Source organism: Alligator mississippiensis, chromosome 16, assembly GCF_030867095.1.
Source record: "Alligator mississippiensis isolate rAllMis1 chromosome 16, rAllMis1, whole genome shotgun sequence".
NCBI lineage: Eukaryota > Metazoa > Chordata > Crocodylia > Alligatoridae > Alligator > Alligator mississippiensis.
Genome location: NC_081839.1, coordinates 13,129,035 through 13,271,405, shown reverse-complemented (window position 1 = coordinate 13,271,405; position 142,371 = coordinate 13,129,035). Strand labels below are relative to the sequence as shown.

Below are 142,371 nucleotides of genomic sequence, written 5' to 3'. Positions count from 1 at the left end.
CGGGGCTCGCTGGCAGACAGCCCCAGCACAGAAGCACCCTCGTGCCACAGCCAGCTGGACGGGTCTACTTGTGTGCTGCTGCTGTGCACAAAAAAACTCTGCAGCTGTGTATTTACAAGTCCTACCCTGCTGCAGAGTTGATTAGTTTGGTGCTCTTTCAAAGACGCATGGACAGGCTGTGCGGTTCATTAGGCAAGTGTGCAGTAAACGTCTTGTGTAGACGTTCCTGGCACTCCCAAAATTACCCCCATCTGGGGAGCAGGGCTAGTGTTGAGTTGTGATGACCTCCTGATGGCAGCTGGGAAGACCCTCTGTCCACCGCTCTCAGGCTACTCATGTCCAGCCGCTCCCCAGGCACCTGCTGGAGCTGGTTTCTGGAGTTGCTGCCAAAGGTGAATCCAGAGGCTTTGCAGAGACGTGCAGAGACCCCTGCCCCAAACCCCAACCCGCTGTACGGCATCTGAACTCCCCCTCCAGGTCCGAGACCGGGCTTCTATAACAAAAAAAGGGTAAGAAGAAGCATCGTGCCAGTCCTTGCCTGGGCACACGCGAAGATGTTGAAGGACCCTGAGGATCCCCTGCTCAGGCTCACCCTGTGCCGAGGTCTCTGGGATCTCAACACTTTGGGATATTTTAGGGCAGTGAGACGTGGACTTACGTGGCAGGGTGGTGAGAAGCAAGAGCAGCTTCCCCCAGGACTGCACAGTGCTGGTCCGCAGGGCTGGTGGGGGCCCAAACCCCTGGACACCCCTGCCAGCCCCAGCCTTGGCGGGGCCAGAAGATGCCAGCAGATATCAGGTGTTTGTGGCTCTGAATTTGCCTCACTTGACCTTCACAAGGTCCCCTCACAGTCCAGCACCTCCCGCTCCTGGAGACAGGCCCAGGAAAGAGCCTCAGTGGCAGAGGGTGCTGGTGGCAGGGAAGCTGCAGGGGCTGGGCCGTGGGAGAAGGAGCTGGGGCTAGAGGTGGCCCAGAGGGCTGGTGTAGCCTGAGCGGAGGCTGGAGGGTCAGGGCTGAGGTTGGACTGCTTGTGGGGAGCAAGGGGATGTCCATGGGATGCGGGTCTCTCTCCACAGCCTCCAGGAGCCCCCCTCACCTGCCCCAACCTGGCTCTGGGGCACCTGGCACTGGGCACCAGGGTTCCTGACTCTACCCTTGCTGCCAGCCCCAGCCCTGCCCCAAGCACTCATGGGGAACAGGGCCAGGATGAGCAGGGCCCTGACCAGGGTGGTCATGGTGCTGCAGGAAGGGAGCCCAGAGCCCAGCATGGAAGCTCAGCTCCTGGGGCCGTGGTCCCCAGCACCCCCGGGCAGGTCCTTGAGCAGGATCCAATTGGGATTTGCATAGAGGTAGTGTGCCAGGGGAGGCTGGGACAGATTAGAGGGCATGTGCACTCCTCTGTCCCTGGCCAGGCCTCCCCGTCTCTGCTGGGGAATGTCATATTGCATGAAATAGTTCAATGTTTGTAATGGTTGCCCATTAGCCAGTTTCAGGAAGAAGATAAGATTGATCTCCTTATCTAGGTCATTGTTTTGGATTACATGCGGAAAGTCCTGACTTGGCTCAAAGTTTTAACTCTTGAATTTTATCTTTAGAAGTCTTTAACAAAGGGAACCTAACAATGATCCTTAAAGCAAATATCCCAAGTTCCGAGAGATCAAACCCTAGGGCCTTTTGAAAAAAAAAATTGGAAAGACAAGGTCACTTGCAGTGATATGGAAGTTCCCCAAAGTAATTAAAGTGATCAAAAAATGAAACTGATTACCAAGCGAAAGAATATGTTAAGAAAGATCCAAGCCCAAATTTGGGGGTAATGACAGGTTTGAGTAGGAGTGGCCCAGGACGGCAGCTCACGCAATAAAAACTGTAACTTACTCTCCCAAAATGGGAGGTGACTATACTTGCAGAACAACGAAGGAAGAATCACAAGTGTAGGCCGGATCAGACTGATCACCTGAACCACCCTCTCCGTGAACACGAATCTCTTAGCTCACGCTGAAGCCGCGGAACACCTGAAAGGGACTGAAGGAAGGGGACTTAGTCCTATCAGTATTGAGGCCAGCCCATTGAATCGTATTGCTGAGGCGAGCCCATTGAACCGTACTACTGAGGCCAACCCATTAAATTGTACTACTGAGGAATGAAACCATATTTAGGTGTTTGGCTTCTCGGAATTCTAGGATTGTAAGTATATTATGAAAATAATAGTATTGATTCAATTTTAACTTTAGTTGTAATTGTAGTTGTTTTTGTAACACTAATTCTTATAGCATTGTTTGGGAAGGAAGTGCATTGGGAGCATTGTTTCTGATATATGTAATTATTATGTTCTTAATGTTTGTGGTGTTTCTTAAAGCTAAGCAGTGTTATATGCGTAGCAAAGAATTTTAAAATAAAATTACGTTGTATGAATTAAGTGTGTAATCATTGTGAAATCGTGCAATCAACTAACTACTCCCCCAGCCAGTGCATCAAAACGAATCAGTAAATTGTGTGGGATTTTCTCTATTCCATAACCCACATGGCGTCATGAACAGGATGTGCTGGTTGCCCATTTCAAAATGGGATGAATGTGTTGCAGCATTGCACGTTCCACAATGATAATGAGGGAACTTGGAAGGTAAATATAAGGGATCTTAATAATGAGGATGAAACAATCACGTATAGTTTTATGTTTACACAAGAAAGTTTAAGATGCTGTTTGGGAGGAATTCAGAAATCATATGGTCCACAAGATTGGAGTTTAGAAAACAAGGAAGTAAAGCCATAAATAATGGTGTGTAAGAAGAAAGAAAGTAGAAAAGAGGAGGGAGGTTTTCGAGAAATAATGCGAAAGGTGTTAGGGAAAGGAGTTTACGATCAGTTAAAATTGTCACTAGCAAGCGAGATAACGCGTTCAAGGGCAGGAGAGATACTAAGAGAGTTAGAAGTAAGTTGGAAACAAGCATCAGGAGGTCCTTTGAAAAAACCTAATTACCCGTCCCTCTTAGGAGAGGCAGCTCGGGGAATCATTCACTTATTGCATGAGGTAGAAAATTTAGCGGCAGAGAATAATGTTTTACAATTGGTTATGAACCAGAGTAAAGTGAATGAAACAGAGGAGCATGGAGAGAAACCAAGTAAAATATCTGTGCAACCTACTGCACCTCTCCAATTGCTCCATCCACCCCACCCCCATATGCAGACGTTACAGTAAAATTGAAAGAATTAAAAGCTGACTATGAGGTCAGAGAAGTAGCTAAAGGTAGAGCAGAGCCAATACTGGAGGCATGTCCTATAGTAACTACCACTTGGAAACAACAAGGAACAAATCTTGCGATTAGGCAGAATATCTATAGAGAAAGGAACAGGGAGGAAATAGAGGATTTGGCTAGGAGAACAGCACGACGTACTAATGAAAACTGCTATGTGTGGCTAGGAAGGATTATAGAGGAAGAAAACGGAATAGGGACCCTATTAAGTTCAGAGGAGGCCCTTCCACTAATGAGAAATTCGGGATGGAGTAAGGGGGCAATTCTCATAAATATCATGAATATAATTCCAGGAGGCATGTATCCCATAACTTTAGCTGGATTAATTGCCACCGGGGTAAAAAATCATTTGGGAGCTCTAAACTTTCCCCCAAATTTAGAAGGGGCTATGAATAACATCAGGTACATAATATGGGGAATTAGTTTTGCCCATTGGACAGCACCCCCAAACACCCTAACGGCAGTACAACAGAGATTAAGGAACGATTGTTTGTTTATCAGCACTCCTGAACAAGTAATTTGCCACAGGATGTCGTTAGAGGTAGCAGCAAATGTACTGAAAACTCCAGGGGTAAAAGCCTGGCTACTGCCGCTGGTGAGGCAGACACCCTGGGGGGTAGCTGATCAAATAGGAACCATAGTGCTGGAGGAAGAAATCAAGATAAAGCCCAAAGTATATGTAACAGGAAAGGGTCCAAGCAAACCTACCCCAACCAAAGAGGATAAGGCTATGTTTGGATTCTTGCTAAGTAAAGGGTTTGAAAGGGAAGAATTAAGAAAGACTACGCTGAAGGAAAACAAGCGTTTAGCCATAAGCCATGGATGGAAACCTTGGAAAGATTGGACTGCTGAGAAACAAAGCAACCCAAAAAACGGGTCACGGGGGGAGAGCCAGTAAAATTCTGTCCCTCCCCCGAGACAGCTGAAATTATGCCAGAACAACAAGAATTGAATGGAGATTCTCGCCCTTATGTAACCTTAGAATGCGTGAATCCCAAAGATTTCAGATTAGAGAGAGCAACCTTCCTAATGGATACAGGGGCACAAGTTAACATGATTAGGAAGGCAGACTCACATTTGGTTATTCCAAAAAATAAAGAAATTACCATTGTGGGAGTGAATGGGAAATATACTAAACATCAAGTTGGAACTATAATCCTGACAGGGGGAAAAGAAATAGAAGTATTAATTAGCTCAAAGAATATATTAGGCATAAGTAGCATAAGGCATGATCTTTATCTAAAAGAATCATTAAAGGAAATGTTGCCAATTGAAGTCTCAGAGGAGGAACTCTGCAAGCCTAAGTTAAAGAGTAAAATTTCACCCATGCCAAAAAAGGTGCGTGCCAGTCTGTGACCTGAGTTTCTTTCCTAAACAACTTCTATAAACCAGTGAAACACATAGTAATTGATGAGGCGCAGAATTTCCGGACAGAAGAGGGCGATTGGTACCAAATAGCTGAGCAGATCACACAAGAGGATAATTGCAATAAGCCTGGTGTTTTATGGGTCTTCCTGGACTATTTACAAACAAGTCATGGCTATTCTTGTGGCCTTCCACCTCATTCACAACAGTTTCCACAGGAGTGGCTAACCAAAGGGGTCCGGAATGCAACACAGATATACAATATCATGGCAAAACAGATGAAGACGATTCGCAGCTAAATATCCCTTGTCAACAATTGAGAGAGTTGTTAGATGAAGCAGAATGTGGCCACAGCTTGCCAGGTTCTTACAGCATGAAGTATAATTTAAGTCAGAGGCAAATAGCACATTACAGGGTTGGTAAGTGTCTCCAATATTTAAAAAAATGGTTACTCAGGGAAAGACATTGCTATTTGATGCTGTACAGTGAGAGAGAAGGAAAGCTATTAGAAATTCTGCCATCCTTAATGAGAAACAAAATGAGGCATTTCAGGCTGGAGGCATCTTTCACAACAGCAGAAGACATGATGAGAAATGGCATTGTTCTTGACAGCATGCGTCGCTTTTCTGGCTTGGAAAGATGCATCATACTGGGTATCAATTCTGTCCCTACCTATGAGGCAATTTCTGAAAACCTGTTACTGTGTGTTGCACCCCGAGCTAATTTACAGCTTCATTTGCTGTAGGAAAGATAGTGTGAGGTTGGAAAACTTCATGGCAAAGCTGAAGGTGTTGTCTGCAACAACTCTCTGGAATCACTCCCATGACTGTCCATCCTGCTGCTGTTCTTTGCACTGCACTGAAGCTGTTGTCTGTTACTAAAGTAGCAACTCCCATGACCTCTTCTTGGCCCAACTCAAGGCCTATACTGCAGTCTTAGACCCCTTGATCCCTTGGTATGTGTTGATGCTGGCGGTTACACCTTACACATCTTAAAATTCTGCCCTTTATTAGCCTCCATCATAGGTGTTTCCAGGATTTTTTAAAAGCGGGGCGGGGGGGGTCCAAAGTAAAAACTGGCACGTCAGGGGTGGCTGCACCCCCTGCTCCTGGCCTTTCCCCCACACCATAAGCAGCATCCAGGGATTTTTTAAAGTTCCCAGATCAGGTAAGAATCTCCCCATCCCCAACCCTCAGTGTCCCCTCTCTTCACTGTGTGCTCAGCAGGACCTCCAGTCCCCTCCCATGCCACTCTCACTTATGCTTTGGGGCACAGGAATGAGAGACCCATGTGCCATTGCTGCTTCTGCCTGCTCCAGCTGGGGCTGCAGGGAACGGCTGCAAAGGGAGCCAGGCTGCACTGTAGACACCGATGGCAATGGGTGGGTTTCCCCTCCCTATGCCTGCTCCCCAACTGGTGGGGAACATCTGGTGGGACCAGCAAGGCAGGGGAGCCCACATGCTACCACTGCTACTGCTGTCCCCACTTGAGCTCAGCTCCCACTCCCCACAGCCCTAGCTGGAGCAGGATAGAAGCCCATCTGAGGCTCCTGCAGCCCTGGGTCAGCCAGGGACAGAGATGGGGTGGGTCTCCCCTTCTCTGTATTCATATGTGTAAGTAAAGAGGGGCTTCTGATGTTCCTTTCTGATGTCATCTTGAACTTATGCTGGCCAAAACTGAGCTCCCAGTCTCCCCTCCCAGACTCTTCTTTTTCACTACAGACACCACTTACACTTTCCTTGTCACTCCAGCCTCTGGCCTGTGTCATCTTTGACTTGACCCTCTCCTGGCACCCACTGTTGATACTATTTTTTCTTTCATGTGAATAGTATCTGGTCTTTTGTCCCTGTCTGTACAGCCAAAACTGGTCCAAGCACTCATGAGTTCATGCTGTCACTGCAGCAGTCTCCTGTTTTCTGGCTTCATCTCTGGAAGCTTTGCACCCATCAAGTCTAACCAGAATGTTGTTACTAAGATCATTTTCTTGGTTTGTTGCTTTGACTAGATGGAGCTCCTCCTTGGCGCCTCTGTGGGCTCCTCACTTCAAGTTTGCATCAGGACCTTCAGAACGTAGCCACACACTACCCAGCTGATCTGGTAATCTACTGCAACGTGGACTCCAGCGATCACTCCCCTTGAAAACCTCTACCTTAAACCTCCTTGCCATCTCCTCCCTCTCTACCCTGTATAGACCTTAGTTGACTGCTAAATAGTGATAATTTAGACTAAAATAGCATTTGCTTGACTAGAGCTAAGCTAAGAGAATGGTGAAGGGAGGGGAATGCTATAGTTCAGAAGATTTTAGAGAGGAACCTAGGTTAAAGTACATCAATTTTGGGTCACTTAGAGCTACTTTCATGATTTTATGCCAGGTAAACTGCATCCACAATAAAACTAGGTTTATGTTAGTGGTTGCAAAGAGATCTCTGCTTGACAACAAAAAGGTGTATTTGATTCCCATATTAGAATAATGCAGCTTCATATTATTGAGTAGATAACATATTAGGTATATCCAAACATCTACTAACCTTATTTGAGATATTTTTATTGCATACGTTTTTACAGTCTGGCAAAGTAATCAAGCATAGAGCTCAGATCCACCCAGGGATTTTTACTGAACTGCTCATTTGCAGATGAACCAAGGTTAGGGATTTTTTCAAACTTAGTCTTTGAAATCTAGGAAAAAGTTCCTTTTCCTTGTCAGGCTGCTCATCTAGAGATTTTTTAACACTTTAGGACTCAATATATTTAAGATTAATATCTTTCTATTTTAGATCTGAGTAATTATTTTGATAATGAGCATTATATTATTTTTAATCATTACCTGCATTGTCATCACTTATTCAGTGCTAAAATCATATTAAAATATCCTTCACTGTGTTTCTTGGAGTGTTTGGTTTTACTGGGACAGACGTTTTGAATCTTCCTTAGTCCCTACGACTTAGAAAATCCTTCTTGCAAGGGGGTGTGTAGCTGCGGTGGCCTAGGGTCCACAACAATACCTCAGTTTAATAAGAGTGTACAAACAAGTCAGATTTATTTATACCCATAGGCATTAGCACAAAAACTGTAATATAACGCATGAAGCCCAGCATGGAAACCTTTTGAAAGGGGTAATTTTGTCATCAGTGCAACTTAAAACTCCAACGTTTGCAAAGACCCTTTAGGGTGAGAGTCTTCACCTTGTGCATAGTACGAGCTGTCCCAGGTGCCTCAAGGACTTTCACAGTCACCCTGACCTCCCTCACTACCTTCTGCCGCCTTTTAAATGTCACTCACTCTTTAGCAGTAGTCGGTCACAGTTTCCCTGGGCCTCCTTCAAGGGTGCATGGAGCACATCAGGGAGCAACGCCACCCTCCAAATTCTTTCATAGGGCTCCAGGCAAAATGGCCTCTAATTTGCAGCTCCTCTTTCCCTTTTCCCTTCCTGCTAGCCCTCAAAGTAGCCTTGTAGCTATCTAGGTCTGGCTTTCCTGGGTTTGGAGTAGCCCCACCCCTCTGCTTAACTCTTTACAACCCAGGCGGAGTAGTTACTCCTGGAACACCTCTGGGGGCCAACACGATAAACGAAGAGAAATTGTCCCATCAAATCAAAAAGCTTCCTGAAATCACTCCTTAATGATTTAGTGCAATGACTATATCAGTGGTTCTCAACGGGTGCCACAGCACCTCTACTGTGTCCGAGGAGGACCTGCAGGGCATATCAGGATGAAGCTGCAGCCGTTCCTGGTCCACTCTCCACTCCCCGTCCTGGGAGCAAAGGTGTAGGGTACAGTTCTGCTTTGGTCACAGCTGGCTGATACCCAGGACACTGGCTCCCAAGAACTTTTGAGGTACAACCCACGGTGTTGGTTTGGATCTGTAAGATCTTAAATCAGTGATTCTTTCAAGGGTGCCACAGGGAGCAATGCAATGTTAGTACTGTTGGGTGTGCAAACATGATTCACACTATAAACCCAGAGATTTCCAATAGGAATCCATAGTGTTAAAAACATTCTGCCCTTTTGTGGCTGTCCTCAAAGCTGTAATCCAGGGGTGGGCAAAATGCAGCCCATGGGCCAGATGTGGCCTGCCAGGCCATTCTATCCAGCCCGCAGGGCCCCCCCAAATTTAGAAAATTAATATTTATCTGTCCCTGGCTGCCTGTCATGCTGCCCTTGATGGCTTGCCAGAACTCAGTAAGCGGTCCTCCACCCAAAATAATTGCCTGCCCCTGCTATAATCTGGGCCTGAGGGGTGACATATAAACTGAACAAATGAATGAATGAACAGTGAGAATATATATCAAGACTAATAATGAAGAGTTGCTTAGAAGTTTGCCCAGGATGCCCTTAGGGTCTGGCTGCATGTAGAGAATGGAGTCACGCTCATTAAAGCTTGTATGTCGTATTTATAGAGGGCAGATGTTTCACCTGCCAGGGCTGCCCTGTTCCCTGGCAAATTAATAAATAAAAGCTTGTCACCTTCACATTGAAAAGTACTTTGCAAAGTTAATCACTTTATTATCCCCAGTTTTCAGAGAAAAACCATGAAATTGTAACCCGGGCGGTACTCCAAGAGGTACCCCCTCTCCAATTGAGGGGATCAGAGCAGGTGCACAAGCGCTGTGGGGGTGTAGGGACTCTCCTCCCCCTATAAAGCAGAGCCAGACCACCAATGGGGACTTAACCATATATCTTTTAATGAGAGAACAGTACTGGGACCATAACCAGTATAAACCAGGGGGTATAGGGGACACTACAATGCCCCGAGGGGGCAGCATTCAACAAAGGTTAGACACTTACAATCTTAGACATATTCATCCAGTTGACGAAAGACAGGGTTAACAAAATATAAAACACGAACAGCAAAACAAACAATGCTGGTTGGTGAAATATAAAAGGCACAAAATACAAAATGTCAAATGACAAGAAATATAGGGCCTAGGTACCTGGAGGGGGAGAAAACCCAATGGACCCTTTCCACTGCTCCCACCCCGCTGGCCCAGCTCTTTGAACTCTTTCCTTGTGGTCCCTCGCTGGTCTCTCCTGAGTCAGCTGTGCTGCCCCTTTTATCCTCCTCCAGGTGACTCAAGGGGCCAATCAGGGGACAAGGAGGGTGAGTCTCTGGGGCCTGATTGGTGAGGAAAGGGAATCTCAAGTCCTCCAATCATCTTTTGCCCCTCCAAAACCCCTGGGCAAAATCATCACCAGATTGATGAGGAAAGGGAATCCCAAGTCCTCCAATCATCTTTTACCCTGGCAAACCCCCTGGGCTAAGTCACTGCCAGCTAGTCAGTCACAAGATTTTGCATATTGTGTATGAAATCTGGTGGGGATTTGCAGCTTACAGGGATACATGTAGATATTTAGGTGTACATTATTCTTAGTAAGACGATCCTCGTTCATTGCTACAAGCTTGCATTTGCCTTTACTGGATTTTAGGAGACACTATTCATTTCAGACACAAGACACTCTAATGTGCAGTGAACCTACCCTTTAAACAGCAACACAAACCACCACCACAGGAACCTCAACAATGAACTGCTGACTCCAAATTAATTAAGAACTGACTGATAATGGTGGGGGCTTGCAAGTTTCCAGATCCTGATAGCAATACGTTTCTGAACAGCAAAGGAGGTCTCCTGTTGCTGTGCTGCTTCTGCAGATCTCCAGGAAAATACTTTTGTTAGCCTGATATTCATCAGTCACCATTAAACACCCCTATCTGCAGCACAAACTGCTCCCACCAGCCAGCAGTTCTCTCTAGAACCCAGAAATGGCATTACACTGACTGAAGCTGTCCCAAGAGAAGTGCCTGCTGAAGCAGGTCTTCAGTCTCTTTGTCCTCCTTTGCACACAGTCTCTTTTTACTTCTAGATCTAGCTACAGATGTAGGGCTGAACATGCTATACAGAAGTAAAGATCTTCTGTGGTTGCGGTTTCCACGGCAAGGAGCATGACATTGGAAGGCTAAGCAATATGTTTAACTCTATACTAATTAGGACATTGAGTTAGACATTACATCATCCCTTGGAAAATGCCAGCTCTTAAGTTTCACTTGTTTCTTGACTATGGAAAAATAATAGAGCATTTCGGGTGCAAAAAACTCAGAAAGACCATAACAGGTCAACATGTTTTACACTATGGATTCCCATTTGAAATATCTTGAATTTATCTCATGAATCATACAGGTGCTTGCACACCTACGTGTGCTAATATTGCACAGGTGCTATGGCACCTTTGAAAGGATTCCTGAGGCTAGTATTGCCTCAGCACCCTGGTTGAGAATAACTGGTCTAACTAGTCGTGCAAGAATCATTTCTCACCCAAAAGAGAAAACACACTAAGCTTTCTCTCACTCCCTTGAAAGCCTCCTGATACAGTTACTGAGGACATTAACATGGTGTTACTTTTGACAAGTCCAGTTAGGTACAGTGTGTGAGAGGGGCTAGCGTGGAAATTCCTGTGCACACTTTTGGACAAATATGCGCTTGCAAACACAGAAGACTGGCTTGTCTCACTGTCCAGGCACCCGAACATTGCGACAGTCACACTCGCTAGTCATTTTGGCATTCTCAGTCAAAGAGCCATATCCTGCCCTGAGCTGAGTTTTTAAGACATGGGTAGACAAGGCCTTGGCTGGGATGATTTAGTTGGGGACGGTCCTACTTTGAGCAGGGGGTTGAACTAAATGATCTCCCAAGTCCCTTCCAACCCCACTTTTTATGATTCTGAGTCATGCCTGAACTCAACTCTATTGCTGCACTAAATGACTTTACAGCATTGAATCCAGATTTACACTGCGCGACATGCTGGAAGGATGCATCACTTAGCCCTTTCACTCAGAGCAGATTAGAGCTGTAACATGGACATAGCGCTTCTCAATCAAGGAGGTATTTCAGAACAGATTAAATTATATACCCAGCAGCCTGGGCAGGCATGATGAATGGCTGAATTCTCTCACCCACCAGTGAACAAGCTGTCCATTAGAACAGGTGCTGTAAAAGAGCATTTGATAATGGTGTTAATTGTGGTCGTGCATTGATTACTGGCCACTTAACCAAACTGATATGGCTGAAAAAGGAGGAGAGTATTACCTCTTCGGGGACCATTCCTAGACAGCCTGTAAAGACTTAATTAGTTTACCCCCAATAATTCAGCATGTTAGCAGTAGGAAAATGGACTAACATTGGACAAGGCATAAGATTCTTACTGAGTTTGCTTCTTACTTTTCTCCTGGCGCTACCGAGCACAGTCGTGAATCATCAGAAATCCCTGTGTCTCCCTGGACGTCTGGATCTGAGGCTGTCACTTTAAAGGAGTGCTGTTGGGGCCAGGCCAAAAGCTGGAAATTGGGAAAGGTTGTTTCCTGAACCTCTAAGGACCAGTCCAAACCTGATTCTAACTGTTTCCTAAAAAGCATTATTGATTTTCTGGGACTTCCACAGAGTCACTTAGGCATCCAAGTCCACTAAAAATAGGATTCTCCTGTTGTTCTGAAAAAGGCAGCCTTCCTTATCTCTGTGTGCTTCTGACTCACCATTAACGGGGGCTTTCCCAGCGTAGATGTTGACCACCAGCCCAGAAGTCTGCCTCTTCCCCTGCCCAACACAACAAACATCTCCCATCCCTGCCAATAACCTAACAAGGTCTCTTTCCAGCCCCTGGGACCGGTCATCCTGTGACGCTATCCAGTCCAAAATATCTTCAGAAGAATGCACTAGGCCAGGGGTCAGCGGTGGAGAGCCCACAGCCTGGATTCATAGAGGGAAGCGGCAGCAGCAGCATCACAAGCAGCTGCCAGCTCCTAGCCCTGGTGCAGCTCCCCTGGCACTGCAGCCAGGGAGTGGGGAGCTAGGAAAAGCGGCAGTGGTGCAGGTGCAGCGCCCAGCTGCATAGCTCGGTAGAGGTGCCGGGAAAGCCCCCATGCCACTGACACCAACTGGCCAATGCTGGGCTGGAATCGGCTCTTCTGGCCCATGGCTTTAAAAGGTTGCCAGCCCCTGCGCTAGGCAAGAAAGACAAGCAATTCATAGCAGGCATTAGGAGCCAACAGAGCCTGATATGAGACCACTTCCTTTTTCAGGTGTTCTTAGTAGTACACCTGGTTGTGTCAAAGCAACTACTTTGAGGTAACCCCAGCAGAGACAGGAGATATTATTGATGCTAAGGGAGGCTCAGTCTACACTGAGAGGAAAGAAGCGGAAATCAGAAACTGAGAGGACTTGTTTCACTACCTGGACACAGGCGAAGCCAAGAATTAAGTAAAGTGGAGGGTTCTTCAAAGTTGTATGTCTTGCACTGCAGCCTCAGGAAGTCACAATACCTTTTTAATGCTGAGAGCTGCCAAGTTAGGGGAAGACAAGAGCTCACTGAGCCCATCCTGTGCATCTAATCCTCTGCAGGTGTGGAAATCGTCTCATTTTGAATGGAGCAGAGTTGATTTAAAGGTGCCATTTGACCTGCTCTAACAGAAAGGACATGTAGGTTGATGTTCACGTGGAGCAAATCCCATGCAATCAGTAGAGTTTTCTGAACTCTTCTGTTAGCCAAGTAGCCAGCTCCTGCTCTCCGCAGAGGTTTTCAGAAGTGACCAGGCAGCTGGGCAGTTAGCCGCTAAAAGCCCAACAGGTTCATGGCTTCTTGAAGAGGTCGCAAGTTGGGCACCTCAACTGAAACAGTTCAGCTCACTAGAGAAAAACTGGTTCTTTTTATTAACAGGGTAAGATCAGGAAATTGTCCCAGTTTCCCTAGTTTGGTGTTTGAATCTGCTAACCGAATGACTTGGGATCCTGACAGGTAGACTGTTCTGATTTTGTCTGGGGACGCCTAGACTTTTCTCTGTTTATCCCTTTGCTACTGGCCTCTAACAGTCTGTCCTGATAACTGATTTATATTTGAGAGATTGTCTTGTGTCCTTCCCTTGTGTCTGGCTCACGGGCAGCCGCCCCAAGTTGGCCGCTTGCGAGCCAATCTTGAAAGCAAGGGCTCGTGTTCCAGTTTGTGCATCCTTTTGTGTCTCTGGCACCGGGCATCGCTCTGACAAACCCGTTTCCCCTTCCTTGTGTGTCTCTGGTAAATCTCTCCTAGTTTTGTTATATTATCCTGGCAATGGTTCAAGGATCCTCTTGCCCAGACCCAAAAACACCTTTGGGGTATATGTGTAAGGAATATGGAACTAAATTGGGTCCAAAGAAGCAAAAGCGCTTAGTTAAATTGGCACATGCTTGGACTGGTTATACCTATGAAAACCCTGGGTTACAGTTTCCTGATAAAGGAACCTGTGATCCCGATAAATTAAATTACCTGAGGGGATTCTTAGAGATACCCAAGCCAAAGCAGATGAAATATTGGGACCTATGGGATAATAAAGCTTCGAAAAGAAAAGAAAGATCTATTGAGACTAGTCTCAAAGATTCTAATGATAAATTAAAAAGGCAATTGGCTACATTAAAGGAGGAAAAATTGGCTCAGCCTCCTATAGAAGAGAGAAACCCTAGCGTTCCACCAGCTCCAAATTGCCCTCCAACATATAAAAACCTTTACCCTAGTATTCTGGCGCCCGACGTTACCCGCACCCAAGAAGATACAGAAGACCTACTAGATTCCTGGGTACCTAGTCCTGTTCCTCCTCCTCCTGCCCAAATAGCCAACCCTGCTCCTCCTGCTGCTGCAGCTAGCTGTTCACCTACAGAGCCACCGGCAAGCCTGCTTTCTCCCCCAGCTTCAATTAATTTAGACTCCGATGATGATGACCTACCTAGTATGCGAGAAGTTAAGAAAAATGTAAAGTCTGAATTAAGAGCCTTATACGAGGTGAAGAATATCCAAAGAGGTTCAAGTGGGCAGACTGTAATAACCGTATATGCCCAAGAGGGAGGAAGATTGATTGTGACCACCTTCAGAGACCCGCAGTATTTTAAGTCAACTGTTCTCTGCCCATTGCGACAACACCTGCCTCAAATACCAGGAGGCCAACGGACTGTAGTTCATGTCCCTTGGACTGCTAGCGATATCACTACCTTTTGTAATACCTTTCCAAAACTCAGAGAAAGCCCTTCTGATTTGAGAGATAAGTTGCAGCAGGTCTTTAGTATTTACAATCCCACTGTGTCTGATGTAAACTGGCTCTTAAACAGTCTGTTAAATCCAGAACAAAAACAACTCCTAATTGCAGAAGCTAGGAATATTCCGGATGGCACCCCTTGGCCACAAAATGATTACAATTATGAAGAAAATCAAGGACTGCAAAATTCGCAAAATGCTAGAGCTACTTTGCTAAACGCCATTACCAGAGTAGCTCAGACTCATGTAGATTGGACAAAAGTAGAAATTTGCAAACAAAATCCTGACGAGCATCCAGCCGATATTCAAAATCAACTTTGTGCAGCAATGCAAAGCCATACCGGCATCGATCCTGCTGCAGACAACATGCGAGGGTTGATAGTTACCACCTATGTAAAGAATTTACAGCCGAAGTTACAAGAAAAATTACAGCAGTTGGTTCTAGGCTGGAAAGGAAAACAAATGACTGAAATTGTTCAGGCATGTATCGATTTATGGGAACAACAGCAGGCAGAAAAGGAAAAAAGAAAAGAACTTAAGACTAACCTAATGGCTTTGAAAATCCAAAATTTAGAACAAAAACGGTGTACTGATCCTCGCCCATATGCCCAACCTCGCAAAGACTTTTATCCTGGGGCCCCAGCGTCCGATCAGAGCTCTCACTCAAATTTTAGCTTCAGACCAAGTGCACCTCCTTTCCAGCTGCATTCCCAACGTGGACCGCGTCCAGATGATATGTGCAATTATTGCAAACAAAGAGGACATTGGAAAACAAACTACCCAAACCGGCCTTAACCAGTCCTCTCTCTAGCTTTCCACTCTCCAAAACCTCCCCAATGACGGTTTTCAGAGGCTTCTGTATCTCCTGTCTGTGCCTTACTAAATTCTCTTGTAAAAGCCTCTGAAGATGCTAGTGTAACCGCAGTGGTCAATGAACAACCTCATGATTTCTTAGTAGATACGGGAGCCTCTATGTGTCCACTATAAAGTGTGAGGAAGCTAAGGAACTTGTGCCTACAACTAAAATAGTTAATGCAATTGGAGTAGGAGGTCAGGTCATTCCACATGTATACGCTAACCCTGCTCTAGTTAAAATAGGACCTCTGTCTGCTGAACATGCCTTTTTGTTAAGTCCTACTGCTCCGGTAAACTTGTTAGGAAGAGATTTGCTGTGTAAATTAGGTGCCACAATCTACTGTTCCCCTGAGGGTATATATTTAGATCTGCCTTCTGATCAGATCCAAAAGTTAATGCTCTTGTTCTCTACAGACCCTGAGAATAACCAAATAGATGGAGACTCCTCCAACTCTCCATCTCTTTTGGACGTTCCAGAGTCCTTGTGGGCTTCCCACCTCAATGAAACGGGGAAACTCTTGAACACTGAGCCAGTTCAGTGAACATATAATGCATGCAAACCTTTTCCTGCAATAGATCAGTATCCCCTTTCCCGCGAAGCTGAAGAAGGTATCTCCCCGGTCATTGATGCTCTTTTGCAACAGGGTGTTTTAATCCCAACTCGCTCTCCCTGTAACACTCCTATCCTACCCGTGAAAAAGCCAGGGAAAACAGATGAGCATGGAAAACCTGTTTATTGCTTTGTACAAGATTTAAGAAAAATTAATCAATTTGTTGTCCCTTCTCATCCTGTTGTGCCTAATCCCTCTACCATCCTTAGCATGATTCCCGCCTCTGCTACTTTCTTTTCTGTTGTTGATTTATGTTCTGCTTTTTTCTCCATCCCAGTACACCCTGACTCCCAATTTCTTTTTGCATCTCCCTACAAAGGAAGGCAATATACGTGGACACGTTTGCCTCAAGGGTTTACTGAAAGCCCTTCTATATTTTCTCAAGCGTTAAAAAAGGATTTAGATACTATAATTTTGCCTTGTAACTCAGTACTTATTCAGTATATTGATGATCTTATGATTGCCTCAGAAACTGAAATTGCCTGTGTTACAGATACAATTCAGCTCCTGAAATGTTTAGCCCAACAAGGTCATAAAGCTTCTGAAGCTAAGTTGCAGTTTTGTCAGCCAAAAGTTATATATCTAGGGCACGAAATCTCCAAAGGACATAGACATCTAACTGCAGATCGCATTTCTGCTGTTCTTTCTCTCCCCAGACCCACTACCAAGAAGCAGCTCAGAGGATTTTTAGACTCTGCATCTTATTGTCAGCAATGGATACCTAACTTTTCTTTACTAGCTAAACCCTTAAACGAGCTTACTAAGGATGATTCTCCTAATAACCCTCTCCCATGGACCGAGCACCATGAACAAGCCTTTGGTAACCTAAAAACTGCACTAGTCTCTGCACCAGCATTGAGACGCCCTGACTATGATAAACCCTTTACACTTTACTGTCATGAAAGAGAAGGTGTTGCTACTGGAGTCCTAACCCAACTTTCGGTTCTTCTTACAAACCAATTGCTTACTTTTCTTCCTTGCTTGACGCTGTTGCTTGAGGATTTCTGCCTTGTTTGCGTGTTGTAGCTGCTGCTGCATCACTTTTAGAAAAATCAGCAGCTATAGTTTTAGCATCTCCCCTTACCCTTGCTGTTCCCCATGCTGTCTCTGCCTTGTTAAATTGCGGGAAAACTCAACACTTGTCCTCTCAAAGGTTATCTTCTTATGAACGCACTATTCTAGCTGCCGATAATGTTACTATTGTTCGTTGTAATGTTTTAAACCCTGCTTCTCTTTTACCTTTACCGCACGATGGAGATACTCACTTGTTAAACCATGACTGCACTACTCAGACAGATCAGGTATTCACCCCGCATCCAGATCCCACAGATACACCTCTAGTTAACCCTGATTGTACTTTTTTCGTAGATGGCTCATGCAAAAGAGACGTGACTGGGCAACTTTGTGCTGGTTTTGCCGTATGCTCACCACATGCAGTTGTTGAAGCTCACAGTCTTCCTGGTATCTGGAGTGCGCAACCCGCTGAACTAATAGCATTAACCCGTGCTTGTATTCTAGCTGAAAATAAGTCTGTTAATATTTATACTGATTCCCATTATGCCTTTAAAGTGTGCCATTCCACAGGTCAGATTTGGAAGCATCATGGATTCCTTACCTCTTCTGGGTCTCCTATTTCTCATGCTCCTTTAATTAATGCCTTGCTGGATGCTATTTTACTCCCTAAACAGATTTCCGTTATGCACTGTAGAGCTCATACAGCAGGTTCTGATGATGTGAGCCAAGGAAATGCTTGTGCAGATAAACATGCGCAGCATGCAGCCCTTGATGGTACCCCACTTGCCATTCCCTTTTGTCCAGTCCTTGATCTTTCAACCTCTAACATTTCTCTTCTCCAGGATGCAGCTCCAGAATCCGAAAAATGTGCGTGGCTTGCAGCGGCTGTATCTTACATTCTGATACCTTGTGGAAGTCTCCTGACGGGCACATCATTGCCCCTAAAACCCTTGTCCCTCATCTTGCATGCACATCCAATTAAATGGGACATGTGTGCAAAAGGGGGGTAGCAGAAAACATTTTAAAATACTGGTACGCACCCACTATACATGCAGAAGCGAAAAGGATCTCACAGACTTGTGCGATATGCTTGCAACATGGAATTAGCAAACCTACATATGTCCAGGCTAGTGCCACTCCCTGGTCTTATGGACCATTTCAAAACTTACAAGTAGATTTCATTGATTTACCTCCTAGCAAAGGGTTCAAGCATGTCCTTGTCATCATGTGTCACTTCAGTGGGTGGACAGAAGCTTATCCCACTGGAAGAGCAAATGCAGTCTCTGTAGCAAAGAAATTAATGACTGAATTGAGTCCACGATACCACTTACATTAGATTCAGATCAGGGACCGCATTTTACTTCTCAAATCCAAAAGGTTCTTAGTAAAGCTTTAGGATTTTCATGGAAATCTCATACACCCTATCATTCAGCAAGCTCAGGGAAGGTAGAACGCATTAACCGAGATATTAAATCAAAATTACCCAAACTTTGTAAACAAACTGGACTTTCTTGGCCTGACATTCTTCCGATTGTGCTAATGCACCTCAGGAACATGCCTAATAGAAAACATGGACTTACGCCATATGAAATTTTATTTGGTAGACCTATGAACGTGGGTTTAAACCCTATCAAAGAGATTAAAGCAGTAGATCTGTTAGAAGGTCACAAAAGTGTGTTAAGTTATTGCAAAGGACTCATGAAGACTGTCAAAGCTTTATCTTCACAGGTCAAGTGCAGCTTTACCCATTCCAGCTGAAGTTCCCTGCCATGCTTTGAGCCCTGGTGATTGGGTCCTAGTAAAGGAATTTCGCCGAAAAGACTGCCTGCAACCTAGATGGAATGGACCCTATCAAGTCCTGCTAACCACTCATACTGCCATAAAGGTTGATGGAAAGTCTGCCTGGATCCACGCATCTCATTGCAAAAGGACATTAATGCCAAAGAAAGAAGAACAAATCAACCCAGAACCAGCCCAGTTGGAATTAGATCCCACTCAAACGGAAACTGAGGAAGAAGGTCTTCAAGAAACGAGTGCGGATACCCCTCACCTTGCTGAGCCCCCTCACAACTATAACCTTCGTCCTAGAAGACAAGCCAAGAAAAGGTAACTAATCAGTGCTATTAACATCAAGGTGAACTCATAGACAATGAAACCCAGAAGAATTGCCTGCACAGGCAAGCCAAACAATACTTGCCAACATGACTGCTAAGTTTATTATGGCTACAGTGCTACTTAATTTAGCTGTATTAGGTGCCCGTAACGCATACCTTGGTCTGCTACAGAAGTTATCAATAGCCCTAAATGTCTCAGATTGCTGGTTGTGTGGTCTTAGTCCTAGGGCTTATAGCAAAGGATTTCTTATGATACCTCGCCCCTTGAGTTTAGAAAATGTAACTGTGCGGTGAGCAGACCCAAATAATGCCACTTGGACTGATGTAAGGTACCTTACGGTGATTCCTTTACAGGGAGAAATGTGTTGGGTACGCAACTACTCCCAACAACCTTTTTATTCAGTGGGAAATAGTAGTTGTAAACATTATGATATGGGAAAAGGAGTGTGGATGAACAATCATACCAAAGAGAGAACATGGTGCCAAAGTTTTAATGGATGGTATAACTCATATAACCAGACTAGTGGAACTGGCGCAATATCTTGCAAACCAATTAAGTGGTCACATATCACCATATGGGAATGTTCTACTTTAGGAGGGCATTGCTATAGAGATGGCACCATAAAGTCAGCATCTCCTGACAGTTTGGGAAGGCCATCTCCTATTGGAGGTCGGTTTACCGTAGACTGGTATGAAGGCTCTTTTAGTAATAACCAGGCCCTGCAAGGAACCTATTGGGTATGCGGGACTAAAGCCTACCATCAACTACTGCCAAATTGGTTCAGATCTTGTTATCTAGCCTGGCTAACCCCTCCAGTCAGAGCTACAAAGGTTCTGCCTCCAGGGCATCACCGAAATAAAAGAGAAAGCCCAGAGCGAGCAGATCGAGAACAAGATGTAATAGCTACCCTTGAAACTTATAAAACTCCTTTAACCGTGGGAAAATTAATAGGGTGTTCTGTAGCAGGAATAATTCCACTAATTACCGGTCCAGCTATCTCCTGTTTGGGAAGATATACCTTGCGACTACAAGCAGTAGTTGAAATATTGGCCCAAGAAACTGAAACTGCCATAACCAGTCTGGGAAACGCTATAAAGATCATAGCCCAAAATCAAGATAATTTACGACTAATGGTTATGCAGAACCGATTAGCCCTTGACTATGTTTTAGCATCTGAAGGGGGTGCCTGTGCTGTAATAGGCCAAGAGTGTTGCACTTATGTAAATAGTACCTTTGAATTAGTAGAAAACCAAGTTAATAATGTGATGGTTCATGCTGCAAAAGCCGCTGAAGCAGCCTTCGTTCCCAAAGATTCTTCAGTAGATTGGTTTGCTTGGTTAGATCCTAGGGGATAATTCAATAATGGGGCTCGAATTATAATACAAATGGCGGGAACTCTTTGCAACGCGCATCTCTGTGCTGCAAAAAGAAATGCACCCTGCAAAGAAGGCAAAGAAGGCTACAAATGGGCGGGAAAATAATTCAGTGGTGCCAAAGTGCACACAAAAACAAAAATCACACCTTTGGGTTGTGACAGTTTAAACTAGTTTTTTTTCTCCAGTAACAAGTTGAAGACATGTGCAGACTTGTCTGTGTCATGGCTAATGTTGATTGGTTTATACTGTTGCCATGCTTATGATGTCACATTTTCTACATTACCCCCTCACTGCCTACGTTCAGAGTCAGACCTCATGGCAAAATTCTGAATTCGTGTAGGACGCTGACCAGGAATGCTTTATTTAATAAATGAAGTCTTAAAACTTCAATTGGCCTGTTCGTCTGAGCCTCCGCCCAACGAATCCGGAGACGAAGTTTTCCCCCACAAAACTGCCTCAAAACAGAACGAGGGCACTCAAAATATTTCAAAAGTTTTGAAACATTTTGAGTTTCAAAGGTGGGCTTGCTTGCAGCTAGACAGAAACTAAGGAGAGGAAGGAGGAAGAGGGCAGGAAGGCTGCTCTGATATTGACTTGTGTAGCTGGCCAGTGACTGTGATCCTTCCCTGAGGTCCCTTCCAATCCCAGTGCTCTGTGTGGGGGACGGAAAAACATAATAAAAAGCATTGTTTGAACTGAGCTTTCTCTGTGCCTTGGGGTCTGTTTACTGAGCTGTGTCTTCCAGCAGCGCCAGACTATTTGCTAGCCTGTCATTAGCCAGTGGGATCCAGTACCTTTTGCTTTTCTAATACTCTTTATTATTATATTAATTTCTTTCAATTTATTCTTCTCCAAAAATCCTCTTTTTGTTTTTGTTAGTCTATTTTGATTCTTTCCCCCCAGAAAAGAAATCTGTGCTTTCTCTCACAGTGTGCATTCCATTCACTCTGCAGGGAAGCACAGAATATATTCAATATTATAACATACAATTTATTCAGGAGCACATATATATATTTATATATTTTATTTAGTACATAAATACATATATACATTACAGAAATGCATACATATATATTTATGTAATGTATGTAGATAATCGTATTACATTGCAGAAGAACACACAGATTTTCCAGCACACCAAACACACTATGAAACACACTATGAAGCATGCTGGAAAGGAAACTGGCACACCTTCAGGGAGGGGCAGAAGAGGGGGTAGAGGGAGAGGTGTAAGTTTCCCCCCCCGCCCAATACAAACTGAGAAGCAGTCTCTTTCCTACAACTGGCAGGTATGAGGCTTCCAGTTCTACTAGCAGCAAAGAGAGCAGAGCACTTTCACTGCCTCAGTCTGCACCCCTTCCAAGAGCACCAGCCATAATGCCCCCCTCACCACCACGACAACAAGAGCACCAGCACAATAATCTCCTCCACCCCCATTTCACTTCCCAGGCTGAGCTTTCCAGTGCCAGAGGAAGAGCTGGAGCTGGATCTGAGTGCCCTAGCAAGGGAAATTTTGGGGAAGGAGGGGGAATCATCTGAGTTTGTGCTCCAGACCAGTGGTGTTGTGTAAGGGATGCATGTGCACACTCTGAGAGCACCGGTGCACCCCCTGACCGGCTACACTCGCTGCTTAGGTGATGGGTAGGGGGGCACGTGGGAGTGCCAGTGCCCCCCCTGCAAGCGCTGGCCAATTGCTGCAGCCGCTCCCAGAAGTGGCTGCAGCCACTCTCAGAAGCAGCTGCAGTGATCTTCCACAGCAATCAGCCATCATGGGATCAGCCGCGGGGGTCCCCTGGTTGGCAGGATCGGCCATGGGGGACTGCACCCCTGGTTGGCAGGACTGGTATCAGGAGGGCACATGCCCCCCCGACTGAGCAGAACCAGTCACCCATGCTGTACACCCCTCAAGTTTTCCCTAGAGCCAGGTCTCCTTCCCCAGAAGGCGCTTCGGAGGAGGTTGAGGTAGAGGTTGTGGAGGCAAGTGTCTCAGCTGAGTCCACTCCTTCTGTTGCTGTGCCTCTGCTGCTGAGGAGGGGAAAAATGCAGCATTTTCACATGCACCCACACCCCAGAAATGGGGGGGTAGTGTGGTTTGGGATCATTTTGAACTGGCAGATGATCACACATATGCTATCTGCCTGCACTACCAAGCCAAACCCAGCCAGGGCAAGGGAACAAAACAGGAGCACCATGGGGATGCTGATGCATCTCTGCAGGCACCATCCCCTTGCCCTTGTTACTTCTCAGTCTGGTGCCAGTGGGAGCATGCCCAAAAAGAAGTCCCCCACTCGCTCCAAGGCCCTCATCCTCCCAAAGCAGAGGCAGGCCACCCTGGAACAGTGGGGGAAAGGTGGACAGAAATGGGGGCATGTTGCAAAGGCAAGAGAGATCACTCAGAGCTTTGGGGAGATGCTTGATGTGGATGGCCAGCCCATCTCCTTAGTTAAGTGGCCAGGGTTCAAGTGATTCATGGCTCTTGTGGCCCCATCCTACCAAGTGCCTGCATGCACCACTTTCAGCAGGCTGGTGGTGCCCTCCCTGTATGAGGCATGTAGGGTGAGCTCACTTGTGGGTTTATGGTCACCGATGATGGGGCCAATATGGTCAAGGCTGTCCATGATGCCAACTTTGTTGACATCCACTGTGTGGAACACAAGTTCCACCTCATTGCCAAGGATGCATTGGAGGGAGACAGGGCTGCCAGTGACGGCACCAGCACTGTCAGCAAGCTCATTTCCAAATGCAGGAAGGTGACAGGCTACTTCCACCGGAGAATCAAGGGGAGTGAGATGCTGCAGGACAAACAAACAGAGCTGAACCACCCACAACACATTATGTAGGATTTGGAGATGCAGTGGAACTTCACATACCTGATGATCAAGAGGCTGGTGGAACAACAGAAGGCCATCCATGAGATGGCCTTGCTTGGGGAGATTGGGATCAGCAGCCCTGAGTGGGATACCATCTCCCAGATCTTGGTGGTCCTCAAGCCCTTCCTTGAGGCCACCAAGAGCCTCAGCACTGGCGATGCCTTCCATAGCTAGGTGATCCCTAGAGTGAGGGAACTGGAGAACCAAATGGAGAAGTTCTAGGGGATCGATGTTCCTGGCTTGGGCAAGCCACTGTTACCAGATGTGCAGGCACTGGTGAGGTGGTTGAAGGAGGGCATCAGGAAATGGCTTGATCCCTTGCGGTCTAGTACGGTGCACATGCTGGCCACCATGTGTGACCCAAGGGTATGCAGCAGCAAAACCATGGATCAGTGGACGGAGGTGCTGGTGAAGAGAGTCAGGAAGGCAGAAGGGCGGCAAAGGGGAGACATGGAAGAGGGGGATCCACTGTCCCATGCCAGCACGCCATCCACCGGTCAGTCTCTTCCTTCACCACAGGTGCTTCCAATGTGGGCCAAGGGCATGGCTTCCATGGTGCGGCCCAGAGGCACCAGATCCCACCATCAGGCAGGTAGCACTCAGGCCTTGGTGGGTATCTCCATGGTGGCTGAAGATGTGGAGCTGCTGCTGTGTGACCCCTTGGCCTACTGGGCAAGCTGCAGCCACATGTGGCCAGATCTGGCCACAGGGGTCCAGGAACACCTTTTTAGGAGGTAAAAGTGGAGACGTACCGAGGGAATTAGATGTCCGGCAGGTTGTAGTTTGTCAGAATTCCAAAGTCTATACTGAGTCCATGAATTTCTGGACCTAGGAGGTTGATGAAGAGCAATTCATAGGCTCGTCTGTGAAAAATGGTTTGCAAATTCACTTTGAGGATCAGGCCTGAGAGATTGGAGACAGGTAGCTGAGTGTTCTTGTCTTTGATAGATTTTTGGTGCACGCTCATTCTGGTGTGCAGTTGATGCTTGTGTCTCCTATGTATTTTCCATCAAGGCACCTGGTGCCCTGATGCAGATATGTATTGTGAAGATATCGCCATACTGGAGATATTGTTGGCAGGTTTTGCATGTCTTGTCATGGCATGGCCTGGATCTGTTCAGTGTCTTTTGGGCTGTAGGAAGTTGACGTCTGGTAATGAGGTTAGCAAGGTTCAGTTCTTGTTTGAATTTACAAACCACTTTCCATGGGCAAGCCTATGAGCTGCACTTCATCAGCCTCCTAGGTACAGAAACTCATGGACTCAATATAAACACTGGAATGATGACGCACCACAACCTGCCAGACATCTAACTCACCAGGCACCTCTCCACTTTTACCTGCTACATCCCCCTTTCTCCACCCATCGCAGCCTGTCATCCCTCTGCGGATGCCTCCATTGTCATTTTCACGGACTGGCTTTCTTGCCTGTATTACATGCCAGCCTTTGGCTTCTTTACTATTTCTTCCATCCAAGAACAGCACGTACACCAACTGCAGGTGCTTCTTCAGCCTGATGAAGGGCTTTTCAACCCCAAAGCTTGCTAAGATACATTTTCTACAACTAGTCAATTGGTCTACTAAAAGATATCAGATTGACCTAGAGAACCTGGTCTGCCAGTGCCATGTCCTTAGAACAACATTGCCACAAGTGACACTGCTAGCACCTCTCTCCAGTCAGCTGACCAGAAGGAGGCAGGGCCAGATTTGTCTGCAGGGCAGAGGCAGGATGCTACTGCGGGCTGGGCTCTCTGCCCCACTGCCTCTGTCTAGCGTTTGGTAGTCTAGGGTGGCTGGATGGTCCACGAGCGGTGGCGTGGGGGACAGGGGTTAGGGGGCTAAAAATAACCTTGTGTCGGGGGTGGGGGATAGGAAAAAAGCAGCCCCACAGCTGGGGCCAGTGGCTGGGCTTTCCAAACCCCAGGGCTATTCTGGGAACTGTATAGAAGTTCAGTTAGATCAGGTGGCCTTTTTTAACCCAATCTATCCTCCCCCTAGCATCCCCAAACATCTGTTCCTAGCCTGTCTGTCCGGCAGAGTCCCACCTTCTGGTTACCGTGTGGTAACACCTCTTCCCAGCTCACTGTCCACACAACCCCACCAAAAGGCAAGGTACCCAAACCTGACCGTAAAGCCCAAGCCAAACAGACTCGTGAAGCTACAAGGCTTCACCCTCCTCTCTCTCTGCTGTGTTCAGGAGGAGAGAAGCAACAAGAGTCAGGAGAACGCAGAACATCATTTATTATTGAACATATACAAATTCAGGAGCTTGCTTTTAAATGGAGCGGGGCCTTAGGCACCCAAAACAGAGCAATGAAGTGATATAGGGAAGGGTATGCCCATGGTTTTCCTCTTCTTGCACTATGCTGCCCCAAGGGCTTTTAGAAATAGCCTCTGCAACCTGAGTGGCCACATCTTGGACCTCCTGGGAGGTGTCCTGTCCCAGAGTTTGCAGAGCTGGAAGGAGAGAGGGAGACATTAGTGAACAGACACTTCCACCTCCGGGGAACACTGGTCACACATGCTGGCAGCACCAGAGCAAGGCCATCCCTGGGGAACGGGGCTCTGGTGTGATGTGCGGGTGGGCACTGCACAATGGATGCAGTGTTTCTCCCATCATCTCATCACCAGCATCTCGAACAGCCCCAGACTTGTGGTCTCTCTGGGTCCCAAGCTACAGAAACTTTCCCACACAGACATGGCTGTGGCTGCTCCATTGGGATCTTCCTGTATTCCCAGCCCAGGAGAGATGCTGATTCTGGTGAGCACTGAGCAGCTTTGCTGCCCATGGAGGAAGGCTGAGATTCTCAACAGCTTCCACTGACAAGATTCTCCTGCCTTTGTCACCAGAAACCTTCCCAAGAGCTGCCATTGCCAAGGGGATGTGACTGGGCACTCAGACCTGGTGTGGAACAGGCCTGGTTCATATTGGTCTGCACCTGATGAAGGAACTTGACAGACAGGCTGCCCAGGGGAGGATTGTCAGTGGCATCCAGTGGCACTGGCTACAACTTTCCCCAACCTGAGGGACCCTAGGAAGCCAAGTGAGGCCGGGGCCTGGGCAGGACAGTCAGGAGGTGCACAGATTCAGCTCCTCCGTGCTGCACCCTGCTGCTCCAGGGGAATGTGAGCTGCCTGCTCGGGGCAAGGCTCTCTTAGGCTATCCTCAGGGCAGAGCGGATGAACTGGGCTCCAAAGCACAGGGAGGGGTCGGTCCCTGCAGCTTCTCAGCTCCTTCTGGGCTCCGGGAGGGAAGTGCAGGGGCTGGATTTCTTACTTACAGCTCAGCAGGCGTGCAACCTTTATCTGTCCGGCACTCCTGGGGGCAGCATACTCCAGAACGATACCTAAGCACACAACAGGGAGAACAGATCAGCTCCCGTGGTCAGGACACAAGGAAAACTCAGTCCAGGGGAAGGTTTTTGGCTCCCCTGTGCTGTGTTTGCCATCACAGGTGGGTTGAGGCCAACAGGTTCACTGTTGGGTCTCATTATCTAAGTAAAGGGCTGGGAGCCAGGAAGAAAAGGGCAGTCTACGCACAAGCTGCTCCCAACAGCTCTAGTAATCCACAGAAATCTGCCTCTTTCCCTGGGCTGCACTGGGGGTGGAAAGGGCACCAGGAGCCTCTCAGCACCCTGAGCACAGGGGCAGGCCGAGCAAGGACCCAGCCTTCTCTGACAAGCTGGGTTGGACATGCAGGCGGACACAGCCTCCTTCCCAGGAGGAAGAGAAGCCCAAGGAGTTTCAAGATGGGCTCAATACGGTCGTGTGGGGATCTCTCTGACAGGACTGCTCCCAGGACCAGGTCCCTGCACTCAGTGGCCCAGGAGGCCCGTGCCCCTTCCCAATTGCCTTCCGCATGAAGTGGTGCTAAGCAATTGTAAGCTGTGCTGGATGACCATGTCCCTGACACGTCTCCATCGCTCAGAACTACTGAATCACAGCACAGGGCTTGTCTGCCACAGCCCCCAGCCTTACTGTCTGGTTGAATCCCTCTCAACACCAGCCTTGCAACACCGGGAGCATCATCCTTTCCAAAGCCTTTCAGGGGAACCTGAGGCACGGGCTGACTAACAGCCTGATCCTGCTCACCAACAGCATTACCTTTCCTCTTGGGGGTGAAAGGGAGAATGAAAAGGGACCAGGCATCCTCTCTCACTTGTAAATTGGATGGCTGCCATCTGAATTTCTGGCCACGGGCTTGAGTAGTGTCCCTGGGCTGCCTGCCAGAGACCCTCCAAAAAAGCAGGTTTTTCTCTGGCCTGGAGAGAGCCAAGGACACGTGAGCTCCCTCCGGGGAGAAGTGCTCTCACACCACATGCTGGGACTGATCAGGAGGAAACGGGAGCACCAAGGGACTAGAAGGAGCAATCTTGGTTTGTCCTGTGCCTCCTGGTCCTAGACCCGACCCCTGCAGTTATTTCCACTGTGCCCCAGTTCCCTCCCCGCATCCTATGAGCCCTGACCTCAGTCACCTCCTGCCACTCACAAACTCACTCACCAAATGCCTGCAGACATCCCTCAGCAGCTGTTCCTGCTTCCCCTGCTCTGACCCCTGGGTATGGAAGGCCAGGGCTGCCTGGACCCTCCTTAAGCCCAGGTAAGGGCAGCACAGGCCGTTGTTCTGCACTCCTGAAAAACACGGGCACATTAGGTCTGTACTCCCTGCTGACTGCTGAGCTGAGGCCAAGGCTTGCCTCTTGACCCAGGACTGCACCCAGGCCAGGAACAGGATGGCCTGGCCAGGAGGTGACTGGCACTAGGCATAAAGGAGTGGCTGCGAGCAAAAGGAGGACTTCTCCTGCCTTTCACATGGCACCTGCAGGCAGCACCCGTCTCCCCCTCAGTAAAGCCAGGCAGGGAGATTTCCTGCATGCACAGGGGGGTCAAGTGTACAACCTGCCCTGGACCTGGGAGGCAGTCCCGAGCTCAAAGAGGTGCCTGCATGAAGCCGCCTCAGTGGGGAGGGGAGGGGAGGGGAGGGGAGGGGATGGTCACCACTGGACACAGGAAGGGCAGAGTGCCCCTGGGCCTGGACTGAGGAGACCTGGCGGGACTAAGGAAATCAGTGTCACCGGTTCTTACCTTGGCCACCTGCGGGTTGGGGTCCTCCAGGTGAAGCAGGAGTGTTCCCAGGCTCTGCCTCACCTGGTTTTTATAAAAGGCTTGCCTTCTTTTCATGCAGCCTGCCAGGGCGCCGAAGAGGGAGAAAGCCACGGCGCGAAGACCATCGTTGTTCTGTGGCCGAGAAACCCCCGTGTGGTCACAACCAAGCCTCTCTCTCATGGGCCTGGCACAGCTCCTGCCAGGAGCCTTTGGCTTCCAGCCTGCCAGGTGGCGTGCCAGGAGGTGGGCTCTGGCAGGTCCTGCTCCAGGCGGGCTGCCTGGGAGCCAGGGCACTCAGCAGAGCTCGGGGAGCAGCAGCGAGCCTCGTTCCTTGAACATGCGGGCACTGGGGGCTCCGATCCTGAATCCCAGCAAAACCACACCCCCCACCCCTGTGGTCGCTTGTCTCTGCCCAGCTCTGCTTCCGACTCAGGAGAAGTAACACAGCAGAAAAGAGCCCCAGAGCCCTACAGAGCCCCGTGACCCCAGCCGCAGCCTCGCCCCGTCTCCTGAGCGTCCCTCCCTGTCTACAAGGGCCCATCTGTCATCCCGTTCTCTTCACTTGCTTTTCCTCCTGAAAACTCATCTCTTCCATAGAACTGAACATCTTCCAGTTTGGGCTGGATCAAGGGGCAGCAAGTGCATCTCCCACCTCTGAAACGGCCCCGAATGAAGAGCACTGGAATGGGGGTGGGGAGCGCTGCTCACTCACATGGTTAAAAAAGGGCCTGATGTGCATAGCTGCATCCTCAACCAGGGGCCCCGCATCCGTCCCCAGATGTTTAAAGACGCGGGTGAGTGCCCGCGTGCCCTCCTCCCTGATCTCAGGCCTGGCAGGAACAAATGATGCCTGGAACAGGATCTCCACGACGGCCTTCTGGTGGGTTTTTAACTGTAAAAACAGAAGACACGACACACCGATCAGTGCTTACGCCCCTCACCTCTGGGCTTTCCCATTCACAGAGCGCTTGACACCTCATCTGACCATGACCCCATGGCTCCATTCCCATGTGCCTGTGAGACACAAGGCAACCGCTTCTGAACCAAAATTACACTTGTCACACCCAACTGTCTCCAGACACACCACAAGAGGTAAGACAGCAAAACTGCACTTCCATCCTTGCGCACCCTTTCGGCCCTGCCTCATTGTTTGGTCTCTAGAGCCGAGCTGCGTTCTAGAGATTGCAGAGCGATTCCAACCTCACCTGCTCAGGGGCACCGTACACGATGTTGCCTAGTCCTCTGGCTGCTATTTGTTGGACAAGGTTATTTGTGTCCCTGGCTCACTGCTGAAGTAAAGAAAGGACTGCCTTCAGGAGCTTTTGATCTTCAAGGACTGGGTCACACATAAGCTAAAAGAAATCAATGTGTCCATGAGATCCAGCACAGTCATTCTCAACAGCCCAGCCCTGCAGCAGAAAAGTAACCCATGCCAGAGCACAATCCCACAGACCACCGCGAGGAAGAGCCTCAGCACACGGTGCACTCCTGTTGGACATGGGGAGGTTTGTCTGCTTAGAGCCAGGCAAATCATGAAAGCAGGGGCGTAGTCTAAGCAGGAGAGATGATGCCGATGCAAGTCGATTGGGACATTGCTTGCTTTAGAGCAGTGTCTACCTGGGATGCTGGGTGGCTATAGAAGATGCAGGAGCTAGGACCAAACTCAGAGCTGCTGGCTAGGATGAAGGCTCAGTAGGGGCAGGTCTGTAAGGCAGTCCTTGTCTACCTCTCCTTCACATACAGCAGAAGTGGTGATGCAGGGGCCAGGACAGAAGAGAAACCTCTCAACCGCATCCAGTGATCCTCCCTCCTAGGAAGGGGACCAGGGGACTCCCCAAGGAAAGAGCACAGCAAACAGCCGCCTTTCCATCAAACTGCTCATTCTCTCTGGGGCCTTACCTGGCTGATGAAGGCCGTACCAGTCACACCGAGATTTTCCATTGGGGAACTGGCCCACTTCAAGACCTGCCCTATAAATTGGGGCGTTATTATTCCCAGTGGGAGAAGGGTCCTGCAAGAGAAAACCACTAGTTCTGGGACCGGCTGGGCACTGCCAGCACTCATTTGCTCTGAGGCGGCAGCTCTCATCGCTTGGAGCACGAGCTCTAGGTCTCCAGCCCCATACAACCCTGCATGTTCAGCACAGAAAGTTCCCCTCCACCACTCGTCCCGCTGCCTAGAGCACAGATGCAATCCAGCCTGCCTCTCCTACCTGGCCAGCTGGCACACCCCCTCGTGGTGTGTCTGAGGGCTCTCAAGTAGTGGCCAGGTTCCTGCTTTGGAAAGGTCTGCAGCCACTCTCTCCCCCAGGCCCTTTGATATAGCGCAGGCCAGGGTCTCCATAGAAAGCCTGGGGAGAGAGAAGATTTACAGGTTTACAGACCCTAACGAGATGCTGCGTCCAGAGCAGAACCAAAACGCCCTGTCACTCGGGGGCCCGTTACTTAGACATTTGCTGCGCAAGGCAGGCAGCTCAGATCAGACTGATGCTGCCATTCTTTCTCACGCCTTGCAATCCCGACAGGGACAGGGAGGGCAGGGCCTTGCACAAAGCAGTGCTGGAAGCCAGATGGGACGTGTGGAGGCTCTCCCAAGCCAACTGCACTGCGGAAAGAACTGGGCAGCCATTTTTCTCTCCCTACAAGGACAAAGGCCACATGTAGAGCATGGGAGCATGCAGAAGTCACATGCCCAGGTCCCAAGCACCGGGAGCCCAGCGTGTGCTGGTCACTAATGGAGGTTGTGAAGTCCTTGGGCTAAAACTGCCTGTCCTGTCACAGAGGGCTCAGACTGGAGGAACAAATAGGTCCTCCCAGCCTCAACATTTCACACTCTGTGCTTCTCAGGCAACCCCAGATACTTTCAGCTGCCAGGACCAAGGCAGCTCAGCACAGCCCTTGGCAAGAACAAGAACACCTTGCAGGCAGCTAGACTGAAGTGAGGCCAAACCTGTGAAACCAGGTGCAGCCTACTCCTTACCTGCAAGGGTTGCCCACTGTGCACACCTGCCCCTTTTGCAGCTGCCTCCGCCGGATGCTTGCTGTGGGCATTGGCATGTCCTGCCCCACGGTGTGGCCAACTTGCTCTAGAAGAGCACACAGGAGCTCGGGGAGTAGCTCCCTCAGGACTGAGCTGGAGTGCATGGTAGTCAGCATCTCCAGAGATGTACATGTTGCCTGAAGGGATAGAGAAGACCAGAGTCAGCCTGGGGAAGACACCTGGAAATCCATAACTCCAAGTCTAAAGGTCTCTTCCTCACATCCAGGAGAGCTCAGAACAGCTCTGGCAGCAGCTCCCTTCCCAGTCACATCCCCACACTCCCAGTCACATCCCTTCCCAGTCACATCCCTGCACTTCTGCCTGGGAAGTGCAGAGGCACCAGCAGCCTGAACGCAGAGCTGCAAAGCAGAAGGAGCCTCTCGGTTACACAAGTTCCCAGTTCCAAAGTCTCATGGAGTCAGTCAGCCACGCAGCATGAAGCTGCTGTGTTTCTGCTGCTGATGGAAGAGCGGGGGCGACCCAGGGGACAGGACAGCAAGGGAGAAAAGCTTGCCCCACGACCTGGCATCCTACCTCAAGCTCTTGAGAACCAGGACTCTAGCCCTCAAGGGGGAATGGACAGAGCTGGGCTTGGGCTGTCACTTACTGCGAGAGGTCCCAGGGCTGCAGTGCCCTCAGATGGGCTTCCCTCTGTGCCAGCTGGATAGTGGATCTTCTCCAGAAGCAAACGGAGTATGTGGAGGGTGGAGACATCATCCCTCCCCAAGGCCCTCCAGAGCTCAGAGGTGTCACTGCAACTGAACACAAATTACATATGAGCTGCAGATGCTCCTGTGATATCATGAAGCAATAGGACACTGAAGCAAAGGCCAAGGGCTCTCCTGGTCTAGGACAGTGTTGGGGCACAGTCATGTCATCTGCCAATGCCGTTAGGCATGAGCCTGGTATTTCCTACCCAAACACAGTTGGACGTTAACTCTTACCAAGTCACCCAAAGGATCTGCAGCTGACTTGAAACTCTATGGGCTTTGCCAGGCTATGGGATGTGTGCGTGCCACCAGGCACAAGAGGTAGGGAGTGGCATGTACGTGTCCATTGGCAGAGGCTTGGCAAGGAGGCTGGTGATCACTGCCTCTAGGTGAAACATGGCAAGAATGCCAACGCCTTCTAACAGGAAGCCTCGCATGGACCTCTCCTGCATTGTTGGCATCCGTATAAAGATAGTGGACAGGATGTCCGGCACCTGGAGAAAAAATAGCAAGAACAAGGGTCCCTTTCTCATTCAGCCACCACACTCCAAATCAAGTCCTCCCTCAGTTTGGCAATTTGCTGCCATCTTAGAAATTCCTTGCTTTGAGGGACCAGTGTCCAGACACTGCTGCCTCCGGCTGATCCTAAGAAGTGAGCACGTCCCTATGCCCCTAGTTGGGGTGAAAATGGACACCATGACATGTGGGCAGACACCAACCAGCCTGCACCCCCTCAGCCTTTCCCTCACCCATGTGCACACACCTACAATCTAATTGCATGTCTGCCTGGGACCCATTTCTGCCTGACCTGCTCACACAAACACCCCAACAAATATCAACACCTGGGGGTAGTTTGAAGAAGCTAATTTTGACCTGCTGTGTGGATGCTCAGCTCAGGACCAACAAGCACCGCCAACGTCAGAACCCCTGTGAGAATCCCTGGGACCGCGAGCAAGATGATTGTAAGTGTAATTTTTCCAGGTGAGACCAGCTTTGCTGGAACTGCACACTGGAGTTCACACTTCTCAGTTCTAACTGCACCTCCCTATTCTGCACATGGCCGGGCCTGCGGGACAGTAGGTCCAGCTGCCCATAGCCAGTCCCATCCAGAACAGGGAGAGGGTGGAGGCTGCAGTATCTCTAGCATACAGTCTTTCCTGCGCCCTGTTCCCAACCCTGCAGAGAGGAGCAGGATGGAAAGAGCATTTCACATAGCCTCTACCAAGGCTGGGAAATGCCTGAGGATACACAACCATCTCTAGGTCCTGCCTTGCTGTGGACCCTTTGCATGGTGTGGCACTGAGGGAAGTGTGCATCTGTTCCTCATGCCTAAGCATGGTGTTCCAGCCCAGCCACAGCCGGGTGCCTCAGGCTCCTTGTTGCCCTCTCCTGCTGTATTTGCCCCACAGTCTATGTTTCCAAACCTGCTGGGGCTGAAAGCTCTTCTCAATAATCTAGATCACTGTGTTCTCTCTCTTGGATGCGGCTGATCTGCTCTTCCCCCCCACATCTCTGGCTAGCAAGGGAAATGGAACTTGCTTCATGTCCAGGGATCAGCACTAAGATTGCTGTCCACTCCACATGAAAGCAGTGTTTGAAAAGCATAAGGCAAATGCAGAAAGCCTCCTCAGCTTCAATTTTACCTCATTCAGAAGGGCATCTCCATTCTCCCTCAGGACTGCACAGAACCAGTGGCCTGCTGCTGTGGCACACGTGGGGCTGGCAGAAAGCATGCCATCCATTATTGTCCCCACCAAATCAAGGGCCTGGGTGGAGGGCAAGATTTTGCCAGTGACCTGGAGACAAATAGAAAGAAGGGAAATTGCACTGAACCCCAGAATTCAAGACAGATATTAAAGAGTGGTGCCGTGTATAAGCTTGGGCCTTACGGCAACATGGTGCTTGTGCAAGAGGTAAATCCTGGGTTTGAACGTTCCACCGTTCTTCAACGGAGAGAGCATCAATTGACAACACAACACAAACACAGCCAAGCTGCACCTCAGGATAAGTTAAAATGGGCACATGAGGAGACCAAGTCCTGGCTGAGGCTCTCACTTGGATGCTATCTACCAGACTTTCTAATCTTGCTCTGACTTATTCTTTCTACATGGACATGGGCAAACAGTGGGTGAACCATATGTGTCCCAAATGCCTCCCCCATGCACGCCAAAGAAAGAGATAAACCATGTGTGAGCAAAAGAACGGACAATGAAGGACACCCAGCTCCCAGAGTCTCCACACCAGCTTCTTGAGCCACTGACCTTCGCCATTTGGCAGGATGATGTCAGCACAGCCTCAGGGCTGGCAGCTTTGAGCTCCTCCCGGAGACCTCTCAGCTCCCCCTCTGCTGCATCCATTGTCCTGGACTGGCCTGGAATGAAAATAAGGAGGAAAAAGTGCTGTAATGATGTCTGAAACAGAACCGTGGCTCCATGGAGGAACCATGTGCGGTGTCATGGGCAGTGTGGTCCAAGGATGATGTTTGAGGTCTGAGTGACTTCAGTGGGGTCAGAGGTGCAGCGGGATCAGAGCTGCTACAATCCTCTCCCCATTTCTGCTAGGCAGGCTTCTTTTCACACTTCCCAAAAGAGGGTCAGGCCCTTCACACCACACACTTCTTCTCTCCTAGGAGGAGATCTTCCAAGGGCCAGTCGTGGCCCTTTTGAGGTGCTTTTCAGGTGTCGTTAGACTAGCAGTGAATGGACAGAGCAGACGAGTAGGCATTACCAGAGGGAGAAGAGGGGCAGAGTCACTTGCACCTACTCAGAGTGCCCTTACCTTGTAGCTGCAGAAGGCAGAAAATGCAGTCGGCGGCCCACAGGCGGGATGCAGCAAGAGAGCTGCAAGTGTATGGTGTCAGCAGCCCCAGCAGGGACCCAAACTGCTCCAAAGGCTCTTGTAGCTGAGAAAAAAGGAACAAGAAATGAATGACATGTGCCTGTGTCTGGCTAGAGTGATATTCAGATGTATGATCCTCGGAAGGTGAAAACAGGAATGCATCCCTGTGGGGCCCTGTCTGCTAGGGGAGCTTTCTACATCTCAGGGTGAGGCTGCCAGGAGGACATCAAGGCAAGAGTTAGACCATACTTACTCTGCAATAGACCGTCTCCTGATAGGCAACAAGGAGCTGGGAGCTGGCCTGCAAGGCCCTCTCTCTCTCCCACTCCTTGTCAGAGAAGATCCACGGCTCAAGCAGCTGTTGGGAGAGCAAACTACTGTCAGAGGAACCTTGACAACAGCTCAGAGGACCCATTTCAACAGCACACATCACCATCACCACTGAAATCCCTCCAAGCAATCTGCTTCTTTTATCAGCTGGATACACCCCAGGCAGACTTGAATTCCCCTGAAGCCAGAGCAGCTGTTGAGTGACCATGGCACAAGAAGATGCAGCTACTAGGGATGTCAACGGGATGTTAGGGAATTACTATGCATTGCCTCAAGGACACCTTGGGAGACTCCCCTCTCATTTGCCCTGCCGAGGGAAACCTTCCTCCCTGTTTTTTGCCCCGCTTCCCCTTCCCCAGGAAGACAGCTCTGCCTGCTCCTGCTGGCTACTCACATGGAACATTTCCATGAACCAATTCTCAGTGGGGTCTTCTTCAAGGAGGCCCCTCATGAGCTCGCCCAAGGCCTGCATGGACAACTCGTGCAGTGCCTGCAAGCAGGAGATAGAAGAGGGAAGCTCAGGGCCAGCGGGAGCATGCGTCACAAAACCCAGAACCATTCTAGGGAGGCCAGGGGTGACTGCCAGGACCCAGAGCAGGCTGGGGAGCAGGTCCCAGCAGGTGATGCTGTCTAGGTGTACCTGTACTTGGACAGAGTCCTGAGAGGTCTCACCCTCTTCCCTCAGCTGCTGAACAGCTGGAAGAGGCAGCAGGCATTTTAAGCAGTCATCCAGGATGTTTCTGTTCTCATCCCGATTTAGTGAGGGTTTCACCTTGCTGGCAGAAGAAAGAGAGGACGAAAAGCCCTGTCACACTGACTGCCAGCCCCAAGGGAAAGTGGGTGCTAAGATATGATCTGAACCTAGAACCCGAAATCCAAACCCCGCTGGACCTGGCAGCTGACAAGCTCCTGGCACTCCCCCCAGCCACTGCTAGCTGTCCCACAACCACCACCACCACCAAGTCTTTCAAGTCCAAATCTCCAAGTGGACCAAACACATTCAAACCCTCTGACCCCAGCTGCAGTGAGAGCAGCCTGTGACCTGAGCCCTGCAGGTGTCTCTCAGCTCCAGATCTGATGGGAAGAATGACGGAGGATTAAGGAAGGAGCTCATCTCTGACCAGGGCATCCCAGTGCCAAGGGCCAGGGCAGGAATCACCTACCTCAGGTGCTTAATGGCAAGCATGGCCCTGAGGCGAACAGGAGAGGCCAAGGAATCCATTGGTTCCTCTTTCATGAAGTCCTAAAAGGCAGAAACGGAGACATGACACACGGGAAATGGACGTGGGAAGCAGAGAGCTTCCCCCCACAAACCCACCAGGCTACCCTCCCAGGTGAGCCATAAACAGAGCCAGGGCTGTGCTGGCTACTGCCCCAGGATCCTGCTCAGGTCGATGGCATCGGCGCAGAGGGCACAGAGCTGTACTCCAGTCACTCGCCAGACACAGCTGGGCCCTCCAACAGCAGCCCGCAATGCAGCATTGCCTACAAAGCTTCGAGGGGCACCAGCTTTCTGGGCCCCAAGCAGACCCCTCATGAGGCTCCAAGAATCCCATCCTAGCCAGGGGATGAAACAGCTGCTCCCAGGCAAACCAGTCCCATTAGGTTCCCACTAGGGCCTTTGCAGTTTGCCCCCCAGGGCTCCTCCCACTCACCAGCATGTACCCCAGGAGCTCCTCTTTGTAAGCAAACTGGAAGCTCTGGGAGTCGTCTGCGTCCTGGATGGCACGGCTGATCTCAGTGACTGACCGGATCAGGGTCAGCTTTAGGTCCGGGTCTTGAATTTCATGGGGGAACAACAAGGAGATGGAGATGAGGAATGGGCAAGAACCAACAGGTCCCTGAAAGCCCCAGGCCCACGCCCATCTCATATGAGAAGCATGGCAGCAGCAGGGACTCCCGCCTGGGGAAGGTCGTTGTGCCTCCTGCAGGTGGGGTCTGGGAAGAGCACAGGCAGAGGTGGGGTCATTGAACATTTACCTTATTGACAAAGATGATGCCAAGCACCTGGGAAGTGAAATGCAAAACAATCGTCAATGCCTGGATGGCTCCAGACTACAGCTCCCTGCCAGGTCCAAAAAAGGGCTGGGCTGGGGAGTGTTGAGCAGTGCAAGGGCATGAATGCGTGCCCCCCTCCAGCGCAGGACAGGATGTCAGGAGCGTCTATCCCAGCACTCTCCATGCGTGAGTCCCTCCCACTGCACATCATCCCAGAAGGATTAACATGGATGCTCATCACAGGCCTGAGTTCAGGGGGAGGATCAGACAGTCAGAGCCTCTCTAGGCACCCAAGTGCAAAGGAGACATCAGTCCCATGGCAGGCCTCTTCCCGACATGGTGCAGTCCCAGGCTCTTACCTGGCAGCTGGTCATGTAATACTGCAGGACCTTCCTGGTGAGATCATGCTCCACGCGGGGGAGCAGCTGTGTTCGGGGGGCATGGACAGCAATTCGGCCGTAGGCCAGTATCAAGGCCCTGTGGGTCCTGGCTCTTTTCCCTTGGTGATAGTCCTGCACAGGGTGACATGACACTCACACCAGGGCTTCCCATGCCTTCTGCCCCCCAAGTAGGAGTCACTGCTGACCAAGGAGTTGCCCAGCAGCAATACCGGCTCTCCCTGCCACTCACAGGAGACCCACAGCTCTGACAGCACCATCATCAGTGCTGTTTCAGATGCCTCATCTTCTGTCCTGCAGCCTGGGTGACTCGGGCAGAGAGAGCTGCAGTGCCACTCTGAGCCGTGGAAGTCGGGGCAGGGGCGGGGGAGAGTTTGTGACCCACAGGAACTGGGGCAGCAGATGCATTGTGCCCAGGGCCGCCTCATGTATTTGGCAGTAAGGAGTCCCTGGGCACAATGCATCAGGAAGGCTGCGGCAGGTCTGTCCGTGTGAAGGAGGTGGCTCTGCCTGTTGTGCTTTGCGCAGAAGCTGAAGCTGAAGCTCTCGGCAGGTGTTTGGGGCACCGTGAACGCCCTGCTGGATGCGGCCTGGACCCAAACACCTGTCAGCGCTGAGGTGCTCAGCTCAGCCATGGTGGCGGCTCCGCTGGGCTGGGTGAGCCCTAAGGAGAACCTTAGGGCCCATTTTACAGCATTTGGGGCATGTGGATTATGCACTCGGAGCTGGTACTTTGAGGCTGGGCAACAGGGCTCATGTCTCCTCTCCCATGGCTAACTGAAAGATGTGAGAAAGACACAATCTCTTTCTCTGGGTGAACATCAGATGTAGTTGCCTCAGTGCCTGAAAGGGGCTGGTTAATTGTTGACCCATTAACCTGGGACATGAAAAACCTGAGTAGTAGAAACTGTGTTCCCCTCTGTATCACTGGAGACCTGATGTGGAGCATGTTCCCTGGGAGAGGGCATTACCAGGGAGAGGAGCCACCGCCAAGCTGCTCTTCTCAAGGGTTTCTAGGGGAAGGAAGTGCGAGAAACCCCCCAGCTCCATTACCTGCAGGCAGCTGACTATCCCTGACACCTGCACTTTACTCAGAGCCGCACCAAAGTCCTCCAGCGTGCCCAGGGTGAGGTCCACGTGGCCCTCAGCTGAGAATGCCAGGATGGTCACAACGTGCTGGAAGCCAAGAAACGCACTGGGGAGTGAGCAGGGCTGTCTGGCTGACAGACCCCAGAGTCCTCCCCATCTCCCTGATACTAGAACTGCCCGTCCGACCCGCAACAAGTCAGGGGGCTGTCTGAGGGAAAGGACAAGGGAAGGCCAGGAAGCAAACAAACCCGAGACACAAAGCAACAGAGAAGTGAGGACACGGGAGGACCTGATATGTCTGGAGAGAACAGGGTCCTCACCTCTCTCTCAGAAGCGTTCATGTAATCTGTGCCCTTCAGAGATTTCTGGAGCTGGGATTTCACATGGGCAACATCCTGGCAAGAGGCCAAAGTGGTACCAAGTGCCTTATATAGGAAACTCTGAAAGAAGGAGACCACCATCACCAAAGAGCTGGGAACACAGCAGCCTGCTGGTCAGGACAAGAACGGCCCAGAAACACACCCATCCCTAGGAAGGACAAGAGAGTCCAGCCCCAGCACCCACACACCGAATAACTGGCCCCACTCTGCAGGGAAATGGCAGCTAAAGACAGAGAAAGAGCCCCAGTAAGCTCTCCCTTCGGGTCAGTGAAGAGAGCAGACGACCAAGGACAATGCTTTTGATCAAGAAAATAGAACGGAAAAGCGCAAACTGTGGAGAGAAACTCTCTGCAGCCTCCTGCCACAGCACCACCAAACAGCTGCAGAAACCCAGCCGCTGCCAAGAGCACGCACCTTCTCCGGGGAGGAGCAGGCATAACTGGCTGTCTGGTGCTGCAGCTCCAGGCTCAGCTGACTGCTCCAGGCATCGTCAGCAATGCTCTTCAGTGTCATGTTCAGGAACTGAGGGCACAAGTGAAGGGAAAGAAAGGGTTGGGTGCATGGGCTGAGTCTCTGTCGTCCTCCTCTGCTGTGCCCTTTCTAGCACCCGAATCTCACAGGGAGACTTGGCAGCCTTTGGAGAACGCTCCAGGTGGACACCCTAGGATCTTCCTGCTTCTTGCTCTCCCCTCCTCATCTCTGCCCAAGGATCCTTCACAACCTTGACACCAGTGGACAGAAATGTGGAAGAGATTGTGCCAAGAAACCTGTCCACTGGGGAGAGATTGTGTAGAGGGGGGAGGCTGGATCAAGTCAAAAAGGCGCCATGGGCTCTACAACGGGCACCTCCAACTGCCAGGGACTTGAGTGCTTTGTTGTGTTGAACTTGCATTGTGATAGGACCTGGGAATTGCAGAAGCCCCCAACCAAGGCCTCATCTCCTTCCATTTCTTGAGCTCAAAGACTGTACGGAAAGGCTGGAGGATCCCAAATGGACAACTCTAGATGCAGGTCCAAACTCAAGGACACTGGCAAACCTTCCAAGTTGGACTCTTGCTGGGTTATTGACTTTCATCACCTCAATTCCCTGAGGCATGAGGGAACCCTCCCTTCTCAGACAGCCCTGGCTGGCTGCAACAGCAGCTCTGAGAGCCACCCTGTACCTTCAGCAGCAGGTGCTCCCACCACACATTGTCCTGGGAGGTCTCAGGATTTCCTGAAGCTGGGAGGCAAACAAGAAGGGTGTCACTGCCATAGGCACTGAAGAAGAGTCTTAGTTGCCTCCCTGGGCATCAAGTCTTTAGCAACTCCTGCATCCGCACCCAGTCACCTCCTGGGATCCCAAGGTCACAGGCCCTGCGCTCTAGTATATACCCTGCTGGCATGTCTGAACGTTGTGCATGACCAGTCCCTGCAGAAGTGGCCATAAGGGGCATGGAGGGTGCTCAGCACCTCACGGATGTGCTCGGCACAGCACAGTACAGGACTGGGCTTCGTAGAAAGGCAACGTGCACAGAGGTTTCCTCTGGCAACAGAAACCTCCCAAGAGTTCAGAGAACTGCAGGAGAGTGGTTAATCTGGTGGAGCCCTTCATGGGCAAACCCTACCCTGGGTCCCATCAACCTCCATGTTGTCAAGCCCCTGGATTCGCGCCCCCTGGCAAAGAGTAGAAGCTCTCAAGCATGCGATGCTGCAGAGGGGGACCGGTGCCACGGGGGGCTCCAGGAGGCTGCAACCTCCCCTCCCCTCTCCCTTTCCATTCTGCAGAGATACTGTGCTCCTTCCTTGCTTGTTACCTTCAATAGTCGAGAGCAGGATGGGAATCTTGACCATCCACTGCTCTCCAACAGCAGGGTGGATCATGCGGTGCAGAGCCCACAGTGCCCGCAGGGCAGAATGTGCGCGGCTGCTGTCACCCAGGGCCGAGGCAACCACAGACAGCACGAGAGAAACAGGGGCTCAGCTCTGGAGTGGGACTCCATGGCTTTCTTTAGGAGGGAAACTGGCCTCCACCATACATGTCCAGAGCATTCAGCAATCAGACAGAGGCTGAAGTGCTGTGCTAGGCTGATCCTGCATGCCCCTCCGCAGGCTGCGAGGCAGGGGCAGAGCCTGGCTCTCCTCTGCAAAGGGAAGGGAACTCTGCCAGCAAAGGGCAGCGCCGAGTGTGGGAAGAGACAGAGCGTGCTCCTCCAGCTAAGGCTACAGGCACGTGTCCCCACACCACTGACCCTCCCCACACCTCTGGCAAGTACCTCTCCAGGGCTACTCACCAGGAGTCGCGCCAGCAGCCCCTGAGCCATAGGAAATGTGGCTGGAAAGAGAAAGAGAGCATGGCCATGTGGGACTACTTTGGAACTGGGGGAGTGATGCTGCTACAAGCCTGTCCATTCCCAATGCACCCGCCCGTGGCTGCTCGGGGAGCTGGGCACAACTGGCACTTTCATGGCACCTTCCGTGTCTGGATCTCAAGGAGCTTTACCAAGCAGCCTTCACTCCCAGCCCCTCTGTGAGGCAGGCACTGCTCAGTCATCATTGGATGAGTGGGGAAGCTGAGGCAAAAAGGCCCTGGGATTCCCCTGTGGCACAGCATAAATCTGGGGCAGCTCTGGCTTGGAGGAGCCCACATTGCCTGGCTCTCCCTCCCAGCTTGGAATGACCCAACTGGCCCTCCCGCCTTTGGGCTTCCTCATAGTGCATGGAAGAGACCGAAGATTTTCTACGAGGAAGGTGGAGCGGGTTCAAACCACAGGGATCTGGATTTCAAACCTCCTTTGCTGGGGTCCATGCAAGCCGCTTCTCCCTCCCACTGCGGTTGCTCGGCCAGGTCCCCGAGGCAGCGGCACAGGGGGGTCAGAGTGCAGCTGTACTCAGCTGGCACTATGTACTCCAGCAGCCGGGGCCATAAGACCTGGAGAGGAGCCACACAGCTTGGACTCAGCTCCTTGTACCCCTGCACCCAGCTCTCTTCATCCAGTGCTCAAGGACAGTCTCCTCTTCGTCACCAATGACCCACCTACTTGAGGGTCCTTCCCCCACCCCTGACCTCATGTCTGTCTCTCAGGAATAGCTGATCTCTGAAACCCTGTTCTAACACTGGCCAAACAAGTCTGAATTTCAGAGAAGACTGAGCAGAGCAAGGAGAGAGAATGAGGAGGCCAGCTCAGCACAGGGATCCCTTCCAGCTGGGGGGTTGTATTAAGGTCATTCCTTAAATGGTGGCAGCTTGCTCCATAACTCATGGCCAGCACTGGCCATGGTATATCTCCATTACCCTGCCAATGCAGAGAATTGCCCAGTGGAGAGGTACAGGGGATGAAGAGAAAGTCCTTGATAATGCAAGGGCAGCAACTAACTGATCACCTACTTGGCTCATGCCACTGATTGAGACATCCAGATTTTCCAGGATCTCCACGCAGGTGATTCGGACGCTCTGTTCCTCCTCGGCATCCTGACTGGAACGGTTTTTGGACTTCTGCACGAGAGACCGAGAGAAAGCTCATGAGCAAGTCAAGAGGCAATGACTGGACACTCAATCTCCATCTCCTTCACAGCCAGCTTGAACACTGCACAGTTACCACTGCATTTTATGTTCTGCTGAAAGCACAACTCACTGGAGCTGAGATAAGAAAAGAAAAACCAGGCTGATGGGGCAGGTTCCCAGCTCAGAAAGACCTCCGACACTGTGCAACGACTTGCTGAACACAAAGTGTTTCTGGGGCCTGGGAGTGGGTTATGTCTTGAAACCTGCCAAGTATTCACCTCCCTCGTCCTTCCAAGAGAACCCTTCAGATTCAGCCCAGCGGACTCAAATGTGCAGGCATCACACACCCGCTCTGCTGCGTCTGCTCCAGGGCCCAGCCAGCTCAATTGTCTCGTCACTGTGATTCTATCAATGGGCCAAGCTATGTCCTGGGCACCAAGACACGTCCTCGGCAGTCCATTTCCACCAGAGAGCATTGCTGTTCTCAAGGAAGTCTCCCTGCCAGACTGTGTGGTCAGGGTTTTCACTCCTCAGTGCCTGACGGGACAAATCTCAGCCTCATCAGAAGAGGTACATAGTCCAGATGAGAGTCTGGTCTTGCTAACACCCTGGGGAAAATCCAGAGGAGCTGCACTGACATCCCGAGAGCTCCCTTGGAGCTGTTGTACCAGTGGAAATGGTCTGACCCTGGTTCTAATTGTCACAACCAAATTAGGTAGTGCCCATGTCACAAACAAGTAATAACCATTTAAAACAGTTTTTTCTGCACTAGGTTAACTAAGGGTTAACAATAATGATAGTAACCGCTTTTTTCTGCGCATGTCAAAAAAAATTTATTGCTGCGCCACTAACAGAGATAAAAACTTTTGCCGTCTTTGCTTTATATAAATCATTATAATTGGTCAAAGAAAACAGGGAGTAACCCTATGATAACACCCTAGCAAAGACCGCTAGATGGTGATACTAATTAGATTTATGACGTGGCGAAAAACAATTGGCTATCATACAAACAAAACCCGCTTACATTTTTCGCAAAGTTGAAGACAACTCTGCCCACACCTTGAAATAAATCTGACAAATTGATCAGTTGTCAGCGTCTTCCCGCCGCGACCTCCCTGGCGTACCCTCGTCCCGCATGCCCGATAAGCCGACCGCCGGCCCGTATATATATATCTGCAGAATAACTGAACGACGATCTCTAATCTGTAACTAACTAAGTATCTCTGACCTCCGTCTTACACCACCTTGACGTAAATAAACAATCTTGCTTTGCAACCGATAAGCGTCTGCCTAATTAATTCCACTCCACGTGTCACAAATACCCGCCTGACGGCCTTCTAAGGCCCCGGACCCTTATCTGCCCGGGTGAGAGTCAGGGAGAGCTGCTGGCCGGCTGCCCTGGGTCCCGACATGGCGTCACGAACAGGATCAAGGGGAAATGTGATGGAGAGGGAATTAATTAAGAACTGCCCCTGGTGTAGTGGGGGGCGCCGTATAGATAACGTGGATGAATTATGGGCCCACATCGCTTATCACCAAGCGAGCGGAGCGGAGTCAGGGTGCGTCAGCGGCTACTTCTTGCTGAGAGGAGAGGAGGGAGTTGGAAAGGAGTGGGCAAGCTCCGAGTGGGACAAAGAAAAGATGATTAATGTAGTGTCACTCCTACTGTGTGAAAATGCAAACTTAAAAACCCAGTTAGCTACAGTCAGCAAAGCTGCTGCGGAGACGGCAGCGTGCCAAAACCCTCCGTTGCCACCAGAAAATGGCACCGAGAAAAATATGAGCTGCCTGGAGGACCTGGAAAAGAAGGGCGGAGCCACAGAAGAACAGGCGGGACTCCACCCAGCTACCCCGCCCCAGGAGATGATGTCGCTCCCAATGGCCCCACCTCCGTCCCACAGGGAGGGGGCATCGAGCGAGAATCCGATCCTCCCATCAAACACAGTAACAACTACAGCTGCCGCTCATCCTGTAACAATAACCAAGCAAATAACCAACCCAGAGGGTGCAACCACCACCACCACCCTTGACGTCATCAAAACATGCATAAAGATTTATGGAGAAGAGGATACCATCAACCTTCGCCTTCTCCTCAACCTGCTTGTTACTCAGCCAACAAAAAATCTTTTAAGTCAACTTCCACGACTGCAAGCCCTTATAAAGTCAACAACCACAAACTCAGCCGTTGCCCTAAGCTATCTTACTGCATATCCAGTCAAACATCAAAAGCCAAGACATTCCCAATTCAACTTACGAAAGAAATCAAAACTGCCACCCCAGAGGACACCAGAGGAAAGAGCCATGTTTGGGTTCCTCCTAAACCACTTCACGCTTACCAAACAACGGCTACACGTCCTAGGAGATGCGGAACAACGACAACTAGCACATATACTAGGCTACCAATCTCGACCGATCCCGCCAACCGGTCCGGGCCCCAGAGGCACCCACGCCTAACAGCGCACTCCGGATAACACCGCAGCCTGCCCCAACAAACAACTACTTGAAGGGGGCATCTACGAACTAGCGCTTCAAAAGCCCCAACCATAAAAGCCGAAGCTCACCCATAGACACCACACCATCGTCAACCACATCCGCGAGTGCACAAAAAAGTCATCTGCAAACCCGAACAATATCCTGGCTCCTACTCTGTGCTCCTAGAAGGCGATCAAACCTGGTCACTCATCATAGCTCATCACAACTGGCTAACTCGCCGCCATGCTGTTCACCGAGTATGGCCACCCTTTTCTTTGTTTGTTTGTCTGTTTGTTTGTTTTGTCCCCTTACAGGCCCAGCGGTAACAAAAAAACAATCTATAACTGCCCAATCGCAAAAATCACCGAGTACCAACCTACAGCACACCTGAGTCGACGACACAATGACCGCCTGCTCATATGTTGCAAGCAGGGTCGTCGCTCTATTCCTGCTGTTACCAACAGATTTCTCGGCGAATAGAGCTTACTTCAAAACCTCCAACTTGATCCTAAACCTTCTGTCATTATAGGCCAAAAACACAACTAATGATTCATTTTATGGTTTTCTTTTCCTGTTAATGATCTTATACATATTTGTTTTGTTTTGTTTTGTTTTAAAGCCTGTTCAAAACTTTACACAGTAAAGCCAAGTCATAATGTTTTAAATAAAAAGCTCTAAATTATTAAAAGAGAACAGCATTGATAGTCTGAAGGTTTGGGGGATGTCGCAGAAAGGTCTAGTGTAGACAAAAACATTAAATAAGAGAGAGAAAAGAGAGAAAATTTTGCCTTTTTAGTTTGGTTTCTTAACTAAAACACGAGAGAGCGCAAAAAACAAATGTAAAGGCTTATTATATGTCGTAGGTGGATGGAGGACAAAAAGTGTCAAATTGTTAAAAAAAAAACCAAGTAGTGATATATGACAAGGTTAATGCGTTTCGACAATCTTAAACAAAAAAATAAAAAAAATTACAAAAAACGCCAAACCAACTCTCGGTTATAGGCCAAGGTTGGCTATCAGACCTCTTCCGTTGGTTTGGAGATAACACGCGATCATGGTTCCTCAACTTGTTAATACTCTTCATTATGCTTTTGTTATCAATTGCTATATTTGTGTGTTTTAGCTGTTAAAATTTACAGTATCTCAAAACAAAGTTAACCATGCTTTTTGCTTTTATATACACCCGCTTGCCAAATACTAACAATGATGAACAAAATGGTCTATACATAAACATGATGTTACTTGCTGTGCCATGGGCAAGGGGGCATGTCACAACCAAATTAGGTAGTGCCCATGTCACAAACAAATAATAACCATTTAAAACAGTTTTTTCTGCACTAGGTTAACTAAGGGTTAACAATAATAATAATAACCGCTTTTTTCTGCACATGTCCAAAAAAAATTTATTGCTGCGCCACTAACAAAAATAAAAACTTTTGCCTTCTTTGCTTTATATAAAACATTATAATTGGTCAAAAAAACCAGGGAGTAACCCTATGATAACACCCTAGCGAAGACCGCTAGATAATTGGGGATTCTAATTAGATTTATGACGTGGCGAAAAACAATTGGCTATCATACAAACAAAACCCGCTTACATTTTTCGCAAAGTCGAAGACAACTCTGCCCACACCTTGAAATAAATCTGACAAATTGATCAGTTGTCAGCGTCTTCCCGCCGCGACCTCCCTGGCATACCCTTGCCCCGCATGCCCGATAAGCCGACTGCCGGCCCGTATATATATTTCTACAAAATAACTGAATGATGATCTCTAAGCTATAACTAACTAAATATCTCTGACCTCCGTCTTACACCACCTTGACGTAAATAAACAATCTTGCTTTACAACCGATAAGCGTCTGCCTAATTAATTCCACTCCACGCGTCACAAATACCCGCCTGACGGCCTTCTAAGGCCCGGGACCCTTATCTGCCCGGGTGAGAGTCAGGGAGAGCTGCTGGCCGGCTGCCCTGGGTCCCGACACTAATGACTCAGCCTGGCACTTCTGAGGCACACCACACTCCTGCTCAAGACAATGGCAGGCTTCAGCCTGCTACAACAGAAGCCCCAAGTCCCCAGCATCCATTCCTCTTACCATTTGGCTCCTAGACAAGCTGGACTGCTTGAAAATATAGGCCACTAAGTCCCAGGCCCAGTCATCCAGGCCCTGCACACTGAGCAGTGTCCTGACGAAATGAAGGACGGCCTTCTTCACCTGGAGGGGAGGAGAGGACAGATTGGAGTCAGGACGGCCCTTATGCCCTAATGGGGGCAGGGACCGGCCATAGCACAAACCCTCCCTGAAACCTTGGAAAGGATGACAGGGAAGGAGAAGGGTCCCCAGGCCTCCAAATTTATTTCTAGGGTTTATAAAGAGGCAAGAGAACAGCGTGTCTTTCCTACTCAGTAGTCCCATATTGGCATCGGAGGGAAAGCAGATCCCCTGCCCACTGGCAAACTGATGTCACTTCCCCAGATCCTGACTCTCCCCACCTCTGGAAGCAGAGGGCCAGGCTCTCTGCACTGCCTTCCCTGAAGACGCGGATAGGGAAGAAAGGTTTTCTCTACAAAAGAACCAAGAATCTGGGGTGGGAATTTTGTGCCAGGTCCATGTGCCATCCCCAGCACAGCCACTGCTCACAAAGCACCTCACCTCAGTGCTCTGATCACCAAGCATGCACCTCATGGCCTTGACTACAGCACATTTTTTCTGGCTCATCTCGGGCACTGGAAGGAAAAGGAGGGCACAATATTGCTGTGTTCTGGGAGCAATCCACAGCAAGAGGCACCCGGCTTGCAAAAGACCTGCTTGTGGCGACCTGCACAACCTCCTGTCTCTACTTTGCAACCTGGGAAAGTCTCTTGGGCCATAAAAGGGCTCGTTAAACCTCTCGACTTGAGAGTGCTGCCAGGAGAGGTGTCCGAGCAGGATTTGGCCCCAGCATTCCTGTGTCATCCAGCAGGATGCAGGGTGCTACTGGCCCTCTGGGACCGAGCAGCAGAGGATGGAGGTCTGACTCTAGCTCTACAGCCAGAGCTCTTGAGCGCAGCTAGAGCAGGACAGGTCATTCGGCCTGGACAGTCCTAACTCAGTTCCTGAAGGGTCAGCCAAGACGGCAGTCAGCACATTTGCTCTGGTCATACTTACAGTCAGCAGCAATGATGCCACTAAAGATGGAGAGGGATGCCACGCAGCTTCCCTCTTTGTCGGTCTTGAGGCGGGAGCCCACAAAGGAAATAAATTGGTCTGGGGAGAGACAGGCTGCAGGGGAGAAGAGCAAACCTCAGTGGCCTCAGCACTCCTCGTTCTCATTCCCCTGTCCAGGGTTTGGCACAGAGCAGGGAGGTTTGAAGGAAACCCCTATGTCACTTGGAGCCCCCTCTGCTTACCCAGCAGGCGGAGACAGTAGAACACCTTGACCTGGTTCTCTGAGCCCGGCATCTGTGCGATATCACACACCTGTGGGAAGAAGGCAAGGGATTCTCCATAGTCCCAGCTGGGTGCAGATGAAAGTGTGGAATGGATCCTGAACTCCCACTGTCCAGAGTCCTTTTGAGTCCCAGGAGACATCACTGCTATCACACACAGCAAGAGCCAAGAACTCAAATGTCCAGACCATAAGCAAGAGGGGACCCTGATTTCCAAGTCCCTTTAGCAACATGGCTGTTCTTGGCTGGACTCGCACCAGAGGGTTGATTGTTCGGCTCCTGACTTGGTAGGACAGAGGGATTTGCATGGAGCCTCCTATCAGTTCAACTGGACTGAGGGAGACAAGGAGGCCACCACCTGTTTTCTTCTTCTTGGGCAAGCAGAGACATTGCCAGCAGAGTGGGGCTTGGCACCTCCATCCTTGGCATGAATCATGGGATTCATCCCATGACTGGCCGGTACATATTGAGGGCTATAGATTGTATAGAAAGGACAGGTCGGGGAAGAAAGGGCGAGGGGTTGCGCTCTATGTCAGTGAGCAATATACATCAACCCTCATCAAGACAGAATCCGAGGTTGAGGAAGTAGAAGGATTGTGGGTTAGGCTACATGGGGGGCAAGGAGAAAGGGATTTGGTGGTAGGGGTCTGCTACAGACCCCCACACCAAGGGGAAGAAATAGATGCGGGGCTCCTGAGGCAACTCTCGGAGACCATAAAAGCTAAAGAGGAAGTAGTCATGGGGGACCTAAACTACCCAGACATCTGCTGGGAGACGCAGACAGCAAGGTCCCATCGCTCATGCAGGTTTCTAACCTGTATACAGGACCTCCACCTGACACAGGAGGTGCATGGTCCCACTAGGGGGAATGCCATACTGGATCTGGTATTGGCAACGGGAGATGACATGATAGGGGACCTCCAGATCGGTAGCCATTTGGGAGACAGTGATCGTCTTATAATAGAATTCAACATAAGACGGCGAGTGGGTAAGGTAACTAGTAGGGTGAAAGTGCTAGACTTTAGGAAAGCTGATCTCAATGCACTCAGGCGATTAGTCAAAGAAGCACTGCAGAGTAGGAGTTTTGAAGGGATGGGAGCCCAAGAAGGGTGGCTGTGCCTAAAGGAAACGATCCTTCGGGCACAAAGCAAGACGATCCCCGAGCGAAGCAAAAAAGGGAAAGGGGCCAGGAGGCTTCCATGGCTGACCAGAGAAATCCAGGGCAGCCTAAGGGCCAAAAGGGGAGCACATAAAAAGTGGAAACAGGGTGAGATCACTAAAGATGAATATACCTCCTCTGCTCGTGCTTGTAGGGAGGCAGTTAGGCGGGCCAAAGCTACCATGGAGCTGAGGATGGCATCCCAAGTAAAAGACAACAAGAAATTGTTTTTTAGATATATTACGAGTAAAAGGAAGGCCCAGGGAGGAATAGGACCACTGCTAAATGGGCAGAAACAATTGGTGACAGACAGGGGGGACAAGGCTGAACTCCTCAACGAGATCTTTGCCTCAGTGTTCCTAAGCGAGGGGCACGACAAGTCTCTCACTGGGGTTGTAGAGAGGCAGCAGCAAGGCGCCAGACTGCCATACGTAGATCCTGAGATGGTGCAGAGTCACTTGGAAGAACTGGATGCCTTTAAATCGGCAGGCCCGGATGGGCTCCATCCGAGGGTGCTGAAGGCACTGGCTGACATCATTGCAGAGCCACTGGCGGGAATATTCGAACGCTCGTGGCGCACGGGCCAAGTCCCGGAGGACTGGAAAAGGGCTAAAGTGGTCCCCATTTTCAAAAAGGGGAGGAAGGAGGACCCGGGCAACTATAGGCCAGTCAGTCTCACCTCCATCCTTGGTAAAGTCTTTGAATAAATTATCAAGGCTCACATTTGTGAGAGCCCGGCAGGGCAGATTATGCTGAGGGGAAACCAGCACGGGTTCATGGCAGGCAGATCGTGCCTGACCAATCTAGTCTCTTTCTATGACCAGGTTACGAAAAGCCTGGACACAGGAGGAGGGGTGGATGTCGTATACTTAAACTTCAGGAAGGCCTTCGATACGGTATCCCACCCCATACTGGTGAACAAGTTAAGAGGCTGTGATGTGGATGACTGCACAGTCCGGTGGGTGGCGAATTGGCTTGAGGGTCGCACCCAAAGAGTCGTGGTAGATGGGTCAGTCTCGACCTGGAAGGGTGTGGCCAGGGGGGTCCCGCAGGGCTCGGTCCTTGGACCGATACTCTTTAATGTCTTCATCAGCGACTTGGACGAGGGAGTGAAATGTACTCTGTCCAAGTTTGCAGATGACACAAAGCTATGGGGAGAAGTGGACACGCTGGAGGGCAGGGAACAGCTGCAGGCAGACCTGGATAGGTTGGACAAGTGGGCAGAAAACAAGAGGATGCAGTTCAACAAGGAGAAATGCAAAGTGCTGCACCTAGGGAGGAAAAATGTCCAGCACACCTACAGCCTAGGGAATAACCTGCTGGGTGGCACAGAGGTGGAAAGGGATCTTGGAGTCCTAGTGGACTCCAAGATGAACATGAGCCGGCAGTGTGACGAAGCCATCAGAAAAGCCAATGGCACTTTATCGTGCATCAGCAGATGCATGTCGAATAGGTCCAAGGAGGTGATACTTCCCCTCTATCGGGCGCTGGTCAGAATTGCACTGCGTGCAATTCTGGGCGCCACACTTCAAGAAGGATGCGGATAACCTGGAGAGGGTCCAGAGAAGGGCAACTCGTATGGTCAAGGGCCTGCAGACCAAGCCCTACGAGGAGAGACTAGAGAAACTGGACCTTTTCAGCCTCTGCAAGAGAAGGTTGAGAGGCGACCTTGTGGCTGCCTATAAGTTCATCACGGGGGCACAGAAGGGAATTGGTGAGTATTTATTCACCAAGGCGCCCCCGGGGGTTACAAGAAAGAATGGCCACAAGCTAGCAGAGAGCAGATTTAGACTGGACATAAGGAAGAACTTCTTCCCAGTTCGAGTGGCCAAGGTCTGGAACGGGCTCCCAAGGGAGGTGGTGCTCTCCCCTACCCTGGGGGTCTTCAAGAGGAGGTTAGATGAGTATCTAGCTGGGGTCATCTAGACCCAGCACTCTTTCCTGCTTATGCAGGGGGTCGGACTCGATGATCTATTGAGGTCCCTTCCGACCCTAACATCTATGAAACTATGAAACTATCAGCTGGGTCTGTCTGGGTAATGGGACTTGGACCTGCTGGGCCTTGGGATGAGCGGTACAGAATCGACCTCCCCTTACCCGGGTGTGCAGGGCAAAGCAGATGCTCTTGAGTTTCCCATCGGGGAGAGGGACCTCAAAATCATAGGCTACCTCCAAGATCTGGCTCAGACTCTGCAACAGACGGTGAAAGTCAAAGGGAGGGTTAGAGAGGAGAACCGTGGAGAGAGCAAGAGCAGAAAATTAGTGAGTGAGAAAAGATACCTCACTGCCCCATGCTTAGTGCTTATTGCTTTGGGGCTGGAAGTTTCGACATCTGCAAGTCTGGCCACACCACACTGTGCTGTTTGAGCCCCTGCCCAGTCCCCTGAATACACCCCACCTGGATTACCACTCTCTGGAGATTCAGATTCCTTCCAAAGGATGCCAGGAGGAGAGTGGGTCCCACAGCCCACAGGTGTCGTAGGCCCCAAAACTGACCGCAGAGTCAGGCCCAGCCAGCATCTGCCCACACAGCCCCAGGGACACAGGACAAGGGAGCACAGAGCTGAAGTGGGATTCTCCCCTGGGGTAAACCTGTGCTGCCTCGGGGGGCTGCCCAGGTGCAAACAAAGACAGAGCGCAGGAGACACGCTCCACAGGCAGAACCACTGTATAACATGCTCCACTTCTGTAAACCATAGCAGGGAGCCCCAAATCTCCATGCTTTAAACTGCCAGGCCCTGACCATAATCCCTGCCAAGCCCAGAGGGAGCAGAGCCAAACTCAGCTGGAAGGAGTGGTCTGGTAGTTCATTTCTTTTGTCTGCCCTTATCAGACTTCCTAGAAAATGGAAGCGGCATTCCCATCATAGCCATGATCTACAGACCCGGCTGCTGTGAGTTTAGCCTCCAAGGGTAGGCAAGGCCGATCCGTTAAGGGGTCTTGAATTGCACCAGGAAAGCCCCAAGATCTACCGAGTTCCTAGGGCAAGTCGTACATGCACGCACGTGTGCCAGTGCGCACACCCACGCATACAGACAAGGGCCAATGCTGGTTTCCCAGGTGGCATCTCACCATGGTGACATGAAGATTGTCGACCCCTCCCTCGTATTGCTGCAGGAGACAGGGGAGCCTCTCAAAAACAGTATTGCGATGCCTCTCATGGTGGAGAAGGAGGCCCATTGCAGGTCCCAGCGCCTTGACCGCAGCCTGCTGCAGCTGCAGAGAAGAAAGGCAGGACTGAGTCCCTCCGGCAGACTTTCCAGGAGGTTGCTCTGGGTCAGGAAGAGGCACAGCTTTTCTCCTTCTCATATCAGCAGTGTCCTTGGTCCATCATTGGACAAGCCCCGTCTGCATGGTTCCCACCTACGGCCGTGGGATATGGCCCCGAGGCTGGCTCCCCGCTGTGCTGATGTGCCCAGATTCATGTGCAGAGAGAGCAAACTCCTTGTTGCCATCCCCCTGGGCCCCGAAGGAGTAATGCCCAGAAGGAGCTCCCAGTGCCCACTGGCACCCATTAGTGCACGCAACTGCACACTGCCTGTGGGCAGAGCAGATTCTCAGACACGTGATATGAGCCCCGGAGACTGGGTCTTCCCTGCCAGCACTGTACACATAGGCAGAAATAGTGAAACGTGACAGCTGTGCTATGGAGCTAGAAAGACAGCAGCCCTCACCTCCAGGTCCTCGCTTGTCACCCAGCTGCTGCTCATGAGATTAAAGAAAGGGAGCACATGAAAACCATAGTCGGCTGCCCGGCAGCTAGGGAACGGGCTCTCGTCTCCGACGTGGAATTTCAGGTTGGCAGCCTGGGCAAAGCCTTCCACAACTGCAGAGGGGGAGAAAAGACAAGACGTTTGCACAGGAACATCGGAGTGAGGTGCTGCAGGACATGCATGCCTGGTGGTCATGACAGTGTCCCGGCAGCCTCTGTGCTGCTCGGGGCAGATGGAGAATTTGGGACAGGTGGAGCACGGACCAGGGGCTACAACTAGGATTCAATCTGCACCATCTGCCCCAGGGCCTAGAGGCAGCTCCAGCCTCGGTGATGGCTCCTGGGAACTACTCTGCAAGAGTCATGACGGGCCCAATCCTGCTCACTGCTCAGAGCCTCCAGCCAGCCCAGGGAGGGACGGTTCTCCACTCGTGGTTGGATCAGGCCCAGGAAGTGCAGTGGAGGCCCCGCTTGCTAGTGCGGGACACTCCAGTAGGGCCCAAGCTCTGTGTTAGGCCCTGGGTGCCCAGTGGGGGCACTTGCAGGAGGGGCTGGCACTCACCTCCACACAGCGCCCGCTTCATCTGGTCGGTCTCCACCAGCCTCAGCACAAAACGCAATTTGCTGAGCGTCAGCACAAGGAAGGGCTCAGACCTCAGTGCTGCAGGATGAGGATACATTATGCAGTTAGAGACATTCCTGTCCACCTGCATCCCTCACTCTCAGGGTGAGCAGCACAAAGGGGCTTTGAAGATGTCAGAGGAACCCCACAGTGACTGCCCCTACGTAGGGCAATCTTCTGTCTGCTGCCCTCCCATGCCCAGATGCAGGGCAGGAGGAGGGAGTGGAGGGTCCTGCCCACCTGATCTCTACTCCTTCCTGTCCTGAAGGCCCTTTCAGCTATTACAGAAGTTAGTGTTGGTGCCTTAGAGCCAGGAGCCAGATTCTTCGGGCCCCAAATCCAGCTCAGTTGTAATGGCCCCATTGGACAGAGTGGTATTTATCCCCTCCCTCCACAATCCCTGATGAGAGCCCAGAAGCAAGGGAGGCAATGCTGTACCATAGGCTGAGGCCACGTCGCCCAGTGTAATCAAGAAGTAAATTGGAGGGAGCTCCATGATGCCCACGTGACACTGCAGCTCATACATCACCCAATTGTAAAAGGTGCCGGCAAGTGCCACGAGGGTTTTTCCTGCAGCCAACTGCACTTCATCGTTTTCTTGCTAGAATCAAAAAAGAAAACTGGAGCACATGCCCGATGCAGTTTAGACAGTGGTAAGTCAGGCTGGGGATAACTCTGAAAGGGAGGGAGAAGGATGCACTAGGCTCAGCTCCTCCAGTGGCCCAGTGCCATTTCATCCTTGGTTCCAAGCAAACTCTCTTCCCCACCACCTACCAGCCACACACTGTACTAGCTGCTCCTGAATTCACTACATGCCCCTAATAATTCCTTGCATGAGATCCCTCACTCCTAAATGCCCACTGAAACACTTGGCTGAACAATGTTTCGGCTCTGGTTGGCTGGCCAACCGCAGAATTCACCTGGCCTGTAGGACACAGCTTCAGCATGGACCAGGAAGCTTCTTGGACAATGCTGTCCCGAGCAAAGCACCTATGCACTCTGGTCTTTCTCAGCAGACAAGCAGCCCCATGTTTCAGAGGAGCTCAACACCGGGCTGGATCGTGTTCCTGCTCTCCAGAACCATCTGGAGAAGCTCTGTCTTGAGCAAGCCTGCAGCCTCTAAGCAGGGTCCATGCAGGAGATACACCATAGGCCCAAGCTACATTGGACCAAACAAACTATGCATAGAGTCAAGTCTTGTGAGGAGAAACTGGGCAGAGCTCACTCACCTGGGTCTCCCTCATGTCTTTGGAGGCCAAGTGGATGATCCTCCTGACAAGGTCCCTGTCTAGGCTCTTTATGTCCCCCTGCAAGACTTCCTGCAGGCTGGAGTAAATGGTGACTCTTGTCTCCTGGGAACACACTGAGAAAGAGAACAATGGGTTTCCTTTGGGACCAGTGCCAGATCATCCAGGACTGTGATGTTGGACATCAGTTACCCAGGGATTCTTCTACAGCCACGCTAAGGGGGACCTTGCTCCTGGACAGGAACATAACCCAGGGTGTCTTGTGTTTGTCCTCTCATGCAGATGTTTACAGCTGGCACTAATACGTGGGGAGTGTCAGGCACTGTGAGGGCACAAGGTAACAGACTGGCGGGAGACACAGAAAAGTGGTCAGAAAAGCAGTCAGATGCATCACAGGCACTGTCACCCCAGTGCACTGGGGAGGTGGGAGTGACTTGCATTTCTTTCAGAGATGGGGACACCAGGGGAGTGACAAGGAGCTGTCGGGTGATCCTGAGCAGCAAATTTAGCAGGAGTTTGCCAGGCAAGATGCTGCCAAAAACCATTGTGCGATTAGTTCTGTTACTGAGTGAAGAAGGGAGTTGAAATATTTGTGAACCAGGTTGCGCTAAGCCAGCCAAGCCATACTTGGATGACAACAAATCAGGCAGGGAAAGTGTGTTGCCCAGGGTCTCTAGGCAGAGGCTCAGCACCCTTGGCTGTATTCCCAGTTCTTTTCCTGACTCGCTGGGGGACAGTGGGCAAGTCACTTCACTTCCTGGGCTGAGGCTTTCCAGTCTCACAAGGCTGCTGGGAAACTACATTTCATATCTCAATGCTGTGAGATACTTGGAGGAAGACACTAAGGAGGCTCACAGCATTATCTGTAGGGTGAGGGCTTGTTTGAATGTGGCTTATACCATATCTATCATCCACTGGGGAGGGGGAGATGATGCCCATGTGAGCGTGCCCTGATATCATCGTGACATCACAATATAACAACAGGGGGCATGTTGTATTGTGAGCTTTAAAAGGAGAGCAGGAATGGAAAAGAGCCAGCAGATGGACAAGGACCAGTTTTAGTTGGGGTCCCACCCTGCACAGCCTGGAAGGAAATGCTTAGAGCAGCCATGTGACACAAAGCCATCGCCCTACCTCCTCCTGTTGGAGTCTCTCCAGCAGAAGGCTCACAGTAATGTCAAGGTCCATGTCTGCCTGGCCAAACTCTGGGCCAAGATTGCCCTGAGCTTGATCCACCAGGCATCTCGCTGCAGAGGGATCACTGGTGGAAAAACCTGAAATGGAGGGAAAGGATTCTGTTGATTTCCGTAGTTCTCGTTCATCACCGCCCACTAGCAGCTCTGCTGGAGCCAAACCCTGTAGCCTGGCTACAAAGGAAAGGTTTCCTAGCACAGCAACAAGGGGAGAGCTCTCCAGGCCACCCTTCTGGGCTGAGGCAGCTGGTACTGCTAAAGAGGCACTTTTCTTAGTGCAATTTAGTTCTGCCAAAAATCCCGTCTTTGCCAATAGGGTGGAGATGATGCTCTGGTGTTAGCCAGCATCAGAAGCTAAAAACCTATAATCATTAGTCCTGTGCGCAATGGCCACAGCTGTACCAGCCAAAGAGGCAAGAGTGGACCTGGTCAGGGAGAAGATGCACCTTCCCCTTTCTCCCGCTCTGTTATGCTAGGAGATTTGCTTGCAAAATGGCCCAGCCAGTTGGAAGGGGAGATTACTGTGACATTTGTTTTCAGGAAAATAAGGGAAGTCATGCAGACAATAACAACTCTTTTCTCCTTGGCAATTAGTTGGAGAATTGGGATCACATACCCAAAATGATGGTTTAGGGACAACGTTTTTGAAAGCAAGGTTGCCTATAAGCATACCAGGGATAGGGAGGGGCTGTTTAAATTAGAGAGGTTCCCCAACAGCCATTCTAATTAAAACGGCTCACCATCACATGTATTAAGCACCCCATATTTGAACATTGCTTATTCAATGAGCTTTAGTTAAAGCACCCCCACAGCCATTTTAAAATGTGGCGGTGGGGGGCAGGGCACTTAAACCACATGACAGTGAGGCAAGGCTGGAGCGTTTTAATTAGGAAGTGGAGCAGACTCGATTAACTGAGCCTGCTCCAACCAGTTCTAATTAGAACGCGAACCAGCACGTCTATAGGCTGCCGTCGTGCTTCAGCTTAGCTAATGTATGCAGAGACACCTCACACCACCCACCTGGCTGCAAGGGGGACAGGGTCAGAAATACCCCGGGGATGGAAGGAGGCCTTTCCCAGAACATCTAACACAGTCTCCAATGACTGGAGGCATGCCAGTGTCCAGAGGCTGAAGGCTTGATCCTGACCTGGTCTCGATCACCCAAGCTGCGGTCCAGGCCACCAAGTAACAGTGGTTTGCACAACTTAAAATCTAGCTCTAGCAAAACTGATTTGAGCTAATCCAGCTATTCCTTGTGCTTCCAAGAAGGGCTGTGGGACTAGAGATTAGGCATGGAGAACATCGTGGGGATCTTACCTCTGCTGGGTAGTTTCAGATCGATGACTTCCATTGTTCAAAGTCGGCTTAAACAAGCTTTCCTTCTCTAATGCGCTGAGCAGCTCCTATCGCAAAGGCATCCGGAGGCACTCAAGGCTCCAGGTCCAGGACCCAGGAAAGAGGTGAGCCAACAGCCTTTGTGATGTAAGCACCACTATGACAACTAGGTGACCATGTCCTACCTCACAGGTGGCTGCTGACCGATGAGGGGCTGCGTATCATGGAAGCTTTCACAGGGCTGCATAAGGCTCCAGATACAAGTATCCCCAGAGGAGGGTCAATTTGATTTGATGTAGACTATCTTAGTCCCCCAGATCACCTTGGAGTTTCCTGTCTTCTCCAGGTGCGCTGTACCTTCCAGCACTGATCGAGTAATTAAATCTGCCTATGGTTGAATTTGTAAGAAATAAAACTAGATTGGAACCAGAAAAAGCTTCCTCTCACTTGCTAGTTCTTGGCCTCCTTTGTTTTTGCATCTTGTCGTCCAAAATGGCTTGTTGTAGCCCTCAGATGTTACAGGACTGGGTTGCAACCATCTTGTCCATCCAGCCTGCCAAATGCACCCTGCCCACATGGGTCCTGGGTCTGTCTACATGGAGGCCCCACCCGCCCCCTCCATCCAGTGCCCCCAGGGGTGGGTGCGGGGTGGACGCTGCCATGAACTCTACTCGAGAAGTCGCTGATTCAGGACTTTAAAACTTGGCCCAGTAGGAATCACACACAACTGTCTCAAGAGGTAGGAAATCTGTATATAAAAGTGCTCTTGCTTCCCTCCCACGTTGCTGCCACGTTTAACTCATACACAACCCCTGTCAGATTGCCAATGATCACTACTCTCAATTAGCAGATGAGAGTAGGGAGGCAAAGAGAGAGTAAGTGGCGGGTCCACAAGACGTGTGCTGGTGCAGGGAATTGAACCGAGACCTCTTGAGTCCCTTTTCAGAGACCTCTGATGTGTCAAACTCTCACTGCAGGGGGTTCGCTCTTGCTTTTCCCAAGATGCCTGTAATTCTTCGAGGGGGAGGAGACTTTTCCCAATGATACTAGAATGGTTGCATGTACTGCTAAATGAATAGATGTAATTAAGTGCAGCGTGTGACTGCATACACTCGAGGACGTGCAGGATAAGTAAAATAAAGGAGTGATTGAAGGAACTGTACAAGATGGTGGAGCTGTTATATTTTTTTCCGTGAATACAGCATCTGGCTTAATCAAGTCCTTTTCTTCCTTCAAAACACAGTGAGAGGCTGACACCCCCTCTGCACAGGGCTACCTGCAGGAGCACTTTTCTCTGACTTAGCAACAGCAAGGCCTGTGATCTTAGGTGTGCTATGTCTCAGTTCCATATCAGGGAAGTAATGCCAAAGTTTGCCATGCTATTAAGGCTGGCTGTGTGGCATCTTACAGGGTGCTGAGCGCAAACAGGAGTCTTCTAAAATAGTGCCTGCTAGTGGCAGGACAGGCATGCAGCATGTGCAGCAGTTTCCCTTGATTATTGCATGCTTCTGGCTTGAACTTCAGGAATGGACATCACCCTTTCACTCCTGCTGCAGGTGCTCACCCGCTCTCTAAACTAGGCCATCATCTTAACTCCCTCTATAAATGGGAAATGGGAAGCCTTCCATGTGCAGTTTCCTCTTAGCTCATGCCCTCATTTCAGATTTAAAGAAGGAAGGAAGTCTGGGTTGGTGTCTGGGGCTAGGATTCCCCTCTACAGGACCTGGAGTAAGATTCTTGGCTCACTTCACACAGACCTCTGGGGACAAGTGTCAGTCCTGCCTTGGGACTGGTGTCAAACAATACTCTGGAGTCTCAATCTCAATCAGAGCCTTGCTGTTGCTGTCTCTAGTCATAAAAGGCATGAGCTATACTGATATGGGAAGATGAAAGCCTGTGCATGCAGTTAACCAGCTCCCACATCATCTGATCTGCCCTTTGGATTTCCCAGTCCTCGGAAGGAGCTGAGCATTAAAGGCCTCCATTTGGACCCTGCTGCCCTTCCCTCCTTGTGAGCCTGGGGGGGATGAGGCGGGGTAAATGTCAGCACACAAACTCCCACCAAGGGCAATACATCCTACACATGTGCTACTGGCATTTCTCTCTTATTCGATAGTGTCATTTGTCCTTATTTCCTTTATTGGAATAGAATGGCAACAAGCTCCTTTAACCTGGAAATATAAGTAAAAGGGTAAGGTCTCACCATCAGCCACTTGGCCTATTGCCTGCCCCCACTCTGCCCCTTCCTCCTCTGTCCCCCACTCTTACGTAGTTTAGTGAAGCTTTGACTTTGCTCAGAGGGATGGGCAGGATCCAGACCCGCCCAGCATGGGAACTGCACCCACCGACAGCAAATAGCGCCCGGGGAGGAGAGACAGGAGATGGAGTACTTAGAATATCACTCCGAATATCAAGGCAGCAGGTTTCCCAGGTGCGTAGAGGTGCCCTCAGTTGGGCTGGCTGGGCAAATGCAAACAGGCAGTTATCAATCAGTCCCTAGCACCACTGAGCTGCTCTGCTCAGCGAGACTAATTTCACCTCCAACACGTATTTTTATACAAACCAAAATAAAGCAGTCTTTCCTGCCCAAGTGCAGGGGGGCTGGACCCAACGATCTTGGAAAGTGCCTTCCAGCCCCTAACATCTATGAACCCATAAAAAATGACAAAAATAAACACAGCCTATATTTTGGGCTTTGATTTTTCCTCTGTTCTGAGACATGGTGACCATGAGTTTCTCCCGATCCCACAGAAAGAAAACATGGCAAAATGTCTGAGAAGGAGACAAATTTCAACTCTTACTTTTGCCCCCAAGGAGGGGGAATAACTTCACAACCGCAGGAGAGCAATTGGTGGTGGATCATCTTGGGTCCCAAACCACATGTGACTGAAACCTGCCACATTGCCAGCATGGACTGGTTGTTTCAGACTTTGCTTTTTTCTGATAAACCAGTGTTTTTACAGAGAGATAATTAACACACAATCCATATCTCACCATGAATTCTTATGGGATGGCAAGGCACCTGCAGTGTTTGCTGCAAGGGAGATGTGTGAGATCACCACTGCCCACGTTTGATTTTGCCCTATTTGCTCAGCAGTAAAACCACAGCGACTTATGGTCACAGGGTTTCTGCAGCAGGATGGTGAATGGGTATTAGCTACCTGCAGTGAAAGCACACCTTTTTTGCAATTGGAGCTGTAACACCTGATAAGACAGACGTTAGTAGAAGCTACCCTGTCTGGGTAGTGGTGCACAAACAGGCACAGGGTGACAAATGCTTGTCCTTTCATTCCTCCCATGATACCATCAGTTTCGTGACATATAATGCACCTGCTGACAGCCCTGGCATTTAAGCTTTTGGTAGATCCTTTCCTCCACAGTCCCATGCTTTCCCCATGTCCCAGCTTCAAAAGTCTCCCTTAGCATGGTGGCGGGAGGCACGGTTCCTCCTGCTGAGTGTGAGGCCAGAAAGTCTGTCTCGCTGTCACAGTCACTTGAAATGTCCTTGTCCCCTGCGAACTGTCAAGTCGAAAGGCCAAAGTCCTGGGGAGGGAGCTCACCGGAGTCGTCAGAGACTCGTACTTTCAAGCAAGCTATGCGCTCAGGGAAGAGAAGTCTCTCCAGGTCAGGGTGAAGGTGGCCCCTTGCGGGGAGATGTGGGTCCTCAGAGGAAGGGTTCAAATGAAGACCCTCTGTCAGCACAGTCACCTGAAAGAAGGCCTCTTGTCAGCACCTGCCCATGTCCACATTATGCTGCTCGTATCCTTCTGCTGGATATCTAAAGTCTCCCAAGGAGGAACTGTCTGAAAGGAGGTTTTCTAGCTGTCTTGGAAAGCTGAGGTGTCCTCTTCAGTCTCCCTCCAGACAAAATGAGAGAACCCACACCCCGTAAGGTTGGGCACAGACCCTCCATCCAGCTGGGAGACTCCTGATTCAGAACCGGACTCCAACCCTTTCTGACTCACGCTGGACACTCGGCAGTTCGGGTCTCTCTTTGGGAACCGAGGCATTTCAACGTAGGCTGTGAAACTGGTGTCATCCTCCTCCTCCAACAAGGAAAGGAAAGAAGCTGCTAGTGACGTGTAGTTTCTTACTGAGGGATTGTTCCTCTTCTTCTGTGATTCCTGCTCTCCCACAAAGAAGTCTTCCTCATTAGGCTTCTTCTCAAGAACCAATGGCAGAGGCCTTAGATAGAAAAAAACCTAGTGGGGAATGTGATTTGCAGGCTAGAGGGATTTTTTTTCTTTGCTTGCTGTTTTTTCAAGCCAAGGCAATGAGTGTGCAACATGCCAGCATCAGAGCCCTAGAGAACGACTCTGATCTTGGACCTATTGCTAATGGAGCCCCAGCAGGCTACAGTGGAGTTATGCTAATTTACCCAGTGCAAGGAGGCTCCTTTCTCAGCACAGCTGCCCAGTTCCAGAAATGCAAATGGCAAGGCGTACGCTGGAGCATCCTATCTGACTGGCTCGCCCATTCTAAGCAATGGTCCCTCTAAGGTGTAGCGTCCGTGAGCGCCCCGCTTCAGTCCATGGGCACGCTGCTTTGGTCCATGAGCGCACTGCTTCGGTCCATTCCTGAATTGGTTCTGCTTCCCACTTTAATATTTAATATTACACTGTGTACCAGATGCATTCTTTAATATTCGCCTCAGTCTATTTATTATCTTGCTGGATGTTTTTCTTTAAAGGCCCAGTTCTGCTTTTACTTTGCATGGTAGTAAACAATAGAAGAAAGTAGCTGTAATACCCACATGCTACCTGGTAATCATGTCGATGTGGCCAGGATTAAGACTTAATTAATATTTAAATATGGGCAAGCATTTGAGCTCTCTGTCTTCAGTTACCAAAGAGCTTACTTTGTCTCCAGTATCTTTGTCACATGACGAGATTAGGATGGGATTATGGGGCAAAATACTCCTTGGGCTACCCAAGATTTCATGGCGATGCCACTGGTGAACTGTCACAAAGACCCCTGACCACAGTGCCGCCCGGCCCAAAGCACGGTTTGGCCGTGCCAGGCTGCCAGCTAACAGCCCCCATGCCCACTGTACTAAGTATAATGGCTTGAATAAGGAACTGGCTTTCAGGCTGGGTTCATGGCTAGAAATTGTGCTTGGGCCATCTATCGTAATACCTCTGCATGCCCAGAGGACTGTCCTGGCCATCTGTGACCAGAGACTTCTCCGGCACAAACTCTGGTTTGGCCGTGCCAGGCTGATAACACACCGCACCCCAGCCACCGTGATGAATACAGGGAACCGAATAAGGAACTGGATTGTGGACTGGGATTATACCAAGAAATCCTTCTTGGGCCACCCCAGACCATGTCTCTGTACAACCAGGGGACACTTCTGGACATCTCTGACCAGAGATTTGCCCTGCCCAAAGCGCAGGTTGGCCAACTAACAGTACCCTAGCCACTGTGCTAAGTATCTGGAACCGAATAAGAAACTGGATTTTGTGCTGGGATTATACCCAGAGTATTGTCCAGCCCAAAGCACAGTTTGGCTCTGCCACGCTGCCAACACCGAGCATGGCCCGAGCACAGACCGGAGGGCAGGGAACGACGGCAGGCGGACCAGGACAGGCTGGAAAAGTGGGCAGAACACAATAGGATGCAGCACAACAAGGACAAGTGCAGAGCGCTGCACCGAGGGGGTCAAAATATCCAGCACGCCCACTGGCTGGGAGTGACCCACTCAGCAGCACAGGAGCGGAAAGGGATCTCGGAGTCATCGTGGATCCAAGATGAACACGGGTCATCAGTGTGGGGAAATCGTCAGCAAAGGTAACCGCGCTGTAGCGTGCATCAGCACATGCATGACAACTAGATCCAGGGAGGTGATCCTTCCCCTCTATGCGGCGTTGCTCAGACCCCAGGTGGAGTCCTGCGTCCAGTTGTGAGCGCCGCACTTCAAGAAGGATGTTGATAGACTTGGGAGGGTGCAGAGGAGGCCACTCACGGTTATGGAGGGGAAACTGCGGGACCGGGACCTCTTCAGCCTCCGCAAGAGCAGGCCAAGAGGTGACCTTGTGGCTGCCTACAAATACATTAGGGGGGCAGCAAGGGAACGGAGATGCTCTGGTCACCAGGGCGCCTCTTGGGGCAACAAGGAGCAATGGTCACAAACTGACAGCGAGCAGATTTTGGCTAGATATCACGAAAAACTTCTTCATGCTGAGGGTGGCCAAAATTTGGCCTGGGTCCCAGGGGAGGTGGTGCTCTCCCCTGCCTTGGGGGGCTTGAAGAGAAGGCTGGGTAGGCATCTGGCTGGGGGCATCTGGCCCTTTCCTGCCTAGGCAGGGGGTCGGACTCGATGATCTGTTGAGGTCCCTTCCGACCTGAGCATCTCTGAAGCCAAAACCTGCAGAGTCGATGCTTCCCTAAACCTGGGACCTCCGTGTTTAAAAGATGGTTAAAATCAAAGCTCAGTTTGACTTAGCAACGGTGTAGTGCCACCTGGGTAGCTACAGCAGATTGAAAGGTAGGTCTGTGTGCTGTAACCTCAGTTATTGGGGGATTTCTATGTTATAACTTGGCCAGCATATGGGACAGAAGGCCCTTGGCGTTACACACCCCAGCAGGAAAGGCGCACGGGATCTTTGGCAAGTGTGGGGACGTCAAAGACCTGCTGGAAAGCGTGGCACCAGAGGGGTCCAGAGGCACAGAGTGGAGCTGAGGGAAAGAGATGGATGAGAGGTCACAAGGCTGAGAGAGGTCACTGCTAAGAGCACTGAGATCTCAAGTAGCCCGAGGAGGGGCCCAAAAGCCGGAAAGTGAGAGTGTCTCACTCCACGAGGGTGAAGACGAGCAGGGCAGAGGAGCCTAATCTGGGTAACACCTAAAAACGACTCCCTCCTGGTCGGCTCTTCCCAGGTGCCACTCCCCTGCGCACCGTCCTCAGGGCTTGTCTGCCTCAACCTCCACGCAGCGGGTTTCCCCTTAATGGGAGCCCCAGCTGTGCCTGGGGGGCAATAACGGTGCCCTCCAGCCACCCCTGCAGTCATGCCCATGCCTTGCAGATGTCATTCAGTGTGCAGAAGGGGGAACCGAATAAGGAACTGGATTTTGTGCTGGGATTATACCCAGAGTATTGTCCGGCCCAAAGTGCAGTTTGGCTCTGCCACGCTGCCAACTCCGAGCACGGCCCGAGCACAGACCAGAGGGTAGGGAATGACTGCAGGCAGACCGGGACAGGCTAGAAATTGGGCAGAACACGGCCCCAGTCGAGAGGGAGAGGGCCCTTGTGACTCTCTCAAAGTCATGTTGTTATCCAGATTCACATCCTTCTTTAGGAGCACCCCTTCTGCGACCTCTGAACAGGGATGCCCGCAGGTAGGCAGCAGGCATGCCGAGACCAATGCCCATTAACCTGGTCAGCAGGGCCTCAGTTTTCCGTGTGTCTTGAAAAGCAGAGTCTCAGCATTTTGGGCCACAACCACCCTTTAGGTTTGTGCTGGTCCAGTGCCGAGCACAGTGGGTTTCCTGCTGAGGACTGGAGGCCCCAGGCATTGCCACGGTACAGACCCTTCACAGTGACGGTCTTCTCCCTCTCCTAGTGACTGGCTCTTTTACTCAGCCATTGCCATCAGACCTTTGGTCTCCATGGCTTCAGCTAGCTGAAAAAAAAGGCAACAAAAGACATCCAATTAAGAGTTTTCTTTCTTCCAATGTTATCTTTGCTGCCAGCATGACTCAGTTTTTTTCCCCCTGGGACTAGGAAAATCCCAAGGGGCTGTACCTTGCCCCCTGCGTCCCTGCTGAGTACAACTTCATGGTGCACGCAGTCCCTTTCAGTCAGGGGAAGTACTGGCGTAGAAAACGATTATTCAGTGGGAGAAGGGTTGGAGATGCCGGGCCCTTAAGTAGCCCCAGAAACTTGCATTCCTCTTCATTTCTTCAGGAACCAAATCTAGGAGCCATGCAAGGAGCCCGAGTAGCAATGCTTCTTCTGGGGGACTGTGGCGGGACCCGTCCAGCACACGCACCTGGGGGAGAAGCACGGGGGAGCCGCTAGCAAAGGCCCTGCTCATGCTGCGCTGCTCCCTTCCCCGGCCAGGAGTCGCGGGGGCCTTTCCCTTGCGCACGAACAGAAGCCCTCGTGCCTCCTGCCCCCTCCGCTGATTTAGTCCAAGTTGGTCGGCACACCACCAGGGATTACTGCAACCGTAGGTGTTGCTCCAGCTCCAGTGTCTGCGCCTGGCACAACAGGACCCACCGCATCGTCTTCTTGGCGGTGCCCCGCAGGCCTGGCTCCATCCCACTGGGTCACACATAGCGGTAAGGCACCTTAAGGTGTCTGCACGTGGGTTAAAGCGCCTTAACTAATCACATATACATTTGATACCTGCTTTAGGCAAGTAGGAAATTTAGGTGTGAGTAGCCTAAAACCATTTTAAGCTGCATTAAGAGCACACATGTGTAGACCTGTGCTCTTAATGCACCTTAAAAATACCTAATGCACCTTAAACCACCACGTGAAGATGTGCCCACTGAGACCAGAAGCTCTTTGTGTAAGGCAAGGAAAGGACCCATGAATCCCCACCAAACACCTTCCTCCAGGGGCCACTCACATCTCCTGAAGAGGGCAAGCAGGGTGAGACACAGGATCACACGTGCCCCAAGGACAAGTCTGGTACAAAACCGTGTCTCTGGGGCGGGGAGAGGATACGCACTTGCTTCGGGCCAAGCATGCCCTGCAGGAGCGCAGGTGGGCGACGAGGAGGGCCAGTGAGCTTTCTCAGGGTGTGCAGGGACCAGGAAGCTGGTGTTCCCTCTGCTTTTCACACTGACCTATTTTACACCACCTTGTAGAGGGGTCATGATTTTTGTGTGGTTCTCAACACAGCTATAAGGCAAAAAAATGCATGGCAAAGGAGACAGAAAAGTATACCCAGCACATCCGGTGATTGTAAACCACACCAACATAACAAGTAATCAGGGCAGCGCTGAGAAGAGCGGGCTGTTATCAGAGTTCAGCGACACAGCACCGTGCTCACCTGAAGTCAGGTAGAAGCTGGAGGAGTTCCCATTGTGCTCGGCCCTAGTTACACTAAGCTATTATAAGCAGTGGTGCCAAAAAGCAGTGTGGGACAAAGGAGCCTCCTGACTGCTGGATGACACTGTCAGAAAGACAAAATGAAAACACACCAAGGAGCAAAAAGACACTGAAGGAAGGACAAAAACAAAAAAAACCCCAAACAAACTCAAGCCCTTCCTAATGAGCCAGAGGTCACAAGTCCAGGTGCACAACCTTGGCAAATGTAACAAGCAGAGATGAACATCTCGACAGAGAGAGAGGTAAGAGCGAGCACGAGATGGGGGCTTGCAAGTAGAAATACACGGGTTGGGAAACCTGTGCCTTGTAGAGGCCGAGAGGAACCATGAATAATGTCCGGTGTCTCTACTGGTCAAGGGTAAACGTCACCAAGTTGGACTGAGTATTCATCAGGCAACAGGGATGCCGTGCGATGAGAAACCTTTCTGAGCTTTCGCCACCGACCACGTATCCGAGTGGTTTTCTGCGTCACCTTCAGGATCTGGAAGACGTCTCCTGAACACCAGCCTTCCCGGGCACGCAGGCTCCAGCAGCCTGTAGGCCAAAAGCAACAGCAGCCAGGTACGACCTGAGACATCTCCCCGCACGGCTAGGAACAACAGAAAGTAGGGTAGATTTGTACCTTGTATGCTAATCAAAGTAGATTGATAGAGTGATAGACAAACACACAGACACACAGACAGACACACAAACACACAGATAGATAGATAGATAGATAGATAGATAGATAGATAGATAGATAGATAGATAGATAGATAGATAGATAGATAGATAGATAGATAGATAGATAGATAGATAGATAGGCCATGCTGTGCTTGACTTAACAGGAGACTGCTATGTGCAGTGTTTCTCTGGCAGTTTCCAATCTAGACAAGTTCAAGGGAAAGGGAGGTTTGTGGGAAAGGCAGCCATGTCCTCAGGGTCCCAGCAGGCCGAACAGTTGGGGCTGAGCCCCAGCACGTTAGGCCAAGGTATGTTCCTCCAGGGTTCGTCCCAGCAGGGGCTCTTGCAGCCTCCAGTGCAGTACCACCACTGCGTTTGCACCTCCCCTGAGGTCACAGAGCCAGGCCCACGTCCTATTCCACCTCCAAGTGCTCCCGGCAGGTAGCAGAAAGCACATGTCCCACCTCAGCCATCTCAGTGCAGGGACCTGAACGCAGCCGGAGAGAGGCATAGCCATCACTGCCTCAGTGGGCAAGCTAGCGTGCCCTAGAGACTGATCCTCATCCATCCTGAATAGACACAGAGGTCGCCTGCTCTGGAAAGGCCATAACGAGGGCAGCCTTCCTTGATCCTGTTCCACATAGTGAAGTTATCTCACGCTCTCCTGTTCCTTCAGTGGAGGATGCTTATGCCTATCATACACGCCTGGCGCTCCCTCTGACGCGGACATCTGCAGCACAGAAAAGGAGGCAGAAGTTGGAGCCTGGCTGTAGACGGGGACCCAAGGCCAGTCCTAGTCAACCCAGGTGGAAGTGGGGACCCAGGCATTCAGGATGGAGGGCCAGAGGCAGCTGGACGTGAAGTCAGCCACATCACTGTGCTGCAGGATCTTGGCTCCAGAAACCGGGGAGCGTTAACCACAGTGGCCCAATGTGTCACCTATGCTCACCATGGACTTCGACCCTTGCCACTGTCCTGCGAGTCAACAGTGAGAGGTGTCTTAACCGACATGCCAGTCTGAGGCCGATGGCAGCTCCCGCTGAGCTTATTCCCTGATGCATGGAGAGTGCCGGGATTTCTTCTAAAAGGTGTTAAAAAACATCTCTTTGCAGTACAAGATAAATCAGTAGGTGTTGTGTGCCTCAGTTCTTCTGGTCGTCTTCCAGCTGATATACATGACAGGAACCCACGTGTCCTCTTCTGGAGTCTTGCTCCAGGAGCAGAATTCGAGGCTCCTTCGGGTCATGTCATCTCTGTCTCGACCACTTCTGCAGCCTCCCAAAAGGGGCAGGGAGCAGTAAATTTCCTGAAGCCGGAGCAGAGCCTTCTGGATTGTTCTCCTCTCGTAGATGCCATCTACTAACCCAACGACCAAAGGTTTCTGCAGGCCCTCGGCATGCTTTGTAAGGGGGCAAGGGGCAAGGCTTCTTGAATACGTATATTTGCACTCCAAGGTACGGAGAAAGGCCGGAGTGCCACAAGAAGGGTCAATGCCCTATTTCTCTAGGGTGCCACTCCAGGATGACAGGCTCCTATTACATGAAGCAAGTACTCCAGCCCTTAGTACAGAATTGGGACACTGCTTCAGGCTCCATCATGACAACTTTGAAGCCCTTAATGGAAAAGCATGCCGGGTACAACAGAAGCAGAGCAAATGCAATAGCACAGTTTCTGGGTTTGAATTGTATTTCATTGCGAGATTGGTGAGACATAGCTGCTGTTTGCCAAGTCCTTTGACAGTCTCAGATGAAATGTTCCCTCCAAGGGCAAAGCCTTGGTACTAGTATGGGCAGCGCTCGAGCACATGGCCCGTCGCGTCGCAGACTGAAGTGCGCAGGCTGGGCAGTAAAGAACCACTAACTAGTGAATAGAAGAGCAGTGTCTCACCTGCAAGACCTCACACCACATTTTTCCCTCCCAGGAACAACCTTTCTACCAAGTTTCATGAATGGGTTTTTGGAGTTGTCATCATTTTAGCATTGTCCAGTCCTAAGACATTGTGGCAGGGGGTGTCACAGAGAATGCCACAGGTTTTCATACCACATTACGAAATTACGATGAATACTTTGGATTATTCATGATAAGATAGCTGACCTAGCAGTCCCACCATCGGAAAGTCCATTCTGAACTGGGTGGTGGTGGGGTTGGGAAGTGTGAGTAGAGTATGCTCTGGGAAGTGTCAACAAATAAAGTGACCCCGCCAGATTATTGTACCAAAAATGGGTTAAGTGACACAACCATTTGCGACTGGTGATGCAGTGGCAGAGTGTGTCCACAATCTAACCCTCCATGTGAGCGGCGCGTGATCACCTGTGGTCTAGCCAACCAAAAACCACCTAATGGGCACGGCTGGCCAGCATGTCCATGTGTTCCAGAACTTAGCATCAGGGGAGCTTTCGGATTGGCTAGAAATTTTATATAGGGGACCGCGCGCCTTGGTGCGGGGTCCCCGGGCTCCGACTCCTGAGACAGACTGATCACCTGTCTTGGGGCCTGGTCAGACCCCTAGGTTACCAGCAGAAGCTGCTCTGGTTGTTCCGAGCGCCATAGCTTAGTGCCTCGCTTCAACCACCACCCGTCACTTGTTTGTCATCTGTCATCTGTATTCCTTGCTGCTGTATATAGTTCATCATCTGTATCGTTCTCCAAGTTATATCACCCACTGTTCAACTGTTCTGTAAGTAAAACTTCAAGTCTTATTTTACCTTCTCATTGCCTTCGGTATTCATCTCTTTCTTGCACCCGGCATCCCCGAGCGTGTCTGGGTTGGTGTCACCACCCGGAGCCCCACTCAGGACGAAAATACGGCCGGTTTCCCCATACCTTGCGGAATACGCGCCCACAGGAAGCAGCAGCTGGGCAGTGGGATCCGGCCTGTTGTTGGGATCTGGCTGGATAGGCACCTGGCCATGCCCACCCGCCTGCGGGACACAGATGTTGGGCACTGCCGGGACGGAGCACGTGTGTGTGTGCCTGCATTACCCCTTCCACGTGAATGCAGGTGTATATGCTGATAATAACCCTTCTGTGTCCAGGGTAGATTCATCCCTCTATTAAAGCAGCTTTTCTGCTTCTAGTAGTGGACAGCCTTTCTTGTTCACCCCTCTCAGAAAGGATCTCCTACAATCAGAAAAGGTGCAGGGAAGGGCAATACAGATGAGATGGATGCAGTAGTCGTAGAACCAGGTTCAGTCAAAGATTGCAGCTGTCCTTTCTAAGGCGCCCAGATCAGAAGTCCTTGCTGGCTCATGACAGAAGAAATATGTCCATCTTCTCGATACAGGCTGAGTGACAAATATCACTGTTTCAAAGACTGACCACGGCCGGATTTGGTCCATGTATTTGTTTTCAGTCCACTAGCCCTCCTCCTCAGCACCTGGCTCCTTTCAATGCCAGAAGACTTCAGGGAGGCACCAGATTACCCCAGTTTAAAGACACTGGTCTGCTACTTGCAAGGAGACATGCCTGGCTCCCAAATGCTGAAAGAAGCACAACACCTCCTGGCCAAGTTTCTGAGGGACGAGCTAGAAAATGAGAGTAAGTTATAATTTTCCCCAAGCTATCGCTGCCTAACCTCCCAAACCTGACCAAAGAATTGCATTTGGGGGGTAAATGTCACCAACAGTTATATTACCAGGGCGAATTCTGATATCACTGACATGAGAGGACCAGGCCCTGCAGATTTGGGGGTTTTTAGCGCTGTCCCCGTTGCATCTCTCCTGGGAGAGCAGGTCAAGAGTGGGTTGAAATGCAAACCTGCAGGGTGGAAGCACAGGCCTGGTTGTGCGGGTTGGAAACTGGGGACTTGGCATTTCGGAGACTTTTGCTAGCGCACAGGAGCGAGAGCAGCAGCCAAGAGGCAAATTGCCTTTGGACTTTCAGCACCTGCGAAATCTGGCCAAAGCTGCTCTCTACCCAGTTGTCTCCTTTCAAAAGAGGAAAATCTCATCAGACGTTACTGTGCTCTGACCCAAGGCAGCTTCGGGCAAAAGCCTTTTTGCCACGAGGCGTCTCTTGCTAGTGAGCGCCATGGCGCAGGACGTGCATCCCACTGGTTTTTCCTATGCGAGCGATGGGCTGCGGGCATCCAAGGACACAGGACAGACTCACATTGCCGGGGCGCAGACCTGCTGAAACAGCGCTGAGCTGTGACACTGCACCAATGTATGTCCAGTGTCCAACTGACACATGGTCCTTCACCCAGGTAGAAACTTTCCTGTGGCAAATAGCTTTGTGGTTATGCTTCTCAGACCTGGTGCAATGTGTGAACTAGGACTGGTGTCGAGCTTTGGCACAGCAGTGCAGGGAAATGATATATGAAAGAAGGGAAACAAAAGAAAAGCAGTATTTCACCCCAGAAAATTGACCTGCTGGGTGTTCCAGAAAGAAGGGGTTATTTTAGACTTGGGCACAGCACCAGGTCAACTCAGGCATTTAAATGTGGATACAATACGCATTGCATAAAACACAACTGCTTTTTTCTTCAGCCTCCAAAATCATTCGTATCTGCAAGGTTGCTAATATGTGTCTAACGAGGCTCTGTCCCGGGTTTGGGTCCAGTGGGCCAAGACAATGTTCAGGTCGATGTTTAGATCCAACTGTTGTTCAAAGTCAGCAGAAGTTTCCAGGGGTTTTGTTCCCACATTTATTTCTTGCAGTAATATTGGAAAAAGGGTCTTGAACTTTGAGTGACAGACAGTCCCTTGCATGAGAACGAAATGATCCACATCCTGAAAGAACGGCTCCGAATTACAATGAACTTGTCTGTGTAGCAGGGAGTGCGGAGAGGGCAGGGCAGTGTCTAATCTGAGAGTATGATAGGAGCTGTCTTAGAGTGATCACTTGTGTTGTGTCCATCCGGTTTGCTCATGGTTAGAGCTGAATGAGCTATTCTTTCCAAAGTACATCATGCTTTCTCCACAAGCACATTTAAAGGCTCAGTGAGGAGTCATTGGTTGAAGGCATTTCTTTAGTGAGAAACATGCAGGTGGAGCTTTCTATATGCAGCCTGAACTCTAGAGACCCCCCACAAGGATCTCGTGGGGGCAGGGCCCGGCAGGGCAAATTATGCTGAGGGGAAACCAGCATGGGTTTGTGGCGGGCAGATCGTGCCTGACCAAACTAGTCTCTTTCTATGACCAGGTTACGAAACGCCCGGACACAGGAGGAGGGGTGGATGTCGTATACTTAGACTTCAGGAAGGCCTTCGATACGGTATCCCACCCCATACTGGTGAACAAGTTAAGAGGCTGTGATGTGGATGACTGCACAGTCCGGTGGGTGGCGAATTGGCTTGAGGGTCGCACCCAAAGAGTCGTGGTAGATGGGTCGGTCTCGACCTGGAAGGGTGTGGGCAGTGGGGTCCCGCAGGGTTCGGTCCTTGGACCGATACTCTTTAATGTCTTCATCAGCGACTTGGACGAGGGAGTGAAATGTACTCTGTCCAAGTTTGCAGATGACACAAAGCTATGGGGAGAAGTGGACACGCCGGAGGGCAGGGAACAGCTGCAGGCAGACCTGGATAGGTTGCACAAGTGGGCAGAAAACAACAGGATGCAGTTCAACAAGGAGAAATGCAAAGTGCTGCACCTAGGGAGGAAAAATGTCCAGCACACCTACAGCCTAGGGAATGACCTGCTGGGTGGCACAGAGGTGGAAAGGGATCTTGGAGTCCTAGTGGACTCCAAGATGAACATGAGCCGGCAGTGTGACGAAGCCATCAGAAAAGCCAATGGCACTTTATCGTGCATCAGCAGATGCATGACAAATAGGTCCAGGGAGGTGATACTTCCCCTCTATAGGGCGTTGGTCAGACCGCAGTTGGAGTACTGCGTGCAATTCTGGGCGCCACACTTCAAGAAGGATGCGGATAACCTGGAGAGGGTACAGAGAAGGGCAACTCGTATGGTCAAGGGCCTGCAGACCAAGCCCTACGAGGAGAGACTAGAGAAACTGGACCTTTTCAGCCTCCGCAAGAGAAGGTTGAGAGGCGACCTTGTGGCTGCCTATAAGTTCATCACGGGGGCACAGAAGGGAATTGGTGAGGATTTATTCACCAAGGCGCCCCCGGGGGTTACAAGAAACAATGGCCACAAGCTAGTAGAGAGCAGATTTAGACTGGACATAAGGAAAAACTTCTTCACAGTTCGAGTGGCCAAGGTCTGGAACGGGCTCCCAAGGGAGGTGGTGCTCTCCCCTACCCTGGGGGTCTTCAAGAGGAGGTTAGACGAGTATCTAGCTGGGGTCATCTAGACCCAGCACTCTTTCCTGCTTATGCAGGGGGTCGGACTTGATAATCTATTGAGGTCCCTTCCGACCCTAACATCTATGAATCTATGAGGACTCTCTGCAGGGCCCACCCATGTAGATTAGACTGCAAGGCTGGGGCAAGAGATAAGACACACACAAGTCCATTCTGGGGTTTGCCCATGCTGTGCTGGAGAGTGTGTGTGTGTGTGGATTGGAGGCCCCCCACGTCTGGAGCAGGAGGGGCTCCAGTCTACCGGCCCAACCCTCCAGCACAGGCTGGGCAACCCCAGACACAACTCCCTCCCCTCCCTTCCCCACATGGGTGTCTGGTGGCTCGAGTCAAGGGGGGGCATGTGCCCCACCCCGATACCAGTCAGCAACTGGGGGAACCCCAGAGGCCGATCCCACTGGTTGTGGGGGGTCCCCTGGTGGCCAATCCTGCTGCCTGCGGGGCCCTGGATCTCACTCACCATAAAAGCAGCCACGCTGCTTCGGGAACTTGGTGACCACTTCCAGAAGCAGCGCGGCCATTGGAGCTGGCAGCCCCGCTCCCCGGCCAGCGCTCGCAGGAGGGGCACTGGTGCTCCTGCCTGCTACCCTGCCCACCGGCTACACAGGGAGCGCAGCATGACAGGGGTGCCCCGGTGCTCTCAGGGGGTGCACCCCTGTGCATTCCCTTTGTGTCGCCCCTGCTTCTCTGCCCGCATCCTAAGGACAGCACCAGGAACAAGGCCAGGCTGCTTCAGCCCGGCCCTGCTCCTGGCATGTCCTAACAGAAGTTAATGAAGGCGCTCTGCTTTGGAGCGCCTTAGTCTGCACCTTCATGTAATGAGGGCTCATTGGTCTGACAATCAGGCATTTTTTAAAGTGCTCTGCAGCCATGCCCTTCTCTCAGTGCTTGGTCGTAGAGTGCCGTCAGCGGCTGATCATGGGCTAAAGCATCACTTGTCAGTACCTACAGAATATTGTAAGAAATACCAGACAAGGCGAGCCTAACCCAAGAGTTTGGGAGCCAGCAATCAGTGCTGTTAAGAAGGTAAGAAGAGTTTTAGAGAAGTGGGTTTTAAAGAAGGATTTGAAAACAGAGACGTGTTGATGGAGTTAGACTATAGGGGAAATGCCAGCAGAAATGAAGAGGTTAACATCTTGTAGAACAGGATCTGGAGCTGATGTTACTGAGTTAAGACAGAGAGAGAGGAGAGATTCCAGTTGGGGCGGGGAAAGAATCAGAAAGGGAGGACGGAGCGATTCTTTTTGTGAACAATTATTGTAAAATGTCATTGATGTGGCTTCTTTTCATAAAATAGCAACACATAACTAAGGCTGGTAGAGCCATTTTCACTCAGCTCATTTAGCTCCAAATAAATTGTTGTATTTAGGCCAGAGCGGGGACCAGCCTGAAGACCAGCCCGGGGACCAGCCTGAGCTCCAACATGAGGAGCAGCCTGGGGACCTGCCTGAGGACCAGCCGAGGGTCCAGCCTGAGAAGCAGCCCGGGGACCACCCCGAAGACCAGCCTGGGGACCTGCCCGAGGACCACCTTGGGGACCAGCTGAAGGTCCAGCCCGTGGACCAGCCGAGGGTCCAGCCTGAGGTCCAGCATGAGGACCAGCCTGGGGACCACCCCGGGGACCACCCCGAAGGCAAGCCTGGGGAGCTGCCTGAGGACCAGCCCAGGGACCAGCCTGGGGATCAGCCCGAGGACAAGGCTGAGGATCTACCCGAGGACCAGCTTGGGGACCTGTCTGAGGACCATACCGAGGACCATATGGAGAACCAGCCTGCGCGAGGACCAGCCTGGGGACCTGCCTCAAGAAAAGGTATGGTCTAGAACCTTTTGCTCAAAGTATTCAGTGTGAAAAGGGTAGGAGGAACTGGCAATATTTGGAGTCTAAGTGAAAGTTGAATTTCCACGTCCATTGTTTACCCCTGTCCCCCACAAGCTGGTCCTAGCTGTGAGCAAACACAAGTGCACGGCTGCAAGCAGCTTCAATGGCCCACCGGGGAAAAATCTGACCCCTCATTGCATGTGGTGTCAGATAAAGATGTTCAAAACGTAGTGTCTTCTGGAACGCGTGTCTTCTGGGGCTCCCAACCTGCCGGTGCTTTCAGAGTGGGAGGGGGCAAGGGAGCAGGAGTTGAGTCTGGGGGTTTTCAGCCCCCCTCTACAGGCTGGGGCCAGTGTAGTGCAGGCCCCCAAGGTGGGGTGGGGGGGCTCCAATTCCCCCACTCCACCCTTCAGCACCAGGTGCGGAGCCCCAAGTACCAGCTCCCTCCACTGCCTTTCCCCTCCCATTCGGAAACAGCCAGGACTGCACAGAGCCTGGCCCTGGCTGTGGGAACCTGCTTGCAGGCTCCCAGTGGGCAGCTAGATCCCCGCCCGTCCGGACCCGCAGTGACCTTCTGTTTGATCTGGGGTAAGGGTGTAACTCAGATCGCTTTGCAAAACTTGTTCTGAGTTACAGCTGGGAGCTCCACTTCTCTCTGCACCCTTAGGGCACGTCTGCACGTGCAGGCCCGTGTGCTTGCAGCAGCTCAGATAGGAGTGGCACGTATTTGAGCTGGGGATTTCTGCCTCAACACATGTGTCTGCACATGCCCTTTGGTGTGGGGCAAGTTGTGCCACTTGGGGCAAAATAACCCTGCCCAGCTCCTCCCGGATCTGCAGCCAGGGGCAGCTAGAGCCTGCGGCCAGCACCGGTTTGCAGGAGCGGGGTGGGACATGGTGTGGGGTGGGCGGTGGGACAGGGGGTGGGTGGATTGTGGGGGGACTGTGGGTGAGTGGGAACTGTGTGAGGGGGCTGCTCAGGAAGGGTGGGTCCTCTGCCCCGCAACAGGGCACAGCCTGCCCCCCACAGCCCATGGTCTGCTGCCCCCAGGACCACAGCCTTCCCCGCAGGGCCCACAGCTCCCCTGCGTGGCCCACCCCCACAGTACCGCAGCCCCCCTGCACGGCCCACAGCTCACTGGGAGCAGCAGTGAGGGCTGGGGCACTTGGGGCCTCCTGGCATATCCCCCCTCGCACCAGCCGCTCCTCTGCCACATCACCTGGGCCCACTCACGGAGACCACCTGTCATGCCAGACCAGGTCCTGTGTGCATGGGCACCAAGCACCACCCAGCGGGGCCAGTTTCGTGCACGCAGGAGTCATCCCGACTTAACACGCGGTCCTCATGAGTGGCACGGGGCCCGAGGGACAGCGCGAGTGGCCAAGAACTACCTAAAAGCACACAGTGCCACACTAAACCGGGCCAGCCCCACGCACCTGCATCCTGTGCCCCCCAACCCCGGCTGGGCAACTGGCGGGCAATGCCTTGCTGCCACTTACCCAGCCAGGGTAGGGGGCACAGGATGTGGGCATGGCAGTGCTGGGAGTGGGGTTTATGCCCTGCTACTGCTTGCCCCCTTCCGCCCGGAGCAAGCTGCACCTGCATCATGCCCCCGCCCCCCGCCTGTCCTGGCTGGGCAAGAGGCAGCGAGGCATATCCCCCACTCCCAGCACTGTCGTGCCTGCAGCCCAGGCCCCTCTGCCCTCCTCCCCATGTCCCATGCCCCGCTCCCCAGCTGGGCACAAGTCAGAGGAATCTGCAAACACAAAGGGGTGCAGGAGATGGAAGCCGAGTGTCCAGTGTTTTTGAATATTAGTTTCCTTTTCATATCACAAGAGAGCCCGTTTCCTTGGGCGAGGAACCTTGCCCGATAGGGAACGGCAGAGAAAGGTCAGTAGACACGTCTGCTCTGCAGGAGTTCCTTCCTGAGCAAAGCACCTTGTGTAGTCGGGATGCCACCGTTTCATTCAGCAGACAAGGTTCTCTGGGTAAAAGTGCTGTCTTTTATTAGACCAACTAAACACCCATTTCACCTCTGGTGGCAGTCTATTCCAAACCTTGGGGGCTCGGACAGTGAAGAAATTCTTTCTTACGTCCAGCCTGAATCGGTCGCGGCAGAGTTTGTGACCGTTCGATCTTGTCATCCCTTGGGGCGCTCTGGTGAACAGATGTTCCCCCAGATCCTGATGAGCACCCCTGATAAATTTATAGGTGGCCACCAGATCACCCCTGAGCCTGCGCTTTTCCAGGCTGAAGACCCATGGCTCTCAGCCTCTCATCATAAAGTCTGTTTTCCTGACCTCTGATCATGCACGTGGCTCTCCTCTGCACCCTCTCAAGCTTCTCCACATCCTTTTTGAATTGTGGCGCCCGAAACTGGATGCAGTACTCCAGCTGCGGCCTCACCAAGGCCAAGTACAAGCGGAGAATGACGTCCCGGGGTTTGCTAGAGAAGCATCTATGGATGCAAGCCAGCGTTTTGCTCGCTTTACTAGCCGCAGCATCACATTGAAGGCTCACGTTCATGTTGTGGTCAACCATGACCCCCAAGTCCCTTTCATCTGTAGTGCTAACCAGCGTACCACTACCGAGCGTATAAGCATGCTGCAGGTTTGTCTGCATCCTATAAGTATGTGTATAGTGCCGTGTCCTATAAGTATGCCCCTCACCCGCACGGCCCTGCTCACAATGGTGACAGTGCACGCAGCCCCAGCGCTGCGAGCCCAGAGCGCGGGATCTGGCAGTCAGCCAGGACACGTGTCACAGGATCCCGCCTGCTGAGGACCCCCGACCCTGCCCTGCCGACTGCCTGCGCCAGGCACCGCGCCCCATTCCCGCTGAGCCTGGCAGGTCCCAGGAGGCGAGCTGGATGCCGGGGGCAAAGGGGCGGAGCCAAAGGAGACGTAGCAGGCGCTGTCCCCAGCTCGTCCTGTCAGGCGAGGCTGGGGCAGCCCCACGCTATGCAGCCCTTGGGGCAGCCGCAGCAGCACCCGGCTCACGTGATGAGCCCGGCCCCGCGGGGGTTAGCAGCTCCCCTCCCCGCTGGCTGGGGCCCACAGGCCGGCCCTGCCCGCCTTGCCGCTGCCCCACAGCCGCTGTGCAGCATGCAGCAGGCACCAGGACTCCTCGCCTGTCCCGAGTGAAGGACCTCGGGCCAGAGAAAATGGCTTGGTGAGCTGCATGGCAGCCCGCGGGCCGTATGTTGGACAAGCCTGGGTTAGAGGGTCTTGCCCCTCCGCTCACAGTCAGACCGACTCCGTATTTGGGCTCAGAAAGAAATTTGACCCCATGGTCAGATTGGTATGGGCTGGGGGGGCGAGGGGGCTGCCTTCCTCTGTGGGCATGGAGATCTACCCGAGATCTCTCGAGTGAATATTAACATTTTGCAGAAGCAGGACGTTGGCCGCCACGTTCCCCATGTGTTACCTGTGGCAGGTTAGGGCCTTAAGGCTTATGTGGTGTCAGGGTTGGGGGTAGTTTTACTGAGAGGTTGCATTATGGATCTGCACAGGGTGGCTCAGATAAGGATGATTCGCCCCAGGCAGGGGGTTGGACTAGGTCACCTATGGAGATCCCTCCTGGCCTGAGTTCTGTTCTGCGAAATCCAGACAGGGTCGCTACACATTCAGCCAGACTCTGCCAAACTGGACAGGTTTAAAATGCGACCTGAGGAAGGGCACTTGGGCTAAGAAAAGACTGTCGAAAACCCCAAGGCTGAATCAATTCAACCTTTGCAGATTAGGCTGAACCAATAAGCAAGTGAACAGACATTCATTTTGATTCTGGAAATGCAGCCATATGTCTGCAGTGCTCAGGCCAGAAACCGGGGGAAGCTACAGCATGTTTCCCTGCCTGGCTGGAGCAGACAGCCTGCACAAGGCTAGCCCCCTCACTCTGGGGGGTAGAGGGGTGCAGGGGGGGTTGAGTTTGAATTTGGAGGGGAACTGGGACAGAAGTTCAGTAAACCAATTTCACCTAAATAAATTAAGTCTCATATTACATTCATCCAGGTTTATCTTAAACCGGTTTTGGCCATTTTGAAAGCAGTTTATGTACACTGAACTGCAGTTCTGTTACAGGTTTGAACTGGTTTCCAATCACTTATACCGGTTTATGTGCAACTTGTCCTTAGCCTTGATGACCAAAGGCTTGTCCAATACGTCTGTCAACTATGCACTGGTCAAACAAAAGACATCACAGAAATCCCTGACTTTTTAAAATGAAACTTTGGGTTTTAAAAATTTGGGAGGAGGTGTACGTGTCAGGTAGACTCTCTAGCATGAGGGCTGCATGGCATGGACTCGAAACAATAGCCTTACAAATGCCAGCTGCGAACACACGAAGCATACAATATGGGATAGGCTTTACCCCTGTAACAGAATGGGCCTTCAACTCTAGACAGACAGGGTTCTGTGGGTAGATGTGATATTTTAAGCTATCAATTTAGTTGGTCTAATAAAAGATATGACTTCCACCCAAACAACCTTGTCTGCCTGCGGCCTTAGATCAGCATGGTTACAGTCAACAACCCTTCAAATCTAGTTTCTCAACTTGGGCCAACTTATAGCAAGTTTGACTACTTTATTTACCCAGGTAACGAGGCCAAAACTGAACTTTTCTTTCCTCAATCTCTCCTCACCCTATTTTGTCAGAGCCAACAACACCATCGTCTTTCTCACAACCAGGCCAGGAATCGGAGGCATCGTCCACCGTTCATTTCCTTGTTCCACACGGCCGAGACGTACTTACATATTACTACTTCCTCTACAATACCTCCAAAACTGGAACCTGCTTTTTCCCTGCACAACTAAGTCTGTTATGAAGACACTCAACACTGGGAGCTGTAGTGCTTTCTACCAGCTCACCTCACTTGAGTCAGCCACACTTCTTTTTAACTTGCAAACCAGGTCCTTTATTTGAAGGCTTCTCAGCAAAGGAAGTCAAACAGAAAAACTTCCCGCTTCCCTCTCCAGGCTAATAAACAGTACTCAGCCTTTCTCCCTCCAGGCTGTAACACAAACAGTGCCTTCCTCCAGGCTACCAAGGCTCTCCAGCCTCATCAAATTCCTTCTGCCTCCCTCATCTCGTTCAGCTAGCCCTTTTCAATGTTTCCAGCTGGGCATCTGACCCGTGGCCTGATCCCCTCCAGCGCCACTTCATCAGCAATACTATTAACAAGATGTGCTGAGACTGTGACCCATGACAAGTATTCTGCACTGATCAGCTGTCTGCTGGATGAATTCAAACAAAGATGTGTGGATTTCAGGGAACACAGCGATGAGTTGAAGCTGTTTGCAGATCCATTTGGAGCGGATGCCACCGATGCTCCTGACACATTCCAAATGGCACTAATTGACATCCCAAATAACGGTGCCTTGAAGAGAGCTTTTGCAGAACGTGACCTACTGACATGTTCTAGTCAATACGTTACATGGCACTCTTTCCCAAATCTCTTGAATCACGCACTTCGGTTCATTGCACTGTTTGGCAGCACGTATTGCTGTGAGCAGCTTTTCTCAAGAATGTAAATACGTGAAATGCATAGGTAATTGCATGCTAATGAAGTAAACAGAGGCAGAGCTTGAGATAGGAGGAGATATGGGTGGAACAAAGGAGGAACCAAGGTGGAGGAAATGTTCATGAGCATGAACCAAGGTGTGTAAAATGTCAAAAAAACCCTACTGTTCAGTGCAGGATCCCAGTTGGTTGTGTTTTTTGGGACCTGGCCTGAAGCTGGCTCCATTTTGAATAAAGCTGTTGTGAGCAATGTGTGCTGGTGTTTGCTCCCTGCTTGCTCTGGCTAGTGAGTAACAGGATCCATGAGCAACTGGATTGTCGTCTCCCCGGTCGTTGGGCTCTGCGTGGAGTCGGGGATCTAACAGCCATCTGGTGCAAAATGTCTGGATAGTCAGCCACACTGGCTATGCATCCAGAGACAGAGTACCTCTGGATGTGCAAATACCAAAAATACACTGTAGGTGTCCAAAGAGGCCACTTAGGCGAGCAGGGAAAAAGAATATGCCAAGACCTAGGACTAAGCAGGCCAGCTATTGCAACGCTTACACAATGCTCTCTGCAGCACAAGCACTTATTTCATGGACAGGCAAAAGCACGGACAAGGGATGAGGAGGATGTTAAAAAGCTGCCTACTAAGTTCCAGTTATTCCAAGTGTTCAACAGGTAATCCCCAGAGCTGGTGTGCCTCGCTACTGGTGACATTCCCCAAGAACCAATTATACAAGGCGTGCTGAATGCACAGCAGTTAGGACAAAACATCTTATAGACATTTGTTGCTGATCGACTTGTGCATAAAGCTGTCATCATACGTGCACCAATCTCAAAGTTAAAAACTCTTGCTTCCATATATACAGTACAGTTAGCAACAGAAAAACACAAAACAACAGACCTCAGTCATCAGAGCTGATCGTGAACTATTCAGACGCCTACTTGTGTGGATGTCGATAACCTCCTGAGGCAAGAACTCTCTACTGTACTGCTATCACTGGCTACAACAAACGGAAACTTGAGACCAGCAAACAAAGCTTAACTACTCTCCATTTTGGAAGAGAATATTTCGTAGACAAGTTTGAAAACAGCCCTGACTCCAACATGTGTAGTGATTGATGGTGTGGCTGTGGCTCGGGCCATGGGAAAACCCAAGGATGCAGTGACTTTTGGAGAACATGTGGATGCTTTTGCAGTGAATATCGTGTCCAATTTCAAGGAACCTTGCAGCAGGGTAGATGTTGTGTTTGACTGCTACAAAGACCCGTTGATCAAGGATGTTACTAGAAAGCGTCGAATTGGGAAAGGAAGAAAATAAGAATTGGAAATAGCAGCAAGGACGTCATGTTGCCTGTGTAATGGAGAACAGTGAATGAATCCAAGGAAAACAAGGCATGCAAACACTTGTTAGGTTCCTCAAAAGGGAACGCCTACAGCAAACATTACGTGGCAGTCAGTGGTGGTAATGATGGTTATGCTACCTCAACTGCAAGAAACACAGCCCACCTCCACTCCACACAAGAGGAGGCAGGCACCCACATGATCTTGCTTCTTTCTGAAGCAAAGTCAGAAGGATATAACACAGTCATTGTCACAATGTGGTAGCTCTATCCAAATAAAGCTTCTGCTGACCTGACCCAGAAGTTTGCTGCGTGTTTTCCATAACAACAAGCAGTGACACAGATGTCCTATTGCTAGTGATTGCACTCTAGCCTCGTCTCAGCAGTGAGCTGTGGATGAGAAAAGCCCATCAAGAACTTAATACATTGCTGTGCACAAGGTGGAGTGCTGTGATGAACTAAGGGACAGGCCGCTGGTTTTTCATGCCATCGTGGGGTATGATATCACAAGCTAGCTTGCACGAATTTCTAAAAAGTTTGCTTGGAAGATCTGTGAAACTCCCCATCTCCTGTCTCAATTTGAAGTACCTCACACACCAGATGCCCAAGTACTGGCCATTAGACAGACTCAAGGCCCCCCATGGAGGATGCCAGCGCTTAATTTTCGCTTATTTTTTGAACTAAGTAAGAATAATTTTTCTGTTGCAAACAGCTCAGAAAGATCAATCGCCACAGACAGGGCAGAGCTGTTTTTAATACTACGGATCCCCATTTAAAACTTCTAGTTTTTTCTTGTGAAGTGGGTTTGCTGCAACCCCCGATTGAGAATCAATTTCTAGACCAGCGGTCCTGAACCGGGCTCCATGTACCCCAAGGGGGTACACAAAGCCTCATCGGGAGTACGTGAGATATATTTCATACACCATCTAACACAGGTCGAAGGGCCTAAAAAATGTCTTGACAATTTGAAATTGCTGAGGCTTTAGTGTCGTTAAAATGCACGTGCGCATGGAAGCCAGATATCCTATTCCTTCTCCATGCCTCAACCTTGCACCAGAAGCATTGCTCCAAACACCTGTCACTCAATCATGTAGAGTCAAGTCTTTGAACGTAGTTGTGCATTCGAAGTTATTGTGTTTGCATTTGAGTTTTTTACTTCATTTTTTTTATGCACGTGGCGGTTCCACACAAGTAACAGTATACATCTGCTTTTTCCTTTCATTTTGGTAAGTACCTATGTTCAATTTTAAATTGCTACCAACCGACGAAGTATATTTTAAGGGTTTTACTTTGCACTATTTTTCAAGGACTGAATTCTTGCTTCGTCCATAGATTTATCATGTCAAAGAAGTGTTATTACTAGGATTTGCATGTGCAGTTTGGCGTTACGTTTATGCTTGATACAGATGATTTACAAAAGCCACAATGCTTCCTTCGCTCAAAAGGTACTTTGCAATGAATATATGAAGCCATCTAAACTTAAAGAGCACCTTCAGACTGTTCACCCTGAAAATACTAAAGACCCAAAAGCTTTATTAAAAATCAAGCAATCACAACTTGAAACAAGCACACTCTCCGATCGTGGATTTACTCCCCAGAAGCCAGCGCTGGAGGCAAGTTATCATGTGGCATTAAGGATGGCCACAGAAAAAAAAGCTGCATACCATCACAGAGACCCTGGTGAAGCCGTGCCATGGAAATGGCCGAGCTGATGTCTGGTAAAGATGCACAACTAAAAATAGCACAGATCCCCCATACAACACCATTCACAACCGAATCAAGGACATGTCAGAAGACATACGCAAACAAGTAGTGGAGCAAGTCAAGAAAAGTCTGATAAAATTGGCTTGCAGTTGGATGAATCAACTGATGTCTCAAATTGCGCACAACTTCTCGTTTTTGCTTGATATGCGCGTGAGAATCATGTCAAAGAAGAATTTCTTTTGTGAACTGCTGAAAGAAACAACGAAGGCAGCAGACATTATGGCTACGATAAATGAATTTTTTCCTTTTTTCCAGCCTTTCCTAGGACCTTGTAGGAGCTATTTGTACTGATGGTGCTCCTGCTATGTTGGGGAAATATTCAGAGTTCACCGCTCTCGTCAAAAAGGTGAATCCAAATGTGATCTCTAGTCATTGCATTCTCCTCCCTCTTACTTGAAAGATGTGTTGGATGTTGTCATCCAGGCCGTCAACTTGATCAGAGCAAGGGCATTGAAACACTGCATGTTCAAAGCGCTGTGCGAAGGAAGAGATTGGGTCTGAACACACTGTACTTCTGCTTCACACAGAAGTACGCTGGTTATCCAGACAAAACGTTCTGACAAGAGTTTTTGAACTTTGAGATTTAATTGAAATGTTTCTGCATGAAAATGGATCAATTCTGCTTCAGTGTTTCATCGGTCCAAACTTTGTGGGTTGTTTGGCATACCTCCCAGATGTGTTCAGAATTCTAAACTCATTGAACATTTCAGTCCAAACTCGTTGAACATTTCAGTCCAAGGTGGAGAAGTGACTATCTTGGAGGACAAAAAAGTCAAATCCTTTCAAGAGAAGTTGGCTCTCTGGGGAAGAAGAGGGATTCCAGTAACTTTGCCAGTTTCTCTCTGTTTGATGAAATCACTTTAGATCCAGTGCATCCAGGGGAACCAAGAGTTCATGAGAGTATTATTAGGCAGACAAGGTTCTTTGGGTGAATCTGACCTTTTGTTAGATCAACTTAAATAGTTGGGAAAAAAATTTTAAGTAAGCTTTTGGGTTCAAAAACCCCTTGTCGGGCTGAGGAAGTTTCAGCAATTGGCATGTGCTCTTCCTGGATGGAATGAAGACCAACACGAGTACAACCTACACCCTGCGAGTATTATTACGCATCTTGAAAATCTGAAAGTCACCACAGAAGGAATTATTGCAACTATTCAGGTAGTTGACATTTGGGTAAGGAGCCTCTTTACCGCTTCTCTCGAACAAATTAGTGGTGCCAACCTGGCAAAAGATGAGCTACTTGATTTGTGCAATAATCAGAAACTCCGTGTCAATTTTGAATCAATGAAATTGGAACTATTCTGGCGCAGACTTGGGGAGGCATATCCCACTCGGACCAAGCGAGCTTACCAAGTTCTAGCTCTGTTTGTTGCAACCCATCTCTGCGAGTCGCGATTTTCAGTGCTTTTTGCAAAAACCAAAGCGAGGAACAAACTGAGAGCTGAACATGACGTGCATGTGGCTGTCTCGAAAATGTCGCCTAGAATTCAAATGTTGGTTGATAGTAAGCAGCAGCACTGTTTGCACTAATAAGTTTGGGCATGTTTTGCCATTTGACACCAAGTGATGGTTTTTTGTACAACTTTTTATGTGCATGGAATAAATAAAGCTTGTTTAAAATGAAGTCTTTGTATGAGTATCTTGCTGTTTTTATAATACACGAGTACACGTAGTTTGACATAAAAATTAATTTCCCATTGAAAGGGGGTACATGAAGTCTCACTCTGAGACCAAGAGGTACGTCAACTGAAAAAGGTTCAGAACCGCCGTTCTGGACCCTTGTATCAGATCATGGCAAAACCTGCTGCCTTCTCTGGAGTCATCACTAAAACCTTTTTTTTTTACTTCGATACCCACATTATTGACTGCTGTCTAGGTCTTCGTGGCCCAATACGTACTGCAGCCTCCTAATTTCTGGCATTAAAGCTTTGTTGCTTGGGTAACCCTGACCATATTCTCTCTCCCTACAGGCTTCGCACTGCTTCACCGTTACACCTGATACGAGCTTGCAGTCATTACCGCTAAGGCATTTATCATCTAGGTTCTCTGATCGTACTAGTCCCTGGCACTACCAAGAATGCCACTCTCCATTGCCCATCCCCCCCACAAAGTCATTTTTCTCCTGGCTGCTCTTTATTCCTCTACAGCTCGGAGTGGGGAAAACAGGACATTCTGGCCCATCTTGTTTAGATAAAACTTCCAATTCACATTTTAAAAAGAAATGCTTAAAAATAGTAAATAAATAAATAAATAAAATTCAACCTCCTCAGAGCGTAAGGTACTATCTGTGATTTGCTCTGTGGTATGGCTTCAAGTTCCTCATTAATAGCAATGCCTTGTGTTAGAGATCGCACGCTGAAGCCATGGCTCCTTCCCTTAAAAGCAGCTTTCCCCCGAGCAACACACAAGCAAAACAGTCCCTGTACGGCTGGGGTACACTGGCACGCGCAGTTTGGAGCGAGCGGTTAAGAGTCAAGGGGGTCTCTTTCAAATCACGGAAGTGGAGAGCAAATCTTGACTATGACAAATTCAGTGTAATGGCAATGTTTATTTTCCCCACTTGCTGCTCCAGGGCTGGCACGGTCGAGCGCCTCGCTGGACCTTTCGGTTTCGACACGAGAGAAGCGGCAGACCCGGCTGTCGGCCGCGTCGCTTCGCAGCCTCCTCACGGACACGCGCGCCGCTGCGCTGTGCTTGTCTTTTCAAACCGTCGCTGGTTACCTTCCCGCCTCGGTGATGAACTCTAGTCTAGAGAGCGAGGCCAGCGGCCCTCCCCCTTCCTAGCTCACGGGCAGCCCCCTCAGAAACACTCGTTTCACTCGAATTTTTGACAAGGAAAAATTGTTTTTCCTGCTGCTAAGAAAGCCCCGACAGCTCAGACCGGTCTGAACTCTCTGAGCTCCTACGCGACCGCCCAGCTCACGACTCGCGCGTGCAGCGCTGACACGGCCACTGTCGTCCGGCACCCCGCCACCGGGCCGCAGCATCTACCGGGAGTAAAGAGTTTAATCCACGAATTAACTGTAGCTGTGACTAAGGAAAGCGCCCTCCGCACAGCCGCGCTGCCGCAGCAGGGCTGGGGGACCCTCGGGTGCTGGGGACACACTTCCTGCTCCGCGCCTGCAGGCCGGACCCCGCCCAGTCCCGGCGCCCGCGGAACCAGCGGAGCACGAGCCCGCAACCGAGTCCCCCGACCGCGTGCCGGAAAAGGGCGGCCTACGGTCATATTTAAAAGCTCTCAGCCCGGAGGGACGTCCGCCACACCCAATTAGCTGCTGCGGCGCCCAGCGCCTATCCACCAATGAACGCGGGTATGAAAGAGGCAGCGCCCGCCCTTGCCCCGGCCCCGGCCCCGCCCCGCCGGCCCGGGGGGGCGTGGCCTGGGCGAGGGAGCGCTCGCGACGTGCCGGGGAGGCGCAGTGCGGGCGTGGCTGTGTTGGAGCGCGGAGCTCCGGCCCGGGGGGCGTGGCCTGGGCGAGGGCGCGCCTGCGCCGTGTGCGGGACCCGCAGTGCGGGAGCGGCCGCGGAGGAGCGCGGGCTTCTGAGTTGTGGGGCGGGGCGGGGCGGGGCGCAGCTCCGGGCTCGGGCAGGGGCTCGGGATGCGCCCGGGGAGGCAGCGCGGAGCTGCCCGCCCGCCCACACGGCTCTGCACGTGCCCCGAGCCGGCATGCGGGAGCCCCGGGGCCGCCTGCTCCTTCCCTCCCGACCCCAGCCTCAAAACATCCGGGGAGCCCCCTCCTCGGCGCCTCCGGGTGCTTAGTGTTACCTTTTACACGTGGCTGTTCACTAATTACTGTAAGTTTACATAGTGCTAATTAACGTTCATGTTGCTTACTAGTCTAATTATTTCTCATTCTAACGGTGCATGATTATCATGACGTTAATAAGATGATTTTTAACATTATTATCATGACATTAATGAAATTATTTGTAAAATCTGTTGGGCTTGCAAAACGCGCTCTGCATATCCAGCTTCTTTTAAAACAGTTGAACGGGAGCTAGAAACCTGACTGGGCTGGGCATCAGCTAATCATTATTATTGCCGTACTGCTATATCATAATTATTCTTTATATATTATTGTAATTATTGTGACTGGCTGTATAGTGTTCCTGTTTTTGAAAGCCGGTGTGTTTTCTGCACTCGATGGAGGTGAACAACTTTTCTTTTCACCTCCCCTTTTCTTCAGTTAACTCTGAGACTGGGTCACCCGCTGCAATTCGCCCTCCGTGCATTTCTTGGTTGTGTCGGGGGTGAGTTTTTGGGGGAGGTAAAAATCCTTTTAAAAATAACTACATAAATAAATAGGTCTATGGCTGCTTTTTGGGGGGCTGGGGAGAAGCCCAACGTTGCCTGCGGGCCCCGGCTCCTCCATCCCACCTACCAGGCTGAAGTTGATTGCTTCTTCCCAGTTCCTTTTTCAAAACTAATCTACACCCAATCAAAGCTTGTTGTTAATGAATTACACATCTTAAATAGAATTTCATGACATATTTGCTAATGAATATGTAAAATAATATTCTGTATCAAATATAAAGGTCAGATTAGGATGGGATTATGGGGCAAAATACTTCTTGGGCCACCCCAAACTGCCTGTTGGCGCCACAGGGGACTGTCCCAGAGCACCTTGACCACAGCGTTGCCTGGCCCAAAGTGCGGTTTGCCCGTGCTGGCTGCCAGCTGACACCCCCCGCCCCTGTACTAAATATATGGGCGTGAGTTAGGAACTAGTTTTGGGGCTGCGATTTTAGCCAGAAATCCTTCTTGGGCCACCCCATGACAGACCTGTGCGCCATCGGGGACTCTGCTGGACGTCTCTCACCAGTCCTGCCCAACCCAAAACACGGCTTGCCCGTGATAGACTGCGAACTGACAGCGTTCCAGCTTCTGTACTGAGTATATGGACCGAAATAAGGACCCGGATTTAGGGCTGGGATCATGGCTAGAAATCCTTCTTGGGCCAGCCCACGCCATGCCTCTGTGGCACATGGGACTCTCCTGGTTATCTGCGTAGAGTCCTGCCCATCCCAGGAAACGGTTTAGCTGTGCCAGGCTGCCAGCTGATAGTCTGCCCAGACACCACTAACTACAGGTCCCTGAATAAAGAAGTGGGATTTGGGTTGGGATTAGAGATGGAAATGCTTGTTGGGCCACCCCGTGTTATCACTCTGTGGTACCAGTGGACTCCCCTGACCACAGCTTGCCTGGGCCAACTTGTGGTTTGGCCCTGCCAGGATGCCAATGGACAGCTCCCCCAGCCACGGTACTAAGTATGTGGGTTTGAGTAAGGAAGTGGTTCTTGGGCTGGGATTATGGTTGGAAATCTGTTCTGGGCCCACCACAGCATGTCCCTGTTGCACCAGGGGACTCTCCTGCTCTTCCCTGACCAGAGTCATAGTATCATAGTACTTAGGGTCAGAAGGGACCTAAACAGCTGATCAGGTCTGACTCCTTCCCTCAGGCAGGAATGGGTACAGGATCATATCACCCCAGCCTCCTCTTGAAGATGCAAGGAGAGCACCACCTCCCTTGGCAGCCCTAAGCGTAAAGTAATGTTTCCTGGTGTCCCACCTAAACCTTTTCTCTAACAACTGGAGGGGGTTATTCCTAGTAACCCTGGGGGGAACAGAGCCTCCCTCAATTCTCTCTGGTCCCCCATAGTGAGTTTGTAAATTGCTATCAGTTCCCCTCTCAGCCTTCTCCTGTGGAGGCTGAATAGGTTCAGGCCTTCTAGCCTCTCTTTGTAGGGCCTGCCCTGCTGCCCCATGACAAGTGGAGATGCTGGGGATTGAACCCAGGACCTCATACATGCAAAGCATGCGCTCTACCACTGAGCTACATCCCCTTTCAGAAGCTTAACCACTCCCTTGCTGTCCTGTCTGACTGAAGACATGGTTTGGCTGTGCCAGACCATGAACTGGCAGCCCCTGCAAATAGTGTCCTAAATTTATGGGTTTGAATAAGGAACTGGGTTTTGGGCTAGGTTGTCGACAGGAAATCCTCTTTGGGCCACCCCACACCATGCCTCTGTGGCACTGGATACAATCCCACACCCCCCAACCAGAGTCTTGCCTGGCCCAGAGTGCAGTTTTTGTGTGCCAAGCTGCCAACTGACAGCCCCCCATGCCCACTGTACTAAGTACATGGACCCAAATAAAGACCTGGTTTTGGACTGGGGTTATGGCTGGAAATACTGTTTGGGCCGGTTCCCCCATCCCCACTGTACTAAGTATACAGGCTCAAGGAAGGAATTTCTTGTGTGCTGGGATTAGAGATGGAAATCCTTCTTGGGCCACCCCACACCATGCCTCTATGGCACCAGGGGACTCTCCCGGACACCACTGACCAGTCTGGCCCGGACCAGAGCGTGGTTTCTTCATGCCAGGCTGCCAACTAACAGCCCCCCATTCCCATGGTACTAAGTATACATGCTTGACTAAAGACCCGGCATTTGGACTGAGATTGCAGACTGAATTGATGACCAATGTCTTGCCTGGCCCAGATGGTGTGGGGTGGCCCAAAATGGATTTCCAGCCATAATCCCAGCTGTTACCAGATTTGCCTGTCACTTTGGGGTGTGCTCATTTATTAGGGGTACATTTCTAGGGTCTTTGCAATTCTATCAATGTGCTGCTTGTGTTACCTGTGTTTCTGTACGGACTGTATCTCTGCCTTCTGCAAGTCCTCACCCCCAGTGGAGCTATCTTGCAGGACTCCGTTTCAGTGGGGCTGGGTTCCTCCAGCCACTAAATCAGTCAAGTGCGCGTGCGCACGCACACACACACACACACACACACACACACACACACACACACACACACACACACACTAACATGACATGCCTGACCTGGCCAGGTTTATCAGGCTGACACCTTCACATGCCAGGAATCAGTTCATTAAGGTAACACTACACTGCAGTCAGACACCAGCACACAGTGAACAGAATCCCTCTGAATCCGGCTGGGTGTCCAGTGCTAGACTTTAGGAAAGCTGATCTCATTGCACTCAGGCGATTAGTCAAGGAAGCACTGCAGAGTAGGAGTTTTGAAGGGATGGGTGCCCAAGAAGGGTGGCTGTGCCTAAAGGAAACGATCCTTTGGGCACAAAGCAAGACGATCCCCGAGCGAGGCAAAAGAGGGAAAGGGGCCAGGAGGCTTCCATGGCTGACCAGAGAAATCCAGGGCAGCCTAAGGGCCAAAAGGGGAGCACATAAAAAGTGGAAAAAGGGTGAGATCACTAAAGATGAATATACCTCCTCTGCTCGTGCTTGTAGGGAGGCAGTTAGGCGGGCCAAAGCTACCATGGAGCTGAGGATGGCAACCCAAGTAAAGGACAACAAGAAATTGTTTTTTAGATATATTGGGAGTAAAAGGAAGGCCCAGGGAGGAATAGGACCCCTGCTAAATGGGCAGAAGCAATTGGTGACACATAGAGGGGACAAGGCTGAACTCCTCAACGAGTTCTTTGCCTCAGTGTTCCTAAGCGAGGGGCACGACAAGTCTCTCACTGGGGTTGTAGAGAGGCAGCAGCAAGGCGACAGACTTCCATGCGTAGATCCTGAGGTAGTGCAGAGTCATTTGGAGGAACTGGATGCCTTTAAGTCGGCAGGCCCGGATGGGCTCCATCCGAGGGTGCTGAAGGCACTGGCCGACGTCATTGCAGAGCCACTGGCGGGAATATTCGAATGCTCGTGGCGCACGGGCCAAGTCCCGGAGGACTGGAAAAGGGCTAACGTGGTCCCCATTTTCAAAAAGGGGAGGAAGGAGGACCCGGGCAACTATAGGCCGGTCAGTCTCACCTCCATCCTTGGTAAAGTATTTGAAAAAATTATCAAGGCTCACATTTGTGAGAGCCCGGCAGGGCAAATTATGCTGAGGGGAAACCAGCATGGGTTTGTGGCGGGCAGATCGTGCCTGACCAACCTAGTCTCTTTCTATGACCAGGTTACGAAACGCCTGGACACAGGAGGAGGGGTGGATGTCGTATACCTGGACTTCAGGAAGGCCTTCGATACGGTATCCCACCCCATACTGGTGAACAAATTAAGAGGCTGTGATGTGGATGACTGCACAGTCCGGTGGGTGGCAAATTGGCTAGAGGGTCGCACCCAAAGAGTCGTGGTAGATGGGTCGGTCTCGACCTGGAAGGGTGTGGGTAGTGGGGTCCCGCAGGGTTCGGTCCTTGGACCGATACTCTTTAATGTCTTCATCAGCGACTTGGACGTGGGAGTGAAATGTACTCTGTCCAAGTTTGCAGATGACACAAAGCTATGGGGAGAAGTGGACACGCCGGAGGGCAGGGAACAGCTGCAGGCAGACCTGGACAGGTTGGACAAGTGGGCAGAAAACAACAGGATGCAGTTCAACAAGGAGAAATGCAAAGTGCTGCACCTAGGGAGGAAAAATGTCCAGCACACCTACAGCCTAGGGAATAACCTGCTGGGTGGCACGGAGGTGGAAAGGGATCTTGGAGTCCTAGTGGACTCCAAGATGAACATGAGCCGGCAGTGTGACGAAGCCATCAGAAAAGCCAATGGCACTTTATCGTGCATCAGCAGATGCATGACAAATAGGTCCAAGGAGGTGATACTTCCCCTCTATAGGGCGTTGGTCAGACCGCAGTTGGAGTACTGCGTGCAATTCTGGGCGCCGCACTTCAAGAAGGATGCGGATAACCTGGAGAGGGTACAGCGAAGGGCAACTCGTATGGTCAAGGGCCTGCAGACCAAGCCCTACGAGGAGAGACTAGAGAAACTGGACCTTTTCAGCCTCCGCAAGAGAAGGTTGAGAGGCGACCTTGTGGCTGCCTATAAGTTCATCACGGGGGCACAGAAGGGAATTGGTGAGGATTTATTCACCAAGGCGCCCCCGGGGGTTACAAGAAACAATGGCCACAAGCTAGCAGAGAGCAGATTTAGACTGGACATTAGGAAGAACTTCTTCACAGTTCGAGTGGCCAAGGTCTGGAACGGGCTCCCAAGGGAGGTGGTGCTCTCCCCTACCCTGGGGGTCTTCAAAAGGAGGTTAGACGAGTATCTAGCTGGGGTCATTTAGACCCAGCACTCTTTCCTGCTTATGCAGGGGGTCGGACTTGATGATCTATTGAGGTCCCTTCCGACCCTAACATCTATGAATCTATGAATCTATGAATCTGACACCCTCATGGGCCAGCTTTCAGTTCATTAGGGCACGCCTGAGCCAAAGTGGGTCCATCAGCCTATACAAGCTGATCCTCTTACGTGTCTCAAACTCAGCACATCCCAATCTTTTGCCCTAACTGTCCTAGTAGTGGTAGCCTCTTGATGAGCGGACCCCACAGTATTTCTGGGCTTCACAGGGATCTTTGGCTTAGGTAAAAGAAGCGTTGCTGCAGAGCAAGTGAGGAAGGGAAGTAGAGAAGGAAAAATGCATCCAGTTACCACCAGTTTCACTATAAAAGTTATTTATTGTGAAGCATATGAGTTTTATAATGGTACTAGTAGTAATAGACATGCAAGGGGAAACAAAACAATTACAATATTCCCCTGGTTTAATTGAGTATTTGGGGAAACTTAGCTGAAGCTTAACTAATACAATTTAGGTTCAGAAAGCTATGCCTAGAGACAAAAAGAAAGAGAGAAAGAGGGAGAAAGAGAGAGCGAGAGCTGGGGTGTCACTGTTCCCAGGCACTCCGGTGATTTGATGACAAGCAAAGTTCCCAGCACGATCCTTGAAGGGAGAGGATCTGTTTCTGCCAGCTTCTTGGGAACACCAGCGGGTGGTGTCAGAGAGATTTTTCTCTCTTGAAGCACCCTGTTTGCTGCTTTACAGCTTTCTTATCCCCTTAGTCCAGCCTCTTCAAAGCATTCTTTTAATTGTGTAAATGAAGAGGGTCCCAAGCCATAAGTGACAGGGAAAATCCTGTTATACAAACAGTTTCAGTTTAAATGAATGACCTTTCTCAGTGACCAGGGGTTATCTGGTTTGGAACATCTCAAGAAATGGATTAACAACCAGCAAAAACATCAAGTTTTAAGGAATAACCAGACACGTAGGAGCCATCTTGAAATTATGGGGTTTTATTTTCTTTTTTTCCAATTCCCTTCCTTTTACAACAAGGTGTCTATGAAACGGCATCTTGACATTTTCTCTTAACTTTTTAATCCTGAGCCATTTTGGTTGTGGCCAGCCTCAAGGCACTCATGCTTACAAAATCAAATGGAGACGCGCAGAACTGAGACAGGTTTTCCTGTAGATTGTCTGAAGAGGCTTCATCTTTTGTTAAGTGCACTGACGGCGTCTGTCTTGGGGCAGTGGATTGTTCTTGGTGCTGTGTATTGAGCCGGTCCCTGAGGGAATCATGATTAATCGGTAACTGGTAGCAGCCAGGCCTGCGGTGATCCCAGGTCCCATGCCTCAAAACAGACAGTTGCACAAGCACCCATGTCACGAGTTTTGCCTGTCAGCAGCCGGAGGTGCAGGCCCCCGAGCCCAGAAGCCCTGCACCGATCCCCTCGACAGCTGGCAGGCTTCGTGGCCTCAGCAGGGGCCACCATCACTGCAGTTTTCAGCCCACTGCACCTTAACACACACGGTCATCTATGTCACGAGTTTTGCCTGTCAGCAGCTCGAGGTGCAGTTCCCCCCAAAACCCTGCACCAATCGTCTTGAAGCTTGGCAGGCTTCATGGCCTCGGCAAGGCTACCAGCCCTGCAGCTTTCACCCCGCTGTGGTGTAACACATACACGTGACATGAGTTTTGCTTTCAAGAATGTGGGGTGCAGTTCCCCCGAGCCCCTGCACCGATCTTCTTGAAACGTGGCAGGCTTCATGCTCTCAACAGGGGCTGCCACCCCTGCAAGTTTCTCCCAAATCAGACAAAAAACACAGCTGTAGATATTTCATTCATTCCCCATTATACCCTATGGCCGGGTCTCCGAGGCGGCTCCAAAGCTTCCTACTCACACAGGCCAACTAGTGACTATAATGGACTGCAGAACCCAGATCTACTCTAAGCAGAATTACCTCTATCGTCACATCCACAGCTGCCCCATTCAGGCCATGGAAAACTGTCTGTGCACCAGGCATGGCAGGACTGGCGCTGGGACAGTTGGCTGTGCCGACCTCAGAGAATGGGAGAGCTTTGCATCTCCCTGGGTGATTATAGGATCGTATTTCTGAAGACACATGTACTTTTGGGGCATCCAGAAGCAAAGACACACATTTTAATGGGATGGAAAGTGGGTCAAACCTGTTTCAAAGGAAGTGTAGAGAGAGTGTCTGATCTTATGGGGAAGGGATGTTGACTGTCAGCACAAAGACTTCTTAAATGAGCTCTGTACGATGGGAAACAGCAACGGAGAAGAGGTGGTGGGAGGTAGCCAGCAAAATCAGTGGCATTTAGGAGGCAGCAGCGTAGTACTTGGACGTACCAAGTAGTTATTTCATCTCAGTGAGCAATTTTAATTCATTTTTAGCAAAATCTTAAAAACTTGAAGACCTGGACTTCTTCAGCTGTGACATCACAAACCTGAAGGATTACAGGGAAAGGATTTTTGAGCTGCTTCAGGAGATCACCTACCTAGATTGATTTGATCAGGAAGGTAATGAGGCCCCCAACTCAAAAGATGAAGATGATGAGGGTGACTTCTCTAAACATGCAGTCATTAGTTATGCCATTCAGTCAGTATCTAAATAGAAAATTCAGACTAAAGTGACTGTGGAACTGCCGGACCACAAATCAGCTACATGTGTCAGGTGAAGGCCAGTATCACGTACTGCTCCTATTGGGTAATGCGGGGGGGGCGGGCAATGCACTTGCGAAGAGAGTAGTCATGGATGCTGTGCACAGCTAAAGGAGAGCTGCACTTAGGAAAACGTGAGTACACATCTTTACACTGAGCTATAACTATATAATAGCAGTTATTTTATTGCTGGTACCAAAAGCTTTTTTTTTTTTTTTCATACCCATCATCTCATACTCGATGCTGTGGCACATTCAGTTCTGTGTTTTCTCTTCCTATAGAAAGAGGAAAAAGAGGGATGTTACTTCTAGTCCTGTCTTTTTTTAAAGATTTCTGGAGAAGGTTTTGTAGCTGAATTGAGTCAGATTTCAGAAGCTCATTTAAGATGAATTTACAAACAAGCCTCTGAGGTTTAAGCAAAGCTGTAAGGAATTAATTTACCTGCCTTTCAGAAGGGGATGAGGAGGATGAAGCAGATGAAGATGAAGCTGGTCCACCAGGAGAGTACAAACAAGGTGAAGATGATGGAGGTTCAGATTTGGGGGAGAGTGAAGAGGAGGAAGAAGCTGGCCTTTCATACCTGATGATGGACAAGATCCAGGTAGGACTTACCCTATTCTACTGTAAGGCTCAGGATTTTCTTGACACTGTCTAGCTATAAACGTGTAATAATTTAAACTTGTATAAGCAGAATCATGTAAATCCACTATCATATATGTGCAATAGAGTACTTTAGAGAGACACCTTTTACTATCAAAGAAGTGCGTTACAGTAGGGGAACCGCCGCTCTTTGGTATTCTCCGTTATCTTGCTCAACATGAAATGCTGCAAGATTTATTACTTCACTGCCTTGTAGAATTAGTGTCATTCTGCACCAAATCACCACGTCAGATTTAGAGGAGAACATGGCCGAAACAAATCCACCTGCCCTACCAGGATGCTCACAAGTGTCTGGGGCGCTTCAGCCTTGAGAGCCATGCCCTCACCGTCCAGATCTGCAGGTTGTCAGGTGTGGGGCTGGGGCTTCCAGGCAGGGGGGAGAGGGTGAGTATGGAGGAGCTAGGGCCTGAGGGTGCAGGGGGCTGATCAGGATGTGAGGGCTGAGGCAAAGGGGAGACAGGCTGGGAATCGAGGAGTGAGGGCTGGCCACAGGAAGAAGTCAGGGAGAGGCTGGAGCTGTGGCCCTGGGAGTGCCATGGGTTCGGCCATGCAGGGGAGAGCTGGGGCAGGGAGCGGAGACTTCCCCTGGGTGGGAGCACAGGACCTTGAGCTGCTCTTAGTGGAGGGAGGTGGGTGGGAAGTTGGATCCTGGCATTTTGGGGAAGGAGAAGGGATTGGACGCTCCTTTCACCCCACTTATCTCAGGGCCCTTTTCTTTCCTAGCCAGGGGGGCAGAAAGCCCGTGTGATGTTTGCTGAGCTGACCTGCAGGGAGCCTGATGGATGCAGGGGATGGGAATGGGGCTCTGTTGGGTTCGCTGCTCTGGGAAGGAAGCGCGTTAGAGCAGAGCAGGCGTGAGGACCAGGACTTGCAGGTTGTGCCCTGCTCTGGCTCTTCGAAAGGAGTGCTGTCCAGCATGCCATAGTGAGGGGCATGGTTTGGGAGGACTCCTGGGTCCTGTTTCTAGCTGAGGGAAGGAGGGCAGGGGGTGGGAGGAAGGTTTTGTGGCTCAAGACTCCTGGCTTCTTTTTGGGATCTGTCACTTCCCCAGAATGAACCCACAAATCATCTGTGCTTTGAGTCAATTGATACCTTGGGTGATGCTGTCAGCACATACATGGAGGTGAGTGGAAGCAGCATGGTGGGAGGTGTCCACTGCCCTGGTCAGAGGAGGACGGGGTTGGGGGAATACTGGGCCCATGGCTCGGATTCAAGGGTGGATGGCGATACTGGGCTTGGGTGGCCTCATGGGTCCCATCTGTCAGGCAGAGGAAGGTAGTAATAGGTGCATGGGTCAGATCCCGGCTGGCATGGATGGGGTTCCCGTCAAGGGGCTGCATTGAAGCAGAAGGGTTACTTGGCTGGGGGTGAGCCCGTGGGTCCCACGGGAGGGTTTGTATACTACAAGCAGTGCCCTCCTGCCAGGGTCCCCGTTGGGTCCCAGTCGTGCCCTTCCCTGCCCAGCCCTGTCCTGGCAGTGGCTGATGGGGAAAATGTGGGGTCTTTCCATTCTCCTTCAGCATGGAAATGGCCTCTGCTTTGCCTCCCACCCCGCTCATGCTTTGCCTCCTGTCTCCTCTTCACAGCGGTTATCAACGTGAGCCATGATGCGATACGCAGACCAGCTGCCAGCTCTGGGTGGTGGAGGAGCAGTCCATCAGCCAGGTCAACGGCGACTTCGACTGCAAGTGGGAGGTGCTGGAGGCCTCAGGCCAGGTCAGCATTAACTGGCCCCGGGAGTGACCTTGCTGTGGGGAGGCTCCTCGAGGACCTGCCCATCCCCTCTCAGAGACCTGCCTGCACAGCTTCACGTGCACCCACACCCAAAGGACTCTGTAGAGGGGGCAGGGTCACAGGCATGGTTGTGGGTTGAACTTTGAAGATGTGGGGTGGGAGTCTAATGTAAGACATGTTTATTTTTAGAGCTGTTCTTCTACACCTGCTGCTTTCCCAGGAGAGAGAGACTTAATTGATATGAATGGGAGGAGGGTTGTACTGGAATGGTCTATTTTAGGCAGGAGTGAGGGCTGTCCTTGTCCCATTGCTGGGTTCCCTGCCCCCCAGTCTGGAGAATGGCTTGAGCCTTGTTTTGCTTCCACCCAAGAGGATTATATTAAAATATAATAAAGGAAAAGTGGCTCGTGATGGGTTTTATTCTGAAGGGGTAGGAGTGGGGCTTCACAGTACTGGCAGGAGGGACACCCCTGAGATTGCAGTGGACAGACAGACTGGGCTGAGGCATGGGGATGGAAAGAGCTTCCCTGTAAGACACATGGCTTGTCCCATCATAGACAATGATGGCTGAAAGGGACCTCAAGAGGTCACCTGGTCTAGTCCAACCCCCTGCTTAGAACAGGCCCACCCACAACTATATCACCCCAGCCAAAGCTTTCTCTACCGAGGCCTTAACCTCCAAGGATGTAGATCCCACAGCCTGTCTGGTTAACCTACTCTAGTGTTTTACTACTCTCCATGTGAGAGTTTTTCCTAATATGTAAGCTAAAGTTCCCTTGCTGCAACTTTCGCCCATTGCTCCTTGTTCGGCCATCAACCACCACTGAGAACAGTGCAGGTCCGTGCTCTTTGCACCCCCCTGCAGGGAGTTGAAGGCTGCTATTAAATCCCCCCTCAGACTTCTCTTCTGCAGACTAAATAAGCCCAGCTCCCTCAGCCTCTCTCCTCGTAAGCACAGATCCAGGTTTTCTGTTCACCATGGACAAATGTGGTGAAACCCATCTTTTTCTCATTTTAAGTCAAAAAACCCAGATTGCCTCTTTAAGAAGAAAACATCCGGAAATGGCAGGTTCCCCATGCAGGCTGGCAGAGTTCCAGCCTGCAAGGGGCTAGAGGGAGCAGGAGGAGGGCGATCAGGCAGGGGAGGCCACATGCGTGCACACGTGCGTGTGGCAGCCGGGCAGCCTGGAGAGCACCTCTTGCAGCTCTCCGCTAAGCCTTGCACTGCAGCCATCTGGGACAAGGATGGTGCCTGGCATCCACAGGTGCAAGGTGATAAATGGCGTCTAATGGCCAGGGAGGGATTAGCATCCCCCGGGCCCTGCAGAGCACACCCCTGCAGGGGGAAGGCATTTCTGGTCCAGGCTGGGCCTGGCGCACACGTATTCTTTAGAGCTGTCACGGCAGGGGGCTGATCGTCTCTGACTTCCCCCGGCAGGTCCCCAGGCAGCCCTTGTCCTGGTAACATCTGAATTCCTCTGTGCTTGTACTTTCTGACCCCTTGAATACTCTCGCTCCTCCTGCCAAGCTCAGCGGGGAGCCGCTGGCACCTGTGGGCAGGGAGCAGGGGCAGATTTGCGTGAAGGGGCTGATCTCAGCTCTGGGGGGTTCAGAGAGACTCTGCGGGTCCGAGCCAGAGACCTGTTTGCCTGGGGAAGGCGCGCTGGTCTGGATTCCCACCGTGGCCTGGGCGCCGCTCCTCCTCGTGCTGCTCACACGCTGCTTGGGTACCCCGAAGGGGAGGGTCAGCCACGTCCTGGGCTTTATGAATCCCAGGTTCTCTTCCCACAGGTGTTTTTTCCAGTTTCTTGCCCTTTGGTCCTGCCCTGTCTGCCACAAAACCAGAGGCTCAGTGAGGAGACAAGATTAATTCCTGTCATTCTTCCAGGTTCCCTCTCGCAGCCCCACTGACTCGAGCGCCCGCAAAGTCCGTGGCTCTGGGCAGCACTGCCAGTCTCTCTTGGACACTGAGCGGTGAGCACAGGCACTGCTGTGTCCACTGGGACCAACAAAACTAGGGCCAGGCCCTACAATTTCTCTGGCACAGCGAGGGGATCAAAGGGAATGGAGTCCCAGACTGATTCACCGTTTCCAACTCCAGCGCCATACGCTGTTTAACCACCACCAGTGTCCCTGGGGAAGATGAGGCCATTTCCCGGTGTGGTGCAGGTTACAAGATTGGAGGTAGTTATGGGTATGTCAGCGTGACACAGTCAGATGAGGACCTGAGACAAAAACCTCCCTTGGGCTCAACGGGGCTCTGTCTGGTTGGATCTGTGCTCCATGAAGGGTTTACATGTCAGCAAGCTCTGCTAGCCCCTCGAGTAGCTACTCGCAGTCTAACAGGCCCTTCCTTGTCCTGCTCTGTCCTCGTACTCTTGGACAGGCACAGCAGCTTTTCATTGTTTCCCCGCCTAGCAGCTCTCTGCCCTTGACTGTCAACATATATTCCTCCTCTTCTCTTTGTGTAGAAAGGACTAAAGGTTCAGAGACACCTTTCCACACCCACTATTAGCAAACGAAGGATGGGAATGCGTGATACACAAACCCAGCACAGATTCAGGAAACATCTCCAAAATGTGTGGTTGCAGCCTTCTCCCCTCTGATTCCTTGACAGATGAGTGGTGCCCCTTCAGAGGGAATCCCTTTCTTTAAGCAAAGAGCTAAACCCACACACTCATTGATGAGTGAGGGGAATCCCAGCTTCGGATTAAGGACTATACAGTGTCATCCCGAATCACACATAATCCCATTTGTATCCAGCCTTCGTCCCACATCCCTGCTCAGAGGTTCATAAAAGGGAAAGGAATTCTCATTTGGGAAGAAACGAGTGACCTCTCCTCTTTTACTGTCCTCCTCTTGCTGCCTGCTGGGTCCCATCTTGTCCTGCTCTGTCATTACGTCCTTTGCCAAGGGGCAAAACAACTTGTCAGTGGTTCCCCTTAGCAGTTCTCCGCTGTACGTGGTGGAGTCTCATTCATCCCCTCCTCTGTTGCTTGCCGAGGTCTGTATGCTTGGGAGCCCCTCTGCTCACCCAGCGTTCAGAAGCTCAGGGTGGCATCTCAGGTAAAGGACCAATCTCCATCAGGTGTCATTTCAACTCAAAACTGATTTCTCTTGAGACCCCTTGGGTGCATGTGCCCTTCTTTGCAGGGTGACAGCTTTCTGTAGACAAAGCATTGGACCCCATGGACGTCCTGATGAGGATGGGAAATCAGAAGAATGACTACATAGCGATGTGGAGTGTCATCTCGGGTCACGTGTGCTTCCATCCTGACACTCGGCGAGGAAATTCTGTCTTCCAGGTTCAGTCGGAGGGAAGGAAATCAGTGGATGATGGCACTGCAGGGTGCTGGACTCTCAGTTTCTAAACTAAACAAAAGTTGAAATACCCCCCGGTGCCCTGGGAAATACACCTTTGTGAGATGTTTGTCATGGGGGACAGTGGGCTTTGGCCAAATCTGGGGACTTGTTTGGGGGGTCTCTACAAAGGCACGAGAGAGAGGCAGATAGCAGAGGCAGACACACACTGTGGGTAAATGTGATTCCACCTGACTAGCTGGTGTTTCACATAACCTACATCACCGTGCTACATTCACAACTACATGGGCTCATTTTGTGATGTTTCTAGTAAGTGGGGGAGGTCGAGGCAGCAGCAGCCAGGGAGCAGGGAGCAGATTTGCATGAAGGAACAGATCTTGGTCCGGGAGTCAGAGAGAGACTGGGAGGGTCCCAGCGAGAAACCTTGGCTCAGGAAGCCGACCTAGTCTGGATTCCCACCATAACCCCTCTCCTTCTTGTGCTGCTCACGTGCTGCTCGGGTAACTCATCAAAGACCATGTGCTACAGATTACTTTTGCAGACCTTCCTGGGATGAACAGAGAAATGGGGAGCCCACTGTACGAGAGGAGAATAAAGGAACTGCCTTGTCCTACCTTGTGAGAAGCAGACCGAGAGCGGAGATGACTGCTCTCTGTGATTACATCCGAGAGAGCCAAGAGCCATGCAGAAGAAAAGGAGAGTGCCAGCTCCAGAAAAAGTGAGTAAATAGGAGTCCCACATAGAAACAGGCTGAAGCTGAGAAGAAGGGTTGTAACCATCGGAGCAGGAGGCTCTGGAGCAGGTTCCCCGTGGGAGGGAACAACTCATTTTAAGAAGCAGATTGACAGATTTGAGCATGGGATGATATGTGGGATTGCCTGTGCTGGCAAGGGTGTGGGCATGAGCCAGGAGGTCCCGTCCAGGCCCGTGTTACCCTGTCTGCTCCAGTCCATCTTCAGAGAAAGATGACCCACCCGTTGCACACGGAAGAAGCCCCAAGATGTCGTTGGTGTCACACAAATCCCTTCCCTGCCCAGAGTGCGGCTGCCTGCTCTGTGCCTGCACGTTACACAGGAGGAAACTGGTCCGGGGGGCAGTGCTGGAGGTGCTAGGGTGGGGGCGATGTGCTGCTCAGCCGGGAAGGGACGGGGAGATGGGGGTGGGCATCGCAGGGAGCACAGAGAAGGCAGGATGCTGCCAGGTCTGTTCTGGGGGGCTGCTCCAGCATTTTGGCTGAGGCCATTCAATCTCTTCCAAAAAGATTTCTGGAGGCAGGAGCATGAGTATTTTGATGGGAAAGGGTCCTGCTGGCTCCCCCAAAGACAGCAATAGACTTAAAGCTCCCTCTCCATGTGCCTTAAATGTGGAGCTCCTTATAGGGCACCCACCAGGGTTGTTGTAGTGTTGATGGGAATACAGCAAGGCCTACACATAAAACCTTTGTGATCAAAGAGAAAGGACTGTACAGAAAGGACAGGTCGGGGAAGAAAGGGCGGGGGGTTGCGCTCTATTTCAGTGAGCAATATACATCAACCCTCATCAAGACAGAATCCAAGGTTGAGGAAGTAGAAGGATTGTGAGTTAGGCTACATGGGGGGCAAGGAGAAAGGGATTCGGTGGTAGGGGTCTGCTACAGACCCCCACATCAAGGGGAAGAAAGAGATTCGGGGCTCCTGAGGCAACTCTCGGAGACCATAAAAGCTAAAGAGGCGGTAGTCATGGGGGACCTAAACTACCCGGACATCTGCTGGGAGTCACAGACAGCAAAGTCCCACCGCTCACGCAGGTTTCTAACCTGTGTACAGGACCTCCACCTGACTCAGGAGGTACATGGTCCCACTAGGGGGAATGCCATACTGGATGTGGTATTGGCAACGGGAGATGACATGGTAGCGGACCTCCAGATCCGTAGCCATCTGGGGGACAGTGATCACCTAATAATACAATTCCCCATAAGACGTCGAGTGGGTAAGGTAACTAGTAGGGTGAAAGTGCTAGACTTTAGGAAAGCTGATTTCAATGAACTCAGGCGATTAGTCAAGGACGCACTGCAGAGTAGGAGATTTGAAGGGATGGGAGCCCAAGAAGGGTGGCTGTGCCTTAAGGAAACGATCCTTCGGCACAAAGCAAGACGATCCCCGAGCGAGGCAAAAGAGGGAAAGAGGCCAGGAGGCTTCCATGGCTGACCAGAGAAATCCAGAGCAGCCTAAGGGCCAAAAGGGGAGCACATAAAAAGTGGAAACAGGGTGAGATCACCAAAGATGAATGTACCTCCTCTGCTCGTGCTTGTAGGGAGGCAGTTAGACGGGCCAAAGCTACCATGGAGCTGAGGATGGCATCCCAAGTAAAAGGCAACAAGAAATTGTTTTTTAGATATATAGGGAGTAAAAGGAAGGCCCAGGGTGGAATAGGACCCCTGCTAAATGGGCAGAAACAATTGGTGACGGACAGGGGGGACAAGGCTGAACTCAATGAGTTCTTTGCCTCAGTGTTCCTAAGCGAGGGGCACGACAAGTCTCTCACTGGGGTTGCAGAGAGGCAGCAGCAAGGCGCCAGACTGCCATGCGTAGACCCTGAAATGGTGCAGAGTCATTTGGAAGAACTGGATGCCTTTAAGTCGGCAGGCCTGGATGAGCTCCATCCAAGGGTGCTGAAGGCACTGGCCGACATCATTGCAGAGCCACTGGCGGGAATATTTGAAAGCTCGTGGCGCACGGGCCATTTCCGGAGGACTGGAAAAGGGCCAACGTGGTCCCCATTTTCAAAAAGGGGAGGAAGGAGGACCTGGGCAACTATAGACCTGTCAGTCTCACCTCCATCCTTGGCAAAGTCTTTGAAAAAATTATCAAGGCTCACATTTGTGAGAGCCCGGCAGGGCAAATTATGCTGAGGGGAAACCAGCACGGGTTCGTGGCGGGCAGATCTTTCCTGACCAATCTAGTTTCTTTTTATGACCAGGTTACAAAACGCCTGGACACAGGAGGAGGGGTGGATGTCGTATACTTAGACTTCAGGAAGGCCTTCGATACGGTATCCCACCCCATACTGGTGAACAAGTTAAGAGGCTGTGACTTGGATGACTGCACAGTCCGGTGGGTGGTGAATTGGCTGGAGGGTCGCACCCAGAGAGTCGTGGTGGATGGGTTGGTTTCAGCCTGGAGGGGTGTGGGCAGTGGGGTCCCACAGGGCTCGGTCCTTGGACCGATACTCTTTAATGTCTTCATCAGCGACTTGGACGAGGGAGTGAAATGTACTCTGTCCAAGTTTGCAGATGACACAAAGCTATGGGGAGATGTGGACACGGAGGGCAGGGAACAGCTGCAAGCAGACCTGGACAAGTTGGACAAGTGGGCAGAAAACAACAGAATGCAATTCAACAAGGAGAAATGCAAAGTGCTGCACCTAGGGAGGAAAAATGTCCAGCACACCTACAGCCTAGGGAATGACCTGCTGGGTGGCACGGAAGTGGAAAGGGATCTTGGAGTCTTAGTGGACTCCAAGATGAACATGAGTCGGCAGTGTGACGAAGCCATCAAAAAAGCCAATGGCACTTTATCGTGCATCAGCAGATGCATGTTGAATAGGTCCAAGGAGGTGATACTTCCCCTCTATCGGGCGCTGGTCAGACCGCAGTTGGAGTACTGCGTGCAATTCTGGGCGCCGCAATTCAAGAGGGATGTGGATAACCTGGAGAGGGTCCAGAGAAGGGCCACTCGTATGGTTAAGGGCCTGCAGACCAAGCCCTATGAGGAGAGACTAGAGAAACTGGATCTTTTCAGCCTCCGCAAGAGAAGGTTGAGAGGCGACCTTGTGGCTGCCTATAAGTTCATCACGGGGGCACAGAAGGGAGTTGGTGAGTATTTATTCACCAAGGCGCCCCCGGGGGTTACAAGAAATAATGGCCACAAGCTAGCAGAGAGCAGATTTAGATTGGACATTAGGAAGAACTTCTTCACAGTTCGAGTGGCCAGGGTCTGGAACGGGTTCCCAAGGGAGGTGGTGCTCTCCCCTACCCTGGGGGTCTTCAAGAGGAGGTTAGATGAGCATCTAGCTGGGGTCATCTAGACCCAGCACTCTTTCCTGCTTATGCAGGGGGTCGAACTCGATCTATTGAAGTCCCTACCGACCCTAACATCTATGAATCTATGAATCTATGAAAGACGACCCACCCATTGCACACGGAAGAGGCCACAAGAGGTCATTGGTGTCACACAAATCCCTTCCCTGCCCGGAGTGTGGCTGCCTGCTCTGTGCCTGCTTGTCACACAGGAGGAAACTGGTCCGGGGGGCAGTGCTGTAGGCGCCAGGGTGCGGGCGATGTGCTGTTCAGCCGGGAAGGGGCGCGGGAGACGGGGGTGGGCATCGCAGGGAGCACAGAGAAGGCAGGATGCTGCCAGGTCTGTTCTGGGGGGCTGCTCCAGCGTTTTGGCTGAGGCCATTCAATCTCTTCCAAAAAGATTTCTGGAGGCAGGTGCATGAGTATTTTGATGGGAAAGGGTCCTGCTGGCTCCCCCGAAGACAGCAATAGACTTAAAGCTCCCTCTCCATGTGCCTTGAATGTGGAGCTCCTTATAAGGCACCCACCAGGGTTGTTGTAGTGTTGATGGGAATACAGCAAGGCCTACACATAAAACCTTTGTGATCAAATTAAAACAACAGTGCATCTTGCACAAAAATGCAAGTGGCAGCTGGGACCATGCTAAATAGTGCAACCCCAATTGGTCTTATTCTCTGTGCTAGATTATGTCAAATCAAGGAAATGGTCAACAGAGAACTGCCACGCTCATCACATGTACGCGTGTCTCAGAAGCCAGTAAAGGCAAGAAAGCTACATTGACGGACAAAAAACTAGAGCTCTTCCTTCCAAAATGATATCTTTCATTACACCAACTGGAGAATCACAAGAAAATTGTCCTTTTCTGCAAGCTTTCAGGATCAAAGTCCCTTTGTCAAGCTCTGGGAAAAGTATAGGTGGTACAAGATGGTAAGGAGTCCCTATAAGTAGGAAATCAACTTCATTTTTGCACAGAGGGAGTTGGAGATGGAAGACTGTCCCTCTGGGTCCGTGAAAGTGTCTTTGTGAGCTGTGCCAAGTAGTTCTTTGCTGTGTTGGTCAGGTAGGACTCCTTTCCTGGAGGTGTCAGATGGCAAGCGGGGAAGTAACAAAAACTTCCTTCTTATTCTGCAATGAAGTTTAAAACCCCAAAAAGAAAGCTACATACACATTTCAATTGACATAGCAGCTACAGGGAACAAAAGGCTAAATACGCATCTCAACAGAAACTTGTAAAAGATACAGAAAACATGTCCTGTATGTGACAAACACTTCTCCCAACAAACATCCTAAGGGGTAAGGTGTTCAAAATGTCTGAACCATTCAGTGCAGGTGTGGAGTTTGAAAAACAAACCATCGCCTGTACACGCTACTGCAAATGTGCCCAGCTGATATACAGATACCCCAAGACAGGTTTGGTGACACCTCTAAGTATCCTGTCCAAGTGCTCAGGCCCATCCAAACGCTCAGACCTACAATTATAGGGTCTGCAGAGATGCACAAGTTTTACCCCTAGACAATGCAAGAATAGGAGCCAGGCAATTACTAGTTGTGATATGATGATCAACACCCTTTTCTCCCTGTTTGTCTGGACTCTAAGTGGCCAACTATCAAGAAAAAATGCTTTGAAGTTATACAATGAAACAATATAAGAACTAACAGAATTTGCCATCAAAGTGTGCGTTCCAGGAGAAGCAGAGAGAGATCACTGCTACATCGCAACCAGCTTAACCAGCAACGGATCCTGCATGGGGAAAGCTGCAAAACTGGACCAACTTCCTTCGCCGGCATTGGTGAGAGAACGCTATTGCTGCTAAATATGTACTAGGACTTTGTGCAGTAGCTCCTTTTATTTTGGGAAGGAGTCTTTTTCTGTCATTTGGTTTGATAAGTTTGCTTGTGGTATTGTTATTAAAGCCTTTCTGCTATTGAACAACCGGGTGTTGTGTCAGTTCTTGGGGCACTAGGTCTAAAAACCTGCTTTTTAAATGCAACAGTAGTAATTCTCTCTTTACCCGTGGTGCGCAGGTACCCATCTGGTTCCCAGAGATCAAGCCATCTGGGACACGTATGGTGCCTGCGATCCCACAGGGCGCCTCTCTCTATGTGCAAAGGGATCGATGGCTTCTGAAATGGAGCCTGCTGCCGCGTTCGAATGAGAGCAGCCCAGCAGCCTTGGCATCACATGTATGTAGTGTCCTCACATTTCAAAATGGTTGTGGGACCCCTTTCACTAAAATTTCTTCAACAAGGTTTACTTAAAGAGCCCCTGTTGCCATTTCAAAGGCCAGGATGCTGAATATATGAGACATTGCTGGTGTTTTATTTAGGGTGGCTCTTGAGAGCCGCTCTAATTCAAATCCTTCCTCCCCCACCACTCCATTATCCCAGGGCACATATAAAGATGCCCAGGTGTCATCACATATGCAGTCAGGTCTGAGAGAATTGGTAGACTCCAGGGCCATGAAGTCTGAAATGGAAAACCAAAGCCAGTTCATCCCAAAGATCAGAGCAAATAACACCCCTGTTGGCCCAATTTGAATGAGCCGTCTCAAGTCCTCTTCCTTCAAAGATGGCATTTCCTAAATTCCTTCTTGCACCAGCATGTCTCCCTTGCTCTCACCACTGCGAAGGGCTGGGGCACATCCCCTTTCTGGGATCATGGTGGGGTCCATGCTGGAGCTTTGCCTCTGGGATTTTTTCCTACCAGGAATAGGTGTGAGTTTGGCCACTTGTTTAATATGTTGTATTTATTAATTTATTAGATGTAAATGGCGCCTCTCTCAAAAAAGACTTCAGGCAACTTACATAAAGAGGAAAAATCCTCCCGTGCTCCACAGGATGGTGCAGGGCTGGGATCTTGCCTCCATTCAGATCCCCACAGATCCATGTACCCTTCTCTGCAGAGTGAGAGCTTTCTATAAGCAAATCCCTGGAGCCCTTTAATGAGAACATAACATCAGAGCAACAGATCTGTGGGGAGGCATGAAGTTTCATGTCAGATCGGACATGCTTCTGTTCTGACTCCCTCTCTGAACCACTTCTCTGCCCACAGCTGGTTTAAAGGGAGGTAAAATGGGTGGGCGTGGGGTGCTGCATGGCACTGGAATGGCAAATTGTTTCTAAGCCAAGAAAAAAACAGTCAAAACACGCAGTGGTGCCCTGAGCTGTACACCTGTGCAACACACCTCTGTGAGAGCTTGTCCTGATGGAAGATGGGCTTTGGTTGGCCAAGGTTTTGGGAGGCTATGCTTGAATTCAGTGCAAAGGTGCAGGAAAGAAGCAGGTAGATCTTACTCTATGGGTAGTCTTTGGGGAGACGATAGCCTCTGGATAATGTATGCATCTGGCTAACCAGCTCTTGCATTCTGTGTCCTACACTGTCATAATACCAGAGTTTTTTCCTATTTTCACAGTGACATGGAGGCATTGGTGGTAGTTTTAGGAGTAAGAGGGAGGAAGGACTGGCAGCAGCAGCCAGTGAGCAGGGGCAGATTTGCACTAAGGGGCTGATCTCAGCAGTGGGGATTTAACAGATGAGAAGAGGGTCCCAGCCACAAACCCGCTTGGCTGGGGAAGCCGAGCTAGTCTGGATTCCTGCCATGGCCTGGGCCCCGCTCCTCCTCGTGCTGCTCATGTACTGCTTGGGTAATCCATAAAACACTTCTGCACATGTCTGCATTGCTTTGCTTAATTAATTTTCATTGTTTCATGCCTTTATCCTATTGTAATGTGCTGCATAATAGAGGTGTAATTATGATAATAGATTAATGGCTATCTTCCTTCCAGGTTCCTTCTCGCAGCCCACCCTGACACAGGCGCCCTCAGAGTCTGTGTCCCTGGGAAACACCTTTAAACTCCCCTGCACGCTGAGCAGTCAGTACAGGAGTTACAGTGTTGGTTGTACCAACAGAGACCTGACCAGGCCCCACGATTTCTATGCTACGGTTTAGACAGCAAAGGGGATGGAGCCTCAGATCGATTCACTGTCTCCAGCTCCGGTGCCATTCGCTATCTAACCATCACCGACGCCCAAGCAGACGATGAGGCCACTTACTGGTGTGGTGTAGATGATAGCATTAGTGGCAATTTTGGGTTTCACAGTGCCACTGTGAGAAACCCCTCCCCTGCCCTCCCTGCGGCTGTGCTCACATCAGAGCTGGGCTCCAGGCAGAGCTTCGAGTGTCCACAAAGGAGCTGTATCTGGATCCTGGCATACAGCTTCTCACCCCGCCCAGGGCCCATCATGTCCACGTCTGCTGTTGCACTCCCTACGTGTGGGCAGAGCTGCTTATTAGTTTTGAGTCTCCCAAGATGTCTATCAGGGCCTTACGGAGAGGTGTCCTCTGCCAACTTGCCTGCAGAAATCTGGAGGCTCAGGAATACTTGTATCAACAAGCCACAGATGGGTTTGTGTTACAGAGAGACACAGCTCAGATTCAAGAGTCATCTCTGCTTGGACCAAACCTTGCCAAAACCTTCTCCACTCTTCTTCCCTGAGACATGAGTTCCCTTGATGCAAAAGTTAAGATCTGCTTGTGTGCCAAGAGCTGGAACTCAGAGACCCATCTGTGAGCACAAAAAAATCCCAGCACGAGACTACTGGGTATAAAGAAGGTCATTGCTCATCCATCTTGCTTCCACACTAGGTGAGGTACCGCTGAAGGGACTGGTGGTTTGGGCAGAGATGTCCCGTGCTGCTGAAGTCAATGCTGACTGTCACTAAAGAAGACTTACCTGCAGGCCTGGCACTGGCTTTTATCTATGGTGCTCTCTATCCATCACATAGGGGTGAAGGTAGATGTAATATTTGAAGCATTTCACTGTGTAGCTGCACTCTAAAATACTCTAAAAAATGGGGTGTTTCTGCTGGGAACAGAGGCAGAGCCCCTGCTGTGCTTTAAAATGTCTCAGGTGCCCTGCAGCGGCTTGCTGTCTGCACTGGGATGCAGCCGTGGGATGGAGCGACCTCCAGCTCTGTCCAATGCAGGGAATGGGGGAGAAGCAGAGTGGCCTGTCGTTGTGGCTCTGCCACCGCTGGTGTCCTGGGGACAGTGACTCTGTGCAGCCTCCTCAGTGGCTGAGGGGGATCATAGAGCTGATGTCTGTGAGCAGACTCCTATCCGCTTTGCCTCCACTGTCTTGGGAAAACCCCATTGCCAGATCTAGGAGACCAGGGGACAGGAGGCATCCACTTCTGGAAGGATGGCAGCCGTGTGCGACTGGAGCCCCCCGTGTGCCAGAAGTGGAACGAGTCCAGACAAGACTTCCTGGGCTGATCAGGGAAATGTGGAGCTTGCTGAACGGAAGAGAGTGAAGGTACTGGCTTGTTCATCCTAGTGAGAGGCAGGCTGAGAAGGGAGCTGACTGCTCTCTGTAAAGCCATCTGAGAGGGAGGCGAGCCATGCAAGTGAAAGGCCAATGCCACTGGGCTCAGTGCTGTGGTGGTGGGACGTGGCGGTGGCACAGCTGGAGCCATGTTTGTGAGACCTAAGCTATGTTAGCCCCGGCCTTCCACCACCTATGACGATGGGAAAGGGTCCTGCTGGTTGCCTCAGTGACACCAATAGAGTTAAACCTTCCTCTCCATAGCCATTAAATATGCAGCTCTTTCCAGGTGCCCTGAGGGCACGCTTCAGAGCCTGTCTGTGCACCTGGTTGCGAATCACCACCTTCCACAGAAGATGTACTACAGATCTAGTATGTCTCTAGCTACCTGGCTGGTGTTTGCATGGCCTGTGTCACTGATACATGAGCTTCTCCTGCTTTTACAGACTTCTTGAATTGTTTGTGCATATTTAGGAGTCAGAGCGGGAGGGACTGGCTGCAGCAGCCAGTGAGTAGGATCAGGAATACTTTTATCAACAAGCCACAGATGGGTTTGTGTTACAGAGAGACACAGCTCAGATTCAAGAGTCATCTCTGCTTGGACCAAACCTTGCCAAAACCTTCTTTGCTCTTCTTCCCAGAGACATGTGTTCCCTTGATGTAAAATGTAAGCTCTGCTTGCGTGCCAAGAGCTGGAACTCAGGGACCCATCAGTGAGCACAAAAAGATCCCAGTGCGAGACTACTGGGTATAAGGAGGATCATTGCTCATCCGTCATGCTTCCTCCCCAGGTGATGTAAAATGGAAGGGACTGGTAGTTCAGACAGAGATGTCAGTGCTGCCAAAGTCAATGCTGGCTGTCGTTCATGAAGAGTTTCTTGCTGTCCTGGCTTTGTCTTATAGACAGTGCTCTCTAGCCATCACGTTGTGGGTGCAGGCAGATGTAGCATTTGAAGCATTTCCCCGTACATGTGTACACTGAAGGCCTTCAAAACCAGGGTGTTTCTGAAGTGAACAGAGGTATGAGCCCTGTTGTGCCTCCCAGCTGGAGAGTTTGAAGTCGCTCGGTCTCCCTGCAGTGACTTGCTTTCTGGACCAGGATGCAATTGTGGGATGCAGCGACCTCCAGCTCTGCCCGATGCAGGGAGTGGGGGGAGAGGCAGAGCGGGCTGTCAGCGTGGCTCTGCCACCCTGGTCTTCTGGGGGCTGTGGCTCCACGCAACCTCCTCAGTAGCTGAGGGAGAGATCAGAGCTGGTGTCTGTGAGCAATCTCCTCTCCGCTTTGCCTCCAGTCTCTTGGAAAACCCCCATTGCCTGCAAGTGATGTGCTAGCTCGATGTACCTGCTGTATGTACATGCTACATATACATGCAAGTGATGTGATAGCTCCCCTTCACACACAGCATAGGCCTGAGTCCCCAGCATTGGGAATGTACAGCTGAAAAGCATGCGCACAAAAGCAGAGGCAGCAGTGCAGGCAGATGTGAGACATCTGTTTGTGGAAGGAAGTCGGCCGTGTGCGATTGGAGCCCCCACGTGCCAGAAGTGGAACAAGAGCAGCAGAGACTTCCTGGGATGAAGCGGCTTGTTCATCCTAGTGAGAGGCAGGCTGAGAAGGGAGCTGACCGCTCTCTGGAAATACTGCTGAGAGGGAGAAGAGCCACACAAGAGACAAGACAATGCCAGCCCCAGGAGAAGTGGGGAAATAGGGGTCACACATACAAATAGGCTGAAGCTCAGAAGGATTGTAACCATCAGAGCAAGAGGCTCTGGAGCAGGTTCCCCGTGGGAGGGAAAAGTAGTTTTAAAATACAGATTGATGGATTTGAGCCTGGGATCATATAGTGGGATTGCCTGCACTGGCAAGGATATGGCCAAGAACAACGAGGTCCCTTCCAGTCCCATGTTTCCTTGTCCTCCCCAGTCCATGGTCTGAGAAAGCTACGGGGTCAACACACCATTTACACCCAACCGAGGCCAGTAGATATCACTGGCGTCAGACAGATTTCTTCTCTGCCCAGAGTGCAGCTGCTGTCTGTTAAATAAACCCCCCCTGGGCATTGCTGCAGGCATGGGGGTGCTGCGCTGCTCAGCTGGGTGGTCCTCACGGGGGGAGAGCACAGAGAAGGGAGGATGCTACTCAGTCTGTTTTGGGGGTGCCTGTTCCAGGATTGTGGCTGAAGTCACTCGATCTGCCACAAGAAGATTTCGGGAGGCAGTAAAGTGACTCTTATGATGAGAAAGGGCCCTGCTGGCTGCTCCAGAGACAGCCATGGAGTTAAACATGCCCCTGCACAGGCCTTAAATGTGGAGCTCTTTCCAGGTGCCCTGAGGGAAAGGGGCTGGGGCTGGAAGTCCTCTTTGTGATGTGGACAGGGCAGCTGCCAGGTTTGTTATAATCATTCTTGCTGCAGCCTTGGGGCCTGAAGATCCCTCTGATTCCTGGACATCACGTCATCTGGGACAGGGATGGTACCTGGGATCCTGCCGGGAACATCCTCTCTTATGTGCAACATGGTAAATGGCTTCTAAAAACCACCGCCAGGCCCTTACTGAGGATTTTATTGCCAAGGGAAGACCTTTCAGGTATGGGCTGAGCCTGGAATACACTGGAGCAGACGAAATCGTGTCACAGGAGTGGAGGGATCGCCAGGGCCTTGCAGAGGATTTCACTGCACATATCCAGTCTGGTCCCGTCTCCTCTTGAAGCCCCCCAGGGTAGGGGAGAGCATCACCTCCCTTGGGAGCCCTTTCCAGATTCTGGCAACCCTCACCATGAAGAAGCTCTTTCTAATGTCCAACCTAAACCTGCTCTCCATCGATTTGTGGCCGTTGTTCCTAGTTACTGGAGGGGGTGCCCTAGTGAATAGAGCATCTCCTAGTCCCTGCTGTGCTTCCCTGATGAAATGATAGGCAGCCACAAGATCACCTCTCAGACTGCTCTGGTGCCGGCCGACGAGATTCAGTCTCTCCGGCTCTCCTCGTAGGGCCTTGCCTCCAAGTGGGACACTTGTGTTACAGGTTGGCTTAGGGCTGTGCGAGGCTTCGGACCGTGCTTCAGATCTGGAGAAGCTTTGGACGCTTCGGCATCCGAAGCAGCATGTCCGGATCGAAGCGCTGGCTTCGTTAGGCTTTCCAAAGCGCTTCGGAAAAGCTTTGGAGATCCGGCCATAGGGTATCATGGGGAATCAATGAAATATCTATAACGCTGTTGTTTTTTTTCTGATTTGGATGTAATGTGCAGGGACAGTAGCCTCTGCTAGGACCATAAAGCCTGCTACGTTTCAAGGAGGTAGGTGCAGGGGTTTGAGGGGAACTGCACCCCAAATTCGTGAAAGCAAACTTCTGTCATGTGCACGTGTTGCACCACAGGGCAGTGAAAAGTGCAGGGGTGGTGGCCCCTGGGGAGGCCACAAAGCCTGCCAAGTTTCAAGAAGATCGGTGCAGGGGTTTGGGGGAACTGCACCTCGAGCTGCAGACAAGCCAAACTCATGCCGTGGTGACACTGTGTGTGTGAAGGCGCAGCAGGGCGATAGCTGCAGGCCTGCGAGCCCCTGCTGCGGCCACAACGTCTGCCAGCTGTGGAGGAGGTAGGGGCAGGGGCTTCTGGGGCCCTGCACCCCCAGCTGCGGACAGGCAAAACTCATGCCGTGGGTGCTTGTGGGACTGACTGTCTCAGTCTAGGGGCAGTTGATTGTATTGATTATTCCCTCTCCTTAGTCTGCGGGTTTGTAGGTGTTAATGGTTGCTAATTGACTAATTATCTAGTAGCTACTAGTAGCCAGGTCCTGTGTATTGAGCTGGTCCCTGAGTGAATCATGATTGATTGGTAACTGGTAAGGCAGTAGCTTAGCAGCCAGGACTGCAGTAGTCCCCCCACCCCATGCCACAAGACAGACACGATTGCACAAGCACCCATGTCACGAGTTGTGCCTGACACACGGGAGGACACTCTCTTATCAAGACTTGCTCCAAACAGTGGAACTGAACAGTTCATCTATTGATTTGTATTTCTCTTATTAAAACAAGGACTGATCACACAAGATAAGGAGAAGATCACAATCCTGAGAAAATGCTCTTTATTTAATGAAACGAAAAGGCTCTGGGGATATCGGTCAGAAAGGACCAGGAGCTGCTGGCAGGATCAGACAGGGAACACATTTGCAAGAAGGAGCTGATCTTCTCTTTGGAGGTCTAGGAGACTCTGAGTTTCCACCAAAGACCACTTTGCCTCGGGAAACGCAGCCTGGGTGTGCTGCCTTGGTCTTAAGCCATTCTTCTTGTGGCTGCGTGGTAGCAGGAAGAGGGTTTCTGCTGTTAGATTTAGTGCCAGTGACTTTTCCAAGCTCTTGGGTCCGTTCCTGATTGCCCTGTCTCAGCAGGATGTGTCGCCGTTTGGCTCCCTGCCCTGAGCATGCAGAGGCTTCTTTCTTTCTAGCGTTTTCCTATTTTCCACGGCCCCTGAGTGTAAAGGCAATGTCTCCTCCCCTTCTCCTCCCGCAGCACACACAGTCCATCTAATAGACTCTCATAGCTGCAGTATCCTCCAGGTCATTTTTCGGGGGTGTGCCTCGTTAGGATATTCAGCTTCTGCCCAAGCAGGAGCTTCGTTGTCTCCACAGGCCCCCTCATCTATGTCCCAAACACAGTGGTCCAGCCTCTCTTCCACCACCTCCTCCTTTAGGAGTGCCTGCCTTGGCCTCTTCTCCAGCCAGATCCTTCTTCGCCATTTCTTCTCTCCAAGCCTATGCTCTGCCCTCCGCAGCTGTGGCGGCCCCTCTCTGCACCGGTCCTTCTGCCTCGTTTCCCCCGAGCCATTCGCATGTGGTTTCTCTCGTGACAACACTACTGTCGAGGAGCTTCTCGCTTTGATGGGAAGTGCTTGGCTTCAGAGAGGGGCTTAGCGCTTGGGCCCTTTTATAAGGGAGCTGCTGGCCAGCCCGGTCCCATGTAATCACTCACCGGGGGCCAACCAGACTTGGCTTGTCCATATATGGCCATCAGAAGGGTCCCCATCCAGTCCAAGCGCCCATATAGGGAAACACACGGCTATTATGACTGTAGGCATTGCCCTTACATGGGCATGGGACTCCTGAGTGGTTTTTATGGCCATGTTTGGCCATGTATGTGTGTTTTCTTATATGGCCAAAGATGGCCAAAAGCCATGTGGATGCCTGGGACTAGGACATGGGAGCAGTGGAGACAGTGGATCTGGTGCTCTGGAGAAATATCAGATCCCCTCCTTTCACTGGAGGAGCACTGCATTCAGCCTCCTGAATCGGGGAAGTGGGGAAGTCAGTGGATCCCCTGAGATGTCCTCTTCTGTTCAGTCATCACTCCTCTCCATTCTGATTTCAGCAAATCCACACGCTTTCTGTGGCCATGGTCAGTGCTGACTTCTCACGGGCAAGAAGCCTGCTGCCACTTAAATGATCCCCGTCACAAAAGAACCGAAATGACGTTCCCTGTTGTCACCAAGTGTGGTTCACCTACGCGCTCATCTGTTGCTTGCATCTGAGCTCTCCCTTTACCCCTATCTCACGCTGAGGTCTGTCCTTACCGGAAGCACAGGACGTCCCCCTGCCACAACGTGGCAGCTGCCATCCCCACCTTAGCAAATCCACACTACTACCCTCTGCTTGTCCCTGTCTCCCTAGACATGCCATGTGCTCTTCTCAGGCTCAGCCTGATCCCCAAATCTGACTTGAGAAGTTGGCCAAGTGTCTCTTGGAAGAACAAATGCTAAGAGGGGTTGTGAGGGTAAAGCCCTTGAGGGAGGTCACTGCAGAGGGCTGTGTGAGGTTGCTTTACTGAGCTGGGATGCTTTGTGACGTACATAAGTGAGCTCCTCTGTTGTACTCAGCTGGCCCGAAGACCCAAGTGTCTATGAAGTCACTGGCCCTGTGTCTTGACTTAGGGGTCTGATGTCAGAGTAGGCTTTGTGAGGAAACCGCCAGGGTGATCTCATAAGAGACAAACTTGTGAGGTGTCTCACTAAGGACTGACGGACGGACTGATTTCCTCAGGACTCTCGTAACTACATTCAAGTATAAGTCTCAGTAAAACAGCTCACATACCACTGACATATAGGGGCAGGAAGAGGAGGGAGGCAGTGATGGCTCAATGCCAGCTCTCCCCTTGACTTGAGAGAGACCAAAGAGTTGGAGCTTCGTGCTCAGTCCCAAGTCGGTTTGTGCCCAGAGAGGAGGGGGTTTAGGGAAAGAAGAGCTCGTGGGCCCAGGCACGATCCCGGAGGGAAGGGATGTCCCCACAAGCTGAGGGGGACGATGAAATGAATACGGCCAAGTGGGATTTTAGCGTGACTCTCCTGGGAGTGGGTGTTTCCTTTCAAGCCCCAGCTCCTGGAGGCCTGTGATTGTGGCAGAACCGCGCTGCCAATGAGGAGTGGGGGCTGTGCCCCACGTGTCTGGAGCACAGCAGGAAACCCCAAAGAGGAGAAAGCCAAAGACAAGGACATTTATGATTACAAGTGTTGGTTGCAGCCAGAGTCCTGATTTTGCAAGGGTGAAAGACGGGTGTGGGATGCACCTGGGCTTTCCCCATTTTCTCACCTGCATTATTTGGGGAGGAGTTGTCCAAATGTGAACAATCCATGGTCACCATACCTGATGGCCATATATGGACGTTTGGATGGCTATAGGACAGTTTGATGGCCATATATGGATAGAGTCTATGTGATTGGTCGGCTGCAGTCAGCAGCTCCTCTGTAAATAGGGCCAGCTGAAGCTCTGGCTAGTGACCGAGTGGGAAGCTGCTCCCAGACATGGGGTGCTCCCACTGCTGGGGCTTGGTGGCCGTCAGGAGCTTGTCCGCTCATGGCAAGAGGCTGTTCGAGGGAAAACAGAAGTGGAAGCTGTTGCAAATGGTGGCAGGCAGAATGCATCGTGGGAGGCCATCACTGCGGCTGTCCCAGAAGGCTTCTTCCATCTTGACTACAGCAACCGAACAGAGGTGTTGGCAGCATAGGGGAGGAGGACAAGTCCGGGGATCCCATGTCGTCTCCTCCTCTTCCTCCTCCAGGAGATCAGTGACTCCACAGCACCGCTGCTTGTCCTCAGGAACAGGGAGATCCAGTGTCTGCACAGCGCTGCTGCTCCTTCCCTGAAACGGGGGGATCCAGTGTGTCTCCAGCACTGCTGCGGCTTTCTCTGAAATGAGGCGATCCTGTGTTTGTGGTGAGACACCGGGACATTCGCTGCCTCTGCTGCGTCTCTGAAATGGGGCAATGCAGTATTCCCACAGCACCGCTGCTTGTGGCAAGAAACCAGGACATTCGCTGTCTTGTGCTCGTCCTCCAGGAATGGCCCATGTAGCCACTTGAACTTCTCCTGCTGTGGCGGGTCTGCCCTCCGCCTCCATGCCCTGGGCCATCCTCCATAATGCTGTAGTTCTGTAATTAAGAGAATTAAGTTTAATTAATAAATAATAAATATTTATTTAAGTGCATATCCAGGTGTGTCTTTGACTCGTTGTGTTGGTCTCCACTTGGGCTCATGGGTGGTGCTTGGACATGCTGTGATTTCATGCTTCCCCGTCACTTTGAGTTTGGAGCTGATGGGGTACAGTATTCTCTGTCCGTAAAAAGGAGTGAGGCACATCAGTCCCCTTTAGGACCCACATGCTCTGCCCTGGGCTCAGGCCCTGTTTCCCTAGAAGAACCCTCATTCTTTTATTCCAGGGCCAGAGCCGGATCCTTCAGCAGAAATTATCCCATTGCCCATTGGATTAAAGGATTGCAGGCATTGTGAGGCTAAGGTCCAAGAAGCTGCTGCCTGCAGAGTGCTGTGTGAGGTTGCTTGTTAGGAAGCTTTAGTGTGCTGTAACAACCCCACGGGGACAGAGCTTTGCCATGATCACACCCAAGCTCTTCTCCCTTGTGCTGCCCAGATGTGATGACACTGCTGTCTGTGAGGTTTCTGGTTCAGCCCCTGGAGTTCGCTGGTGCAACGTCTAAGCCCAGGCTTTCTGACCCGCCTGCCTGGGCTGATCTCATCCTAGCAGATGAGTCTGAGAGGCAATTGAGTGCAGAAAGGAAACTTTCTGGTTCTCAGCTAACAGGCAAGGTGATGCTGTTGCTCTTCACAGCGACAGCTGAGAGGGAACATAAAATACTGCCCTTGTTGTGTCCTGAAGCTTTGCACATCACTGTGTGCATGGACCAGGAGAAGGAGTCTGTAAGCAGTCAGGTCCAGCACTTGCTCCACCTATGAGGGGCCTAGGCGGATATCAAGGCAGGAGGATCTGCTCATGCTTTCCTGGTACTCCAACCTACTCCTCCAGGGGTTTTCAACCTTTTTTCGTTTAAGTTCCCCCAGTGGCTGGACATGGAAACTGAGGCAGCGTCAGAAGGTGGAGAGGGATCAGTGGGGTGGAGGGCATGCCAATATTATTTGTGGGATGGACAGAGACCTCCACACTCCCCACTGCACCGGGGGAAGAGATGTAACCGTCGCCCGTCTGCAAGGCTGAGAAGTAGGACTGTGCGAAGCTTCAGTCCTTGATTTGATTTGGTGGAGATCCAGACTGCTGCAGGAAGGTCTATTCACAGTATATTTCTAGGCCCCAGCTTTAGTGCATGTCCCCAGAAACGCTCCCCTAGTATCTCCCGAGCACCGCTCCTTCAAAGGACTCTAACCTGAAAGGAGCACATGTCTGTCTAGTGACACAGCTTAACCACTGGAGAGTGAAATGATGTTGTCAAGATGGGAATTTATGGCCAGTCTCCTGACATTTGGTGTTCCCTTTCAAGCCCCTGCCCTGGCATTTTGGGATGTGGCATGAGATGTGCTGAAGCGAGTGGGAGGGAGGGATGTGTTTGAGGGTGCAGACACAGTGCAGGGGCAAGGCAGGGATGCCCCAGATCAATCTGTTTTAGCTGAACCAGTACAACTGGATATGTAGACAACCCTTGCTTACAGAGAACACATTCGCTTTGAGATTTCCTGAGGCCCGTTCTTCAGACTGCTCATAACCTTCAGGAAAGGGATGCTGAGCCCAATTCTTATCTCACTAAGGGCTAGATTAAAAGCCCAGTGCAGTCAAGGGAGACCTTTAAATCAGATCCGTGCTCGGGTGCACATTAAGAGGGCTAGCATGCAGTGGAGCAGGCATGTGCAAGTGCTGGCCAGCTCCACAGCTGCAATGGAGAATGAAAACCTGAACTGTTCTAGGCTCAGCCTAGTCCTTTTCCTTTGTCACCTTTTTTGTCCTTTGATAAACTGAGTCTTTTGTCCATTGATAGACTGATTGTAATGATATCTATCCAGACTGAATATTTCTCGATCTCATTTCAGTCAGCACAACAGGGCCCTGCTCTCAGATGGGTCTCCAGGTTTTTAAACCAACCTTTAAGTGTAATGTTAAACATTTTAAACACGAGAGGCAGCCACTCCCTGTGCTGTTCAACCTGCATTCTTTAAGGTACATAATTCCTGATTGACACAAGGCCTGTGTGAAGCTGCTAGTGTTCGCTTCGGATTCAGACTGGGCCAATTCGGGGGGCGGTGATTCGATAGAGTGATTCGAATCACCGTCCCGAATCGATTCGGCTGCTGCCAAAAGAGCCAAATCGCCAAGTCACATAGGCCCCATCCCCCGCCTGCACTCCCAGCCCTGGCAATAGATGCTCACCCGCCCCAGCTCCCAGCTCTTTGAAAAAAAAGCCTGTAATCAGTGGGTGCTGCCCAGTGCGGGGTGGGGGGTCGATCCGCGCTGTCCCCAACTGCCCCCGACTCGGGCAAGGAGCTAAGTACCTGCAGATGGAAGCTCAACTCCTTTCACAGCCTCAGTTGTCCTTCCCACCCCGGGGAAGCAGCGGTGAACAGGCTGCGCGGACCTTACTCTGGCTACTTAACCATCACCAATGTCCAGGTGGAGGATGAGGCTGATTGGTACTGTGCTGCCCAAGGCAGTGATGTACAGCAGCACAGCGCGAACATGAGATGCAGGACTTGACCAAAAACTTGCTCTGCCCTTCCTCCGCCTGTGCTCTGCTTGAGTTCAGTCTGTGCCCGTGCCCCGTGCCCACCAGGGTGATGTCTTTCTTGTGTCTCCATTGCTTGCTCTTGCAGTCCCCAGGTCTGGTGGTTTCTAGGATTTCTCAGTCCTTGCACATTTAGGGCCACATTTGGCTCCAATGAAGTCCCCGGGAGATTTCCCATCCACTCCTATTGGGCTAGACTCTCCCCGGCTCTGCTCTTCCTGTGGTGACTGGGTCATGTGATAACGTGGAAGAAAGCATTTTAAATGTGAGGTGAGAAGGCTTCTCCGGAGTCAGCGTGCGGACGTGCGTGTCTATAATGTTGCCTTCAGGGGTCTGGTCTCAGCCCGTGGTGATCACGAAGCCCTCCGTCTCTCCAGTGTCCCCAGGAGGGGCTGTCACTCTGTCCTGCAGCCTGAGCACCGGAGCCATCCCCAGCAGCAAGTGTCTGTCCTGGGACCAGCAGAAACCTGGCTCTGTCCCTCAGATGCTTACTTGTGAAGCGAAGAGATGCTCAGGGATCCCCACCCAGTTCTCGGGGTCCAGATCTGGCCACAAGTTCACCTTAACCAGGGGCCCCGGGGGTCCAAGCTGAGGCCGAGGCGACTGCTGCGGTGCTGTGTGGTGCAGTGGCAGTGTCGCAGTGCCGCGGCTGGATGCAAAGTGAGGAAAAAGCCTCTCTTGCCCTCCCTCCCTCCCTCCCTCAGCCTGGGCTCTGGGCTGCTGCACAGCTTGGCTCCTGCCTGAGCCAAAGGAGTCGGTGTCTGCTCCTCATCAGGAATGTCCTCCCCTGCGCTGCTCGCCCCCTCCTGCTCCTCCAGCTCTCTGGGACAGGCCAGCAGCTCTGTGCCCACGAGAGCACAGCGCCCGCGGCCCAGGGGCACTGCCCAGGCACCTGGGGACTAGTCCCACCTGCCGCTATGAGAGCCATCCGCCAGTGCCGGTGATAGAGCTGCTGGGAGCCAGAGCAGGCGCCTGCTCCGACCAAGCCTGGGGCTGTCCTGGCCGAGGCATGTGCTGGCCGCTAAGTCAAAATGCAGCTCCTGCTGCTCTTGGCCCTGTCCTGCACACCTCACCTCCATCTGCACTTTCTCTTCATCCCCCATCAGCGCTCAGCTTGCAGCAGGATTTGGGTCCTGGCAGGGAAGCGCCTGTGCCCGCCTGCCCGCGGGTGTCCAAGCGCAGCAGCACCAGGGGAGGGACCCAGGCGGGGGGTTGAGTGGAGCAGGCTCCTGGGCACTGCCCGTGCAGACACGGCCGAGCACGTCTCCGTTTCTCTCAGCTCTTCCAGAGCTGCCTCGTATGTCAGCTCCTTCCCCGTGCCCGGCTCTGGGGGGCCTGACAGGGCTCTGTCCTCATCCCTGTCACCATTACCTCCACCCCGACCCTTGGGGTTCACCCCTCCAGAAGGCCTCCAACGTCCCCCTGCTGCATACGGCTCTTTGCTGCTCTCCTCTGCATCTGAGCGGGGCCCGCTGCGTCTCCCCCTGAGGACCTGTGCCTGGACACAGAGGTCTTCCTGCCGTCTCTGGTTAAACATGGCCATGCTGGGGTTTCACTTTGGGCGCCTCCACTTGTTTCCCTTCCCTTCTCACCCCAAAGGCAGGGACCACGGTCAGCATCGTCTTTGTTTCGTGCTCCCACCATCCCCTCCCTCCCAGCGGTGCCACCATGTTCCTGCTTCAGCTGCAAAAGGGCTTTTCTTCTGCAAGAGGCCGGTGAAGGGGAACTCGCCTTCTGCATGTGCTGCATTGGGCTCTGCCTGAGCCCTGGAGGGAGGCTGTCCCAGACGCGACACCGTATTTGCAGTTCAGTCTGATCCCCGGCAAGGAGATGCCGGGCTCAAAAGGCAGTTTGGGAGCCGGGGAGAAGTCTAGCCCAGGGATTGGCTGGCGGCTCTCCTTAAACTGGGATTGTCTCCCCACCCCGGGATGGAGAAGGAGAGGTGCGTGCTGTGTGAGAAGGGCTGGGAGTAGCGGGAGGTGAATTTAACCCCATCAGTACTGCTCTAGCCTTTTCGGTCTGCTTTCTCCAAGGGGATTTTCCCAAAGCAGTCAGGGACGGCCTTTCTCGGTTTCCCCTGAAGTCATTGGTCTCCATCTCAGCCCTGGGAGACTCGGTTTACTTCAGTGGAAACATTTCTGTTAGAAATCCCAGACACAGGTCATTTGGGAACGTAGCTGAAAGATTCAGAAGCCAACCTGCATGCCCCAAGGCTTTCCCAACTTGCACTGCCCCAGGGGTCTCCATTGCCAGAAACCCTTCTCCAAAGGGAGCCGATCATCAGCTTTGCTTCCAGCCGTGCTGGTCTGGTGGCACGTCGCCCAGACCGTGGAAACAGAGGCCATGTCCCCCTCCAGAGAGGGGTGGCTCTTAGCGGACGGGGATGTTGGTGTCTCCGTGCAGGGTTGTTCTCATCTGATCACAGAAAGATCATTTTTTCCAGGAGTGATAATTGTGTTCCTACCTTTCTGTACACTTCAGTCTTAAATGACTTGCCCAGGTCCTGCGAGAAGAAGGTAAGGTGTCCTGCCTGGCAGTGCTCGGTGGACCGACTCGTGAGCCAGCAAAGGCAGAGAGAGTGCAGCGGTGCCACGCACGTGTTGTTTCTGCTAGCAATACTGTTTTCTCCTCTTCAGAATAAAGTGCACGGAGAACTACAAGCCCAGAGACTTGAAAGCCTTGTCAGCAGAGCTGTTGCTTGTTTTTCCAGCCTTTTAAATGGGGCGGCCAGGTCAGCTCCGTGACGCAGAAACCTCCGTTATCTGGGACGCTGAGACGGTGTCCGCCAGCAGGGACGGCACATGCTCCTGGGAGTCCCAGCAGGAGGGCCAGATCCACAGCGATGCCCACAACAAAGATGCCTCGCCACCGCAATCATCTCTGGACACGTCTTCCTCACAGGACGAGCTAGGACTCCTACCTTGCTGGGTGACTCTAACCACCGCCGCTCTGGCCTCAGCCTTGAGGTTTCTCCTAGACGCTTCGAGAGCTGTTCCCATGGTCTCCTTCTTACCGTCTTGAATGCAAAAGCAAGTGGAGTGGGGCCTGGTTTCCTCTTTCTGGGTCTGGAGTTGAGCCAAAACGTTCCCGGCTGGCAGAAGAGCAGAGACGTCTCCAAAAGCGTAAGGCAAACTGCAGTCCGTCCTCATGTGGTCTTGTGCTGTCCACACTCCCGTGGGGCAGGGACCTGGCTCCACGCACGCTTCCTTTGCAGGAATAATTGCAGCAATTCCTTGAATGACGAGTATCTGCCGTTCCTCGTGTCGAAGACTGTATTTGTAAAGATTAATATATAGGGGCTGTGCATGGACAAGCGTAGCGCCTTTCCCCAGTGTTGTCACCATGCTGCTGCGAAGCACTGACTCTTGTAGGTTGGGGGGTTTGTGCCCCTTTCCCTGAAAGAAGCTGCAGCTGTCGTGTGTGCGCGCATGCAAAGGAGTGGGGGTCCTTTCTTTTTCCTTTTGAAAGGATCAGAGTCAAGATGAACGTGTCTTTCCCAAGTGGCCACCTCTGTGTCAACACCAGCACTTCTCAGCCTTGTCTGTGATGTGCCCTGCCCGAGTTCAGGTTTTCTTTCCTGTCAAAGTAGACATTGCTGAATCCCACGGGCCCAGGGGAGGAGGAGGGTGCTTGAAAACCCTGAAACACGTGTACGGGCTCTGGAGCCAAGGCCTTAGCTTGAGAGCCGATGCCTTGGCTTACTAGCACTGAAAGCTAGTTCAAGATCCAGCGTGCTTGTCGCCTCTTATGGCATTTGCTTGTTGAAGAGTGAAGCAAAATCAATCCGATTTACTTCTTGTTTCTTGCAGTTCCTTCCCAATTAGTACATTTACCTAACAAACAGACAAAACAAAACCAAAAACCAAAAAAAGAGAAAAAGAAAAAAAAAGCTTTCACTCACATATATAAATCATAAAAAAATATTTCTATGCATTTGGAGCTTAACCAACTTGACAGTGTTCATTGAAAGGGAAAAAAGATGCAAATGTGACGTGTCAGCTCTGCAGGGCGTTGTTTGAGCCTCATGAGAAGTGTGTCACACCGGACAACAAGGCAACTGGGCGGTGGTGTATTTTTACGTCTAAGGAACAAGCTTATACGTTTTGGGATGAGTTCTTCTATGCTCAGTATTGGCTAACATGTCAGCATGGTAAATCTTCTAGTTTATAAAGTGATCCCATAATTCAGATGATTATAGGCTATATAACTTTGCTTTAGCTGATGATAGATTAGGTCTTTTTCTGTGCAACATGAAGAGCTGAGGGAAAAAACCTCCTGGTTTTAAATGACTTTAGACCGTGTCAGCTGCAGGGTGATGGGTACATTTGAGTGTGTGGTGACTTTTTATTTTGTGGGGCTTTTTAATAATCGCTGATAATGTTGTGCTCTTTCCTAAAGAAGACATATTTCCTCCTATCAGCAGGTCTGATAATACCTAGATCTCAGATGCAAGGTGTTTGGCTGTGTGTCGTCTGCGTTTGCGTGGCATGGGCTTGGATACTTGAACGCCAGCGTGGTTTCCTCTGACTGAGTGGGGACCGACCAAGGATTGAATTCCCCACGCTGGTCTGGGCCCAACCGCTGTGCAGCATTTAACTACGGCATCTCTCAACAAAAGGAGCGCTCACAAATGGCAGGGAAGCATTTTGGAGCATGTGCTAGCTCTCGCTGCAGGGAAGGGAAACTTGTACTGGACTTTCCAGGGAAGCCAGTCCCAGGATGGGGTTGATTTTGTCTGCATCCAGGTCACACACTGTGCCCAGTCCCTATGCTGTGGACTTCCACATCTGCCACTGTCTTATGCAGTCTAATCCACCTTTTCAGACTCAAGTCACCCCTTGGAAAATGTCAGCTTATGTTTTGACTATGGAAAAATTGAGCAAATCTCTTGTAAAGACCTCAGGCAGACCACAGCAGGCCAGAATGCTCTTGTCACCGTTATTTCCTATATGAAATTTGGGTTTCTCCTGTGCAGGTGTGTACACAACTAAGAGTGGGAATAGTGAGTCACCCTCCAGACCCCTCCCAGGATCTCCTGGCACCTTGGCTGAGAATTGCTGGCATGGGGCAGAAGGGGCGGGGGTCTTCCCCAGGCCGTAGTCCATGATTTTGGAGAGGCAGGGGGTTCCCCCTGGGAAAAACTCCAGCGCCACAATCAGGGCTCGGTTTTCCAGCCAGCTGTGCTTGCATCGACTGCATCTCCAGCTGGGGCAGGGAGCGGGTGTCAGCGTTCAATAGTAAACTGCTTGCCTTGTAGCATGTTAGAGAACCCAAAAAGCATGAAAATGTATTCAAAAACTTAAATTGAAGTGAGTAGTCTTGCTAATCATGAGAAAGGGCCTGCATGAGATCAGGAGGAATTTTAATGTGGTCTCCAGGACGAGACGATGGAGGCATGTTTGTGCCAGCCACTCTTTAGCAGCATTGAACCAGAATGTCAGGTGGGAGCCCGAACGGGAGCTGAAACTAGGGGGAGGGATCATAGCCGCAAAAACGGGGGAAAGCAATGCAGAACTCAGCTTTTTTGCGTAGAGTTGTAGGTATGAAGATGGCATGACAAATATTTCACTTAATTTCAGTTTTCCCTCAGAAATGGGATGCCCTTTCAATGCAGGTGGCTTTGCACAGGACAAGTATGGAAATCTTGAGATCAGCACCTTTTCCATTGGGACCATCTCCGTTCCCTTTGGTTGCAGAGGTCAAGCTGCCCTTGGTGGGAACAAAGGCTAGGACACACTGTAGGTTCAACACATCGCCCCTGTACATGTTCAGGGCTGGCACGTCCCCTTCTTGAGGACAGTCAAGAAAACAGAGACCTAGTGCTCTCCCCACCGCTCTCTAGGACACTTATTTCCAACTGCTTTGCCACGACCACTGTCAACCTTCAGTAGTTTTCAGTTCACCTTTCCCTTTCATCATGAAACTTTTAATTGCAGGGAAGGATGTCTTTTGCATTTGTGGATCATGTCTGGGGAACCATTGCTCTAAGATAAGCTGCACTTCCTCTGAATATAGCAGTTGCTGTTGTGAGTACGTATGAGTCCAACGTAACTCTTATTCCTTCCCTAGCCACTTACCTTCTCTCATTGTGTTTGATGATAGCTCAGGCCTGAAGTGCCATGCAGCCATAGCCCCAGGCTGAATGGTTTCTGATGAAGGCTTGAACAAATCGTATGCCGTGGTACAGTGCACATAGAGATACTGCTTTGCAACCAGTGGACACTAAGCTATGTGCACTTATTTCCCAATGTTTGGAAGGACCACTGTCAACCTTCAGTATTTTACAGTTCACCTTTCCCTTTTCTCATTCTGCATTGGGGCTGGCAGAGCTTCCCGCGGTTTGATCCACTCTCTGGTGGGCTTGAGAGACAGGCAGGCAGGGCTGGGGCATCCGCAGGGGCTGCGCAGGCAAGAGATGAAGCATGGCACAGGCATGTACTGCAATGAATGGCACCCAGCAGGAGACGGACCCCGGGGTGCCACCTCAGCAGCCCCTGCTGCCATGTGCTGCCAATGCCCCCCGGTCCTGCAGGCTGGATCCCAGCGCGGAGCGGGCTGGAGGCTGCCAGCCCCTGTCCTGAACACCAAGACCCCAGGGGCAGGTTTCACGATGCACACGTAGTCGGTCCCCCAGGCCCTGCACAGCAGGAGACGAGCTCCGCAAGGATGTCTGCTGTTGTGCGTGGATGTAGGACAGTGATTCGTGCCCCTTTGAAGGCTTGATGCCAGAGCTCACCCGCAGTGGGAATTGGCCTGAGTCAGGCCGGCAAGACGAGGCTCTCAGTGAGACAGGAAGATCGTTGTGTGGGCTGTGCTAAATACACTTGAGTGACCAGAGAAAACTGCCTGATCATTTCTTGGCCGTGATGTAAGTGCCTGCCTTACACACTCACACACACAGCACACGCAATAACCTCTGGAACACGACTGAGCTCCCTGCTCTCTGTCAAGGCAGAGGTTTCCCACCATGGTCTGCTCAACGTGCTGGAGAATGGGAGGCCTCTGGTTTGGCAAGTCACATTTTAAAACTTAGGCTACGCGGTGCACCCATCTTTGCATGTAAAATACTTCATGTGGAGAAGGGGACCGAGGTGGGATAACATGAGATAGATGAAGACCAAGCTGTTAGATGGGTGAGGAGGAGTCTTAGTAAGCATAAAATTATAGCTGTTAGTCGTGTTTCAGCTCTTGCAGCAGTCGTGCCTTCCTAAAAACAGAACTTTTAATGATCCTTGAGAAATGTCTGTTCTCTATTCCCATTACAAGGATAGGAAGGACATGGGACTGTTTAATGCCAGGAAATGAAAGATCTAACCTTGTATAATTTAACACAGAAAAGCACTTACTCTGTGGAAATTTGATTAGGGAAATCCTGCAGTGCGTCTCCACCTCTCCCTGCAGAACGGCACCGATTCTTCCCATACTTCTCCCTAGTTCATCTACTAGCTGAGTGGGAACAAGGACATCTCCAGAGATGATGAAGTGCCAGGATGCAGGACAGGGACATTTCTACCTGGGAGAAGTGGGACAATCTGTGCCTTCTCCTTTGCCTGAGGAAGGGTGAGGGAGCCCAGTAGCTTACAAATAAAGAAGTTTTTTTTACAACTATTTACTTGGTCTAATAGAAGATACCACCCTGTAATAGCTGGTATAAGCAAGTCTTTTGGGTCTGGACCTGTGGTTCTGGTCATTAGAGACCTTCATGTAAGCACCAAAGTTCATCAAGGATGAGCCTTTTTGCAGGTAAGAGTACATGGATTTGGAAATTGTGGGTGGGTGCAGCAACCAGGCCACACTTTAGAGGTCAGCTGAACTTTGAGATGACTTAAGAGTTCAACATGTCCACTCCAGACACTTCATAGATGAGAAAGGGCCACGGGGTGGTGGGGACAGAAGAAAGGGAAGGTGACGATTTTACTCATTCCAAAACTAGGTCTTACTTTGTAAAGCTGTATTTCTGCTAGGAGTCCCTACCCTACTCAACCTTGAGTATATCTATATCTGTATCTGTAGCTATATCTATATCCTCCATAATGGCCCAAAGAATTGTGGAGAAAACTCAAACGAATTGGAAATCGTTGGGTATTCGTTTCTCTGAAGTCTCATAAGTAGGCTGCTCGTTCTCCATGCCCGCTTTCTGCTGGACTTGTTTCCCAAATACCAAGTGTTATCTCTGAAAAATCTGAATAGGAACACATTGTAAAAAAGGTTCTCTATTTTCTTCATTTCCTACTGCAGTTTTCTGAGCAGCGGGTTGGGGTCCTGTCGCTGGAGTCATTCAAGAGCTAACTGTCTGCTTTCATAGCAATTCTTTTCATAGCAATTCTTTTCACTTTCCTGTGGGATGCCTAAAAACCTGATGGCTACTTGAGCATCCCAGGGCCAGTCATGTAAAAAAACACCATCTAATTCCTAATTCATAGATTCATAGATTCATAGGGTCGGAAGGGACCTCAATAGATCATCAAGTCCGACCCCCTGCATAGGCAGGAAAGAGTGCTGGGTCTAGATGACCCCAGCTAGATGCCCATCTGACCTCCTCTTGAAGACCCCCAGGGTAGGGGAGAGCACCACCTCCCTTGGGAGCCCGTTCCAGACCCTGGCCACTCGAACTGTGAAGAAGTTCTTCCTAATGTCCAGTCTAAATCTGCTCTCTGCTAGCTTGTGGCCATTGTTTCTTGTAACCCTCGGGGGCGCTTTGGTGAATAAAACCTCACCAATTCCCTTCTGTGCCCCCGTGATGAACTTATAGGCAGCCACAAGGTCACCTCTCAACCTTCTCTTGCGGAGACTGAAAAGGTCCAGGTTCTCCAGTCTCTCCTCATAGGGCTTGGTCTGCAAGCCCTTAACCATACGAGTGGCCCTTCTCTGGACCCTCTCCAGGTTATCCGCTCCCTCTTGAAGTGCATCGCCCAGAATAGCACGCAGTACTCCAACTGCGGTCTGACCAGCGCCCGATAGAGGGGAAGTATCACCTCCTTGGATCTGTTCGTCATGCATCTGCTGATGCACGATAAAGTGCCGTTAGCTTTTCTCATGGCTTCGTCACACTGCTGGCTCATGTTCATCTTGGAGTCCACTAGGACTCCAAGATCCCTCTCCACTTCCGTGCCACCCAGCAGGTCATTCCCTAGGCTATAGGTGTGCCGGACATTTTTCCTCCCTAGGTGCAGCACTTTGCATTTCTCCTTGTTGAACTGCATTCTGTTGTTTTCTGCCCACTTGTCCAACCTGTCCAGGTCTGCTTGCAGCTGTTCTCTGCCCTCCGGCATGTCCATTTCTCCCCATAGCTTTGTGTCATCTCCAAACTTGGACAGAGTACATTTGACTCCCTCGTCCAAGTCACTGATGAAGACATTAAAGAGTATTGGTTCAAGGACCGAGCCCTGCGGGACCCCACTGCCCACACCCTTCCAGGTCGAGCCTGACCCATCCACCACGACTCTCTGGGTGCGACCCTCTAGCCAATTTGCCACCCACCGGACCGTGTAGTCATCCAAGTCACAGCCTCTTAACTTGTTCACCAGTATGGGGTGGGATGCTGTATCAAAGGCCTTCCTGAAGTCTAAGTATACAACATCCACCCCCTCCTCCTGCGTCCAGGTGTTTTGTAACCTGGTCATAAAAAGAGACTAGATTAGTCAGGCACGATCTGCCTGCCACGAACCCGTGCTGGTTTCCTCTTAGCATAATTTGTCCTGCCGGGCTCTCGCAAATGTGAGCCTTGATAATTTTTTCAAAGATTTTGCCAAGGATGGAGGTGAGACTGACTGGCCTATAGTTGCCCGGGTCCTCCTTCCTCCCCTTCTTGAAAATGGGGATCACATTGGCCCTTTTCCAGTCCTCCAGGACTTGTCCTGTGCGCCACGAGTGCTCAAATATTCCCGCCAGTGGCTCTGCAATGATGTCGGCCAGTGCCTTCAGCACCCTCGGATGGAGCTCATCCAGGCCTGCCGACTTAAAGGCATCCAGTTCCTCCAAGTGACTCTGCACCATCTCAGGGTCTACGCATGGCAGTCTGGTGCCTTGCTGCTGCCTCTCTACAACCCCAGTGAGAGACTTGTCGTGCCCCTCGCTTAGGAACACTGAGGCAAAGAACTCGTTGAGGAGTTCAGCCTTGTCCCCCTTGTCTGTCACCAATTGTTTCTGCCCATTTAGTAGGGGTCCTATTCCTCCCTGGGCATTCCTTTTACTCCCTATATATCTAAAAAACAATTTCTTGTTGTCTTTTAATGTTATCATAATTTCAGTAAAATATTAATAAATGTTGAATCGAAGAAGCATTCTGCCTTTTGAAAAGACATCTTGTTCAGGAGAGTACAACTGTTTAAAAAGATGACCTTTAACAGGACTTTTTAACTAATAAATATTTAATTGTCTTAAATAATAGGAACATAAATGTTTTAACTATATACAATTTGTCATCTCAGGAATAGAGTTTGCGCAGCCATTCTGCAGACACTGTCCGGGTGCATGTCCGTGCTTTTGCCACATTTAGATGAAAACTGGAACTGACCCAGGCTGGGGGCTAAAAACCTGATCCTGCCAAACCTTCCCGGACCTCAGAAATCCCCTGCAGATCCTGCATCCCCATAATCCCTCCCATGGATCGTGCTTGCCCCCCATCTTTCCACAAATTGTGCTAACCCATTCCCCACCCAACCCCCCTTGGACTGCACCTGCCCCCCCACCGCCACCCCCCTGCAGACACCCCCTGCCCCCTGCCCCTCTGCCGATGCCCCCCTATCTAGGGTTACCGGGGGGAGCAGGGAGCTCTGGGTTGGGAATGAGGAGCACCAGCAGCGCTGCGGGGTGGGGAAGGGGCCACGTTAGTCGAAATTGTTCTTGGGAATGCTCCCCGGGGGAGACACGTGGGATCATGCCCATTGTGTTCCTGGGAGCCAAAGACCTGGACCCTCCAGTGAAGAGCCAGGAGGTAGGAGCTGGGCTGAGAGAGAGGGCGAGTGAGCACAGGGGCGCTTGTAGGGGGCTGAGGAAGTGTGAGCGTGTGTGCATGTGTGTGCATGTGTGCGTGTGGGGCCGTGCTGGGCAGGATATGTCAGCTGAGTGGAGCCCGGGAGGGAAACCCCCCTGCCCAGGTCCCTACTTAGTTGAGCCCCCCGGGACCCCTGCGAACAGAGAGCACAAGCAGGTGCAGCCCAACTAGGGAGCAGCGGTTTGCACGGGAGTTCGTGCAGAGAGGCGTGCAGAAGGTGCCCAGAGGGCTGGGCCGAGCAAGCAGCCTGAGCCCAGAGGCCTGAAGAGCAGCTGATGGCTGATCTACGCACAGACCTTTAACCTGACTTTGCAGGGGCCGGGGAAAGGTCAAGTGGAGCGTGCCCGGGGACTTGAGCACAGGAAAGCTCCCTTGTGCAGGACACAAAAACAACTGTTTTTCAAAAGCTAATGCAGCGGTTCTCCAACAGCATCTCAGGACATCAAGGGGGTCAGCTGGGACCTCAGCTGCCTGTACAGCAATGCCAGGAGCATGGGGAACAAGCAAGAGGAGCTAGCCTGCCGGCTCTCTACTGGGCAATATGACCTGGTAGGGATCACAGAGGGGAGGCTGCAGGTTCTGCCCGGGACAGACGGCAGCAGCAATTATCTCTGGTGCTGGGCGCACCCCGTGCCCAGTGCTGGTTCCAGGCGACAGGGCAGCCTCCTCTCATCCAGGGCACAGATCCAGGGGCTCAAACTACCGGGAGGGCAACTGGGCTGTGCTGGACTCCTAAGAGATCATGTTCGCACTTGAGCCCGGCCTCTTCAGCTTCATGCTCGCGCTGGTGCTGGACCTCCTTGTGCTGGTGCTGGGCCTCCTTCTCCATAATCTGCATCTGCGTCAGCTCCAGGTCATGCTTGAGGTTGTGCTCCTCAGCTTCCAGCTGCAGCTGGGATTTGCACAAGTCCCACTCAGAGGATGGCCCATCAGGTTCTGCATGGACACACGCAGGTGATCTTGCAGCCTGGTCATCATCACACAGGATCTTAATCAGGTCTTTTCTCTTCTGCTCCCTCCTCTCTCTCTCTTCACCTCTTTCAAGTTGACCACAGTCATGTGGTCATACTCGTCAGCCACCCCAGCTATCTACACTGACCACTTGACCCGATGCCAAACAGAGATTGTTTGCTCAAGGGGTTCCAGTGACTCTGCTTCCTTCCCCAAATGATGCCTTCAAGACACAGGTTGTCAGATCCCACAGCTACCATCACACGTGGTGGGCCAGTAGGGGGTGCTCCTGCATTGAGCCATGTGTCTCACTGCACCCAACCACCTTCCAGGCTCCAAGTGCCTCCGTGGGGGCACCTCACGTCCAGCCGCCCCCACTCCTGGAGCACACCTGCAAGCCTGGGGTAATGAAGCCACCATCCACAATCTGGTCTGATCTTGGTCCTGTGCCCCATGGGAAAGACAGGCCTAGTAGTCCTTGATGGTATTTAATGCACTGCACAAACTTGGGGTGCTTCCGTGTCTGAAACAGATATAGTGGTTTCCCTTACTCAGCCGAACCAAGGGGATCCCAAGGCATCATCTACACCTTTTCCCAATGAGTCTCCCATGCTAGGTACACAGGAGAAACGTATTGGTTACAAGAAGTAGGTTTGGAATATGGCACAGGATAGAGCAATATCAGAGAAATCCCTTAGTGCAAACGGTGGCATGATAGCCTTTGATCACGCATCTGAGTTCATGCAGGCTATCTATTTAGTTAGTGAGGCTGTGCAAAATTTTGCCGGGTGTTTCATTTCAAAGCTGTTTCAAAGTGTTTCAGGCTCAAAACAGTGAAACTGAAACACAACAAAAGGAGTCAAAATGAAAGAAGGGCACTTGTAACATTTCAAAAGCTTGAAACCATTTTGAATTTTGCAACAGGGCTTACTTGTTGTCCCCGACAGCAGCGGCAGCCTTGTCATATCCGGCTCACAGATCTGGGGGCTTGCATACCTGGGAGGAGTCTGGCACAGCGCAGCAGCCCTGCCAGGGGTGTGAGCCCCCAGATCAGTGTATCAGATGAGGGGAGGCTGCAGCTGCTGCCTGGAACAGGAGGCAGCAGCAATTCTCTCCGGTGCCGGGTGCACTCCATGCCCAGCCGAGATCCAGGGGCTTGCACCCCGGCAGGACTGCTGGGCTGTGCCACACTACTCGTGGGGGACCAAGCTCCCGTATCAGTGCCGGATGAGGGGAGGCTGCAGCTGCTGCCTGGGACAGGCAGCACCAGCATTTATCTCCAATGCTGGGTGCAGCCTGTACCCCCGGGAAGGCTGCCAGGCTGTGCTGGACTCCTTCCAGAAATGCGAGCCCCAGACCTGTGAGCTGGATGAAAGGAGGCTGCCCTGTCACCTGTGACTGGTGCTGAACCCGAATAAGCCCAGCTTCGAAACGCAAAATAGTTTGAAACTTTCAAAATGTTCTGAGTGCCCTCGTTTCATTTCCAAGCTGTATCAAATCCTTTTGTTCTGTTTCAATGTCACTGTTTTGAGCCTGAAACACTTTGAAACAGCTTTGAAATGAAACACCCGGCAAAATTTTGCACAGCCTCACTAACTAAATAGATAGCCTGCATGAACTCAGATGCGTGATCAAAGGCTATCATGCCACCGTTTGCACTAAGGGATTTCTCTGATATTGCTCTATCCTGTGCCATATTCCAAACCTATTTCTTGTAACCAATACATTTCTCCTGTGTACGTAGCATGGGAGACTCATTGGGAGAGGGTGTAGATGGTGCCTTGGGATCCCCTTGGTTTGGCTGAGTAAGGGGGACCACTATTTCTGTTTCAGACAGGGAGGCACCCCAAGTTGTAGCAGTGGATCAAATACCCTCAAAGACTACTAGGCCTTTGTTTCCCATGGGGCATAGGGCCAAGATCAGTCCAGATCAAGAATGGTGGCTTCATTTTCCCCAGCCTTGCAGGCATGGTCCAGGAGTGGGGGTGCCTGGTCGTGAGGTGCCCCAGGGGGGCACTTAGAGCTTGGAAGGTGGTCAGGCTCAGTGAGGTGGGTGGCTCAACGCAGGAGCACTAGCTACTGGCCCACCACGTGTGATGGTAGCTGTGGGATCCGACAACCTGTGTCTTGAAGGCATTATTTGGGGAAGGAAACAGAGTCACTGGAAACCCTTGAGCAAACAATCTCTAATTTGGCATCGGGTCAAGTGGTCAGTGTAGATAACTGGGGTGGCTGACGAGTATGACCACATGACAGTGGTCAACTTGAAAGAGGTGATGAAAGAGAGAGGAGGGAGCAGAAGAGAGAAGACCTGATTAAGATCCTGTGTGATGATGACCAGGCTGCAAGATCACCTCCACACATGCATGCAGAACCCGGGGGCCATCCTCTGAGTGGGACTTGTGCAACTACCAGCTGCAGCTGGAAGCTGAGGAGTGCAAGGTCAAGCATGAGCTAGAGCTGAAGCGAATGGAGATGGTGGAGGAGGAGACCCAGTGCCAACACAAGGAGGGCCAGTGCCAGCACGAAGAGGTCCAGCGCCATCATGAGCATGGTGCCCAAGAGGCCAGGTTCAAGTGCAAACACCACCGTGCAGTACTCAGGATGCAGTCAAACCCTGGAGTTGCAGGCGCGTAGCAAGCCCCAGCTGCTCCCCTCAGGCTGAACACCCCAATCTTCCCTCACAACAAACATGGAGGTGATCTAGAAGCCTTCCTAAAAAAAGTTTGAAAACTATGCATGCCACTGCAAGCTGGGAAAGGTCTTGAGCATATAACTAACCTCGTCTCCCAAGAGTGCATCACAAACTGCTGGGGATCAGGCTGGGACCAGGCAGCCAGTGAACAGGGACTGCCAACAGCGGAGCAGTTTGCGGCAGTTCACAGGCCAGTCGTGGGCAGGAGCACGTGCGGGCTTATGCCAGAGATTCAGGGAAGTGAAGGAGGAGGGGTGCTATTATGGGGTGACATGGAGTGCAGCCAAGGCCCCTGCCCTGCTGCTGCCTCCAGCCTGCAGCTCCTGGGAGGCCTCCACCGAGACAGGCCCCTTGGGTGGGTCGGCAGTGCCCTGAGCCCTGTCTGCAGGGGTTGCTGGGCGGGACCTCTGAGGCCTGGGGGTAGCGTGGGGGCCGGGAGTCTCTTGCCTGTGCCACCTGTGCCCGGATTGAGGCCCTGGAGGGGCAGGAGAGGGGACTCCAGGCAGAGGTGAGCAGGCTGAGGGGCATCAGGGCAATTGAAGAAGGGATTGATGGTTACTTTCATTCTCCTGGATAAGGGAGGAGCACCAGGAGGTATGTGGGGGTGGGAGGGAAAGGGGCTGTGGGATGGGAGTGAGGGGCACCGGCAGGGCTGGGGGGGCAGGGGGAAGGGTATATAGCCCTTCCCCCACCCGGGTGTCTGCTTCTTTGCAATTGCAAAACCCTACCCCCATCCCTGCCTTGAAACAAACCTCCCTCCCATTTTCCCCCTATCCCTCCCACTCCTTGTGCCCAACATCCCTCCTGAACATAAATTATATTTCCTTCTGCTCCCCATTCCCACCTGACCCCATCCCTCCCATGCCTGCACCCCAACCCCCGACAGGTTCCCAGTGTCCCCCAGCCTGACGGTGTTATTTATGTCAGCTCCCTTTTAAAAAGCTTTCATTCAGGTCTGAGCCTGCTGCCTCTAAAGAGGCAAGGCAGGCGCCTCCTCTTTTTCTTGATTTCGGCAGGCCCTGGGGTGACAACAAAAGCTGGTTTTCTTCTTATACTGAAGTCTGCATTGCCCTGGCTGTTCATTTCAGAGAACACGTTTGCTCCCTGTGGGAAGACTAGCTCTGCAGAAAGAGAAAAGCAAAGAAGCGTCGAGTGATTTACTCTGGATAGTAGCACTGCAAGCAAGCGTAGAAAACTGGTGAGCATTCAGAGGTGCATGCTGGCTGGACACGTACCACTCTGAAGTCTAAATAAGGTTCTTTCATTTGGTCTTTACTAGTTATAACACCTCCTTTCCCACCAACAGCAAAAGTATGAGAAGATGTTGGACCATCCAAAGTCACGCTTCTGGAAGTCTGAGAACACCAAACTTACCTGTGCACTAAATGAAACAGTTTTCTGGCTCGGAGATCATTGACTACAGACAGTAGCACGATGTATACACACAGGGCTGTACATTTAGGTTGAAAGGCAACCATTTGATTTGCTTCCTTAATGCATCATTTCCATGTGTGGTTGTCTACAGCTTGCATGTGTTGGGTTCTTTATTCAACAACTAGGGCAAGACAAATTCTTTTCCATTCAGCTGAGACAACCCCTTTACCTCCTCATGCACCAAGAGCAGAGGTTGTACTGTGCCTTTTGGCAGCAGAGGAGATTGCTGCTCCCTGAGCTCACAGGTACCTGTCTGCTAGCAATGGGAGACAGCTGTTTTCCAGGGAGGTGCTTGTTTGGGGTGGGGGGACACTGGGGCATTGGGTTGCTGGGTGCCAGAGGTGAGCAGAAAGAAGCCTGCTCAGCCTGCCTTTCTCCCCTCCCTTTGCATCCCCCCTCTCTTCACTGGCTCTGAAAGAGGGCCGGTAAACCCAGGGCAGGGCCTGATACCGCTGCTGATTTCATGGTGATGGTAGTTTGACCTTGCAATGGTCAGGGATTGATGGTCGACACTCCTTCTGCCACTGAAGCTACCCAGCAGGCTTAGGGCTTGCCAAACACTGCAAGTGCAATGCCTACAATCCAGTAGCCCTCTGTGAAGGTGAAGCTGTTCAGTGGGTAATGCTCTGGATTTATACAGTGCTTTCCCTAGTAGGGTCTTTGACCATAAGTACGGCTTTTGGCATGTCAAGAGTACAAATACATAGTAAAGATTAGCATGGGCATGCAAAACCTCAAACTACTGGTGGCCAAGATCCCATGGAAAATAAGTGTAAAGGAAAAAGGCATTGGGGAAATTGGTTGTACCTTCGAGGGAATATTAAGGGCACTGGGATATGCCATCCCTGTGTAAGGAAGATTAAGAATCACATCAACGGGCTGGCTTGGCAAAACCGCAAATGCTTTTGTGACTTGAAACTTAAAAATGAATCTCTCCAAACGTAGAAACGTAGCTACAATACTGCAGATGGCAATAAAGGAAAAATCCAGGCAGGCCAAGCCACTGCAATACAGCTAGTACGAGACGCACAAGCATCCTGTGCCGTCAGATGTCAAGGACCAAAGGAAGTGTAGGTCCATTACTGATTGGGGAAAGGGAATTAAAATTGTTCAATACGGAAAAGGTCATGTGTTTAATGACTTCTTATCTCAGTCTGCATAAAATGTGTCCTAGAGGTCTCAAGGAATTGAGCATACACTTAGGAAATCTGCAGATGATGCCAAGCGAGGTAGGACAGTAGATGATCTGGAAGATAGGTTGAGGATTCTCAATGACCTTGACCCATTGTTAAATGGTCTTAAATTAATGAAAGAATAATATAGTAGTTACAGGAGTAGAGCACAAGCTAAATCTGAAGTCATCCCTATAATATTGTTACAAAAACCAAAAAAGAACAAAAGCATGTAAGGCTGTATTAATACGCATGTTGTATACAAAGTAAGGGAACCATTTTTCAATGATATTCAGCATCGGGGAGGCCTTAGCTGGAGAACTGTGGCCAATTCGAGGCATCATGCTTCATGACAAACAGATACATTGGAAAGAGTCCAGAGAAGAGCAACAACGAGGAAAGGTCTAATATTTTCCTAGACAGGAAAAGTTGGAAGACCTGGATTATGTAATCCTGAGAAAATGGAGGCGGTGCTATAAATCTTAAAAAAGGGTTGCTACTTGTAAAGAGGATCTCTAGTTGTCTGTGATTATAGCAGATATAGTAACGGGCTTACATTGCAACAGGGGGCATTTAAGCTGGAAATGAGGAAATACTTCCTAACTCTCAGGTGGTGAAGTCATGAAACAGATTGCTGAGAGAGATTGTCAGGAAGGTGGGGCTGGGCACTGGGTCTCCTGCTCCCTGCATGAGTAGCCTTCCTGTTATCTTCAACTGTACATTATGGGAGGGCCCTCATTCTCCTCCCACCTCTCCAATTAGTTTTTGCCCAGCCAACATGTCATGACTTATAGTACGTCCTAATGGGCGTACCTGACCTGTTCATGGCTCCAAACATGCCAAGCTGGAGCACAACCCCACCCAAAACCGCAGCACTGTGGCTGTGGCCATGCTGTTCAGGCACGCAACGTGAAGAGGGCTATAGCCCTGTGACTCAGTTCACCTGCATGGGCAAGAAAGGAGCTGTGCCCATTTCAAACATCTAGTAAACTTCAGTTTTCTCCAGGAATTTGTTGAAGGCAAGGATGTAAGAACTCACTAGGGGACTAGACATATCAGGACAAAAAATGGCTTTCAGCCAATCCTGGAGGAGAGGGAGGCTGTACTGTGCTGCACCAGAATTAATACTGTGATGCTGAGTTTACACAAGTCATCACAAATTCCTTGTGCAGAGGTCATAGATTTTTTCAAGCAGGATGGATTTCTGGGAGTGGATCTGGACTGTGTCGTCCCTGTGGCTTTCTGGGCACCAGTCAGTGTGCAGGTGATGCTCCCAGTTCGTTCTTCTGTTTCATTTGGCCCTGACTTCAGACAGCTGGACACATGTCAGCACTGGATCTCTAAATGTCAGTCTTCCCCAGCTGCACCCATGCCATCCCAAAGGGGAGTAAAGGTGTGCTGACTCCTCCAGGTAATCCAGATGGAGGTCTCCTCCACCTGGCTTTGAGATGAAACAAAGCTCTATTTCTAAAATGGATTCATAGGCATGTTCTTCTGCAAACATGAGGAGGATATTTGAACCGGCAAAAAGTTTTGCTCTCTTACCTTTGTGCTCTGAAATGACCTGCACAAGCTGGTAGTTTTCTACTTCCTCCACGTCCAGTTGGTACTTTCTCATGATTTTTGAGATGACATCTGTAGTTGTGTCTTGGCCGGTTCATTGCAAAATGCTTTTTCCAGTTAATGATTTTAATTCCTTGTTTCTTGACCTTTGTTTTCAATGTATCTATCTGGTATGTTGGTTTGGTGTCTCATGGGTGAGGTGCAGACAGTGCACGAATAGAAATTACAGAGATGGAAATAGCCTCGTGCACAGCACATCCTAGCAAAGGGTGACGGTTTCTGTGTGTATTTTACTTTACCAAGCTGCGTCTCTAGATTTGGTTTGTCCCTGGTGTAAAAAAGACCACTATGAATGTCCTTTTATTTTGCCTCTCTCAGAAATCTTTCATTCCCGTGTGATCACCCACAGGTAGCAGGTGTCCCAGAAGCCACTGGGGTGGTCCTATGCCTTCAAGGCTTTTTTCGCCTAACTCTACCTTGTGCCAGTGAGATGGCACAAGCAGCAGCTGCATCACTATGCATCTGGCCCAGGGTTTCCCTCTCAACCCTTTCCCTTTCACTGCAAAGTCCCAGGGTTTATCTCTTAACGGTTTCCCACACAACCGTCTCACAAACAACTGGGAGAAACATGGGGAAAAGAGAATGACTCCAAAGCAGATAGACAACTGGCTCAACAGCCACAAGCAAAGGTCTTCCTGAGCAAAGCTGCAGACAACACAGGACAGGGAAGGACAGCAAACGCACTGGGAGCACTGTCTGTTGGCTGCAGGTAGGGCTGGGGATTTGGACTCGGGTGTGCTGATGTTCTTGCTAGAATGAAAAAAACCTACAAGTTCCTGGGTTTTGCTTCTATGCTCGGGGTCCTACCAAGCACCACATTTCGGATGGGGCCTTTGCCTCCTTGCTTTAACTGTAGTGGGTTACGGGTATCCTTGGTGTTTGGGGCATTGAGAATAGTAGTTGTGTGGGAGGTTGGTTCGTGCAGGATTAAGAATAGGTCAGACATAACTTGAATGGAAAGGTTTAGTCAGGAATCATCCCGCCGTCAGCAGGGGGTTAGATTAGATGGCCTCCTGAGGTCCCTTCAGGCTCTACTTTTCTATGAGAGAAAATGAAGGATAATACACCATGATATTTAGAAGTGTATGCCCTTTGGGATCTTTGTATAACTACGTACTATCTAGTGCTATACAGCATCTTTCGGTGACTTGCCTCCAAGCTGTTGTTCAGTGTATCTGTCTGCTTACCTGTGCACACATGCCCATTTGTACAGGTGGAGTGCACGTTTTCTTGGTACCTTAGTCAATGATTGAGGGCAAGTGGTGGATATTATCCAGCTGAAAACCCAGGGAAGAGGTTGGGAGGTGGAATGTACTTTGACTACTACTATGCCAATGTCGATTCACCTAAGAATCAAGGGCATGATGTGGCCTCTAATATTTAAAAGCTTTGTCTTGGTCGTGTATCAGAGCAGCGGAGAATTTACATTGAAATTGTCATCCAGAGTGAAAACACATCCAGTAATAAATCTACACAGCTCTTCCACATCACTTAGCAGGATACTTTTGTACACGGCGCCTTTGTTGTTGTTCACTTTGCTCCGGATGATACGGGCGTCTCTGTTCTTCTGGGAGTGAGGTGCAGACCAAGTGGGTGTCATGGTGCACTTATCAATCTTGGGATCAGAGGTGGAGGAAGGAGGAGGTGATGGTGTGTCTGTGAAAGGTACAGATGAACAAGACTAGTGAATGAATACTGAATTGTTTCCTCCAGATGTAAAATATAGGACAATTATAACTATTTTTAGCTATATCAGCATCCTCCAATTTGATCCAGTATTATGGCAAACAAACTAGAGGAGACTCAGGCAAAACACGAACATCCTGCCCCAAACACCACCTTTACACAACACACAAATCGCCTGGCATTTCTCGCTTTCTACTTTTCTTGCTTTCTTTTTTTCTTGCTTCATTTGGGCCACATTTTGCAGTATTTCTCTCCTAGTGTCACACACACAAGAAATGCCTGTTTGAGCGGGTAAACTTCAGCTAAGCTGTTGCAACACATTTGAGGTCTGCCAGTCTCTCCCCTTGCTCTCCCACAGACAGGCAGGTATAATTCCCATTCTTCTGTACAGACATGGTACATAGGAGTGTAAGAATTACAATCTGGGTCAGAGCAGAGGCCCGGCTGTCCCACAATACTGTCTCCATGAGTGGTAAGGAGCAGTTGTTTTGGAGGACAAGTAGAAGAAAGGGAATAGAGAGATGCATCCTCCGTCACGATGCT

At 50.9% G+C, this 142,371-nt stretch overlaps 1 protein-coding gene, 3 long non-coding RNA genes, 1 other non-coding gene and 1 pseudogene across 7 annotated transcripts; 2 read left to right on the top strand and 4 right to left on the bottom strand.

Annotated features, from left to right (window-relative positions):
* Positions 1-4,567: 4,567 nt before the first annotated feature.
* LOC132246601 (schlafen family member 9-like) lies at positions 4,568-5,361 on the top strand (annotated as a pseudogene).
* A 29,088-nt stretch (positions 5,362-34,449) lies between these two features.
* On the bottom strand, positions 34,450-36,010 carry LOC132246600 (maestro heat-like repeat-containing protein family member 2A). Its single transcript, XM_059719928.1, has 5 exons — positions 35,918-36,010; positions 35,447-35,551; positions 35,134-35,257; positions 34,563-34,726; positions 34,450-34,458 (listed from the first exon to the last, which is right to left on the bottom strand). Exons 1-5 carry the CDS (start codon positions 35,993-35,995, stop codon positions 34,450-34,452), a joined length of 480 nt encoding a protein of 159 aa, XP_059575911.1. The 5' UTR covers positions 35,996-36,010.
* Positions 36,011-38,607: 2,597 nt separating this feature from the next.
* Positions 38,608-41,210, bottom strand: LOC132246496 (uncharacterized). The gene is made up of 3 exons (XR_009457815.1): positions 40,552-41,210; positions 39,803-39,910; positions 38,608-39,448 (listed from the first exon to the last, which is right to left on the bottom strand). It is a non-coding gene; the product is annotated as an uncharacterized LOC132246496 (long non-coding RNA).
* Positions 41,211-47,447: 6,237 nt separating this feature from the next.
* LOC132246565 (uncharacterized) lies at positions 47,448-48,791 on the bottom strand. Its single transcript, XR_009457940.1, has 3 exons — positions 48,495-48,791; positions 48,000-48,073; positions 47,448-47,561 (listed from the first exon to the last, which is right to left on the bottom strand). It is a non-coding gene; the product is annotated as an uncharacterized LOC132246565 (long non-coding RNA).
* Positions 48,792-87,960: 39,169 nt separating this feature from the next.
* On the top strand, positions 87,961-98,965 carry LOC132246466 (uncharacterized). 3 transcript variants are annotated; one of them, XR_009457779.1, is made up of 4 exons: positions 87,962-88,246; positions 96,624-97,954; positions 98,418-98,547; positions 98,755-98,965. It is a non-coding gene; the product is annotated as an uncharacterized LOC132246466 (long non-coding RNA). The 3 variants fall into 3 exon arrangements; XR_009457778.1 differs by having other exon boundaries at positions 87,961-88,246; positions 98,418-98,965; XR_009457780.1 differs by lacking the exon at positions 87,962-88,246 and adding an exon at positions 95,891-96,030 and having other exon boundaries at positions 98,418-98,965.
* Positions 90,223-90,294, bottom strand: TRNAA-UGC (transfer RNA alanine (anticodon UGC)). The gene has a single exon. It is a non-coding gene; the product is annotated as a tRNA-Ala (tRNA).
* Positions 98,966-142,371: the final 43,406 nt, after the last annotated feature.

Bases quoted from the DNA above. Each gene is read 5' to 3' on its own strand.
- LOC132246600 (XM_059719928.1), bottom strand. From the start codon at position 35,995: ATGCAGGCCTTGGGCGAGCTCATGAGGGGCCTCCTTGAAGAAGACCCC. The intron at 35,552-35,917 runs GTGAGTAGCCAG...CTCTCCCAACAG, and splicing joins GGTTCATGGAAATGTTCCAT to CTGCTTGAGCCGTGGATCTT. The intron at 35,258-35,446 runs GTAAGTATGGTC...CTTTTTTCTCAG, and splicing joins AGGAGACGGTCTATTGCAGA to CTACAAGAGCCTTTGGAGCA.